General features: G+C 40.1%; 2 protein-coding genes and 1 pseudogene across 4 annotated transcripts; 2 read left to right on the top strand and 1 right to left on the bottom strand.

The window, feature by feature from the left end:
• Positions 1-39395: 39395 nt before the first annotated feature.
• Positions 39396-47701, bottom strand: LOC148163705 (large ribosomal subunit protein eL37-like; annotated as a pseudogene).
• On the top strand, positions 47441-73503 carry YBX3 (Y-box binding protein 3). Of its 2 annotated transcripts, XM_028119749.2 has the most exons (10): positions 47441-47988; positions 51985-52048; positions 53295-53328; positions 56171-56260; positions 59430-59552; positions 63384-63587; positions 68945-69042; positions 70636-70807; positions 71451-71550; positions 72936-73503. In XM_028119749.2, the coding sequence occupies exons 1-9, from the start codon at positions 47700-47702 to the stop codon at positions 71514-71516; spliced, it is 1140 nt and encodes a 379-aa protein (XP_027975550.2). In that variant the 5' UTR covers positions 47441-47699; the 3' UTR covers positions 71517-71550; positions 72936-73503. The 2 variants fall into 2 exon arrangements, with proteins under 2 accessions (XP_027975550.2, XP_027975551.2); XM_028119750.2 differs by lacking the exon at positions 63384-63587 and having other exon boundaries at positions 47600-47988.
• Positions 73504-89349: 15846 nt separating this feature from the next.
• STYK1 (STY kinase 1) lies at positions 89350-128711 on the top strand. Of its 2 annotated transcripts, none has more exons than XM_028119861.2 (11): positions 89350-89447; positions 93219-93276; positions 114822-114969; positions 115459-115593; positions 118128-118394; positions 119153-119334; positions 120937-121020; positions 123145-123353; positions 124868-124908; positions 125512-125608; positions 126367-128711. In XM_028119861.2, exons 3-11 carry the CDS (start codon positions 114924-114926, stop codon positions 126569-126571), a joined length of 1266 nt encoding a protein of 421 aa, XP_027975662.1. In that variant the 5' UTR covers positions 89350-89447; positions 93219-93276; positions 114822-114923; the 3' UTR covers positions 126572-128711. The 2 variants fall into 2 exon arrangements, with proteins under 2 accessions (XP_027975662.1, XP_027975660.1); XM_028119859.2 differs by lacking the exon at positions 89350-89447 and adding an exon at positions 89500-89605.
• Positions 128712-131202: the final 2491 nt, after the last annotated feature.

Here is a 131202-nt window from a genome sequence, read left to right as displayed (position 1 = left end):
TTAGAACCTATGAATTCTTTCTTTGGGTGTTAACAGCTGGATGAAAAAGATGACCTCCCATCTACCGAGCCTCTAATAATATATAAGGTATGTGTGGGGTGGGGATGGGTGCGTGGGGAGTTGAGGTGGTCAGAGAGTCAAGGAGAAAGTTGAAACAAAGATGTGAGCCAAGACAATAAAGACAACGTGTTGAGGGTGGGTGGTGTTGGCAGAGGAGAATCAGAGCTACCTCCTCAAGGAAGGAACACGGCAGCTGTTGGGGAGGAAAAGTTTACTATGCACTTCAACATCCTTCTAGCTGAACTAAGAATCAAATTGAGATTGTCACCACGGCCCGAGGGTGCAAGAGCACCTGCCTGCTGGTGCTAAAAAAAAAAAAAAAAAACAGATCAGTTCTGGACACTCACCACTGATAAAATCCAAAGGCAGAGAATCAAGTGGTGATGAAATAAGAAAGGAATTATTTCAGTGAGGCCGACACTAAGAAGACACATACTAAAATCTCAAAGACTGTCTCCAAAGTGCTAAAACTACTTCTTGGTTTATGAGGCAAATGTGGGACAAAGGTCAGTGGACCTGCACGTGGCAGGGAAGGTGAGGTCAGTCATTTTCTTGGGGTCAGTCATGCAGGGTCTTGCTGGCATCAGGGAAGTCCTTAAGGCTTGAGGGGGTAGTTTCTGTTCACATCACAGGATGCTTTGCCTAAAGGGTCCTTTGCCTGAATTAAAAGATAAATTGTAAAGAAGAATTTAATCAGTTAGAAAGTACAGATTAAGGCCAAAATCGTGGTAAAGTCCTCTATCAGTATGAGACAGATTAACAGGAGAAAATAAAGTTTTATTTTCTACACATGGGGAATTTACACAGACATGAGAATTACAAACACAGGCAAAATGAGATACAGATTCCATTCTGAACTAAGAAGAAGGGAGTAGGCACCTGAAACTTCAAAGGGACAGAATTCAATTTACAGAAGATGAAAAAGAGTAACTGGTCAACAAATGTTTGGGCCTTTCAGAAACGATGGGACATGGAGGACTTTGATCAAACAGGCCTTGTTAGGTTTTTCTGTGTCTTCCATACTTAGTTATGTAGGTATCTTTGGTGATAGCTCTCTTCTTGGAGTAAGTCCTCTAGCTAAATTTTTCTTACACAGTTGAGGGGGAGGTAATGAGTTTTCCTTGAATCGGTTGAGTTTTGGTTGCTTTTTAACTCAAAAATCATCTTCATATCAATGACTTTCATCTTGGGGTGGCCTGCCCTTGGTCCCTACACAGCCAACTGTCCTTCTATTTCTAACTTTTATATAAGGTAAGGGCAGAATTATTAAACAGGATAGTCCGTGTCAAGAAGTGTGTTGAGAACAGTCTAGTATTGGGGTGAGGTGGGAAGCTGGTGGTAGGACACAGGGGCAACTGCTGGGGTGACCCGAGGAGCTTTGGAGATCAGTGACCATATGAACATTATGGTATCTTTAAACTCTCACAAAAGGAGGCCCAGCAGGTAACTGAGCAACAGTGATTGTAAACATGGACCAATTCCCCATTGCGGTTTCATTACTGTCTTTTGTTAAATTCTGCATTCTTATCTTGATGTGGCCCTTTAGGTGAATGCGTATGGATTTCTTAAAGCTTAATGCAAATACCTATTTCAATTTTTCCATTTTCTTTGCTGCTTCAAATGGCAACATTGATTAAGCATTTACATGGGGCATGCTCTGAAGTGACCTTGGGGACAAGAAAGAAGCCTCCTCTAGGGGTCAGGGATCATGGGCCTAAAGAATTTCACTATAGGAAGTAACAGTGACAGACACAGTAATATAAGGCTCAAAGGTTTGGGGCTCCTGCTGGGGATGAAGACCTACATCTTCAAAGCAGAAGACTTGAATGAAGTCTAAGTTTGCTTAGATTTCCCTATTACAAATAAGGGAGTCCTGTTTTTAAAAAAATACTGTGGGGCACCTGGGTGGCTCAGTTGGTTAAGTGACTGCCTTCGGCTCAGGTCATGATCCTGGAGTCCCGGGATCGAGTCCCTCATCGGGCTCCCTGCTCAGCAGGGAGTCTGCTTCTCCCTCTGACCCTCTTCCCTCTCGTGCTATCTCTCATTCTCTCTCTCTCTCTCAAATAAATAAATAAAATCTTTAAAAAAAAATTTAAAAAAATACTGTAGGGGCGGCCTGGGGGCTCAGTCGGTTAATCGTCTGACTCTAGATTTCCACTCAGATCATGATCTCAGGGTCATGGGATCAAACTACCTTGTGGGGCTCTGCTTGAGATTCTCTCCTCTCCCTCTGCCGTTCCCCCTTGCTTACATGCTCTCTCTCTCTGTCTCTGTCTAAAATAAATAAATAAAACTCAAAGAAAAGTACTGTGGAAGGACTCAGACCCCATTTAATATTGTGATGCTAGCCACATGAGATTCAAAAAGGAAATGGAAATTCAGAGGCTTCCCAGAACATAATAGAAAGAGGAATTTTTTAAGTCAACTCTAGACAATGTTTATAAAGTGTTAAAAAGACAGAGTTTTGCATTCTTCTGAGAGAGAATATATAGATAAAACATAAGATTGCTGCTAACTTCTTAAAGGAGAGATTTCTTCCTGTTGATTTTTAGCTCATGATTTGTAGACTATGCACATCTGGTAGAAATTGATAGTCTAAGCTGAAAACAATACTTTTTCCTTTTTTCTTTCTTTTTCCATTTTCCTACCTCGGTGGCTGGCAATAGTAATAAGGGAATATTGCTTTTCTTCATTAAATGTTATTGCTCAAGGCAAATTCTAAACTTGAGTATAGAGATATTTTTGTAATTTTTTAGGTGCAATTATTTTTTTTTCTTCAAGAAATAGAACACATGAGACACTGTGGGTGTATAGCAAGGGGATATTTTTCAACTTTAGAGATTCAAGGATCTATAATTATTCAAGCGACAGATGGCTCAAGCTCTGTTACAACGAAAGGGAAGTAGAATCCACTAGTTATGTGATTGTCTTGAATCAGACGAGCAGACAATGGAATTGCAGAGGAGAGTAATTTGAAATTTGGGGTCTTTTTGGTTTTTGTGGGGTTTTTCTACATTTTAGTTTATAAGGCACGGAAACTTCTCTTTGAAAAATTAATAATAGGACGCATTTTTTTCTTTGGCGGTGTTTCTCCTTGTACACTTTAGGTTCATTTTGTAACTATGGTACCGTGGGTTTGTAATGCGGGTTTATGGGGAGAGCCGCTTGTTTACGCTTCTCCATATACTTATGTTCTCTTCCCATGTTTCCAATCCTTCCTCCCACCCTCTGCCCGCCTCCCTTTCTGCTCCCTCCCAGGATAGGAAAAGATTTACTAATCTGCTTGTTCAGAAACAAAAATACAAGGGTATTAACTGGGCAATACCCTGAGAATACACTTTCTTGTTCATCTAATTCCTGGAGTAAATCCTAGCTGGGCTTGTTCCCTTAAGGCAGACTGATCATTTTTTCCCTATCATTTGGCTTAGGTCGGTTAGTACACAAGGGTTCCCTCTTGGGCTCAGCCTTTCTGAGAGAGTGAGAGATAAAGAGAGTCAGAGTCCTCACTTAAACCTCCATACTCCCAATCAAGTTTATACAAAATAGTCCTGCATTACCTAGTGCTTACCTAGATAATTTCCAATGTTGCGAAGAAAGCTTTCCATACACACATTTAATTTATCAAAATATTGGACATACACCGATTATCACTTGTACTAAGTACAACCAAGCTTCTGAAGAAAGTCAATGTATATTAGCCAACCTAAGGAAATTTGTGGGATTGATTTGAAGGATTTTTGATATAGAAAGAAAGGGGGGAAAAAATGTATGGTTCGGGGCGCCTGGGTGGCTCAGTCGGTTAAGCGGCTGCCTTCGGCTCAGGTCATGATCCCAGGGTCCTGGGATGAGCCCCGCATCAGGCTCCATGCTCGGCGGGAAGCCTGCTTCTCCCTCTCCCACTCCCCCCTACTCTCTCTCTCTGTCAAATAAATAAATAAAATCTTAAAAAAAAAAAAAAAAAAGAAATGTATGGTTCATGTGACCAGACATGTGAGTGGCGATGGATTTGTTAAAATTCTTGAGAGACAGATTGAAGAATTAACTAAGGGCACAAAACCATTGACTAACAAAGGGTATAGGACCTGATATATAGTTGTAAAGATGAAAACAGGTGCGAAGTACTTTAACTTGAGGCGATTAAAAGATTATCGTGGGCAATTCTATGAATACATGATTTTTCACCTTACGTTCTGACTTTGCTTCTTAACATTATGTTAGAGGCCGTTCCACTGCAGTGTGCTTTTCTTTTGCCCACTGTTTTTTTTTTTTTTTTTTCTTTTTCTTTTTCACATAGGCTCCTTAGTCGGGACCCCTGAGGCAAAACTTTTAGGGGCAGGATCCCGGATGACTGTTTTAATGACATCTAAATCCACCAAATCTCACTCTGTCTTCTAGGAATGCTTCCTTAACCATCTTTCCCTTCTGCATCCATGGTACTGGCTTCAACTCCTATTACCCCATCCCATGACTCTGGAAAGGTCACCCTTTCTCTCCATATGCCCTTTCTCTCCACATGCCCTGAATGTTCTGCCTGGAGATAGAGATGCCCTGTGATGATTGGCACGGTTAGTGACTGCGGGAACAACATCCCTGGCCACAAATGAGCCCACAGTGCACTTGCTCATTAGGGTGAACTGTAAAAATAGCTCAGGCCAGCAAACCTCATTGAGACACCCAAGAGGAACATTTCCGTGGTCCCTTGCCTTGATTGGAGCTCAGGTGTCTTTAGTCTGCCCTCAGTTCTACCATCAGTAACAGGGTCCTGCTTCCCCCTCATTTCTCTCCACAGACAGGGTGGGTAGAGAACAGAGGGTACATTCTGTTGACTTATTTAAAGTACCCAAAGTCAGATATCTTTAGCCATTTTGCTCACTGAGATGCCCCCACTCGCCTAGAAATGTGCCTGGGACATGGTGGGCAGTCAGCATATATCTGATAATTTTATATATTATTTATATATTAATTACTAAGTATACTTATTGCACAAATATTAACATATAAATTTAAATATTTATAATTGTTATATATTTATATATCAATATATACAATATATTAATATACTTATATATTATTTATACCTGGAGGCTATTTCTTATTGGCTTACCTGGGAATAAAACACAGAGTAACGACACAAGTAATGGAAGAATTTTTATATTCAGCGATCTCTGATCAAAACACAGGAAGTTTTAATTTTTGATTTGTCTTAGGCCATTTGGGCTGCTATAACAAAATACCACAGACTGGGTAACTTATGGAGAACAGAAATCTATTTCTCACAATTCTGAAGGCCGGAAGTCCAACATCAGGGTGCCAGCATGGTTGGGCAAAAGGCTTTCTTGCGGATTTCAGACTGCCGACCTCTCCCTGTGTGCTCACATGGTGAAAGGGGGAAGGGTGAGGGATCTCTGAGGGGTCTCTCATAAGAACCCTGATCCCATTCACAAAGCTCCATCCTCATGACCTTAACATCTCCCTAAGGCCCCATCTCCTAATACCATCATCTTTGATGGATTAAGATTTCAAGATATGAATTTGAGGGGATACAACCACTCAGAACATAGCAGTTACCTAACATACTACTTGCAGTCCATGAACCCACTGATGCATATTTGTTCCACGTCAGCCATCTCCCTCCGGAACCTCATAACAACAAAAGCAAATAGACCTATCCTTCTCTTTACAATAGAGAACATGTGTCTAAAGACCTGAACTTTTTGCCTGTCAGATTCTTTGTTTCCCTCACTTGAATGGTAAAAGATAAAAATGATAAAGTTTTGTTTTTGATTATTTTAATGGAAACCATGGGTATTCTGTTGTAACATTTTTCAACAGTTTAAAAGGCAATTACCGGGGCACCTGGGTGGCTCAGCTCAGTCAGTTGAGCATCCGACTCTTCATTTCAGCTAAGGTCATGATCTCAGGGTCATGGGATCGAGCCCATGTTGGGCTCCGTGCTCAAGGGGGAGTCTGCTTGGGATTCTCTCTCTCTCCCTGTCCTTCTGCCCCTCCCCCTACTCATTCTCTTTTTCTCTCAAATAAATAAATAAATCTTTTTTTTTTTAAGATTTTATTTATTTATTTGACAGAGAGAGAGAGAGCACAAGCAGGGGGAGAGGCACACAGAGGTAGAGGGAGAAGCAGGCTCCCCACGGAGCGGGGGGCCCCATGCGGGGCTCGATCCCGGGACCCTGGGGTCATGACCTGACCTGAAGGCAATTGCTTAACCAACTGAGCCACCCAGGAGCCCCATAAATAAATAAATCTTAAGAAAAAAAGGCAATTACTTTCCAGACATGCTTTTAGGAAGATAAAATTCTAGTCGCTGTAATTGACCTTGAGTATTTAAGGCTCTTTTGAGCCGTGCACTGTCAAATGATTTCATGCATTAAAGCCCTTAATACAACTGTAATGCCTTTGTTTTAGTATAATCATTTTTTTTAAAGATTTTATTTGTAAGTAATCTCTACACCCAACATGGGGCTTGAACTCACGCTGAGGTCATGACCTGAGCCAAAATCAAGAGTTGGGATGCTCAAGAGTTTCATGCTCTTCCAACTGAGCCAGCCAGGCACGCCTCGTATAATTATATTTTTTATCACTTGCCTCCTCTTTTTGATATGTAAGCCCCATGAGAGATGGGAGAATCTGACTTGTTCAACATTGTTTCCCTGATATATTTTATATTGCTTAGAATCTAGAAGCACCAGATTAAGCTAGCAGTGCAAATGGTTAGACAATACTTAGATACTGTCTAACCTTATGTTGCACTTTTGGAGGATTCTCTTTTTTCTTTCTGACCTTACCCCTAAATTCAAAAGGACCTTTAAAATTAGTCTTGGGGTATCTGGGTGACTTAGTTGGTTAAGCATCTGACTCTTGATTTCGGCTCAGGTCATGATCTCAGGGTTGATCTCAGATCAAGCCCCGTGTCGGGCTCTGCACTAGGCATGGAGCCTGCTTAGGCATCTCTCTCTCCCCTTCCCTCTGTCCCTCCCCCTGCCCCTGTGCATGTGTGCACACTCTCTCTTTCTCTTTCTCAAAGAAAAAAAAATGTAAAAGATGCTGGATGTGAGTTCAAAATAGTAGCAACAATCATAATAACATAAATCATGATGATTTATTGACTACATGATGTGCTTGGGACACTTCTGAGCTCTTTCAATTTAATCCTCACTAAAATATTTTGAGGACAGTACTATAATTAATAACATTTTGCAGATGAGAAACTAAGAGATGGGGAAATTCAAAGGTGATGCAACTTGTCTGTAACTGAGGTGAAATTTGTTTTTTTTTTTTAATTTTTTAAAAGATTTCATTTATTTATTTGAGAGAGAGAATGAGATAGAGAGCATGAGAGGGGGGAGGGTCAGAGGGAGAAGCAGACTCCCTGCTCAGCAAGGAGCCTGATGCGGGACTCGATCCCAGGACTCCAGGATCATGACCTGAGCTGAAGGCAGTCGCTTAACCAACTGAGCCACCCAGGTGCCCCTGAGGTGAAATTTGAACCTGGACTGTCTGGATGTAGATTTTGTGCTTTTAATAGCTGGGTTACAATTTACTCTCTTGTGTGCTAATAGTGTGAATCTCAAGCAATCCTTGGACATAATTTTCTCAATTAGAAATTATAATGATTATCTAAGACTTGTGGAGAGAATTTGGTGATATAACTTATAAATGTTTTGGAAAGTGCAAGATGATCTCAATTTATATACAATGACCCATGATAATTATTCAGTTTTACTCAGTCCAGTGTTTCCCTCATCTATTGATCAGAGATTGCTGGATACAAATATCTTTTCATTACTGGTATTGTTAATGCGGTTTCCTAACAGTTGAGCCAATAAGAAATAGCTAGAAATGAGAATAACAATTAATAAGTGGGTATTAATAATGAGTAAGTGGGCATTAGTAACAGAAAGAGCAAATGCAACAAACTTCACCTCACAACAAATCTTGAAAAATTAACTTAAAAGTAAGGAATAAATACTGGAAAAAAGAAAGAATGTCATCAGGAAAGCAGAAATGTTTATCTATGAAAGGATAGAAATCAGACAGGATTGAATTGCGGAAGGAATTTCGGTACAAAGACAGACACCACATAAAATGGCAGATATGGGTAAGATTAGTTATAAAGACTTTTCTAACTCTTAATTGATGAAAATAAAGAAGAAAAAGGAGCCAAGGGACAACCATTATGGTGACTGCATAGAGAAGGAATGTAAAGCTGTCAGGCAGGTTAGCCCTGATACCACACCTGCGCAAAGACAAACACTGACACACACACGGAGTCAAGCAGTAAACAGTTCAGCATCTGCTGCCAGACTGAAGAAGCCAGTATGAATAACTGGTCATTACAGGTTCCAGGTGGCTGGCAACTCTCAAAAGGAATAGCAAAATCCTCATAGGAATAACAGGAAGATCCTTTACTGGTAGATTCCAACTGTGTCTACTCCAACACTGGAGGCAGGCAACAGTGAATTTGAAAAGTGTCTGCAAGCAGGAAAAAAGGAATTCTCAAATGCAAATATAAGCCTACAAATCAAGACAAGTGAAACACACAGGGGGAAAAACAATTTCATTAAAGAGAGGCGCCAAATAAAGCAGCAATTAAAAAAATATTAAACAAATAAAAGGAACAGATATTGAAATGCAAGAGAAATCAAATGACAGGAAAATTCAAGGTAGTAAACAAATTTGCCAGGTAAAATATTACTAAAGGATTTAAAATAATGCCTGGCACATAGTAAGTACTATGTAACGGTTAACTATTTATATGGCAGTAACTAATCGAAAAGGCAAGTTTGAAAAGGAAACAATTACAAAACCTTAGTATAAAAGCTTTAAAAGAAAAACATAGAAGTTACTGAAGGACATAAGAAAGATGTAAATAAATGGAATAATAAACCATGTTTAAGAATGAGAAGAATAAATTATTATAAAGATATTAAGTCTTCCTGAATTTTTCTATAAACTCAGTGAAATCTCAATCCAAAATCAGGATAGAATTCCTCTGTGAAATTTACAAATTAATGAACCAACATCATGCACATGGAGAATAACCATCCCAATTCGGAGAACTAGGAATTCTAAATATGATCTGAAAAAAATTTTTCAGTGCATTCCTGAGCTGGCAAAAATCAAAGGAAATGCTCAGAGATTTAACAAAATTAAGCAAAAGCAATAACCCACAAAGGGAAGTAAAGCCTGAAATTGAGATCTGCCCTAAGGCTACCTGCCCAACTAGATAACAGCCCATGAGAAAAAAGAACAGACATGAAACTGAGCACTCGCTCAAGTTCCCTAGTAATGAAAAATCATCATTCAAGCTGGAGGATAGTTAATGGAAATGAACCCCTCCACACACACATGCACCTGGTACATAAAAACTACCCTCTCATTGTGAGGGAGAACTACAAAAAAACAAATTAAGGCAACAACAAACCACTCCTCTCCTCAGAAAAAGGAACAGCAAACTTAAAGGTCTGAATGTTGGAAATGAGGGGAGAGAGGGAAAATAATCTCTGCTGAGAATTCATAACCACAAATCAGCCTTCAAACATGCTTGTAACATGTAGTTCTCAAAACCTCAACCTGAGACTTTATTTTAAAGTGATACCATCAGTTGCCTCAGAGAAGCAGAAAACAAAACCTTTATGGGAGAAAGCAACTTGAACACAGATCCCAACTCATAGATAAACTGCTGGGAACTGGAAGTTATGGGAGAAGTCAAACTCTACCTCTCTGGCTCACTCACTTACCTGTCGCATACACACATATGCACAAATGAGGACCTGGGCTGACACAAAACCAGTAGAAACAAAAAGCAAGAATCTTCAATAGATCAGAGGGTTGTGGTTTTTTGTTTTTTGTTTTTCCTGCTTGCTTGGAAAGGTGGAACTATGATAGAAAAGGGACATGAAAGCAGGGACACACACAATGGATCAGGAAATATGTACTAATCATGTATATGTTGGGAATTCAAGTGCTCATGACATAGTCTTTGCTTTCAAAGAGGGCATAGTCGAACTGAAGAAATAATAATATCCATGTTAAAATAACATATAAGTCAGTGATAGAGCCCCCCAAAGAGAGAGCACTAGCCAATGTGGCCTGAAAGTCTCAGAAGAAGTAGAGGAACCTGAATTGTGCCCTGAAGAAATAAAGATTTGCCTAGCATCGGAAATGGGGAGGGATATTTCAGAAAGCAGGCAGAACACACAGAAGTGGAAATTTGCAAGGGATCTTCAGCGAATAGAGACAGGCTCTTGAACCATCATCGAAAAGTTCCACCAAACAAACAAACAAACAAAAAGAATGACAAGAAAATGCTTCTAAAAAGAAAGAAAATTGGCAGCACTCAGGAAATAACTAGGAGAGAGCAGGATTCCACGTAAATATAGTGCTACACGGCAAATTAACTGATCAACTAACTACCACCTATAAAATAAATACATAATGAAAAATAACCATCAGCTGACTGTAGATATAAGCATCTATTATCCAGTTGTAAAAGGGGGAAGTATATTCAATTGGAAGTCAGGGGCCTAAAATTCTCTTCCTGAGTTGACTACTGGCCAGCTTTGAAATTCAAATTATTAAGGATTTGGCGTTCCTACTTAAACTGGGGAGGAGGGAGGTCTATAGAGGAGGATGGATTAATTAATGATTTCATTCCCTGAGGCTGCACTACACTCAATTTTACAAACCGAAATGGAATGCGGAGTGTGCTCATTCCTCCAACGCTCAGAGGAGGGCGCTCACAATGATAATTTCACTAAAATGACAGTAACAGCAATCTCCCTTTTAATTTCTCAGACTGTTTCATTACCCAAGAAATCCACAGGGTGGCAATAATCCTGAGCTAAAAGTAAATTCAAAGCTGAATTCTAAGAAACAGGTTTCTTCAATGGCTCATGTTTACAGATTTCTCTTTCCTCTTTTTTATGATGTCACCAAGGCCAGAGAAGCTGGGAAAACAAAAGGCTGCGCAGAAAGCAGGCTGGGGATGACTCCCACCTGGGAACCAACTACCATCCAGACTTTTCTGCGATCCTCACAGTCAAGCAAAGGGAACTTCACCATCCTCACCTTTATTTTGCAGAAGAAAGTAGGCAGGGAGAAACAAAGTAAATTATCCAAGGAAATGGATAGTAAGTGGTGGAACTGGAATTCAAAAGTTAGTGGCTCTGGTCAAAGTCCATGGTCCTTCCACTTACTGAGAGCTCTGGAAAAAAAAAAAACAAACAAACCCATTTGACTAACACGAAGTTACCATCCTTCCTTCCTAAACACCTTCATTATTGATATAGAAATGAGATGTTTGCTATTTTCTTTATAACTGAAGGGACCCTTAAAAGATTTGATTCATTTTTAGCATGGGACAAGACAAATAACTTTCCCAGACACTATTAAATAGTGGTTTCATTCCTAAAGCCATTTCAAAGCATGAACATTTTTTTTAAAAGATTTAATTAATTATCTATTTATTTATTTGAGAGAGAGAGCACAAGTAGGAGGAGGGGCAGAGGGAGAAGCAGGCTCCCCACTGAGCAGGGAGCCTGATGCGGGACTTGATTCCAGGACTCTGGGATCATGAACTGAGCCGAAGTCAGATGCTTAACCCACTGAGCCACCCAGGCACCCCAGGAACACTTCTTCATTGGCTGTAATCTTGAGGCACTTTGAGTTAGAAATAATGGAATTTCATTCAAACTTAAAGAAAAAAAAGAATATGTTTTCAATGGAATAAAGGTGCATTTCAAAGATCCCAGGGACAAAAAGTTTCTTTAGGTGGTACAAAAGACTGGAATCATTATCAAATCATTGATCGGAATCATAATCAGATTATTATGTCAAAACTTAAATACTTGGAGTTAGTCTCCTTAGGAACTATGGCAATTGCTCATACTTACTGTCTCTCTCTCTCTCCATGTTCTCTAGTATATGCTTTTCTCCACATGTCTGGGCTACTGCCTCTTTCAGATAACTGGCTTTCTCTCTTCTCTACACGGCATAACTCCTGTATTCACACATCTCAGCTCCTGGCAGAGATGAGCCCACATCTTTGAATCTGATTCCTCTGAGAAAAACGTCAGCGTGGTAAGACTATGGCCATAGACTAAAGCACAGACAAGGGTAACGATTATCATGGAAGGATGTTCTGAGTGGGGCAGATACCCCAGAAAATGTCTGTTGCAGATAGCTAAATAGCTTTCTAGGAAATTATAAAGGACATTAGGATGAAATTCTAAACTCCAGGATATGTCCACATTCCCCCTACGCTGATGGTGAGAACTATCAAATCATAATTTAGGGCAAAGATTTTGATAATTTTTCAAAATATTTGGGGGCGCCTGGGTGGCTCAGTCGTTAAGCGTCTGCCTTCGGCCCAGGTCGTGATCCCAGGGTCCTGGGATCGAGCCCCGTGTCAGGCTCCCTGCTCCGCGGGAAGCCTGCTTTTCCCTCTCCTGCTCCCCCTGCTTGTGTTCCCTCTCTCGTTGTGTCTCTCTCTGTCAAATAAATAAATGAAATCTTAAAAAAAAAAAGTATTTGAAGTTAGGCCAAAATTAGAAAATTCTGATTTTATACTTATAATAACTATACCTCAATCTGCCTATTTAAAAATGAATTGTAGGGGTGCCTGGGTGGCTCAGTCTGTTAACCTCTGGACTCTTGGTTTTGGATCAGATCATGAACTTGCAGTCATGATTTCCCAGTCGTAGGCTCAAGCCCAGCATTGGGCTCTGTGCTCGGCATGGAGTCTGCTTCAGGTTCTCTCTCCCTCTCCCTCCTGCTCACACACTCTCTCTCAAATAAATAAATAAATAAAATCTTTTTAAGAAATGAATTGTAAAAATAAAAATGTGCTTTAATGACAGATCAAGTAGAAATATACTTAAAATCACAAAAGATTAATGTATATTTGACATACAGAAAGACTTCTGACTGAAGCCGGAGTCACTAAAATAGGTTGTCACTTGTAATGAATATTTCTTTCCTGGAAAGTGGCCCTTGAATAATAAAGCAGATCTAGCAAGGATATTTACTCTCTGAACCAGGTCAATGAAATTTTAAGCGACATCTTTAAGTTGCTTACAACCAACATTTATTCTTTTTAGTAAAAGAGAAACTTGAAAGTTACCAATATGTTAGAAATGCAAGCTACTATCAAGAGCTAAAAATTACATGCTGTTTATATCTTACATCAGTGATTTTCAAATTGTAGTGCACTTCAGAATTGCCTGGAGGTCTTGTTAAAACACAGATTGCTGCCTGCTCCACCACCTCTGTGCCTCTCCAGTTTCTGATTCTTTAGGTCTGGCTAGTGTCTGGTGATTTGTAATTTGCATTTCTGACGAGTTCCCAGATGGCACTGATGTTCCTGGTTCCAGGGACTGCATTTTGAGACCTCCTGCCCTAAACTCTCAAGACAAGGGAATCATTTCTTTCTCTGTCCTCCCTCCCTTTTCTTTCATCTTCCTTCCTCCCTTCCTCTCTTCCTCCTTCCCTTCCTCCATGCCATCCTTCCTTCCTTCCTTCCTTCATAACCTTATGGTCCTTTTCTATGTTCATTTTAAAAAGTTCAGCGGTGGGGGCACCTGGGTGGCCCAGTTGGTTGAGCTTCCAACTCTTTATTTCAGCTCAGGTCATGATCTCAGGGTTGTGAGATTACTCTGGGCATGGAGCCTGCTTAAGATTCTCTCCCTCTCTCTCCCTCTGCCCCTCGCTCCCACCCCCCCCACCCCCGGAGAGTGCTCTCTCTCTCTTAAAAAAAAGAAGAAAAATGTTCAGCGGTGTGATGTGTCTAGTGTCCATCCTGCTCAGACGGCATGGTTTAGGGGGCTTGGGTGATTAGGAAAAACTAAGAGGGTATTCTCTTTGGCAATGCATTCATGCTACAGCTAACAGAGGATCTGGAGAGCTTGTATGGAATCTAGAATTTAACTCAAGTCTATTTTAGCATCTCAGTTAGTGATCATCTTACTGCTCTCTTTATAGTTTTTGTAGTTCCCCCCCACCCCATTCACATCTGTCTGTGCCACAGGTGTGCACAGTGCTGAATGTGGTTTAAAATGTGTGCAAACTTCGTCCAGATGCTTGGAGATTTCCCAGCTGTCTTTATATATACATACATATATATATATATATGAGCCTTATTGAGCTATAATTGACAAAATTGTGAGATATTTAAAATATACTTCGTGATGTTGACACAGGTAAAGACTGTGAAAGATTCCCCCATCTAGTTAATGAACATATCCATCACCTCACATATTTACGTTCTTTGTGTGTGTGTGTAAGAGAACACTTAAGTCCTACTCTCTTAGCAAATTTCAGTTATACAGTACAGTATTATTACTATAGTCCCCATGCTTTACATTAGATCCTCAGAATTTATTCATTTGTAGAGGAGTTTGTACGCCTTTACCAACCTCTCCCTATTTCTTCCACCCTCCAGTCCCTGGCAACCTGTTTCTACTGTTTTCTCCCATTCTGTGGGTTGCCTTTTCATTTTATTGATAACTTCCTTTGCTGTGCAGAAGTATTTTAGTTCGATGTACTCTCACTTGTATTATTTTGCCTTTACTTTTGGTGTCAATCCCCCAAATCCTCAGCAAGACTAATGTCAAGGAACTTTCAGAACTTTAAGAACTCCTGCACTGGGGCGCCTGGGTGGCTCAGTCGTTGGGCATCTGCCTTCGGCTCAGGTCATGATCCCGGGGTCCTGGGATCAAGCCCCACATCGGGCTCCCTGCTCCGCTGGAAGCCTGCTTCTCCCTCTCCCTCTGCTGCTCCTCCTCCTTGTGCTCTCTCGTGTGTGCTCTCTGTCTCTCAAATAAATAAAATCTTTAAAAAAAAAAAAAAAAACTCCTGCACTAAGCTCAGGAAGAAGAACCATTTCTTTTTCTTTTCTTTTCTTTTAAATTTTATTTATTTATTTGACCGAGGGATAGAGAGCACAAGTAGGCAGAGCTGCAGACAGAGGGAGAGGAAGAAGCAGGCTCCCCGCCGAGCAGGGAGCCCAATGTGGGGCTCGATCCCAGGACCCTGGGATCATGACCCGAGCCAAAGGCAGATGCCCAACCAACTGAGCCACCCAGGCTCCCCAGAAGAACCATTTCTAACTGGTATCTTTCTGGGCTCATGCAGTTATACCAAACATAACCAAACGTACTCAAAACCATAAGCAAACAAACAGCAAAATATTTTACTGGCTTACTTCTTAGGGTCCTGGTTTATCCAAATTGGACATGGGGATAATGGCAGTCTGCAGAGTTAAATATATGTACTCACATTCACAAACTGAAAAGCAAAGCTTTATGTATTCAGATTGTCACATGTCTGTGAAGGATCCTGGTATATTGGAATCACTACAGAATTTGCTTTCAGGCCATCCAGAGTTTAAAGCCTAGTCGAGCATGGACTCATGTACATTGGTTTTCATAATACCAATTAAAAGTGAATGTTGAGAATGCTATCAGGTAACATATGTTAAAATGTCTGTCACATAGTAGGCATTCACAACTAATAGCCACCATATATTAGAGTCCTACTATGTGCATGGCAGTCCACTGGGCGCGTTAGCTTGTCTGGTCCCCACGAGATCCCCTCCAGTCATGGTCGTTGTCATCATCATCATCATCGTAATCACCATCCTTCCCATTTTTCAAACAGGAAAATAAAATCCCCAGATCACAAAGGCCAAAATGCAAGGTCAAAGCCCCAGTAGTTTGAGACCAGAAGCTTGCCTTGCTACAAAGATGGGTTTTCTTCTCCCCCTTTCTCATCTCAAGTTGCCTGGCTGTGATCAGGAACCAGAGGTTCTCACTGCAGAGTGACTTCCTCCCTGAGTCGATTTCCAAGCCTAGCCCTTATCTGTCTTCTCTCCAAGCGATATTCGATACTCTGATATCTTAATCCATCAAAACCTTGTTGGCAGAACTAATTAGGCAAAAATAAGATATGGGAAAAAATATTACTTTTCATAATCTAGTCTCCACTTTTTCCTACATTGCTCCAATAATCCTTCAGTCTTTCTGCTATTAGATTCTGTTCCCAGAGGGGGAAAAATCTGACCCTGAACTTCTACAACATGTTGCTCATCCTCTCTGACTATTCAGTACAAAAGAGCCAGTATTATAGCACAACCGATCTATATTGTATTGTCAATGATATAGATGATATAAATGATAAAAAGGCATTTTCATCCTCCCTTACTTCATGATATAGATACCTGCCCAATGCTAGCTGCTGCCTCTCCCAGTCAAATATTATCTAATGTCATTTTCTTCATGACTCTTTGCCTTATTCCCAGATTTTTCTTAACCTCCAAATCCCCAAAGCACTTTAAGTCACTTTTTTTTTTTGTTTTTCCTTGCCCAACTTTCTGTATTATATACTACTTGTCTTCTCTTATCCCCCACTAGATTGTGATTTTTCTTTTTTCTTTTTTAAAATTTTTTAAAGGTTTTATTTATTTATCTGAGAGAGAGAGAGAGTGAGAGAGCATACATGAGTTGGGGGGAGGGGTAGAGGGAGAGGGCGAAGCAGATTCCCCACTGAGTAGGGATCCTGACAAGACCCCGGGCTTGATCCCAGGATCCTGGGATCATGACCTGAGCCGAAGGCAGATGCTTAACTGACTGAGCCACCCAGGCGCCCCTAGATTGTGATTTTTCTTGAAAGACTGATCATTTATTTACTCATCATGCTTTCAGTCAGTCAGTCCGCTGGTGCTGCAGACACTGGTGAGGGAGACCAAGAATCAGACTTCCAGAGGCACACAATCTGGCGATCTCAGAAGATGCTTGGAGAAGCTAGGGAACACTTCATAAAGAAAGTAGAGTTTGAACACAGTCTTGAAGGAATAACGAAAGCTCTCAGATGTGCAGAAGGGGAAGGTGTATTCCAGGCAGATGAAACGATCTTTAAAAATGCACGGAGATGTGACAGCACGTGAATAAAAAGGATTTCTAGAGGGTGCAATTCATTTACATAGAAAGGCAGATCTGGCTCAGGAATGCCTCCGCTAACCCCTTATCTAACTGTTCTTGATATCACTGATCTATCAAGGTTCTCCTCCTTCATACCGAGCTCGGGTATCTCAGAGTCCTTCTTAGCAAGGTGGTCCAGGTAGCCATTACCATCGACCGAAGTTTTCGCGGAATACAAAATCTATCTGCCAAAACTTCTCTGACTAAAGTGTATAAACTCCTATTTTGTAAAATTTCAGTTGAGTGAGGCCAACATTTTACAGTAGGAGAAGCTTTTAGAATAAATAACTCAGATGAATTCTCATCCGTGACAGCCTTCGGTCTATACCTCAAATAAGAGCAAAGAGATGTTAGTATTGCTGAAGGTGGATTAGGGGCCGGGAGAGAGGAAGAGTGGCTAAAGGAGCAAGAGAAGGACATGCTGAGTCAAGCTTCTGAGGCTTCTGTTACATTTTTTTCTTCCCCTTACCATTGAAGAAGTGAGTGATAGCAAACAGAGGGAGGGGAGAGGAGGAGCCTTCCTGGACTGAGTGCTTACCTTTTAGTGGCTGTTTTGAAATTTTGTTTCGTTACTCATTTAATTCTGCTTAGGTACATTGTACATTGCTCCTGGAATATGTCTGTAAATAATAACAGTAACTTGTATCTTTCAGTCCCAACGGCACATAAAATATACAAAGCTCTTTACTGCCTCCAGGAGGTGGGTCATCAGAACCGCCCCTCATTTCACCTGTTCACAGAGACTGTAGTTGTTTGTTGTATGGGGAGGAAATACCATCATAATTTACTTATTTTTATGAGACACTCCTAAATTATTGAAGTCTTTACTCTTTTTTACAAGCTCTCCTAAATTATTGAAGTCTTTACTCTTTTTTACAAGCTAGTCCTAAGAGCAATACTGAGAAATGGGTCAGCATTGTTCTAATCTTTTACAGATAAGAAAAAGAGATCTCAGTTTAGCAGGTTGTTTTCTGAAGGGCTGACAATCAAAAACAAGAGTCTTTTTTTATAACTGGGATCTCCTTTGCGGTTTGGTCATGAGCAAAATGAGGAATTAATAAAAATAATGTTATCTTCTTGTTATTTTGGAATTTTATTACATCTCCACAATATGTGAGATGCTGCACAGATTACAGATCTGACATGTATTAAGGTGCTTAAGCAACACAGTATGTCAAATGTATAACAGCCCATATTTATTATATACAATGTGCTGCATATTTTCATTTGGGCGTTTAGACATAGTAAAAGATTCACATTATGCTCTTCCCTTCTTCATCACCCTCACTTTGCTCCCTTCCCCACCCTGCCAGGTGACCATAATAATCTGATCAATTACAGAGATGTCACCCTGTTTGCTTCTAGGCCTTCTACTTGTTGGTGCCCCACTGAGAACTGCTCCGACTCTTTTTCCATGCTGAGATCTGTGGTTTTATCATGGCAATAGGTAAAGTAATAAATTTAAAAATAAATCTGATTTGTAATGTCAGAAAAGTGTATTTGCATGTATTCAACTGTATTTGAATATATCCAAAAATGTATTTGAACATATATAGAAACATTGTAAATACATACAAAAAGCCTGAAAAGATGAAACTCATGTTTTAAAAATTATTTCACCTTTTAATTAGCAAATACTTTCAAATGTACAGAAAATTGCAATTAAAGAGTACAATCGCAATTAAGGAAGAGTACAAAAAGAATCCACATGCATTTTACCCAGATTCATCTATTAACATTGTACCCCATTTGCTTTATTGTTCTCTCTTTTTGTCCAGATGATTTGAGGGTAAGTTACATAAATCATGGCCTTTTACCCCTAAATTTTCAGTGTGTATTCCCTAAGAATCATGATAATCACAGTTATGTACAACTTCAATATATTTAACATTGATATGATACTTTTATTAAATCTACTGCCTGAATTCCCATTTTGTGAATTAACCCAACCATGTCTTTATAGCATTTTTTCTCCTCCAGCACACAGATCCCGTCTGGTACTGTGTTTGGTTGCCATGTCTCTTTAGTCTTCTTCAATCTGGAATATTTTCACAGCTTTTCTTTGTCTCTCATGACACTGGTATTTTTGAAAAGTACAGTCACCCCCTTTTTAATATAACATTTCTTATTTTGGGTTTGTCTGGCATTTCCTCATTATTAGATTCAGATTATGCATCTGCAGCTGGAATACTACCTAAGTGATCCTGTGCCCTTCTCAGCATACCTTATCTAGAGACTTAAGATCTCCATCTCTCCCTCATGGGTGGTTTTAATTCTGCCCACTTGGTCAAGGTGCTGTTCAATTTCTCCACTGTGTCATTACTCTTTTTTCTCGTCCGACTAAAAAAGGATCTATGGATGGATACTTTAAATCCACAGAAATGTCTTGTTCCTCATCAACATTTTCTCCTCTACATAGTATCCATGGGTGAATCTTAGCTGATCCAGTTTGTACCATGACAGTAACAAAATGCTGACTTATAACTCCAGCACATCCTTCACCATCACCAACCAGGACTTAGCATCTTGTTGTTAGCCAGAGCACTCCCTTTTCTCCGTTTATTTATTTTTTATCAGTCTGATTCATGAGCTCCTATTTTTTTCAATGAGTTATAATTCATTGCTGTACTTAATTATGTAAAACAGACTTAATAGTGGTTACCTCTGATGAGTGGGCTATGTGGGGAAAAGCTTTAAAAGGGAGATTTTAACTTTTTACTTTTACAGTTTATGCTTTTTAACATAAGTAGTATATATTATTCCTTTTAAAAAATCAAATGGAAAAATAAGTAAGTTGTGAGAGAAAATTTCCTTCAGGAACTCTAGAGGCACCATGTCATGGCCTTGACAAGATGAGCCCTCCTGATGTTCTTTTTCTTATATAAGAAGCAAACATAAGAAAGCAAATTTCTAGAATTAAAATTCCAGCAGTAGTAATGAGTTTGCACTGATGATTGATGGCCTCTAAACTAACCTTATGATTGACTGGTTAGGTGTACAAATGAGCTAGTTAGAATTGGTTCTACAGTGCACTGCTTAGGAAATGTGAGAAGTGCAAACTGGTGCAGCCATTGTGGAAAATAGTATGAAGATTCTTCAAAAAGTTAAAAATATAACGACCCTATGATCCAGTAATCCCACTACTGGGTATTTACCCAAAAAATACAAAAACACTAATTCAAAGGAATACACGCATCCCTCTGTTTATTGCAGCATTATTTACAATAGACAAATTATGGAAACAACCCAAGTGTCCATTGACTGATGAATGGATAAAGAAAGTGTGATATATTTATATATCTATATACCTTTCCTTTTTGTATATATATGTATACATATTATGCATATATAGATTATGTATATATGTTACGTATATATGTATATATATTTTTATATATATATTCCTTATGTGTATATACAAACACACACACACACAATGGAATATTATTCAGCCATAAAAAATAATGAAATCTTGCTGTTTGCAATGACATGGATGGAGCTAGAGAGTATAATGCTAAGTGAAATAAGCCAGTCAGAAAAAGACATATACCATATGATTTCACTCATATGTGGAATTTAAGGAACAAAACAAATGAGCAAAGGAAAAACAAAAGAGAGAGAGAGAGAGAATGAAACCAAGAAACAGACTCTTAACTATAGAGAACAAAATGATGATTACCAAAGGGGAGGGGGTGGGGGATGAGTTAAATAGGTAATAGGGATTAAGGAGGGCACTTGACATTATGAGCACTGGGTGATGTATAGAGTTGCTGAATCACTATATTGTATACCTGAAATTAATATAACACTGTATGTTAACTATACTGGAATTAAAATAAAAAGAAAAAAATGCTGGAAGCTAAATTAACTGTTACCAAGATAGCTCAAAAAAAAAAAAGACATCTCTAGTTGTTAGAGAACTTGGGATTGTTTCAAGAAAGTTTTGAGGAAAAAAATATATGAGGACATGAATCTTCACAAAGTTGATATTTAAGAATTGTCTTATAATGATTAGTTTATTTTCATTAAATAAAATTAAGTCAAATCCAACCTCATCCAATCAGACTGGTAAAAATGCATATAATTTGGTGATATAGATAGATAGATAGATCTTTACCTATAATTTTATTTATTTATCCTTTTAAGATTTATTTGTTTTATAGAGAGAGCATGTGCACAGGTACAGGCACACGCAAGCAGTGGGTGGGGGAGGGGCAGAGGGAGAGAGAATCTCAAGCAGATTCAGTACTGAGTGGGGAGACTGATGAGGGGCTTGATTTCATGACCCTGAGATTATGACCTGAGCAGAAACCAAGAGTCAGATGCTCACCCAACTGAGCCAACTGAGCCACCCAAGCACCCCACTTGTTTTATATATATATTTTTATTTTCATATATTTATATTTAATTTATACATATATATGTAGATATCTTAAGATTTTATTTTATTTTTTTAAAGATTTTATTTATTTATTTGACAGAGAGAGACACAGCAAGAGAGGAACACAAGCAGGGGGAGTGGAGAGGGAGAAGCAGGTTTCCCGCTGAGCAGAGAGCCTGATGCAGGGCTCGATCCCAGGACCCTGGGATCATGACTTGAGCTGAAGGCAGACACTTAACGACTGAGCCACCCAGGCACCTCTTAAGATTTTATTTTTAAGTAATCTCTACACCCAACATGGGGCTCAAACTCACAACCCCAAGATCAAGAGTAACACACTCCAGCAGCTGAGCCAGCCAGGCACCCCAATTTCATGTTATATTTTAATATATTATTCTGCCCCATTCTCACTATTTTTTTTTTAAAGATTTATTTATTTGCCAGACTGAGAGAGCACAAGCAGGGAGATCGGCAGGCAAAGGGAGAAGTAGGCTCCCTGCTGAGCAGGGAGCCCATGAGGGACTCGATCCCAGGACCATGGGACCATGACCTGATCTGAAGGCAGATGCTTAACCGACTAAGCCACCCGGGTGCTCCTGCCTGCCATCATTCTCACTATTAATCTACATTTCCGTAAAGAAAATTTACCTCTATTCTGTTGTCCTCTTCACAGATTTTTTTTTTTTGTCTGAATGAGGGGTTTTTCAAAGATAGGAATGTCAGAAAAATCAATGATGCCTGGATATATGGGCAATTGTAGAGAAAAAACTCTTCCCGTGTCCCCCTTCCCCAACACACACACTTTAGAAGCAGATCGCTTGTCCAGGTTGCAACCTGTGCTTCTGATCCATTAACTATAGATCTGAGGTTCCCATGACCCCCCCTCAGGTTTGATTAATTTGCTAGAGTGGCTTATAGAACTCAAGAAGTTTACTTACTAAATTACCAGTTTATTACAAAGGATATAAAAGGGTATGTGTGAACAGCCAGATGAAGAGATACATGGGATGAAGTTCCAAAGGAGCATCTGTGCCCTTGAGTTTGGGGTATACCACTCTTCCAGCATTCTTATCCACCAAATCAAAAGTCCTCCAGACTCCGTTCCTTTGGGTTTTTATGGAAGCTTCATTACATAAGCATGACTGATTAAATCATTAGCCATTGGTGATTGAACTCACTCTTTTAGCTCCTGTCCTTTTCTTGGTCAGAAGCTGTGCCTGAAAGTTTCAACCCTCTAATCACTTGGTTGGTTTCCCTGGCAATCCAAAAGTCACCTCATTAATATAAACTCAGGTCTATTCAAAAGGGGCTTGTTAGGAATAACGAAAGACAACTTATAATTCTTATTACTTAGGAAGTTGCACGGGTTTTAGAAGTTCTGTGTCAAGAATGAGCAGGAAGACCAAATGTATATTTCTTGATATAAATCACAATATTATAGCAATATTTTTCCTAAGAGCTGAATATGCAAACTGAGCACAGGAAACATTTTCTGCCTGTCCATTTTAAGAACTGAGTCCTCTTGGAAAAAAGATTCTTTTCTCCTAGAACAGCCCCAAGTTTGCCCTTTGACAGAGCTGGCTTAGAATCTGTAATTAGCCTCAGATAAGTTGGAGTCTTAAAAAAATGGAGTAACTGTGTGGGGTGTTAAAAGATAAAATGAGGCCTGTTTAAAATTTTAAGAGTTTCTTTGAATAAAAATCAATTCAAATCAAGCAGAGTCAAATCAAAAGCAGTTATGAGCACTCCAGTGACATGCCCTAGGGGCAAGACTTTTCTAGGGAAGACATGGAAGCAAAGGAAGGAAATTGATTGGCTACAATGTAAGCTGTTCCATTATCTGGGAAAGCCTAGTTGGCTGTTTGTGATTGGCTGTCCATAGGTTTTAATTTCTTAACCTGGAGGTATTAACAGACTTAGCTTCTGGTTTGCTTATGTAGACTAAGAGCCATTAAAGTAACCTCAGCCTCCTTGTTTAATTAATTGAACAATTTCCCCCTTTTGGTCATCCTCTCAGTGCCACTCTCAGTCTCCATCAGAGACTTGTCTTGTCATGAAACTAGTAGTTTATGACATCAGGTCCAGGGAAGAATTGTTTTTGTTCATCTTATTGTTCATCTTATTTCTGTCTCTACAAGCATAGCATGACTGACCATCTAATGTTGGTCACTGCTGATGACTCTGACCGCATATTTAAGACCTTGGGAGAAGACATCAGGGAGACTGAAATGATGACTATCAAGAATGTAATCCCAAGACACTGAAGTGTACTCCTTCGTCAGGGCCCCCATAAACCAAACTAGAATAAATCAAAGAATGTACCTCAAAGAGGTACCTGTTTTAGTGAGTGGCTTGTTTGTTCATTTCTTGTAGTTGCTGCAATATCAGAGGTGCTGATCCAACAGGAGGTATTTGCTATGGTACAGATTCCTCCTTGTCCAGACAATAAGTAATCTTATTGTAATCCTTAAAGAACTGTCTACCTTAAGATGCTGTCTGATTCTGGGGAGGAACCTTCCTAGTTAATCTTAATATTAGATCTCCAGCTGGTGTGCAGTTCTAAGAATCTGGATGGGCCCTTTTCAGTTGGGAGATGTGCACGCCAAGATTTAAGACCTTAAGTTTAGTTGCCAACTAGACAGTGACCTGGTATGGTGTTTTGGAGCCTCCCTTCTAAAGAGGTTCCAGGGTTGTCTTTGTTCTTAGTGATTCCAAGTCAGAAGGGTGGGAGAAAATTGAAAATGTTAGCTCAGAGAGTCATAGATAAATATTTGAGGAAACCAGAAAAATTCAGGATCCAGTCTAATTTACAGGTAGATAACAAAACCTCAAAGACAATGAACAAGAATAGAATTTAATACCCACAAGGCTATGCTAGCTTTCCATTGAAACATAATTTTTCTCTCTGCAGGCACCCCTATTTCTAGCAAAGAATCCAAATTCTAGAGGGAATAGGTAGGGAGAAAAAATAAATGTTTCAATTCTACTTAAAAAGGTATACTGTATCAGATTGCTGTAAATCATGGATAGCTTAAGAGAAAAGGGTTTCCTTAAACCTGGAAAACTAAAATATTAAGGAGCCAGCAATGTTTCAAAGCTAAAGTCATTAAAACTATGATTATTCTCATCAGTTCGCTAAATCTCATGTTATTAATGTAACAGGACTTCTTTTACTTTAGTGCCCGTGGTTCTTGGTCACATTGCTTCAAAGAATGAAGAGGTAGACCGGACGAAGAGTGGTGGGCAGCAAAGCAAAGTTTATTGAGTCATAGTAAAGTTTATTGAGTGATAGTACAAAGCTCTTGAAGAGGGTGGGGCCCCAAGAGGCAGGTTAGATCTAAGGGTTTTTATGGACTTGTTAGCAGACTGTTTGAATCTGATTAACCCTCCATGCACCTGTCATCCAATCAGGTTTTTGTCATCTACCTATCACGTGGGAAAGGGTGGAGGCCTCCTTCCAGGATGGTGTAAAATCCTTTTAAGTGTGATTTCCTCTTAGGGTGGGGACCCCTCTTCCCAGCCTGTCTTTCTTCCAACTATCCTTCATTATTAATTCTTGTTCTGCTTGAATCCAGCTTTTCCATTAGAGTTCTGAAAATTCTCACCCACTTCAGTGGTATGATCTCAGAGTGTCAGAAACCTGTATCGTGGAGTACTTGTTAGAGGCCTTTCTATGACTCACTCTAAAGATAAAGCACTGTTACAAAAGCATCAATACAAAACAGTAACTGTATAAACGACAAAAAGACTTTAAAAATGCCCATGGCTAAAGATCTGATGAGAGTTCATTTGATAAGGAAACTTAGTTATTCCCATGGCATACAATAATTTAAGACAATAATTGGACAGTGAGGGTACTGACAAATTTCTATGAACTTCAACTTCTAGAATACCTATGTTAGTAACATATCCATACACATATCACCTAAGAAAGTTTATGATCACTTCTATCACTTCTTTTTTTCATAGTAGTATCATTAAATTTTTTAAAGTTTTAATTGAAGTATAGTTGACATACCATATTATATTAGTTTCAGGTGTACAATATAATGATTAAACATTTATATACATTATGAAATGCTCACCGTGGTAAGTGTAGTTACCATCTGGTTATCATACAAAGTAATTACATTATTATTGACTATATTCCCTATACTGTACTTTTCATCCCTGTGACTTATTTATTTTATAACTGGAAGTTTGTACCTCTGAATCCCCTTCATGTATTTTCCTCATCTCTCTACTCTTCCCTCTGTCAATCAGGAGTTTGTGCTGTGTGTTTATATCACCACTTCTTAGGTGGCAATGCTTCCCACATATGTTAACATACCAAATAGGCCTAATCAGTTTAACATCTTCACATGGTGAGCCACAAATCCTTCTTTCAGGGACCCCAGAGGAAATCTCAAAGTCAGTTTGAGGACAAAAAGATTTCATTTCGATTTGATTTTGGAAAGTTGTAAAGAATGCCAAAGTTTGATCAAATAGGATCACAGGTCGTTATGATATTATACTTACCTACTTACCAAAAGTGTTCATGGAAGATTTTAAAGGCAAATACAGAAAGTTACATTGCTGTGAACAAAACTTAGCTCTTTTGAATATTGAGATTCAGTTCTCCCATACTCAAAGACCTGATAAAGACAAGATAAAGCACAGGAAATTATTTCGGTAAGACAAAAAATCATTGCTTTCCAGGTAGATTACACAAAAAGATAAAGAAAAACCTTTCCAAATCTCTTCCAAGAAAACTGTCATCTTTACAGAGAGAAAACTAAATTCTATTTTTGCACCAGTGTACTTTTTGATATTAAGGCTCATTCTTTAAAAACTTAAATAAATCCATTCCAATCATAGCCAGTTTGACCACACATAAGTTTTTTTCCCCAGGATTCCTTTTCTACAAACCTTCTACAGTGTTTTTGCATCCATTTGGGTTTTGTCCTATATTTTTCCATTCTCAGTTTGGAACAACCAGTCATTCTACTTTAAGACAAAATGACTCTCTTTTTCTCTTAACAAAAACATGTCCTCCCTTTCCTTATCCCAAAAACACATTTTATTTTCCTTACCTACCTTTCATACAGTTTCCTTTCACTCTTATTATTCTCGTACTTTTAATTACATACACTGATCAGAACTCTTAACCCTTAGAAACCTTCATTTCTAGTGAAAACTAAGAAATAAGCAATTATGGACTGTTTGTTATACCTGCCTTCTGTGGATTGGGAAATTTATAAATACTTTTCATAATTTCTAGAAGTACATTCTTCCTCATAGTAAGTTTTTCAGTGTGACACAGACATTTTTACTAACAAACATCTTTAGTTCCTTTCTAATAAGAAAGCGAAAGTAGATAGACCTATGTTCAGTAATTAACCTTTCAGAGTTTTATCTTATTTGGAAATGATCTAGATATTCAATGAATATCCATCATTTAACTTAACAGTATCACGTTAAGCTTTCAAGTTACCAAAAAGATTTTGGAAACTATTTTTAAACAATTATGTTTAGATTTCTCATGAAAATCTCACAAGACATTGAACAGTTATCTTCTTAAGTTATTCTTCTTGCTGACAAATTCTGTAACAAGATAACAAGAGCTAATGAGACTTTTAGTAAAGCCAGGGAGGATAAAAGTTGTATGTCTGCATTGTATTTAATGTCAATAACTCTGAAGACATGCCAGTTTTTACTAAACTAGCAAAACAAAGTAGCTTTCATTTATAGAAGATTATCCGAGATCACTTGAACTTGAAAAATATTAGTTATTTTCCATATTTCTGAGAGAATAATTGATGTATATAAGCCCTTAATTTTACTTCAAGCTAATTAAAAAGGGCTCTTTTACAAATTAATTTTGGCAATACCATCTGGAGATAGAAAAATCACAAATCTATACATACGTAACTAGACATACATAAACATACAGACACAAACAAATCTTATAGCTTGTATTTAAAATTTTTAGCCATGAGACAGGTGCAGTAATGCAAAAATTACTAGTTCATAAGAGAAGAAATCCAAACTGTGTTTCTGGCAGAAGGGATAAGTTCGTTTACTTGCTCATTTAGCTTAGGCTTTGTGCTAATATTTATGAGCAAGATTTTTTTTTTTTTAGGTTTTATTTATTTATTTGACAGGAAGAGAGAGAGAGAGCATAAGCAGGAGTGGTAGGCAGAGGGAGAGGGAGAAGCAGACTCCCCACAGAGCAGGGAGCCTAATGCAGTGCAGGCGGATCCCAGGGCCAAGGGATCATGACCTGAGCCGAAGGCAGATGCTTAACCGACTGAGCCACCCAGGCGTCCCTATGAACAAGATTTTTAAGATTTTTTTCATTTGCTTAATTTCCATATAGCTCCTTCTCCACCCCTCCCCCTTCTGATAAGAATTATCTCCCTGAAGTTTGCATTTCAAAGAGATGGCTCTGGGTTCCTACAGAAGACTGGGTCAAAAATTTACATCTCAAAGGCACAGAGAAAGGATGTAAGTTTTCTCCAAGAAGGTGTTTTATTTCCAATAATCTGGATCTTTTACAATATCTGTAAGCCTTTTGAGATGAATAGGGAAGGTTTGAGGCCTGTTAAAAAGGATTGGTAGTCGGGGCGCCTGGGTGACTCAGTCATTAAGCGTCTGCCTTCATCGGGCTCCCTGCTCAGTGGGAAGTCTGCTTCTCCCTCTCCCACTCCCCCTGCTTGTGTTCCCTCTCTCGCTGTGTCTCTCTCTGTCAAATAAATAAAATCTTAAAAAAAAAAAAGAGGATTGGTAGTCTTTGAATTGCTTCTAGGGTTGCATTTCTATTATTATAAAACAAGCACAGTTTTTTTTTTTTTAATTCCTCAGAGGATTGGGTTGCAACCTGAAAGATATCGAGGGCCTGACCCACCCATCCAAATTATTTCTTTCTATCAGGGAGAAGATTTCCAACTAAGATGGAAATCAAAAGATTTAGAGCTGCATGTCTTGGGAATGTTTTAGTAAATCCTTCCACAATGGTTTCAGGATGTTTTCTTTCCTTCCAAATACATTGTCCCATGTGAGCTGAGGAGAGGAGGACTTAAAAAGAATTCCTGTCAGGCTCTGAATATCAGCTTCCAAGTTGACCGATTTCTGACCATAGAGCTCATTAAAAAAATCCTTTCAAACATATTATTATCAAGTTTTAGCCAGGACAAACAGAAATATTGCTGGCTGTATTGCACTCCCTAAAATTTTTTTTGTTTTAAACCAAAGATATAGATTAAAATGATCCAAAACCAAAATCAATAAGCCTTTTATGGTTTAGTCACAGACATAAAAGGCATCCCCAAAGAGGGTGCAAAAGACAGCCCTCTCAAGTTGCAGAACCATTCACAAAGATAACCAAAAGAAAGGAAGACTTGGACAATTTTCATAAGAGCTGACAACAGTCAGTAGGGCATTACTGCAAAGTCTTTCTTTCTTTCTTTCTCTTTCTTTCTTTCTTTCTTTCTTTCTTTCTTTCTTTCCTTCTTTCTTTCTTTCGAGAGCTCAAGTGCACAAGCAGGGGGAGTGGCAGGCAGAGGGAGAAACAGGCTCCCCACTGAGCAGGAGCCTGATGCAGGACTCAATCCCAGGAGCCTGGGATCATGAGCTGAGCTGAAGACAGATGCTTAACTGACTGAGCCACCCAGGTGTCTGAAACCTACATTTCTATCCCGCCATATTCTTGTGGGCTCAAACCTGACTGTTAAGCTGCCTGCACACACAAGGCCTGGCAACATGAGTGCCCCAATAGAAGGAAAGCCAAGACAAGGGCACCTGGGTGGTTCAGTTGGTTAGGCGACTGCCTTCGGCTCAGGTCATGATCCCGGAGTCCCGGGATCGAGTCCCACATCGGGCTCCCTGCTCAGTGGGGAGTCTGCTCCTCCCTCTGACCCTACCCCCTCTTGTGCTCTCTCTCAAATAAATAAAATAAAATCTTAAAAAAAAAAAAGAAGGAAAGCCAAAACAATTTCTCAGGACAGAAAATTAAACAAACAAGAAAACAGTAGCTGTCCCTGGTAGGGAAAGGATTGATAACTAATGGGCACTGAAAAAACAATTCACAAAAATCTGAATTTGGAAAGGAAGAGATCAGTGAAATTTACCTTTTTCTCTTGACCAGGCATTACAGACAGAGATCCAGAAAGCTGACTTTGGTAAGAATTCTTGCCCTTTGCCAGCTTCTGTTACTTTCCCAGGATCCCACCTGCAGGTTCCAGAAGGAGTGGGGTGTCCCAGCAGGTCCCATCTGGATCATCAGAAACTGTAGGAGAGGAAAAATAATTTTTCCTTTACCCTTCTGAGTTCTTGGCTGAGACTTCTTTTTCTCTAGGGCACCTTATAAATGGATAAACTTATCTAGGTTAAAAGTCTCCCACTTCCATTGTAATTCAAGACTATCTTTCATAAGGTTAACCCACTTGTCCAGACAAACATAAATTCTGGGTTCATAATTTTTATACTTATAATTAGCTAGGGTCCTAGACTCTTTGGACTTGGAAGCACCCTTTTCTCTCCCCCTCTTTCTTTCTTTTCTTTTTTTCCTTAAAAGAAAATTTTATTTACCTGAGGTCTCACACTGGACTGGTCTGGTTTAGGTCAGACCCAATCTGGTTTAAGTTGGACCCAGTCCAATAAAAGGAATTCTCAAATAAAGTTTGGGAGCTCATAATGCAAAAGCTGTAGAGCTCATATATCTTAGAGGAACTAACTTGTGACCCCCAGATGCAGCAAGAAAGCAATGAGCACAATGAGCTCTGTGTGTACCTATGCCTGCTTATTGCTCACTGTTCTCAAGGGTGTGGGGGTGAGTGGGGGGAAGAGAATCCCACTACTGACACCAGAATTGTAAAAAGATTAACAGAGGCATATTAACAATGTTAAGAGTTTATTTGAACAAAAATTGACTCAGATTGGCCAAACCAGAAATGATTAGGAGCACTCCACCAACAGGAACTAGGGTAAAGACTTTTATAGAGAAGACAGGAAGCAAAGCCAGGAAATTGATTGGCTGTAGGTTTAGCTGTTGCATTATTTGGGAAAGCCTAGTTGGCTGTTGGTGATGGGTTGTCCTTAGGTTTTAATTTCTTAAACTTGAGGCATTACAATCTTAGATTTTGGTTTGCTTACATAGATTACTAAGGCATTAAAGCCACTTCAGTCTAATGGTCTCCTTGCTTAAATAATTTAACAGGGGATGGGGTGCCTGGGTGGCTCAGTCATTAGATGTCTGCCTTCAGCTCAGGTCATGGTCCCAGGGTCCTGGGATCGAGCCCCACATCGGGATCCCTGCTCAGCAGAGAGCCTGCTTCTCCCTCTCCCACTCCCCCTGCTTGTGTTCCCTCTCTCGCTGTCTCTCTCTCTGTCAAATAAATAAATAAAATCTTTAAAAAATTAAAAAAAAATTTGACAGGGGATTAGGACGGAAATACAGGGTCCATTGGTAGGAAGAAAGGTGAGTTGCTCACTCAAATCACATCTTCAGCCAAACCTCCTCATCCTTAGAGGCACCATCTCCTTCCTTTTCCTCTCACCCTTTTAGTCAGAATCCTCTGCTCACATTCATCCATGTTGAGGTTGTACCCCCACTTTCAAATTCCAGTGTATTTATTATTTCCCAAAATTCTTCCCCAAATACAGCACAGAAAGTTGTCCAGTGGAGAGAAATGATCTGGTAATAACTAATAACCCATTTTCTGAGAAGACTGTGTAGAGTTAATGCTATTTGATTCATGGGCACATAAAGTAGATCATAAGAGTGTTGAGTTAAGGGGCTATGAGTCAAGCAAAAGAGGTGCCAATTGCATGTGACCTCTACTGAGATGACAGTGGCCTGATGGTGCTCCCTTGGGAACGTCAAAGCACCCCTTAGCCTTTCCTTCACAAGCACTCATTGTATAGTTAATCATGGAATGTCATCTTCCTCAAAAGCACAATAAAAAAAAGACTGAGCATACACCCTAAACTGTAAACAGTTATCTTATAAATGTGTTTCTTCTGATGATGAGAAGGAAGATAGACACTTACAGAATACTTTCCATGTGACAGGTATTATTCTAAGAATTTTATATACATTATCTCATTCAATCATCACAACAAGTTTATAAAAGTAGTACTATTATTATCCCCATTGTACAGATAAGGAAACTTAAGTGAGGAGAAATAAACTTTCCCAAGGTTACACAGCTTATAAGATTAAAACTCAGAAAATATGGCTTCAATTTGCAACGACGTGGATGGAACTGGAGGGTGTTATGCTTAGTGAAATAAGTCAATCAGAGAAAGACGTGTATCATATGACCTCACTGATATGAGGAATTCTTAATCTCAGGAAACAAACTGAGTGTTACTGGAGTGGTGGGGGGTGGGAGGGATGGGGTGGCTGGGTGATAGACATTGGGGAGGGTATGTGCTATGGTGAGCACTGTGAATTGTGCAAGACTGTTGAATCACAGATCTGTACTTCTGAAACAAATAACGCAACATATTTTAAGAAAAAAGAAAAAGAAGAAGATAGCAGGAGAGGAAGAATGAAGGGGAGTAAGTCGGAGGGGGAGACGAACCATGAGAGATGATGGACTCTGAAAAACAAACTGAGGGTTCTAGAGGGGAGGAGGGTAGGGGGATGGGTTAGCCTGGTGATGGGTATTAAAGAGGGCACATTCTGCATGGAGCACTGGGTGTTATGCACAAACAATGAATCATGGAACACTACATCAAAAGCTAATGATGCAATATATGGTGATTAACATAACAATAAAAAAATTAAAAAAAAGAAAATATGGCTTCAGATCTCCATTCTTAACACTAGCATGCAGGTCAATGCTAGTCTCATTGTGGGGTCCACCCTTCTCCAGTCACAGGCTCTCAGTGCGTGCCTCAGGCCCACCATACTGATGGCAGCTTAAAGCTGACGAAAATTTGGTGGGAGCACCAGGTTTCACTCATCACAGAAGCTTGTTCTCAGGGAGAACTGGAGAAAGGAAAGGTAACCACCCCTTCCTATCTAAAACTCTGAAAAGTGGCTGGCATTCAGAGACTTTACTTGCCATTTTTATCCCCCATCTACTCTTGCCCGGTTTGGGCCAATCAACTGAAAAGGACAAGTTTTCCTAAACCCCACCTCCCTGCTGTGGAAGGAAACAGCGTTTTCGTCTTCCTCCTTTTTCACCAGCCTCTCTATTTGGGAGAAGCTTGGAAGGTGATGGAGTTCAGTCAGGTTAAGTTTTGCACAGGGAGAGATGCTCTTTTCTCCTGGCCACACTTGTGCTAAGTAGGTCAGCTCCACTTTTCCTCAGGCTTTGAGGGCAGGTTCTTTTATAACAAAGTCTATAAACTTCCTATAAATATAGTCAGCTTTTCAGGTTTCTAGTCAGAAACCCTAACTTTCTGGCAATACTTAGGAGGTTTGCCTGCTATATTCTCTGGATTTAAGCCCTTGGAAACAACTCTCAAGCATCTTCAACCACAGCCACTGATGTATTTAATTGAGAGCACTAGTGGCCTCCTCAGATTGACCTCCTTGGACATTCCATAGATCACGTTCTTTTTCTCAGCTCCCTGCCATCTCAATATCAGCTTTATCAAGGTAAAACTGTCTTTTCTCTTGAGATGGAGATTGTACCTCCTAAAAACACTCTCGTTTTCTGGTAATCATTTCCATCACAAGCTACATGGCCTTTTCTTTTTTTTTCTTTAAATTTTTATTGTTATGTTAATCACCATACATTACATCATTAGTTTTTGATGTAGTGTTCCATGATTCATTGTCTGTGCACAACACCCAGTTCTCCATGCAGAATGCACCCTCTTTAATACCCATCGCCAGGCTAACCTATCCCCCCACCCCCCTCTCCTCTAGAACCCTCAGTTTGTTTTTCAGAGTCTAAATGGCCTTTTCTTAGCTCTGTCATCAGCTCCAACATGTTAAAGCATGCCTCAGATGGCAGGTTCAGGTTTGGAGAATAATTTTAACCTTGTACCAGGATTCTGACAATACTGCTCCTCCATCCCCAAGAAGTGGTTTAGTTTTGGGGGCACCTGGGTGGCTCAGTCGTTAAGTGTCTGCCTTCGGCTCAGGTCATGATCCCAGGGTCCTAGGATCGAGCCCCGCATCAGGCTCCCTTCTCCGCAGGAAGCCTGCTTCTCCCTCTCCCACTCCCCCTGTTTGTGTTCCCTCTCTCGCTGTGTCTCTCTCTGTCAAATAAATAAATAAAATCTTTAAAAAAAAAAAGAAGTGGTTTAATTTTTTAAATTTTCTTCTGAAATGAAAGTCTTATATTCATGATCCACCAAAGAGTATTCTTGAAACAATTGTTGAGCAGAGTGGCATTTATCCTAATTTCTTTTATCTCCTTCTGGACAATGTTATGAATTGTGTAGTAATTTTGTAGTAATTTTCAAACTCTGTCTCATTATAGTCCACTAGACACAAATCACCAGGGACTTCTGAGGTTGCACACCCAAGTATATTACCAGAGTAATAAATAGGTTGATAATCATCTGATTTGCCTGGGACTGAGGCATTTCCCAGGAGGTGGGAATTTCACTGCTAAAATCACAAAATAATTTGACTTTAGTGCTAGGAGTTATAATCTACCATAGATATGGACCACACAAATTAATTCCAGGGGCAGGCCGAGGTGAGGAAGGTGGTGGAGCAACATATAAGGATTAGGAGTCCACATATTTAGGTGTGTGGGGCGGAAAGTCACATTATGTAATATTGAGAGTCCTGGTAGGAAAAAGATGGCATGATAAAAGGTAATTAATTGAGGAGGATTTAACAAAGAAACTACTTAAAAGTTATAGATAGGATTAAGGGAAATCAACTAGCAATAATACAGTACTTCCTCACTTCCCTCTTGTCCTCACCCCAGGCTAACAAGAATGGGGAAGTTTCTAAACTTTCCTTCCCCAGGTCTGAGGGGGCAAGGTGAAGAAATGGTTACCAGAACCTAACCCAGAGAGAGCAACTATGAAAGGCCCACCAGGGTACCTGGGTGGCTCAGTTGTTAATTGTCCGCCTTCTGCTCAGGTCATGATCCCAGAGTCCTGGGATCAAGTCCAGCTTCAGGATCCCTGCTCAGCAGGGAGTCTCTTTCTCCCTCTCCCTCTGACTCCCCACCCTGCTCATGCTCCCTCGATCTCTCTCTCAAATAAATAAATACATAAAATCTTTAAAAATAGGCAGGGCCACCAGATGGGATCTGCTGCCTTCAGTAAAGGGACCCAGTTAACCCACAAGGAGGGATCCTTGGAAAAAAATACCCCAATTCATTCACCTCTGATCTCCCTTCCTCTGATCTGCCAGTGCCTCCCAATGGCTGGACACAACTGGAATCCAGGGACAAAGATGTCTACAGAAGCTGCCCAGAAAGATTAGCCCCCTGCAGCACAGAACGGGGAAGAGAAAGGTGGAGAATGGATCTAAGGGACAAACAAAACTATAAGTAATCTGATTTGAAGAATCTGTCCCATCAAATTTGTAAGAAATTTAGTCATTAGTGGAATTCATACAGAAGTTCATACATTAATCTACTTTCCCTTCTCTCCCCTGTCCATCCCACCTAAGACCTTTACTACATAAAGCAAACTAGTCTACATTGTATTCTTGGTTTCTGCTGAGATGGACATTATCCAAGCTTGCAAGAATGTCCAACCCCTGTGGCTGAGTTACAGCATTCATGGGAGTTTTTACCAGAGTTGAGAACACAGAAGAACATGATGCTACCCAAATGTGCCCACCATACAGAGAGCCTCCACACTACAAAGTCCTTCCAGGAGGTGCTAGAGGGAGCAGATCCCAGTTCCAGTTACCTACAGTAGTACACTATTGTCCCCTTCCCAGGCTTGAGAATCTTCTTGCCTTGGCTCCTGTTTTTGCATATCTTTTTACAAGGACGCCCGCTCTTTTCCCCTTCCACTCAAAACACCTTCACATATTATCTTTAGTGGATTTTGGTTTTTATAATATAAAGAGAGGGCTTCTTGATTCAGCTTCTGTTGTCAGTCTTACAAACTACTAACTACCAAAATCTTAGCTTTCTTCTTGAAACAAGGAATAAGAATACCCCAGAAAAAACCCAGTTAGTCAGAATTCTCTCTGATTCTTCTATTGCCACATAAGTAACATACAGCTTGACTTACATAAATCATATTGGAAATTTAAATATTGGTGGGGTACTATAGCCAAAGGGGAAATTGAGATTAAGCCTACAGGGAAAGATATGTAAAAAAAGGAAATCAGTATATTAAAAAGACAGAAAAGCAACCATAGCCTAGTCACTGAGTTCACTCCTCATATATTCTTTCCCCCTCCTCATTTTGCGTCCATGGGTCTGAGCCTCTGAGTGTGACAGAAATGCAGGGATGTAGGATGATAAAAGTAACCATATAGTGAGGCTTCATGCACCATGAAGTTTCAAACAAACTTGCCTCTCTGGATGAATGTTAGATTACTTTCTGGAGCTGGTAGCCTGACATAATCTACATGGGTAAGAGCTAGAGGGAACATCGCTGCAGAGTTGAGGAGATGGTTCTGGCTTTAGACCTTGAAAAACCTGAGTTTGAATCTCTGTTCTATGATCCACTAGCTCTATGACCACTCTAAGTTCTGATTTCTTCATCTGCAAAATTAGGATAACAATACCAACCTTGCAGAGCTGGTGCAAGGATTAGAAATGATAAATATGAGGCCCCTGTTTAGTTCTTAGACCATGATAGCAAATAAATGATGCCTTTTATTAGTATTCAAGTAATTGTGCCACCCTATCTATATTGATAGATAACAAATGAAAGATCTGAAAGTTTGATGGATTCAAAACTGACTAGGGGCACCTGGGTGGCTCAGTCATTAAGCGTCTGCCTTCGGCTCAGGTCATGATCCCAGGCACCTGGGATCGAGCCCCACATCAGGCTCCCTGCTCTGCGGGAAGCCTGCTTCTCCCTCTCCCACTCCCCCTGCTTGTGTTCCCTCTCTCACTGTTTCTCTCTCTGTCAAATAAATAAATAAAATTTAAAAAATATGAACTGGACCAGAGGTAAGAACAAATGAAATTATAAGAATGGCAAAAGGAGGGCGCCTGGGTGGCTCAGTTGGTTGGGCAACTGCTTTCGGCTCAGGTCATGATCCTGGAGTCTCGGGATCGAGTCCCGTATCGGGCTCCCTGCTCAGCGGGGAGTCTGCTTCTCCCTCTGACCCTTCCCCCTCTCATGTGCTCTCTCTCTCTCATTCTCTCTCTCTCAAATAAATAAATAAATAAAATTAAAAAAAAATCCTCAACTTCCTTTAAAAAAAAAAAAAGAATGGCAAATGGAGGGGCACCTGGGTGGCTCAGTTGGTTAAGCTCTGCCTTTGGCTCGGGTCATGATCTCAGGGTCCTGGGATGGAGCCCCACGTCAGGCTCCCTGATCCACGGGGAGTCTGCTTCTCCCTCTCCTCCTGCTTTCTCTCGCTCTCTCGCTCTCAAATAAATAAATAAAATCTAAAAAAAAAAAAAAACTTACTCTCAATATGAGTTTAGTCCCCATCTGGAGGAATAGGCATCAATAACCCCAATTCAGCATTTTCTTGACAGACATGTATTTCAAACAACACTGTGGCCTATTTCTGAAGGTATGTACAGCTTGCTTAAGAGTTTCAGCCATAATAGAGGTCAAGAAAGTGCCAAGTAATCTTAAGGGACCAGAATACTTTGAGATCAGAAATTAAGGTTAAGTAAGGTGTGCCCAGTTATACCTGTTGAGCAGCCATAATGAATCTTATTTCCTGAGCTATGATGAAGAGTCGAGTGATGGAATGAAGTGCGTATCACCCTCCAGAACAGACTCCTGCTCCTGTCAAATCCGGGTAATAAAATACCAGTTAAACACAACCCAGTACTCTTTGAGGAAGACGCGGTCGCAGCTACAGCGGAGGTTTGGACGCCCCGCTCCTGCTCCTGACTCATCGCTGTTCGCTCTCACCGGGGGAACAAGCCGGTCAGGAAGCCGCGCGCAGCCATGGCTTTTAAAAGACACCGGGAAGACACCCGTGGAACCGGAGGTGGCGATTCACCGAATTAGAATTACTCTCACCAGCCGCAACGTAAAATCTTTGAAAAAGGTATATGCTGATTTGATCAGAGGTGCAAAGGAAAAGAATCTCAAAGTGAATCTTAAAGTTCGGATGCCTACCAACACTCTGAGAATCACTACAAGAAAAACTCCTTGTGGTGAAGGTTCTAAGACTTGGGATCGTTTTCAGATGAGGATCCACAGGGGACTCATTGATCTGCACAGTCCTTCTGAGATTGTTAAGCAGATTACTTCCATCAGTATTGAGCCAGGAGTTGAGGTTGAATCACCACTGCAGATGCTTAAATCAACCTTTTTAATAAATTGATTATCAGTTGTTAAAAAAACACACACACAAAAAATCACAACCCTATGGGCCTTTCACAGTAAGTCAAGACTCTATCCAACCACCAAGCAACCTCCTGCCACAAAGATTGTCTTTGGAACCCTCCCAAAGGAAACCTCAGTCATTTTGTCACATGATGAATTTCTCACCATCTCAGGGTTAGATGCTATTAAACCGAGTTCCTTCTTGGTACAATTTCACTTGTGTTCTTTTGGTTTACTCTTGTTAGAGATAACAAAAAAGCTGGCTCGCATTTTCATACATTAGTAAAAATCAAATAAAATGCCATTTTTCTATTTTGTGCCCTGATAGTGGGTTCCCTTAGAAGTCAGGTTCCATACTTTAGCTTTAGGACAATATTTAATTTCATTATAGTTATAGATTATGAACCTTGAATCTGAATAGAAACTCCTAAAATTAAGATACAGAATAGGAGTAGCCATAGCTAAACAGCCTAATATATGTCTTTACTATAACATACTTCTTCACATTGACAGTCATCTCGAAGACATGTTTTTAGCTTAGTGGCATTTTTTTTCACAATGGCAGAATAAATAATCTAATAATAATTAGAATACACACACGCACACCCACACGGACCATCACCCCCAACCACCACCAAAACAAAGCAGCCTGCTCAGAAAACAAACAAAATCACTCCACTTAATTCTTGCAATCTTGGTTTTAAAAATTAGCCTACCTGAATTTAAGTTTTTCCTGTTGATATTTCATAAGTCTGAGTTTTTTTCATTTTCTATGTAAACTCTCACTGTGAGGACTCCTAGTGCAGTATTACTTTAAATTCGAAAACTTCTGCTTTAAAACTTCATCTTTATTATTTTAATTTTTTAATTAAAGATTATTTACTTATTTATTTGACAGAGAGAGACACAGTGAGAGAGGGAACACAAGCAGGGGGAGTGGGAGAGGGAGAAGCAGGCTTCCCACGGAGCAGGGAGCTGGACGCGGGGCTCGATCCCAGGACCCTGGGACCATGACCTGAGCTGAAGGCAGACGCTTAGTGACTGAGCCACCCAGGCGCCCCAAAACTTCATCTTCAAAAACTCTAAAATTGCAGGATGCCTGGGTGGCTCAGTCAGTTAAGCAACCGACTCGATTTTGGCTCAGGTCAGGATCTCAGGGTGTGAGATCGAGCCTTGCCTCGGGCTCCCACTCAGTGGGCAATCTGCGTCAGATATACCCTCTTCCTCTCCCTCTGCCCCTCCCCCCACTCTTGCGTGTGTGCTCTCTCACAAAATAAATAAATGAAATCTTTAAAACAATTTTTAAAAAACTTCTAAAATTGCTGCGACCTTTTTAAAAATGGTTTTTGTTTATTTCTTTTAAAGATTTTACTTATTTATTTGAGAGAAAGCGAGAGAGATCACAGAGGGAGAGGGAGAACCAGACTCACTGCTGAGCAGGGAGCCCAATGTGGGGCTGGATCCCAGGACCCTGGGATCATGACCTGAGCTGAAGGCAGACGCTTAACGACTGAGCCACCCAGGCACCCCTTAAACCAGAACATTTATCGTGTGACTAATCCTGGAAATCCTTAAGATGAACTGGATGCTGCAACAGCTGCCCTCTTGGGTTTAGGTGTTGTTCCTTCCTGGAATTCAGGCCTGAATCTGCAGTATTTGATTTTTAGGTGCCTCATTCCACTGGTCCAGTGGTATTTTAGCTTTGGCACTCCAGTTATCCTTTCTCTCCCACTTGGCAGGATAACCACGTTTGCCACAGTTGACTTTTGAAGATGACAGGCCTTAGAGCCACAGTGGTGACACAACAAGACATCGTATTGTGATGCTTTCCAAAAGATGAAGTCCCCTTCGTCCTCTCGTTTCTGCCACCGAGAACAAAGACTAAAATTGCTCCATCTTTACCAATGAAACTACTCTTTTAGGAATTACTCCTTTTCAAGTTAAATGGTGTAATAAGTCAAAGAGAAGAAAAAACTGGCTTGAGAGTCATGATGTTGAAAATCACTGTAAGTTGCCTAACCAGGAATACAACGAAAGGAAAGATTATTTTACTAAAACAATTTTTGAAAATATATTTCATGTCTCAAAGCAAAACAACATTAGGTGGATATGTTTCTGGAAACTTGCAACAAGCTTATATGTAACTGTAAATTGTAGTAAAATACAATCTAATTAGGACACAGGTATCCTATCATAATACTTATTTTGTTCAAACTCAATCATGACAAAATGACTGTCAGTTATCTCTATTTGGGAAGGTTCTAAAGACAATCTTCGTGGGCAGGAGGTTGGTGGCGGGATAGAGTCTTGACTTATTGTGAAAGGCCCAGTGGGACGTGCATAATTGATACTCTATTACCCGGATTTGACAGGAGCAGAAGTCTGCTCTGGAGGGTGATGCACACCTCACTCCATCACTCAACTCCTTGTTATAGCTCAAATTCAAATTCCCCAACATCCTATATTTAGACCAATTCTTTGCACCTGTGCAAAGAATTCAGGTAAAAGCAGAATAAAAAGAGGACTAGATGGGGCACCTGGCTGGCTCAGTTGGTAGACCATGTAACTCTTGATCTTGGGGTTGAGAGTTTGAGCCCCATATTGGGTATACAGATTACTTGAAAAAAAAAAAAGAGGACTAAAAATAGTTTGTTCAGAGTGCAGTAAGATTTCTGGAGATCTAAGCACTTGAAAGAGGTCGATATTACTCTGTTTATGTTTAATTCATAGTATCAAAATAAGTACACACTCATATTACACTAGGAAATATTGCTACTTCGTAGTAATTTTTTTCTTCAACATTGTGTGCTTATGGAAGTCAAATGTCTGATGGTACTTAATTAATATTAATCTTTGTCTCTTGCAGTTTTTATTAGGAGCTAGTTTTTCCCTTACCCTTACAAATTTTCTCATTTCCAGTTTCTACTCTGAAGGTCCCATGTTGGGGGGTGTATCACAATCAAATTAAACAGGTGTCTCCAAAATCAAAATAGATCACTACAGGAAGCAGTTAGAGACGCTAGTCATGTCTGACCAAGAGGAAGAGTTCATATTAAAGAGGAGAGGAGAAAGAATTTTGAAGTGCAAACATTGATGAAGAGATCTATCGGATGCTTTCCCTTTTTTCTTTTGCTGGTTGAGGATTTATTTCCCAGAATTATCATATCCAAGAAAGAAAGAAAGAGAAAATGGAAAACCCCATAAGGCATTAGATCTCCCAGACAAGAGTTTGGATTAGATATCCAATTAGATTTAATTTTTGAAAAAGTAAAGATATAAAGGGAAGTACTGAAGAAGATGAAAAGGAATAGAGAAAGTAGATTGGAACAGGAAAAAAAAAGGAAAAGTAATCTGTGTAGAAAGAGACAGAAGAAAGCTTTTTCAGGAAGAAGAGAATATATATATATATTTTTAAAGATTTTATTTATTTATTTGACATAGAGAGACACAGCGAGAGAGAGGGAACACAACACAAGCGAGAGAGAGGGTACAAGCAGGGGGAGTGGGAGAGGGAGAAGCAGGCTTCCTGTGGAGCAGGGAGCCCGATGTGGGGCTCGATCCCAGGACCCCGGGACCATGACCCGGGCCGAAGGCAGACTCCCAACGACTGAGCCACCCAGGCGCCCGAAGAGAATATATTTTATGCATTGTTTTGAGAGTTAGTTCCAAATGCTATAAAACTAAAATTGCACACAGATGTTTGGTTTCCTCTCCAGGCGTCCTCATTGGGAAGATGAACATTATCTAGTGGCCAGAGAGCCTTGCACAGTTGATTCTTTTTTTTTTTTCTTCTTAAAGTAAGCTCCATACCCATTGTGGGGCGTGTACTCACAATGGGGAGATCCAGAATTGTATGCTTTACTGACTGAGCCAGCCAGGTGCCCCATCAGTTGATTCTATTTCTGAGGTGAGTTCAGAATGTTTACAGATTTCTATGCATGTTTCTTACATTTTACCAGATTCCAATTCTTATATGCTTAATCAAAGAGGAGAGTTGAAACACCACTAGACTCAATGTCAGAGCAACGGGGATTTTTTTCAACTAGAATTGTATAGAAGAAGGAGCACTTGACTGAGTATAAGGAGATTCAGGTTTTGATTTTAGCTTTGCCACTAACTAGATGAGTTAGTTTGAGAAAGCTGATTAATCTCTCTGATTCTCATTTGTAAAATGAGTGGGGTTGAAATGGATAATTTCTAGTACGTTTTTCCAGTTCTTATTTATCTATCAGACAACCTTTTAAGTTCTTCAACCAAAAGTATACCAATTTGCTAATCTTTAAAGCAACATTAAAAACTTATCTTAATGATGAAAGAATAGTTTAGGAAAAAAAATAGAAGCAAAACAAACACAACAAAGTCTTTGAGAAGCTGTAAGTTTTATATAAAATAAAAAAAAAGAAACAATCGTTTTTTTTTTTTAAACCTGCTTTTTAAGTTTCTCAGTAATTGCTTCTCCTCTCTCAGCAACCTCAGATCTAGAGGTGCAATGTTTTCCAAATCTTCAATCCAGTCTCGCATAGGAGAGGGTTAAGTCACGGTCAATCCCCTACCCTACCCCTAGTTCTCTTAATGAAAAAGAAGACAGCCTAGACTCTATCTTCACCTTGGTATGACAATATATGTTTAAAAAGAAGAGTTGTATGTCTGCACAAGCAGTGTTGGCAAGGAATGGGTATTGTAAATTAACTTCATTTACATGCTGTAGAATTTATCAGTGACACTGCCATACAACTATTCAGAATCATGGAATTATGATTCATGTAAGTTCTTTGGGTATTATATGTCATAGGGAAGCTCAAGTGAGCCTGACAGGTAACCTTATCTTAATGCGTTACCACAGACGGATGTGTGGTTCAGATTTCAAGGCCAGGAATTTTTCACAATGTGCTTGTGGAGAATTATTCAGGTTAAACTTCTTGTGCACCTGGCTGGCACCTGGCTGGCTCAGTTGAAAGAGCATGTGACTCTTGAGCTCAGGGTTGTGAGTTTGAGCCCCACGTTGGGTGTAAAGATTACTAAAAAAAAAAAAAAAAAAAAAAAAAAAGCTTAAAAAAATTAAACTTGTCCTTGTCTAGATTTGTACAACTCCATATGGTAGCCACTAACCACACTGAGCGCTTTAAATGTGGCAAGTCCAATGAGAGGTGCTGTAAGTTTAAAATACACACCAGAGTTTAAAAATAGTATCAAAAGAAAAAAATAATGTAAAATAGACAATAACTTTATATTGGTTAAATGTTGAAATGATAATACATATTTTGGACATATCAGATTAAGGAAAATGTATTAAAATCAGTTTAATCTGTTTCTTTTTACCTGTTTATTGTGGCTGGCAGAAATTTTAAAATTACATATATGTCTCCTATTTGGGGCTCAAGTTATATTTCAGTTATGCAGTGCTGGTCTGGACCAATAGCTCCTTTAATACAGGGAACATTCTGGTCTTGATTTGCATGATATCCTTAGCACCTAATGTGAATGGCCAATAATGTGTTGAACGCATTATTAGTGAATGCCAAACAGAGACTTATAGTCAGGCTATCTCCTCCCCTGAAGGGGAAGAAATTGCTGGAGACCATGACAAATCTTTTGCTCTCTTATTCCTCTACTTCTTTATTCCAAACGGACCATTTTTTTTCCTGTTCTTTGTCTTAGCATCAATCAGGTTTAGAAGAGCACTGTTTTTCAGTCTCAGATATGCTAATACACCAATGCTTACATACTTTAAAGCTCTAGTTCCTTGAATGGCTTAAACTCTCCTTAATCTCCTTTAGCCAATTGTTATTTTCCTCCCGAGGGTGATATGCTGGATAGTCTCTTGGCAACTCAGCATCATCCTTAGCCTCCTCAAAGGCAGCACTATATTTCCCAGAATTTCCTTCCCTGTGTGGTTCCAAGTTGGAATCTGTCAATGAGACTGGTTCAAGATTTAGTTCAAGATTTAGAAGGCCGAAGAGAAGAATGTCATTGTTTTCCAGTTAGTTACAGGAAGATGCATGGACTGATGGAGGTTCAAAGCTGCTTACAGATAAACTTCTTGAGGAACTCTAGCATCTATGTTGCTGATTAAGATAGCTGGTATGGGGTGGACACATGTGGGCACATGTAAGCTAAGGGAGTTTAGACTTAAGGGGCTTCTTTCTTGCCCTTTCAAAACCGCGAGAGCGGCATTAGTAATTTTGTATTCATTATTTTTTTCTTAAAGAGAGGTGTCTAAATTGCATAAGCTTTAAGTCTTCTCAAACCCGGCTGTAGCCCTGAATGGTTGAGAGTCTCCTAGAGATCCTGTAACTCTAGTGGCTTTGGGAGGGTTCCCGAGAACCACTGGCTGGATTTGTTACCTTCAGTGGAGCTTCTTGGATTTTCTCTCTCACAACCCCCCAACCCCTCAGCCTTTCTGGAAGTTGTGGAAGCTCTAAGTCCCTTCATACTAGGAACAGAGTGGCTTTTATTTTCATGATCGAGTCAGTCATTGCTTAAAAATGTTTGCTGCCAACAATGAGATTACAATTCATTTTTTGTTTATTCCACTTAATCTCAAATTTAAGAAGTGACATTTTCTTTTCTTTCTTTTTTTTAGAAATGACATTTTCTTACAAAGGAAATGATAGTAAAAAAAAATTATTTAACATCACATGAGAAAAAAAAAAACCCAAAACGTTAGTGCAAACTTCATTTTGGTTCACGTTGGAAACTCATAATGTAGCACTTTGGTACATAGTGTGTGCTTAGTAAATACACGCTAAGTGAGTGTGTGAATTAATGAGTGAAGGAAGGGAAGACTTTATGGGCCATCTGTATCCAAATTACTCTCTAGTTATGATAAATAAAACAACACAGATCTTGGGGCACCTGGGTGGCTCAGTCGCTTAAACGTCCAACTCTTGATTTCGGTTCTGGTCATGATCTCAGGGTCATGAGATAGGGCCCCAGTTTGGGCTCCCCGCTCAGCGCGGAGTCTGCTTGAGATTCTCTCTCTTCCTCTGCCCCTCCTGCTTTTCCATGCACACTCTCTCTAAAATAAATAAATAAAAATCTTAAAAAAAAAAAATAAAACAACATAGATCTTGTTTGTTCTAAATAATTCTCTCTAGAGTTATTTAGCACAATACCAAGAATTACAAGCTGCACACTGCTTTTTCTTGGATGAAAATGAGGGGTAGTTTTGGTAGCCATTCCAGCACAAAATTCTAAGAAATTCCAGGATGCATCTGTAAGTATTTTAGGATATTCCAGAGGTTGGAGACCCCACCTGTTAATTAGGAATTATTTTCCAAGGGTAAATATGTATACAGGTTTCCCCCGCTATTGTTAGGTAGAATGTTTCCATGAACCCGAAAGGTCACAAAAACACAATTACCATTTATTTATATGGAAAAATTTTTGAGCACTCCCAGACCCAAAAAATAACCTCTCTTGGGCTATTATGAAACCTTAGGACACATCTTGCTAACAGATGCACAAAATAAATCAAGATAAAATGCAGATACTCACAGAAACAGTTCAAGGCTATGGCAGATTGAGACTGAGATGCTTGAGTGTGGCTCCCAGGGAAGGAGCCCTGCAGGGCCATGCTCGCTGCTCAGGGTGCACTCTGCTCTATGATGACTCGCCACAAAGCAAATGCTGAACACTATCTTTGCTCTTCGCCTTTTTTTCATAGAAGCGAAATCCTCTTTGGATTTTTTTCTGTTAGTGGAAAACAGGTACTAATGGAGGTCTTTTGTGAAAGTGGAATGGCTTAACATGAATTTTTGAAAAGCGGGGTGTACCTGCATCTATTTTTAAAAAGGGCTTGACTATTAGAGTTTGAAGAGTTCAAGCCCTCTCTTTTCTTGCAATCCAGTTCTACATGGTAAACAGCAATGATAATAATTTTGTTGGATACGAAAGTCAATGGCCAGTCCTTGCCAGAATCATTCATGCTTATCATGTAAAGACTAGCATCTTTAAAATTAAGAAATACTTTATTCATGCTAAGTATTTGACCAGGATCTTTTAAAAACACCCACATTAACATTACCACATGCTCCATATTGAAGTCAAACTAAAATATGAATTTAACATTTAGGTGTTTGTAATTTTTAAAACATAGAAGTACATGGGAAAGTAAAAAAAATTCCATATTTTGCTATTTGTTCTAAGAATTTATTTTCTTTAATTTGTATTTTTTTATCAATGGAGTAAGAAAGTAATAAAGCTGGATAGTTAACACTTGATAATGAGTGTGTTGATAAATTTGGAAAATTTTGGTCTTTTTGTTCATTTGTTTTCATTTAGTAAACATTTACTGTGTTCTAGCTCTATGCTAGGTACTGTGTTAGCCAGTGAGGATACAATGGTGAATTACACTTGATAGCACCCCTCTTTTTTTTTTTTTTTTTTAAAGATTTTATTTATTTATTTGAGAGAGAGAGAATGAGAGATAGAGAGCACGAGAGGGAAGAGGGTCAGAGGGTCAGAGGAACAGACTCCCTGCCGAGGAGGGAGCCCGATGTGGGACTCGATCCCGGGACTCCAGGATCATGACCCGAGCCGAAGGCAGTCGCCTAACCAACTGAGCCACCCAGGCGCCCTGATAGCACCCCTCTTGATGTAGTTACAAAACAGACAATTCCAGGGGAAAACAATAGGTAAATAATTCAGGAGACTAGGAAATGAAGAAAATGAGCTTTTGTTGGACAAAAGCTGGAGTTAACATATGATAATCTCATCTTTCCACAGTGCCTTTGAGAAACTTTAAAAGGAGGAAATACCCTCTGTGACACTGCACACCATTGAACTCTCTCAGTAAAGAGCAAAACTAGAATTTATACCTAGGTCTGTCTGGACCCTATGGGCAAAGAACACCAAATACCCCTAAATTCCAAATAGGCGCTGGGTACAGGTCATACATAGTCGCTCTGGCCATGTGTCTAGCATAATCCAGTGCCTTCTCTAAAGGCCATGTGGACCCTTCAAACTGGGAATATGTTTATTGGGTGGATCTGTTTCTCTGTACCTCTCATCCCTGAAGCTAAGCGGGCTCAGTTGCTTAAGCTTTCACCAGCAGTGAGATACAACTGGAGCAGAAGGTAGGATGTGAATTTATTCTCTGACGTTTGCACTTCAATTTCCTTACCTGTGGCTTATAGATAAAATTATCCGTAAGTTATCGCTTAGGAATAAACAGTCAAGTAGAGTTAAGATTTTGTTTCATTCTTAATTGTTGTGTCAGAAATAGTTTCTGGTACTTCATAAACGTTGAATAACCAATGAATAAATATAAAGGGCTTAAAAACAAGCGTTTGGGAGAGAAGCCCCGCGTAATTTGGATCCCCTATTTTACTTCGCCCAAAGCTCAGTTTCAAGGTGTCAAGATGTCGCGCGGATTGGGGCCCCGCTACCCCGCTCCAACAAAGGGCCAGCAGCGCGTGCTCCTCAGCAAACTCCAGACTGCAGTGCAAAGCTTCCCCGGGCTTCCCCTTGACTCTCCAACTCGGCCCCTTCGCTCCAGTCTCCGGCGGACTGGTGGCTTGGAAAGGGCATCGGGCGCCTTTAAATGCTAATGAGAGTCGTGCCCAGCTCTGAAGCCAACTTTCCCCACCCTCTTCCCTCGCCCGCCCTTCCCTCCCGGGCCGGTGCGCCGCCTAGAAAAACTTGTGCGGGGCCATTTTTGGGGCAGTAAGATCGAGCGAGGAGCCCAGGAGCGAGCGCGCAGCCCGAGAGCTCGAGCCGCCTCCGCCGCGAGACCCCACCTCGGCCGCCGCCGCCTGCGCCGCGAGATCCGCACCGGCCTCCCCGAGAGCGAGCCCCGGCCGCCGCGACCACCAGCCGCGCTAACCGCCGACCAACCGCCACCGAGGTGCCCGAGTGAGAGCAGAGGAGGCGGCATGAGCGAGGCGGGCGAGGCCACCACCACCACCACCACCACCACCACCACCACCACCACCACCACCACCACCCTCCCGCAGGCTCCGGCGGAGGCGGCCGCCGCGGTCCCCCAGGACCCCGCGCCCAAGAGCCCGGTGGGCAGCGGCGCGTCCCAGGCCGCAACCCCGGCGCCCGCCGCCCTCGTCGCAGGAAACCCCGGTGGGGACGCGGCCCCCGCAGCCACGGGCACCGCGCCCCCCGCCTCTTCAGCCCCCTCCGGCAGTGAAGACGCGGAGAAAAAAGTTCTCGGTGAGTCAGGCCGCGGAGGGTGGGGGCAGCTCCGAGTGGGGCCGCCGGCTGCGGGCGGCCGAGCACGTGCTGGCAGCTCCGGCTGCATTTCCCACCCGGGCGGCAGAGTGACAGTAGGGGTCCCCAGCGCCGGTGGCCGCAGCCCGTCCGCCCTGCAGAGGCTCCCGCGTGAGCGCGCGGCGCCCTGCACACCTGGCTGTCCCGTGCGCGCCTCTCCCGGTCCCGGGCCAGCAAGTTGGGGTCTTAACTTTTGTCACCTAGGCGCGGGCACTGTCACACATTCCCGTAGTGGCGAATATTTCGGTCCAAAGAGGAAAGGAGCGACGGTCTGTGAGGGGGGACCCAGGGTAGGGATGCATGTGGATGTAGGGGGAGGGACAGACAACGTGGAACGGGGACTGTGGAGTCCTCGCTTGGGATCTGGGTGAGGTGAGGGTTTCCCTCCGGGAAAAGTGGGGCTAGGGGCCCAGGGAGGGCAAGGTGGAAAGGCTTCTTGCTGAGAAGGCTCAGGTGTCTGTCCCAGACGCCCTTCCCACATGGGCACGGGAAAGACGCCATGCTTCTGTCGGCCACATGCCGGCTAAGCGGTGTTGCAATCCTCTCCGGGAAACTTGGGTCTCGGTCCCACGTCCTCCTCCCTCCCTCTGCCCACTGCTGCAAAGAACCATTCAGTGTTTACCAATCGCTTACGCGTTTTCTTCTTCCCGGACTGTGGGAATGCACTTGGTGCAGCAGCTGAAAAAACTTCGTCCATAGGGTGGGTATGACGTTTGTTCAAAACATCCTTATCTTGGGACTTGTAACTTACGAAGAAAACAGATGGGAAGATGAGACGTTCAGGTCGGTGGGGCAGAGCAGTAGAAAGGGTTTCTGTTGTCATTGTTGGTATTGTCGCCTATTTCAGCGTTCTCGAGGCTGAACGAATGCCCCGTGTGAGGCTTTAAGCGGGTTTACAAAGTAGGTGGGTGGTGAATAAACTCTGAAGGGTGTGTGCCTATGTCATTCACTCTTCTCTTTAAACAGGAAAGTTAAGAGATGGTGTAGGATGCTTCAGAGCAATTAACACTATTTGGGGTGGGGCCTGTTTGATCTCTGAGCCTTGCCTACTCAATTTCCTAGGAAGAAAATTGAAGGAATAAGGTGAAGAAAGTAATACAGTTCCATCCCCCCCCCCCCCCCCCCCCCCCCCCCGCTTTGAAAGGCCTGTTTTGTTCTTCCAGAGCTTTTACTCAGTTACTGGGGGACAACATGCTAAATGTAACCTGTGTAGGTTCAGAAACAAAATTGCCCTCATTTTGCTGGACTAAAAGTTACTTCAGTCTAGTCACTGTTGTATTGGGATATTGTTTCCAACAAGTGTTTCTTGGAACATTTCCATGCAAAATGTCTGAGAGAGACAACCTTGGGTTAACCAAAGCAGTGTTAAGGTATATTCTTAATATTCATTTTTCTATACAGGAAAGTTTTCAGGTTTTCACTTGATCCTTGTACCCTCTGGATCTAAACTAAACTGCTGGATTTTAAACTGAAGCAGAGGGGTGCCTGGGTGGCTCAGTCGATAAGCGTCTGCCTTCGGCTCAGGTGGTGATCCCAGGACTCTGGGATCGAGCCCCGCATCTGGCTCCCTGCTCAGTGGGAAGCCTGCTTTTCTCTCTCCCACTCTCCCTGCTTGTGTTCCCTCTCTCACTGTCTCTCTCTCTGTCAAATAAATAAATAAATAAATATCTTAAAAAAAAAATAGAATCTTAAAAAAATAAACTGAAGCAGATAGCTTTAAAGATGAAAGGAACAGATAAATTAACTTTTCTTAACCACCAACTGCTATTAAGCCTCTACCACATCCCAGGTGATGATTCTGGAGGTCTTTCATCTTTCCACTGTAACTCCAACTCTTAAAATGAAGGACAGCCTTCTACATGACATTTTGACACTGTTTGTCCCTGTCCAGTGTGTTCTGCCATCTTCTTTCCTTTGCCAGGCAAACACATGGGTGCCTAAAATGTGCAAGGCACAGTGCTGACTGAAATGGAATTCTGGTTTTGGATTCTCCCATTCTGGTTCCTGCAAACAGTCTTTAACTTCAGTGGATAACCATAGGCCAGAGATAGTTTACCCGAGTGAAAGAAAACTTTCCTAATAAACATCCTAGAAGCCATATGGTCTTCCACTGAACTACCCGCTCCCCTTCCTCTGTGTATGTGAAGTGAGTTTATGGTTTTAAAGCAAGAGGTATGCATGAAAGTTCGATTCTATGACATTGTTGGAGATATTTGTGGAATTAGGACATTTTGAAAAACTACTTTGGGGAGTAAAAATGGCCTTCAGCCTGGATTGAAGTTCGACTTAAAAATTTCATCTTTTTTCCTATTAGTGTTGCCTTTCTAATCAAGATTATTCCTTTGACAGTGCTAGACATTAACTATATGGAAGTGGATCAAAGAGTTCCTATCTTTATATTTTCCCAGGTCATTAATTTTGGGGCAAATGAAAGGCACAAAAAGCCTATCATTTGAAATAACATGTGACTTAAAAGCATATGATTTATCAAAAATGAGCCTCTTCTGTGTACATTTAGATCTAATACAGGTTTTTTTTTTTCTTCTTTGACCTGTTGCTCTAATTAGAATGGCCTAAAACTGAAGATTCCAATGGTTCAATCTCTTCATTGGAGAGATCTTCATTACTTGGACATAGAGCTGGAGATTGCTCAGTCAGTGGTGGGCTGAATGACTTTAGAGGCATAATGAGGTTTTTTTTTTTTTTTTTTTTCTTTTTACAGCTAAAATACTTCCTTGGGCATATCAACATAGCAGAACAGTGGACAGCATCTGCCCACAAGCAAGCAAGAGCTAATTACTCTTTTAGTCTTGAATTTAAAAACGGAATCCTTATTGTTTATCCTTGAAGTTATCAACTTTGTATCTCATAGAGAGGCAGCATAGATTACTTTCATTCTCTACTAAGCCTTTTTTTTTTAACTTTACTCTTATTGTCGTATTTCCTGTTTCACTGAGTCTTGATAATTGCTTTATGTGTTTCCTGAATTTAGATGTAGGCATTTCCTAGAGGTTCTGAATTTAGCATTCACAATTGATTCAAAGGAGTCTTCTCAAATCATGCTTGACGACTGACATATGAATCTCTGAAGTACAAGTAATATGACCATATTATTTAGATTCCTTCTCTTGAATTCTGTTGAAGTCTGGTGTTGTACAGAAATTGTCCTACTCATGATGGAAAGTTGAGACAATCAGGTTAAAGAGGGGGATTTTGTAAAAAATGCTGAGTTTGACTCTCACCAACTGCAGAGAGTAGGATAAACAATGAAACAGAAGCCCAAATTCATCACTACGGTTTGGAAAGGCCTGTTACATCATGCCTGGGGGGGTGAGTACAAACTGGGATTGAGACAGCATCAGTTCTATTATTACTCTTGACTCCTCTGATAGGCCCCCATCTGGCAACTAGACAAGCTACTTTATGTCTTTGTAGATTAGCTACAAAACAGTAGCTTTGTAGGAGCTATTATTTCACTTAAAGTTTGCCTTATATGTCAGAGTGTGAAAGTGATGTGTTAGGGTCATTGGTACTTTGTTCATCTATCTATCTTCTCTTTCATTGTGACCCTTCTTTTGCACTTAGAAAATTTTTCAGCATTAAAACTTTGATCTTAAAGAGTGTTTTTTGTTTGTTTTTTTCCTTAAACAGTGTTTCCCAATTTTAATTATTGCAGAATTGTATAGATTTACAACCACTCCTTTTCTTATGACTTTACTGAAAAGTTTAACAAGGAAGAGAGGTTTAGTCTTCTGAAAAGTATTTTCCTATGATATCTTCCCTTGCTCCATTTTCTTTTCCGTATATATTTTAGAATTAAGCCTTTAATGGTTTCCTCAGGTATGTTTAGGCTTTATATAATGCTATCAAGACCTTATTGATATGAGCTTTATCTCTTTGTAGGTCAGATACTAATTTATCTGCTTAATCTTATTTTAGCCACCAAAGTCCTTGGCACTGTCAAATGGTTCAACGTCAGAAATGGATATGGATTTATAAATCGGTATGTGTGTATCTCTGTATATGTTTTTAAAATGCATGCTTACTTTATGGCACCAGCAGTTTATAAATCCTTTACCATACTTTTTAAATGGCTTACGTAAGTTTTTTGTTTGTTTGTTTGGTTTTTAATTGATGTCTGGAGTAAGTTTTAAGATTTGTAAGCACTGTCAACATTCTCATTTCTAAGCTACTGGTGTTAAATATTAATTAAAATACATTTCCAGAATACTGATAAATAATGTATTTTATAAAATTCAGTCATTAGAAGAGAAAAGGTGAGGGAGATAAATGAGAAATGGGAAGGGCCTTAGGATAATTGGGACCACATCCATAATTTCACAGATGGAGAAATGGAATCTTAGACTGGTTAAGCAACTTTTCTAAGGTCACACAACTAGTGAGTAATTGAGCTGGATCTGTAACCCAGGTCTGTCCCAAGTCCTGTGTAGAAAGTGGAGTGTATTCTTTAAACAATGGTAACTTCGGGACGCCTGGGTGGCTCAGTCCTTAAGCCTCTGCCTTCGTCTCAGGTCATGACCCCCAGGGTCCTGGGATCGAGTCCCACATCCGGCTCCCTGCTCAGCGGGGAGCCTGCTTCTCCCTCTTCTGCTCCCCCTGCTTGTGCTCTCTCTCTTTGACAAATAAATAAATAAAATCTTAAAAAAATAAAAATAGACAATGGTAACTTCTAGCCATATAAAAACAAGAACACAACTGTAGGCTGTTGGGAGTGTGATGAAGTTTTTACATGATATTGTCATTTTCTTTGCCCCCCCTTTAAAAATTCCTTAATTTCTTCCTTATCTGATTTGGTGGGGTGGGGGGTGAGTTAGGGCAGGAAGGAAGGGGGGGTGCTGTTTTAGGTTTCAGTGTAAGGAGAGCCTAGTTCACAGCTGTGCCCTGTCCTCTGAACTGTCCTACTTTGCTTTTACTGGGAGGGAAATCTCAGGCTCTGATTACATTCCACATGATTTAGGAGGAGATGAGAGGGAAGGGATATTTCTGTAAAATCTGTACACTTGGATCTAAGCACTCCGGTAATATGGAGGAGTAAGACAGGTATCTTGCAGGTTTGGAAGTTTTTCACAAGGACTGATTCCAGGCATCTGAATTAAGTTGAGAAGATAAACAAAAGTTTATGTTGTCTTTTTGAAGTCTTGGGATCTAAACTCATAAAAACATCTGTTCTTTTAAGTTTTTCCATATACCTAGTACTTTTATTTATGAACTTTTTTGTCTCCCAACAGAAATGACACCAAAGAAGATGTATTTGTACATCAGGTAAGAGGGATAATAAATGTTACATTTCTCATGTGAGGAGGGGGTGTCTGTAATCTGCTGTTGTCTCTTTTCGAAAATGAAGTCCTATAAACTATTATTCTACTCTGAACTCTTACTGTGATTTTTATTTGTGCAAGGGCACAAGTTTTTTAAGATTGGCAGATAAACTCTTCTGTTCCATCATATAAACTGTTTTGAGTTTTTATGTTTGCAGTAATATTCGAATGGAGTAATAATCAGTTAGGCCAGTTTCTAATTTTTAAAGCCTTTGAGGCCTTGACAAAATTTTGTTTCCATGTTAGCATCTTATTTTCCTGACTTTGTGGTTCCTCCTTAGTGTTTGGCTGGAACTGATCTGGCTTTTGCCTGGGTGGGTCTTGGTTAAAGCCCTTCTACCAGAGTAACTCTGACTTGAGGTAAATAAAGCACAGCAAAGCGGATGGTTAGAGTCTGTGTATCCAAGACATGAGAAACCTCCCCAATTCCCAGGGTAGTCCTCCCCTCCTGTTAAAATGAGGCATGGTTAGCACATGTCCAGGTCAAAAGGTCCACGTTCCCTTGGATTTGAAGGAGATGTAGAAAATGGGTAAAATATGGCAAACGGCAGGCTTGTCTGCTCCTGGGATCTCTGTCTTCACTTTCCTGGCCTGGGATGCTCTTTATTTCATTGTGTATCCTGGACTTGTTTTACAATGTTTGTTAAAAGAAGAAATGCCTCCCCTTGTTCTTTTTGTATATTTAATTTTCAGTGAGTTGTCTCAAATATGTGGGGAACTCTTAGTGTACAACAGGGAAGTATAGAGCCAGGTACTAACTCCAGTACGTTTACCTGCAGGACTCTGTCAAGCATCTGGTTTTCTGCGTTTTTGTTTCCTTCTGTTTAGGGTTGTGAATTTGAGGTGGGGGTGGTGACTGGAGCTGGTGATATCGAAGATTAAGCTCTCTAGTTGTGGTTTCTCTTGTTTACATTTCTGCTTGACTGGATATATGTCAGTTGTACCTAGATACTCTGAATAGATTTTTTTGTTGTTGTTGAGATTCGGTGACTTTTAAAGTCGTAATAGGCTGAAAGAAAGTGTTGCTTATAATACCTGGAAGTTAATCGACCTTTTGGGTACAGAACTCTGTTTGGTGACAGCCACAGTAAAAGGACCTCACAAGTTTCTGTACTGGTCGCCAGCATCATTAGCCTGCAAGTATATGACCCGATTCCAGCCCCTATGAGGTTGTGTGGTGAGTCACCTCAATGCGTTGAGGCCTGCCCAGTTTAACAGGAAGGAGGGAAGGAGCAGGCAGGGAGCGGCCGTTTTTGGAATGGCTGAGTGTTCTAACTGCGGGCGCAGATACCCTGTCCTGAGCTGCCTTTCTCCCCTGTGGGTGCGGTCTCTGCCCTATTGGCTCACTTCTTTCCCTCCTCCCTCCCACTGAGAGTAAGGGAAGGGCTGGATTACACATGCCTAATCGCTTTATAAAATAAGGTTGACCTAGTTCCACAGAAACTCAGAGCCCCTTTAACTATTTAGAGATACCAACTAAAGAAATGGAAATTCATTGCAGAAATTATTGTTTCCCCCTTTCACTGGCTGAGGAAGGGAAGCTTTTTCATAGGCAGATATTTAGAGGCACATGTCTCATGCAGCATAATATCTTCTTAACCTTTTAATGCATCATCAGGGAATGTGTAGGGAAGAGTGAGATATGAATGGTGTGATGGGGGAAAATATTAAATAAATATCAGAGATACAGTGCAGGGGTAGGAATTTCTCCTACCCGCTCTCTGTACTTTCCCCACCAGGCTGTATCTTTAGGTCTTCAGCTAAATCGCTAACCAGCCTCATGTTTCCTTATGCCTAAAATGGGGGGAGGTGGGGAAGAGGCCAGATTATGATTATCAGTAATGTTTCATTCCTGAGATAATTTTGTGTATTCCATCAGAAAGTATCCTTCTTGGGGTGGCTGGGTGATAGACATTGGGGAGGGTATGTGCTATGGTGAGCGCTGTGAATGGTGCAAGACTGTTGAATCACAGACCTGTACCCCTGAGACAAATAATACGTTATATGTTAAAAAAAAAAAAAAAGATAATAGGAAGGGAGAAATGAAGGGGGGGAAATCGGTGGGGGAGACGAACCATGAGAGACGATGGACTCTGAGAAACAAACTGAGGGTTCTAGAGGGGAGGGAGGTGGGAGGAATGGGTTAGCCTGGTGATGGGTATTAAGGAGGGCATGTACTGCATGGAGCACTGGGTGTTATACGCAAACAATGAATCATGGAACACTGCATCGAAAACTAATGATGTAATGTATGGTGATTAACATAACATAATAAAAAAAAGTATCCTTCTGGCATTTTTAAATTCCTTTTTTTCTATTCTTCATCATCCTTCCACTCCTTCATATATTTTACAATTCCTCTTGAGGTTACCAGTTTCTCTTGTCCATAGAAACCTCTCTATGTGAAATGTGTATTTGTGTCTTTACGTAAGATTTCATGAAGGCATTTCCCCCCCACCACTGATGGAGGTTCAGTCTGAATCTTAGGTACTTAATAGTTTGAGGGAACTAATAGTATCCAGTATTATGATCAGGTTGTAACAAAACTGTGTATATTACCTAAGCATTCTGTTGAATCCACCTATCAAGAAGAATTTCAAAAGATAACATGAATCAAGACAATAATGTGGAACATAGTTTTACAGTGTTTTTTGTTTGTTTTGGAGATCCGGGTTAGTGGGAGAATGATAATTTAAAAAAGTAATAATATATACAATAAACTTGAAAGATGAAATCTGTGGCCAATATTGATGTATACTTCATTTAGAATTTTCTGTTATCGACAGACTGCCATCAAGAAGAATAACCCACGGAAATATCTGCGCAGTGTAGGAGATGGAGAAACTGTAGAGTTTGATGTGGTTGAAGGAGAAAAGGTGAGAGAATATTGTGGCTGGGTATCAAAGTGTGCAGGCACATGGTTTTCTTGCATAATAAATGGTTTCTCGGCCCCTTTTGAATTGATGTTACTTTGTTTTTGACAGGAGGAAGTGACTTTTTTAAGTAGAAAATTTTTGATTATTGAATATCATTATAAACGTTCTTTGACTTGTTATAAAAGGGCATTTTAATTTCTCATTTAATAAATGGTGAACCCTGTTCAACTATGGAGGGAGAAGCTAATTTTTCGAAATTTAAAGGAGATACTTTATTTTGGTACCAAATATATATTCAAGTATAGATTAAAATTTAACTTTTGTAGTATTTTTTTTTAAAGTAATCTCTGTATCCAACATGGGGCTCGAACTCACGACCCCAAGATCAAGAGTTACATGCTTTACCAGCTGAGCCAGCCAGGCACCCATAACTTGCATAGTATTAAAAATAGATAAAAGTTGCTTTGGGGAAGATTTCCTTTTTATAAGCATAAAATTTTCATGCTGTGATTTGTAAGCACTTCTGCACAAATAATACACATTAAAGAATGTTTTAACCTCAATAAAAGAAGATTCAAAATTCTTTTTTTCTTTAAAGATTTTATTTATTTATTTGAGAGATAGAGCACATGAGAGGGGGGAGGGTCAGAGGGAGAAGCAGACTCCCTGCCGAGCAGGGAGCCTGATGCGGGACTCGATCCAGGGACTACAGGATCATGACCTGAGCCGAAGACAGTCGCTTAACCAACTGAGCCACCCAGGCGCCCCAAATTCTTTTTAAAAGAGTTATTTATTTATTTGAGAAGAGAGAGAGAGGGAGAAGCAGACTCCCCACTGAGCAGGGAGCCTGATACAGGGTTTGATTCTAGGACCCTGGGATCATGACCTGAGCCGAAGGAAGATGCTTAACCAACTGAGCCACACAGGCACCCCAAGAAGATTCAAATTTTTAAAAAAGATTTATTTATTTGAGAGAAAGAGCATGTGCGTGCACACACTCGAGGGGGAGGGAAGGCAGGGGGGCGAGGGAGAGAATCTCAGAGAATCCCTGCTGAGCGTGGAGCCTATTGCGGGGCTCAGTCTCATACCCTGAGATCGTGTCCTGAGCCAAAATCAGTAGTCAGACTCTTGACCAACTGAGCCACCCAGGCGCCCCGAAAGAAGATTCAAATTTAACATAATCATTGTATTTTCTCTTTGGCTTGGGTTTTGGAAAGCCAGGGGCGTCTTCGTAGACTGAGTAACAACTTTGTTCAGATGAAGAACAATACAAGAAGCTAATTGATCATCTTGAAATAAATCTACAGAACTTTTGTTTTATACTGTTATATATTATTCCAACATTAGTAATGTCCTTTATGCTTTGTTATAGATATCTGTAAATAGAGTCTGTTATAGATATCAGTAAAACAATCTAGAATAAGAATAAAAACATTTTAAAACCACATATGATATAACTGCCATGGAAGCTTGTGGCAGCTGAACTAGAAACTGAGTGAATGACTGACTGACTACTGTGCATGTGCTCTTTGCACATACATACACACCATTCCGTGGTCCACATTCTTTTTTTTTTTTTTTTTAAGATTTTATTTATTTATTTGACAGAGAGAGACACAGCCAGAGAGAGAACAGAAGCAGGGGGAGAGGGAGAGGGAGAAGCAGGCTTCCCGCGGAGCAAAGAGCCCAATGCGGGGCTCGATCCCAGGACCCTGGGATCATGACCTGAGCTGAAGGCAGACGCTTAACGACTGAGCCACCCAGGCGCCCCCGTGGTCCACATTCTTAATAGCTCTCAAGCTGTTCTGTTAAAAGAGAAAAAGTCACTGCATTTAATAGAGAAATTTAAATGATTTCTTTACCAATGTGATCCCTAGGCTGTCTTGCAAATCTGGAGTTTGAAATCATCCACCAGCAAATGCTGACCTGTAATGGTTTCTGTTTTCCCATTGAACCCTTTAAATCTTGTGTTGCCAGGTTATTTTTACCTCTGTATGTTTTCAGAACTTGAGGTTTTACAAATTGGTGTAGAGTGTGATATAGACTCTTGAATCTCTTGTCTCAATTTTTTATATTTTTGAAGCATTGTTTTACCTGTCCACATGAGAATAAGGATGGTAAGTCTGTCTCAAGGATCAGAAGAAGGTCTAAAGTGGCACTACATTTGTGGAAACCTATGTCTTGCTAAATCAAGGACCTTCTTTTCTGTTGCTGCCAAGTTGGGAGGCTTCCCTCTCAATAACTCTGTGCCGTACAGAGCCACTTGGGCCTGTGAATAGCTCTTCTCTTAGTGTCTCTTAGAATCATACAGGTTTCAACATTTTTCTTTTTTTGTTTATTTTTTTTATTATTAGGTTATGTTAATCACCATACATTACATCATTAGTTTTGGATGTAGTGTTCCATGATTCATTGTTTGTGTATAACACCCAGTGCTCCACGCAGAACGTGCCCTCCTTAATACCCATCACCAGGCTAACCCATCCCCCCACCCCTCTCCCCTCTAAAGCCCTCAGTTTGTTTTTCAGAGTCCATCGTCTCTCATGGTTCATCTCCCCCTCTGATTTCCCCCCCTTCATTCTTCCTTTTTTTAATAAAGATTTTATTTGAGACAGAGAGAGAGAGAGAGCACGAGGCAGGGGGAGGGGCAGAGAGAGGGAGAAGCAGGCTCCCCCACTGAGGAGGGAGCCAGACTCAGGGCTCAACCCCAGAACCCTGGGATCATGACCCAAGCTGAAGGCAGACACTTAACTGACTGAGCCACCCAGGCATCCAGTTTCAACATTATTCTAAGACGATAATGCCTCAGTTATTTTCCACTGGGGAACATTCTTCCTGGTCTAGCATTATTTCTTTTATAATAGCATTACATTTACCAGTTTATGTTCTTAAAGAGGTACATCCTGCTCTTGAACTTAGTATAACCAAACAAGAAGGAAAAGTTTAGGTTGTATGAGCAAAGAAACTACATTGTAATCAGTACACCAAGCACCTCGCTCACCTTATTAATACCTGGGTGTATTTTTGATGTCATGATAGGAATTGTGAGTACATTCTGCCAGTCTTTAACATTCTGACTGTCCAAGACTGGTTTTTTTGGGGGTGGAGGTGGGGGGTTAGTTCAGCTTCTTTTAATTTTGAGGCCATCTTTGTCCATTTTCTTTCTCAGGGTGCAGAAGCAGCCAATGTGACTGGACCAGATGGAGTTCCCGTAGAAGGGAGCCGTTATGCTGCTGATCGGCGCCGTTATAGACGTGGCTATTATGGCAGACGCCGTGGACCTCCCCGTAATGTATGTTGTCTCTTTTCCTAAACAGCGATTGAAAAAATTGTCATGTCTAAAATTAAGTGTACATACTTGGAGCAGATAGATGTATCTTCTCTTAGAGGCACAAAATGATTTTTTTTTTTTTTTGGTTGGGAAATTTTTAGTGTCTAGCATTTTTCTTTTGCTAAAAGTCTCTCTGGACACTTGCCATTCAGAAGTTGTATCAGTTTGTACGAATTTGGCTGCAAGTAACAGACAATTATCTTTCAACAAGAAGACTTAATTAAGATAGGCTGTGCCAGGGTTGTCAAAAGGGCTTTTTCTTTATTTGGCTCTTTTATCTGGCCAGAACCTAGTCATGTGGCATTCCCTGGCAAAGGGGAATGGGATTTCCATGATTGGTATAAACCTGTTGTTCATCTCTTGGCACTGGCACTGTTGACCTCTAAGAAAATAAGGGTTTGGTTGGCAAGGGAGAATGAGGAATAGCTTGGGAATAGGCAAAAAATAGTACTGACCACAGAAATACTAATTTGTCTTGACTAAGTAACTATTTTATTTAGCATAGCATTTTCCCGTTATTTTAAAGTAAAGAAGCAGTAAGTAATTCTCCAGATTTTTAGTTTTTTAGATCGGTAGCAATCCTGGTGAAAGGGTTTACAACCAAGTCTGTCTTACAGCTTACTTAGAAGGCTCAATTTAAAGTACTCTGAAGGCACCTAAAAAGAATCCCATTCATTTGCGGTCATGAGGATCCCATTAAATTTGAGTCATTTTTTGATGTTTCTAGAATTAGTACATGGGATTGGCACTATAGAATAAAACTGAAGATGCTTTGTGAGCACTAGATTGTGGTTGTGTATATTATCCAAGGAAACCTTTTGAAAAATCTCATCAGAATAAAATGTGTGCAGAATGAGAATGATTTATCCCTATGCTTTGGTAGGTTTATATCTTTCTGCTTACCTTAATGCTTTCCTTCTTCATTCTGTCATCTTAACACCCTGCCCAAATTGGTTTTTATCAGATACCTGTTGACATTTTATTTTTCTGTTTCTGTATTTTTCTTTTCTTTTCTCTCTCTCTTTTTTAATTTTACTGGTCTCTATTTTATTTCTATTTTTTTAAAGTTTTTAATTCCCAGTTAGTTAACATACAGTGTTATGTAAGTTTCAGGTGTACAATATAGTAATTCAACACTTTGAAACATCACCCAGTGCTCAATACGACGAGTGCACTCCTTAATCCCCATCATCTATTTCATCCATCCTCCCTGCCCCCCTCCCCTAGTTCTACTATTTTTTACCCATATTTTGCTTATCCTATTTGATTTTTAATAAAAACCTGTGCAGGGGGTAGGGAGTAGGAATGAGCTACTACAACATTTATTATATCAAGTTAACTGTCAAATTCATTAGATTCACAGTACTCCAGTTTTGATGGCAGTTGACTCTTGGATAATATATGTTTGAATTGTGTGGGTGCCCTTAACCTGCAGATATTTTTGGTGAATACAGTACAGTAATGTAAATGTATTTCCCTTATGATTTTCTTAAAAACACTATCTTTTCCATAGCTTACTTTACTGTAAGAATATAGTAGATCATATATATAACATATAAAGTGGGTGTTGATTGACTCTGTGTTATTATTAGGCTTCCAGGCAACCATAGGCTTTTAGTTAAATTTTTGGGAAGTTAAAAGTTATACATGGATTTTTGACTGCATGGGGGTTGGCACCCCTAACCTTCACATTGTTCAAGGGCCAACTGTATTTTGATTACTAGGTTAAGTCAGAAGTAAAAGTGGTAGGAAAACTTTAGTGAGAAATTTTTTTTTTTTTAAGATTTTATTTCTTTATTTGTCAGAGAGAGATAGAGAGCGAACACACAAGCAGGGGGACTGGCAGGCAGAGGGAGAAGCAGGATCCCCACTGAGCAAGGAGCCCAATGTCCAGGACTCTGGGATCATGACCTGAGCTGAAGGCAGACACTTAACCGACTGAGCCACCCAGGCGTCCCAGGAAATTTTTCTTTAAAGACTTTTCTCCTTAGCTAGAAAGAGCATGTTTGGCAATGGCAATGCCGTTATTCTTATTTTATAAAACTCTTAATGATTTGGCTGTATAAAACTCAAAAAAGATACAGAAAAGCCTAATAAGAATAATTTATGCAGTCTCACACTTACTATTTTGGTGTATATTTTCTACGCTAATATGTTTTTATATAGTTGGACATTGTGTCTGATGCAGGTTTTATGAAGTGTAGAATGGCTTGATTTTTCTGAAATTAGACTAGTTGAGGCTATAGTTGAAACTTTTCCGCTTTTGGGAATTTAGTTGCCCATGTGGTTGGTTCTGGAGGGTTCTAAATCTTAAATATCCTCACTTCCAAAAGAAATAGATCATTATTTTATTAGTTTTTAATTTATTCATTTTTGAAAACTATAGTTACTTCTCTTGACTACCTTTGGCATTTGCTTATCTATATCCTTTAAGATTTGATATAAATTCTTTGAGGGATGTTTGGATGTTTTTTAATATAAAGTATCAGTATGTGATATGGTAGCTAAAATGTAAGAAAAAATCTAAGGCCAGTAGTTTCCTTTGTTAATAAGGCCTATATTTAGAAACTGCCTGTATCTTTTACTTACTACTATAAAAGTGCAATTAAAACTTTATTGTAAAACATATGAAAAGAATCATGCCATAAGTCAGCGGTTCTCAAACTTTTTGGTTTTTGGACCCACTTATATGCTTAAATTTTTTTTTTTAAGGTTTTGTTTATTTATTTATTTGACAGAGAGAGAGAGAAGAAGCAGGGGGAGAGGGAGAGGGAGAAGCTGGCTCCCCACTGAGCAGGGAGCCCCACATGGGGCTCGATCCCAGGACCCTGGGATCATGACCCGAGCCAGAGGCAGATGCTTAACTGACTGAGCCACCCAGGTGCCCCTATATGCTTAAATGTTATTGACGATCCCAGAGTTTTTGTTTATGTGTGTTTATATCTATTAATATTATATTAGCAATGAGAGCAGCCATTTAAAAGATAATTGATTTAAAATAAACTCATTACACAAATATAAGTAACATTTTTTAATGAAAACTGTTTTTAAATTGAGTGAGAAGAGATGTTGCTTTATATTTTTGCAAATCTCTGATATTTGGTTTAATAGAAGCCAGCTGGATTTTCATATCTCATTCTGCATTTAGTCAGCTAAGAGGCTACGTGTCCTTGTAGCTTTTGGTGCCCCTCCACATGTGCATGAGAGAATAAGAGGGGAAAAGGCAAATATTGTCTTAGTAGCGTTACAAGAATGTTGGAATTCAGTACCAGCCCCCCACTCGGAAGGGTTTTCCGAGACCCTGTCCACACTTTGAGAACTGCTCCTGGAAGGTCGGACTCTTTAGGACAAACCTGTTGAGAACACCACAAAGTATTTTTTTTTTTCTTGTTTTGTCCTGATTTTGCCCCCAGTGGATGGCAAATGTTGGGAGATACACATTTGGCGGAGCTAACTAATACCAACCTTGTAGTTGGGTTTTTTTGGGTGGTTAATCAACAGATAGTCACCAGTTCTGATTAGATGACTACTAAATTCATTATGGATTGATTGCTCTTGCTTTTCTCCTTCTTGATATTTTATCTGCACAGATCTACTTTGATCTTAATGTAGTTTATCCCAGGTAATCACATGATAACCTGGGTTAAATGCATTCTGTCTTTATAATAGAAGGGATTATTCTTTTGGGGGAGATTTTTTTTTTTTTCTTTTGGTGATAGTCATCCTAAGCAGTATTCTTTGGTTCTGTCCTTGCTGAAACTTCTTCTGAATCTCTGTTTCTTTGCTTGCTAGTACGCTGGGGAGGAGGAGGAGGAAGGGAGCGGCAGCAGTGAAGGATTTGAGCCCCCTGCCACTGACGGGCAGTTCTCTGGGGCCCGGAGTCAGCTGCGCCGCCCCCAGTATCGCCCTCAGTACCGGAGGCGGTTCCCGCCTTACCACGTGGGACAGACCTTTGACCGCCGCTCACGGGTCTTTCCCCATCCCAACAGAATGCAGGTAAAATTGCACCTGGGACTTGTCTTCAGCAGTCCTCACCCCTCCGTCCTTCCTCTGCCTTCTCTTCCTCCTCCTCCTCCAACACCAGCCGCCGGGAGTCAAACCTTGTTTGTGGCTTCCTGATGCCACAGAAGCTGAGGCAAGGCCTTTAGGATGCTTTTTCTGAGCAGCCATTCTCATAACAGAACCAAAAGCATAACCACAGGAGCCATGCCTGTAATTGGCCACCCTGGTGAATAGTGTACCGTTTAAAGCAGAGAGACAGATGGTTATGCATTAAGAGCTAGAACTCTGAAGTCAGCAGACCTGGATTTGAATCTTGCCTCTGCTACTTGACTCTGTGAGCTTTCGAGAAAACCAATTTAATCCTCATCTGTTAACTGGGGGATAATAAGAAGGGGTACCTCTTCCATGGATTTATGATGATTAAATCGAGGGTGAAGATTTTAGCACGCTCCTCAGGATAGATAAAATCTCTATTAAGTCTTGAATTTTTATGAGATGGCATCGATTATTAAGAAAACCTAACGTAGACGTGGTGACCGTTGGTTAGTTACTGATTCTCCTTTTTTTCCTGAAGAATACTGATATAGCTATTGTGAACCTGACCTATAATTAATAAACTTGTACCAACTTCATAATTCCCAGGAAACTTGGAAGACTTGGGGGATAGGGTATCAGTTTTGTTGTCACTAGCTATAAATTTTCCCTCTTCGTGTCCTTGGTTTTTGTTTTCTGTTTTTCCACTAAGTGTTTTGACTGAACACTATGTTCAGTCTGTTCGTTGCTACCCATCTCCTATCCCATCATGCATCACTGTGTTCTTTCTACATTGCTTCTTGTTATTTCCCTTCCACTCTTTAACAGCTGTCCCTGACGAATGTGCTAAAAATAACAAGTAGACTTGCATATATGGAGAGATTGGGTCCGTGAGGCATAGTAGGTTTCTTTAGGGCAGCATTCTGGGCTTCTAGGAAATGAGAACAGGAAGAGTCAGTGAGATTGCAATACACATTTATTTTTAGGGCATTAGTTGTACTTTCCTGAAATAACCTTTCTTAATATTTATTTAGCACGTCTGTATGTATCATTTTTTGAGAACATGATTCTTTTTTCTATATTTTTAAAATAAATTATATTTCATCTTAGGAATTGAAGGTTCAGAACAAATTGATTCTTCACTGCTCTGTAGAGCAACATTTGCACAGGCTGGTTGAAAACTAATTTTGAGAAACATGCTTATTCTGATAATTGCATGGAGTTGTTTTAACTTGAGCTGAATCTCTTACCCATTCCGTATATGAAATAAAAGCTGTCCTTAGATTCCTTCAACATTTTTTCCTTACAATCTTTCTAATACATACCATGTTTGGATGTCCAGTGACTAAAGAAATCTGCTTAAGGCAATCAACAGCATCAAATGAAAATCCCTAAGACTCATCTTTCATACAGCTAGGCTCCTGCAAGGTTGTTAGTGTAATGGCTTAAAAGTATAGAGAGATCTCTAGGATGTTAAAATTACTGGGGTCAAATAGAGAAGTCTTTGCAAACATTTTCTACTACATAGATACTGAAATTTATTGGACACAACAGGGAAAAAATTATAATATACAGGACAATAGTATTTCCCTTATGTACAAAGGACATATATAGCATGATACATCAGTGGCCAAATGGCTTCTATTTTTTTAAAGATATTCTAGCTTAATTTTAATTTAATTTTCACTTGCAAATTAAGTAGAACTGGTTACTGAGCCAATAGCCACTATTTGCATTCTTTGAGAGAAGAGGTATCTGATAGAGAAGAGGGAGTATAAAATATTTGGCACTGACCAAGTGGCAGATGTTTGAAATCAGTGCTCATCCAGTCTTCCCATCCAGTCTTTATAAAATTGGCAGTGGTTTCCATATTTTTGTTGGTGTTACAAATGAAGAGATTTGAGTATTTTTAAAAACTGGCAAACTTTTACCTGAGGTTGCATGGGCAGGAAGTTGTGGAGCTTGATTTAAACTCAGTCTCTTGCCGATGCTCTTCCCCTCTTACCATTCTAGTAAATTCTCATCCTTCATACATGTCAATTGCTGTTTCTGTCTGCTTTTTGTGAATCAGAGTCCCTGGGGAAGAGGCAGCTTGGCTTGTCTGGAGCAGTAAAGGGAGGCTTGTGTGGTTGGGACAGCTGTGAGCGAGGCTGCAAGGGGTCAGAGGTGTGATTAGGGTGGTATCTTAGAGCAGATCCAGCCTGCCTGGTAGACTGGTAAGGACTGCCGACCTGCTCTAAATGTGACAAAAAGCCAGTAAAGGGATATAAACAGGGAAGACATATTTAAGAGCTCATGGGACTACTTATGGAAGCTTAGATCACAGGAGACAGGGGTGGAAGTAGGGAGACTAGCTGCTATGATCTCCCCGTGTGGAGCTGGTTATGGCATGGATGAGAATGCTAGCAGTGGAGGTGTTCAAAGTTGCCAGATTTAAAAAAATATTTTAAACCTGGAAGTGATGGCATTTGATAATGGTGTGATGTGTGGTGTGAGGAGTAAAGGATACCTCTGTGGTTTTTGATTTAAACAAATATAGTAAGACTGAAGAAAGATCGGGTTTGGGGGAAAGGTGGAAATCATCTGGAGATCTGCCCCCACCCCACATTAAATGTTACCTGGAGATGTGAAGTAGGCAGAAAAATAAAGCACGGTTGAGAGGGAGAATGTGGCTTGAGTTAGGAGGGTGTCATTTTAGGTAAGGTGGTTGACAAAGTCTTTGGGGTCATATTTGAAAAGAGACCTAAATAAAGTGAGGGAGAGAGTCTTTCAGGCACTGGGAAAGGCCAGGAACAGCAGGGGGAGTGGCAGGGACAGAGGCCCAAGGGGGTCCGGGGGGGTTGGGGGGTGGGAATGAGACTACGTGGAACTTTGGGGTCATAAGAACAAATTAAAAGGCCTGGCAGGGATGGGGTTAACTGTGAAATGAGTGTAGGTTGAAAACTGATCCTAGACCCGAGTCCCTGGGGCACTGACAATGCAAGATGAAGATGAAGAAGGACCAGAGAGGGAGAAGGTATGTCAAGAAGGAAATGCTGCGTTAAATGCTGTTAAGCACGGGAAGCTGTGCTGAGAATTGATGCCTGGGTTTGGTAACTTGGAGGTTAGCGGTCTGGTAAGGGCAAAAGTCTGGTTAGAATGAATTCAAGAGAGCAAAGGGTAAGGAAGAAAAGGTATTATATTCTCCTTTAAGGTTTCTGTGGTGGTAGTGGTGGTGGTTTTCTTTTATATGTATGTCTGTAGAGGAACTCAAATGGGGTAGTAGCTGGAGGAGGGGAGGATATGGGGTCAGGGCAAGGTTTTGGTTTGCTTTGATTTTGTTTTGACATTTAGTGAATTCTCTTCTGGTCTCCCTAACCCTTCCCTCCCCAACAACTTGCTCCTAAAGCCATTATAGAGGGGCAAGTCAAATGTGCTCTACGTTCATACCCCCATAGGCACATGTACCTATGTGTAACTCATACTGTATATGTATATAGATATATATTAGCATGTGTGTGTGCCTTATTTCTGTCTACAGAAATAGACTCTTATTTCAGTCCCTGAAAACAGACACTCCTTAATAACACTGAGCATACCTGGTCCCCAATTTTTCATTCCTAAATACCATGCTCCAATAAAAAGAAGCTCTCTTGGAGAAATGGCTGATTTCAGAGCTGGGCCAGAGAAAGTACAATATGAGCCCGGAACATCTTGTTGTGCCAAAAAGCAAGAAAGTACTCAGAGAATGTTGGAGACATGTCAGGGACACGAGCCAGCTTGAAAGGGTTCCCATTGGCCAGTAATGATAGTAACAGATTATAACTCATTGAATAAAATAGAAAACCATGAGTTTATACAGGTACAAATACATAAATGAATATATTGAGAATTTGATGAGAAGGGAAATATTTACAGACTTTGAAAGGACTTCTCAAAGTCCTCATTAATGACAAAGAGGGAAAGAGTAAATTTACAGAGAAGTAGCCTTGGCAGATACCACCTTAAGTACTTTTGACAGTGCACATTGTCAGTAACGATGCAAACTGAAACCATATGCCATCCAACAGGATGCGATGAGAAGAATGCAGTGTGACTTTTGTGGCTTCTTTGTCAAAGATGCATAAGCTAAATCATGAGGAAACACCAAACAGCCCCAAATTGAATAAAATAACTGGCCTGTAATCTTTAAAAGTGTCAAGGTCATGAAAACCAAGTAAAGATTGAAGAACTGTTCCGGGCAAAGAGACAGCTAAATTCAGTGCATGTTCTGCATGGGTCTTTTTGCTGTCAAGGACATTATTGAACAACTGGTGAAGCTTGAACGGGGCCTGAGGATTAGGTTCTGTACTTCCAACTTTTCTGTAAGTAAAGGATGGGTGCTATTTCAGCCTGTTTGCCTGGATGGAAACGAGGGTGTAGAGAAGAGGGAAAAATCTACAATGAAGGGGAGGAGGGATCGCGAGTCAAAGTGTTCGAGGAGGTGACAGAGGAGTTGGCTTTGGATATGAGCATGGACCACTCACCCAGGGTTAGGAGAGAGGAGAAAATTACAGCAAACGCAGGTATCTGGGCAGATTTGAGCATGAAAGAAAGTGGAAATTCTTTGCTGGCTGCTTCTCTTTTCTTAGTGAGCTAGCGAGAAGTAAGGGATGTTAGTGTTGAGAAAAAGGAAGCTGAGATGTGGCTGTATTGTAAAGAATTTTAGAGATGTGTCTCGTGGGTTTTGTTATTAGTTTTTAGTCGCTTCTTTCTCTGGAAGTTCCACAATAAATGAATTTTATATCCCCAACTTAAAATAAATTTATCATCAGGAAAGTGTAATTTTATTATTTTTTAAAGGTTATACTTAAATAATGCAAAGAGATGAAAGGAAGAAACCAGAGGTGAAGGTGTAGTTAGGAGGTGTGGGAAAACCTTTGAATGTAGAAATCATTAATGGTTGAAGGGATACCCTGTCCGTAGACTGAATAAGTGGGTCTGAGTTTGAAATGTGGAAAAGATTCTCATTGCTCAAATGTAGTATATCATCGTATTTCCTTTTACAATGTAGGGGTTTTTTTGGTAAGAGATGAATGGGACACTTCAAAATGTTAAGTTAGTCTTATAAAATAAGGTGCTCTGTGATAGGCAAAAGACTGTTCTAGTGGAAATAAGGTTTTCTTTGCTATCATTCATGAAGATCTGTATCAGTACACAGTTCACTGTTAAAGTTGACAGTTCTTGGCTTTATAATGAAGCATCTTTTTACTTAAAAATTCTGAATGTAACTGTGGGCTCTATGTGTCTTATATCTGGTAGTATGACATTCATTTTCAGCTCTCACTGCCTTCTTGTAGGCTGGTGAGATTGGAGAGATGAAGGAGGGAGTCCCAGAGGGGGCACAACTTCAGGGACCCGTTCATCGAAATCCAACTTACCGCCCAAGGTACCGGAGGTAGGTGACATTTTTCACTAACGACCAGTTGAAGCACTTGTGAGCAATAGTACAGTGGATGAGACTATTGTGGGCCTATTTTATGGATTTGTAATATAATTAGAAGAAGTGGCTGCATCCTAAGTTTCGGGGGAACTCTGCAGTATGCTTTCAGATGGCCGTGGGATATTTTCCCCCCACCTAACAAAATATTTAGGTATCTCTGTACCAGACTATTATTTGTATTTGTTAACTTTCATATGGTGTGAATTAATATTTAATTTTTTATTATATTTAATGAAATAAACAGTAAATTAATTGATGGGTAATTCAGTGGTAGAGCTACAAATGGAGGAAGAAGTGAGTGCCAAGAAGATATTTGGGATACTGAATTGCGAAAACCAAGGCAATGTAGGTGGTAAGTCAGGCTACAGATCAGATTGTGTTTAAATTCCCACCTTGTACCTGTGTCTCCTTTTGGAGGTTCCTGGACTGTCAGACTTAAGTTACCAGGTCTCTAAGATGGACACTAAAGAGTATTTTACAATTTCTAAAAGTACTAATGAATCTAAGATAATGGCACATGGTACAGTCTGCCCTCAGTAAACACGAGACATTATTACTACCAGTGACGTTCATATTAGTGAAGGAATAGGTTATTTGTGCTTTATCCCTTGTGAAGACTGAATTGGGCTAGACTCCATAAAATCCTTTTAAAGCTCTTTGTATCATAAGCCTTTCTGTTCCTCTCCCTGGTCCTTGATGTAAGTGAAAAAAGTAGACCTTCACTCCTGATTGACATTTTTACCACCTTGAGGTTTGGCAATATGGGTTTATTGAAAGGAGGGTAAGTCTATTATTTTGGGAAAGGATTTGTACCACTTTGTGTCCTTTTTCCTCACAAGATTCATTCCAGTTTTAGACATAATCACTCCTAATGATTAATTACTAAGGACTTTCAAAAATAAGACACTTCATAGAAATGTCTTAATGAAAACAGAAAGGGGAGAGTGGTATATGTAGATTGCAGCTCTCTCAATCCCTGGCTGCACGATCATGGGAAAATTATACCTGATCTTTGTTGACCTATAAAAAGCAGAATTCCCTGTGGTTCAACCAAATACCCTCTCTACACTACTCTTGGTTTTCTCACTATAAATCCAACTTCCAGAATTAGCATGGAGATGAAATATTTGACACAAAAACATCCCCAGCACAGGCTCTGGCACAGAGTAATGTTAGTTTTCCCCCATGTTTAATCCCCTAGTCTCCACTAAACTGTTCGAGGAGAGCAGATACCAGACAAGACTTTTCTTTTTAAATCTTCCTGTCCTCGGTGCCTGCCAGGTGCCTGCCAGGATCATGCTATGTGTCCAGTGTATATTCGTTCACTATAAATAGGTATTCAGATGAAGAGGGGAAAATAGTGGAAAAATAAGTTCGTTTGTTGGTTTTTTTTTCACAAAAATCTCTCTTCCATTTACTGCATTAGCCTGTGTATAATTCTAGCTATAAATACCGATCACTTAATCTTAAAAAATAAAGATTATTCTTGAGGCCCCCTGTCCTGTTGCACTTGTGCTCTTTTTTTTTTTGTCGTGTTCTCTGCTCTAGAGGCCCTCCTCGCCCCCGACCTGCCCCAGCTGTTGGTGAGGCTGAAGATAAAGAGAACCAACAAGCGGCCAATGGTCCAAACCAGCCATCTGCTCGCCGTGGATACCGGCGCCCCTACAACTATCGGCGTCGCCCCCGTCCTCCTAATGCTCCTTCACAAGATGGCAAAGAGGTAAATTCAGACAGCCAGAGGGGGATGTTGCCAGACCATCCTTAGTCATGTCAGACCCTATTTAGTATTCCATCCTAAGAGTGCTTTGATAACCTGGTAACTGACGATGATAGAGCATTTTATATAAAATGTTATTTATAGTAACATTCATAGGTATTTTATATCTAACAGTATGTATTTCATATAAATGATAATATATTTTTAATATATAATATTTTGCTGAAGATCTATATCTATATATGTTATGGAGAGAGAATGCCCTGTACATAACACAAACCCAATATTTGAATTCAACTAATTAACATTCTCTGAAAGAATTATGCATACTAATGGACATTCAGAATTAAAATGTTTAGGGCTCTCTGAACAAAGGACAGCATTTAGAGAGGAGCCTCTCTAAGCACGTATTGAAAGCAATTGGGTATCAGAGACTTTTTGTTATGGAGAGTGGTGCTGTTTAGTTGCCATTTATGGGCCTTTCTTCTGTGGTACTAATTTTTGACTCCTACTTAAGAATAGTTGATTTTGCACAGTGATTTACCTTCATAAGCAGCAAGTTTCTAACTTTTGAGACCTTTTATCCTTGAACTTTCCATTGTCATCTGGATCAGTTTCTGATTTGTGGTTTTGTTTCGTGTTTTAGACCAAGGCAGGCGAAGCGCCATCTGAGAACCCCGCTCCAGCCACCGAGCAGAGCAGTGCTGAGTAACACCAGGCTCCCCAGGCACCTTCACCATCGCCAGGTAAGAGCTCCCCAGGCTTGAGTTGATATTTTAAGTATTGTTGACTTCTAACCTGAACTAGTTCTGTGGTTCCTCTGGGCCAACCTTTAATCTCCTTTAGGATCTTGGAGAGAGAGTCGTTTTAATGCTTAAGTATGGGATTTGACCTTATTTCACTAGGCTTTTGGGGGTGTAAACATCAAATTTTTTTTAAATTTTTTTTAATACAATTTTTAATACTAACACGTCTTCAGAAAACTGAAAGTTTTACTTTTGTGACACCTAGTAGCCAGTTTGAACGCGATTGCTGTACAGAATAAACTTGAGAGTTTTTTTCTTCCCTTTGATAACCAACAGAATTTATTTTGAGGCAGTGCAGCATAATGTGTGAGAGCCAAGAGGTTTCTGTACTCAGTGCAGGATCTCCTGCTCATTTGCTGGATGCTACCGAGTGGTTTGTTTATCCTCTACCTCAGCAATGTCTGCTGCTGATAAAACAGGGATACCAACTAGACTACCTCACTAGGGTTGTTGTAGAGATTTATGAGAGAACAGGTATGAAGTGCTTGAACAGGGCGTGGTAAAGCACAACCTCTGGGTGAAGTTCAGCTTGCTGTCTTTACTGGTGTTGGAAAATTTATGTAGGTAAAAATATAACTAGAAAGACTGACCCAATTGTGAAGCCACTCTTAGAGGAATTTAGAAGCCATAGTTGTTTTCATTCTGGGTTTTTTAGCTAGTAACTCCTGGGACTTAAATTTTTGAGTATTTCTTGGTTGTTGCCCTTTTCATTAAATAAAGAATTAGCTTTTAGTTAAAAGAGGTTGTTAAACTCATAGCCTGCTGTCAGGTAGACATTTGCTATGCTGGGAATATTGTATTTTATCTCTGGGTTTTGTGGACAATATATCATAAAATTAAGCTCCCTATTTAAATTTGCTTGCATTAACTGACTTAGAATTGTTTCAGTCATTTGGCTGTAACCTACTTAGTAACATTATTTCTAGGTCTTGTAAGGAAGTAATCCAAAATACAGGCAAACAAATATTTCTACTATCTATAATCTAACATTGGGAAGGGGCTCAATTTGGGGGTATATTCATGTTAGGAAATATTGTACAGCCACTAAAATGATTATGAAGAATAAGTGAGGCTGTAGTTTCACTTATTTGAGAAGGCTTCATGATGGTAATTTTATATAGTTTTATAAAATTTTTTACTACCATGTACTGAATGTTCTGGTTTATAATAAAAATGTTTTATTAAATGTATAGTTTACAAATCTATAGATGCAAGGATAGATTCCGTTTAGAACTTCTGAAATACTGTTTTTTGAATTAACATTTTTGCCTTTTTATTCTTTAACTTTTGGTCATTTTGTCACTCTTGGTTTTAATTTTTTCCAGGTGACCTAAAGAATTAATGACCATTAAAAAAAATAAAGCATAAAGCAGACCATGACCTTAACCAACACCAAAGAAACATCCAAGCAATAATGTGGAAGACTGATAACCAAGATGTGGACATTAGAATGTTTACTATTATTCTTCATGAAACAGACAACTACAAAAGGAAAAAGTCAGCCAGTTTTTCTAGCAAGCTGAGATCCCGGGAATGCCTGCACAAAAGACAGGAGAGCAACCTCCCCAGTTTCAGCAACCACTAGGTTTATATTTTTTTCCTGGTTTTTACTGTTTTGGTAATATGAATTGAAAGAAGAAATATTAATAACCACATGGGGAGAACCCCAACCAAAGAAATCTGAAATATATAGTAAATGCTTTTTTTTTCCTTTTTTGTTCATTTTGGATGCTGGTGCTAAACTTCCAAGTGTCGTGATTTAAAAAGAAATTTTATGCCCGTATTTATTTCTAGGATGAGGGGAGGATAACATTTTTGCTTTCTTATGTGACTCTTTAAAAATGTGCAGTATGAAGTTCCTCAAAAATAAAATTTTTACCCTTGAAAGGAAAAGGTGTATGACTGGAGTATGTTTTCCTATCTTAGCATATGTTTTGTCTTTTCACACCACTTTATTCACAAAATAGTAAACTCAGAGCCAATGTAAAGGTGCATTAGTGCTATTTGATAAAATGTAGGCATATGAGCTCGAGACCATGGGATTCCTCTTAGAAGGGTATAGCTGGGAAGGAACAAGTTCTTGTCTGAGTTCGGCAGTGGGCATGCTTCATTCGTACTCTCTATCTCTCGAATACTCTTCGTTGAGGTGATGTGATGGCATTTAGATTAGTTTTCTTTATATAAATGAAGGAGTTAGGAGTTCTGACCTTCTTGAACCTCCAACCTGAGGTTTTCAACACCAACTGCCATGTTATATGTTTACATGTGTGTCTTTCAGAAAAGCGGAAGAGGAGGGGCCCCTTTCCAACTGCACTAGAAATTTCTTCCCCCCCTGGGAAGGTGGTGCCCTCAAATTGAGAAATGTTACAGTATATGTCAATGCTATGTAGTTACTTCTCAGATACACTGCACCTTTCAAATTTATCCTTTAAATCAGGTACATGTTGAGCCCTAGGTTTGTGCCAAGCATTATTCTGGTGGCTAGGAGGGCACAAACCAACAAAAGACTCTAGTCCCAGTGAGCTTGCATTTTAGTGAGTGAATATCGAGAATAAACAAATGTAAACAAATGTGAAATTTAATGTCAGAGGGCAATAAATATTATAAAAGAAAAAACATGGTAAAGGGTTAAAGATTGGCATAATTGCAGGAGGTACATTTATTTTAAACAGGGGTGGGTGGTCTCTAAATGATAACAGAATATATAAATGGATTCATGAGGTGGGAGATCAATAACCATTTGAATTTCTAGGGAGAAGAACATTCAAAGCAGGGAGAGCAGGTGCAAAGACTGCAGGGAGGGAACGTGCATACTTGGCCTGTTTAAGAGATGGCAAGCAAGGGAAAGTGGATTGTTCAAGAACTTGTATTGCCTTGCAAGTTCAAAAAAAACCAAAGTTGCACAAGGCAAAAAATATTCAAAGGTATAAAATATTTTATGAAGAAATGTCATCTTAGTTCTGATTCCCTTAAGGCAACCAGGTAGTATGTTTTTTAAAAAAAGATCTATTTCAGATCTTTTATGTTCACGGGGGTGTGTGTGTGTTTGGCAAACTGATGCAACTCAGGGAGGGGGAAGGGGTTTTAATTGTTGTTATTCTAGCAACAAACATTAGATCCGTTTTTATAATGCCATGGGTAGGTTTACTGCCCAGCTGGTGTTCTAACTTCCCCCCCAACCCCTTCCTGCTCATTTTAAACAATTTTATTGTGGAGTCTTTCAAACATTTTTTGAATGTCTTTATATACTGGCATTTACATTTTTTGCCCATCTACTTATCTTTATTGTTACTCCATTATCAAGCTTAGGCAGAGTCCTCTCATCATTTGTACTGGCTGCACAACATTTCAATTATATAGCTATCCATAATTTTGTCAGCCCACTTACTGGATATTGAGGCTTTTTTAAAAATTGCAATTATAAACACTTTATGTCATAGTTCCAACATCCTTACCTCTAAATACTCTCCATCTATTTCCAGGTTTACTGTTAATCTATTTCTGGAGGAAAAACAATGTAACAATGCATGCAAAGAGTCGGGGGGGAAATCTTTGGTAGTGGGTATAAGTATAATCCTAAAACACGGGTTTGAAGGTACAGAAGAAAGAATTGGATTTGATGTGAGGATGGGCCTGAAATAAGTTTGTTGTTGTTGTTGTTGTTTTCCTTTTACAGCAAGGGATCAGGGACTTGAATTGCTTTATCAAGAAACAGAGGCTATCTGGGTGGGAACATAGCTGGAGATTAACTAGAATGCTGTCTTCCATTGATCACACATTAGCTGTGATTGGTTAGTAAGCTCATGAATTTTGCATGTGTGATGGAACAGCACCTGTAGAGAAACCCTACACAACTCGAAATATTTGCATGCCTACTATTTGCCAAGAGTGATGCTTGGTGCTTTTGTATCACAAATAGCTCAACTGACACAGTATTCTAAGGGGCTCCTGCATTGCAAAGGTGCAATTTTTGAAAGTGCTTTAGCTCTTCGTGGAATGGAAAAATGTATTTAAACAGACGAATACTTTGAGATTTTGAAGTAATAAAGTTGTTTAAATCTTAGAGCTGATGCAGATTGAAACTTCTGGAAGCTAGTACTCGGTTTCAGTTGAAAAGAGGAGAAAATAAATGTAATCTCTTGACTCCAGAAGAGTGATTTTGTATATCATGGCATAGGTGTCTTTCTTGTTTAATAGGAGAAGTCTAGAAAGGAAACAGGCTGTTATAAATCTCTAAAAACTAGGTAATCTTGTTCAGCAAAGGTGATACTATATTAGTTTTGTCATTTTCTTAGGGTGAAAGCATTTCATCTGACAATCTAACTCCAGAACCACCCAGATTTTCACAAAGGGATGGCAAGCTGTAATGGAGCTGAAATCCACACTGGTAACGTGACAGAGGTTGCTTAGCTTGTCGATCCCTCCCTACATCTCTGTAGTTTTTGCTCAGTATTCTATTAAGAGGGTTATAGAACGGAGGCATGTAATAGAAGAGATGAGAAATCACTATATGTTATTACCATAGTTTTTTTTCCTGCATTGATCTCACTGTTTAATTCAAAGGGGACTTCACATGTGGGGTTCAAAATGACTCCTGAGCCTACTGCATGGACATGGCGCCACGGGTAAAAGTCCCTTTGATCAGTTGAGAACAGAACTTCTCAACCAATAAAATTATTGGGAAGTGTGTGTGTGTGTGTGTGTGTGTGTGATTATGAAATTCCTAAACCATTTTCTAAAATGGCTGTTATGGCTGAATTGTGTCCCTTCTAAATTCATGTTGAAGTCCTAACCCCCACTACCTCAGAATGTAACCATATTTGGGGATTAGGTCTTTGAGGAAGTGATTAAGTTAAAATGAGGCCCTGATCTGATAGAACTGCTACTGTTACAAAATGAGGGAGGTGCAGACACTGGGGGCTCACATGCACAGAGGGATGACAACATGAAGAGGCAGCAAGAGGGCAGCCATCCGCAAGCCACGAGAGGCCTCAGGAGAAGCCAGAACTGCCACCTTGATCTTGGACTTCCGGCTCCGGAACTGTAAGAAAATAAATTTCTGTTGTTTAAGCCACTCTGTGGTGTTTTGTTGTGGCAACCTTAGCAAACTAATACATATCATTTTAATTTGCAGCAGCAATGTATGAGCACCTCTCTACATTCTTGTGAGCATTTGGTATTGTCACTTTCAAAATTTGAGCTCTTCTATGTGTCTGGTGATATTTATTATGGTTTTAATTCACATTTCCCTAATAGCTAATGATGTTGAATATATTTTCCCGTGCCTGTTTGCTGTGTATTTTTCCTTTCTGGTAAAATGTCCATTCATGTTTTTTATAAATTTTTTTATTGGACTTTATTTTGTTTTTGGCTTAAACTATTTAAATTTTGAGCGTTCTGTATGTAATCTTGATATGAGTCTTTTGTCAACTATTTGCAAATACTCTTTCTTCAGTTTGTAAGGTGTTTTTTCATCCTCTTTAACACTGCCTTTTTTAGAGTGAAAGTTTTTAATTCTGATGAAGTCTAATTATTTTTTCTTTAGCGATTGTGGTATTGGTTTCATGTCTAAGAACTCTTCACCCAGCCTAAATCTTAAAGATTTTCTTCTGTTTTCCTCTCAGATAATTTTTGTATGAGTTGTAAGATTTAGGGTGGGTTTCAATTTTTTGCCTATGGATTTCCAGTCATCCTAGAACGATTTCTTGAAAAGACTATTCTCACTTAAATGCACTGCTTTTATACCTTTGCTAAAATCCAGTTGGCCGAACTCAATGTGGGTTTATTTCTGGGGTCTTCATTCTGTTCTATTGCTCTAGTTTGTCTGTCCCTCCACCAATAACACATTGTCTTGAGTACTGTAAGTCTTAAAATCAGGTAGAATGATTCCTCCCACTTTATTTTTTCAAAATTATTTTAGCTATTCTAGTTTTTTGGCCCCTTCATGTACATTTTGGGATAAGCTTGTTGATTTCTACAAGACTTCTTCTACAAGAAGTCTTGCTGGGATTTTGATAGGGGATATATTAAATCCGCAGATCAATTTGAAGAGGATTGACATTGAGTCTTCTAATCCAAGAACATGGCATGTGTCTATTTCTTCAAATCTTTGATTTTTTTCATCAGTGTTTTGGTTTTTAGCATACAAGTCCTGTACATGTTTTGTTAGATCAATACCAAAGTATTTCATTTTGTTTTTAGGAATTGCAAATGGTATTGTTTTTAATATCAGCTTCCTCTTTCTCATCACTAGTATATAGAAATACAATAGATTTTTTTAAAAAAGATTTTATTTATTTATTTGACACAGAGAGAGGAGTGAGAGAAGGAACACAAGCAGAGGGAGTGGGAGAGGGAGAAGCAGGCTTCCCACTGAGCAGGGAGCTCGATGCGGGGCTGGATCCCAGGACCCCGGGATCATGACCTGAGCCGAAGGCAGACGCTTAACGACTGAGCCACCCAGTCACCCCTAGAAATACAATAGATTTTTATATGTAGACCTTGTATCCTACAAATTCAATGAACTTATTTGTCAGTTCCAGGATTTATTGATTGATTGATTGATTGATTGTATTTATTTATTTATTGTAGATTCTTTGGGGTTTTCCATGTTGTTAGGAACAGGATTTTCATTATGTTATTTGCAAATACAGGCACTTTATTTCTTCCTTTCTAATGTGTGTTCCCTTTATTTCCTTTTTTTGCCTTACTGTACTGGCTGGCTAGGACCTTCCATACTATACCGACTAAGAATGGTTAGAGTGAATATTCTTGCCTTGTTGCCAATATTAGAGAGGGAGAGCATTCAGTCTTTGACCATTAAATATCATATTAGCTGTAGGTATTTTTTTAGATGCTCTCTATCAAGTTGAGGAAGATCGCTCTATTCCTAGTTTGCTGGGAGTTTTTATTCCGACCGGGTGTTGAATTTTGTCTAATACTTTTTCTGCATCAGTTGATACAATCATGATTTTTCTCTTTAGCCCATTAGTATGGTGGATTACACTGGTTGCTTTTCAAATACTGAACCAGCCTAGTATCCCTGGAATAAATGCACTCAGTCATTGCTGTGGTCTGAATGTTTGTATCCCCCCAAAAGTAATACATTGAAATTCTAATGCCAGTGTGATGGTGTCAGAAGGTGGGGACTTTGGGAGCTGCTTAGATCATGATGGTGGAGCGTTCTTCTAAAAGAGGCATTACAGAGATCTCTAGCCCATTACCTTGTGTGAGGACACAGTGGGAAGAATACACTGGCCAAAAGCCGGGAAGAGGGCCTTCACCAGAACTTGACCCTGCAGGCACCTTAATCTTGAACTCTCAGCCTCCAGAACTATTGGAAATCAATTCCTAACCTACCCAGCTTGGGGTATTTTGTTATAGGATCCTGAACAGACTAAGACTCTCATACTGTATAAATTTTTAAATATAATATTAGATTTAATTTGCTAATATTTTGTTCAGGATTTTTACATCTCTGTGCATGAGGGATATTGGTGTGTAGTTTTCGTTTTGTGCTATTCTTCTGGTTGTGCTATCAGGGTAATACTGGCCTTATGAAATGAGCTGGGAAAGGCTCCTTCCTCTTTTATTTTCTGAAAGACATAGTGTAGAGTTGTTAGTTTTTCTTCAAACATTTGGTAGAATTCTTCAGTGAAGCCATCTGAGTCTAGGGATTTCTTTTTTGAGAAATTCTAACTCCAAATTTAATTTAATAGTAATGGGCCTATCCAAATTATTTCATATTGGATGAGTTGTGGTAGTTGGTGTTTTTTGAAGAATTGGTCCGTTTTATCTAAGTCATCAAATGTATGTGTGAAGAGTTATTAAGGTATTTCTTTATTGTCCTATGTCTCCAGAAATGGTAGTGATATGTTTCATTCCTGATATTTATAGTTTTCTTCTTTTTTCTTTTTTTGTTAGTCTCACCAGAGGCTTTCAACTTTAAAAAAAAAAAAAAAGATTTTATTTATTTATTTGACAGAGAGAGACACAGCGAGAGAGGGAACACAAGCAGGGGCAGTGAGAGAAGGAGAAGCAGGCCCCCCACTGAGCAGGGAGCCCAGTGTGGGGCTTGATCCCAGGACCCTAGGATCATGACCTGAGCCAAAGGCAGATGCTTAACTGACTGAGCCACCCAGGTGCCCCAGGTTTTCAACTTTAATGATCTTTTCAAAACCTAGCTTTTTGTTTTATTGATTATTTTTTCTGGTTTTCTATTTTTTCATTTCATTGACTTCTCTTTATTATTTTCTTCTTTCGGCTTGCTTTGGGTTTATTTTGCTCTTATTTTTCTAACTTCTTCAGATTATTGATTTGAGACTTTTCCCATAATTTTTTTTTTCATGTAGGCTCCACACCCAGTGTGGAGACCAATGAGGGGCTTGAACTCATGACCCTGAGATCAAGACCTGAGCTGAGGTTGAGTCACATGCTTAATGGACTGAGCCACCCAGGCATCTGCTCTCCTGTTCTAATATAAGCATTTAATGCTATAAATCTCCCTGTCAGCACTGCTTTACCTGTACCTCACAAATTTCAAATGTATTTACATTTTCATACAGTTTAATGTATTTTTAAATTTTTCTTGAGACTTTCTCATTGACCCATTTAGAAGTGTGATGTTTAATTTCCAAGTTCTTAGTGATCTCTTTCTGTTATCTTTCTGATATTAATTTCTAATTTTATCCGTTACAGTCAGAGTATGCACTGTGTGATTTTAATACTTTAAAATTTGTTGAGTATTATTTTGGTTTATGGCCTAAGATATAGCCTATCTTAGTGAATATTTTATGGCTTTCTAAAAAGAATTTTGTTATTTTTGAGTAGAGTGTTCTATAAATGTCAACTAGATCCTGTTGATTGATGGTGTTGTTAAGTTTTTCTATATTCTTGCACGGGGTGGGTGGTTGGCATCTAACTGTCTGGGCCCAGTGGTCTCTGCTCCATGAACATGATACTGCTAAGTTTTGGGGGAGACAAGAGAAATCTGGGGCCTTATACTGACTGAGTTTGTTGAAAGACCTAGTTTGAGCCAGCTGATGTGAAGCAAGGGCAAGATCTTAGCACCTCTCCCGTTTTGAAACCTCTATTGTAGACTCCTATAGACCTAACTTAAACCTATCTTAACTCCTTCAAATGTTTAAGGAATCAGGTAGGACAAAATACAAGATTATAAAAATTTTGTGGGGAAAAAAAATTTGTGGAAAAAAAGTAAGAAATTATGGTATCATTAACTTAGAAACTTTAAAGTTTCTTGTACAAATGAAGAATACATTAAGTACCAATGTTTTTTGTTGTTTTGTTTTTTTTGACAAAGAAAGACAGTGAGAGGGGCACCTGGGTGGCTCAGTCAGTTGAGTGTCTGCCTTTGTCTCGGGTCATGGTCCTGGGTCCTGGGATTGAGGCCCGCATCAGGCTCCCTGCTCAGCGGGGAACCTGCTTCTCCCTCTCCCTCTGCTGTTCCCCCTGCTTGTGTGCTCTCTCTTTCTCTCTCTCTCTGTCATATAAATAAATAAAATCTTTAAAAAAAAAAGGACAGTGAGAGAGGGAACACAAGCAGCGGGGAGCTGGAGACGGAGAAGCAGGCTTCCCGCCGAGCGGGGAGCTCGATGCGGGGTTCGATCCCAGGACCCTGGGATCATGACCTGAGCCAAAGGCAGAAGCTTAACGACTGAACCACCCAGGCGCCCCTAAGTACCAATGTTCTTATTGCTTTAGATCTTCACAACAATCATGGCTAGTTTTTGTTGTTGTTTTGTTTTGCTTTTTTTAAGTAGTCTCCACGCCTAAGGTGGGTCTTGAACTCCTGAGCCTGAGATCAAGAGTGACATGCTCTACCGACTGAGCCAGTCAGATGCCCCCTGGCTAGCACCTTTTGTTGCCATTTAGTAAGTAAGGGCATTGTGGATCCAGGTCACACAAGTTTATTATAAGGCTCAAACCCACAGAAATAGAGGCCATAGGGAGAAAAGCCTGGAAATGAGTAGATCTAGGTTCAAGTCCAAAGCTTTCACAATTTTTAACCTCAAGATACTCAACATCATGGTCTCAATGTCTTTGCCTGAAAGGAAAGGATTGGAGGAATTATTTTTTTTTAAGATTTTATTTATTTATTAGAGAGAGAGAGATTGAGAGAACAAGTGGGAGGAGGGGCAGAGAGAGAAGCAGACTCCCTGCGAGCCCAACGTGGAATTCGATCCCAGGACCCTGAGATCATGACCTGAGCTGAAGGCAGACACTTAACCGACTGAGCCACCCAGGTGCCCTGAATCAGTGGTTTTCAATTGGTGGTCAGAGTGAAGTCATTTCAGAATTATCCTTAGCCTTCCCTCCACTCTAATATGCCATTGTCCTTTGTGTGTTACTCTGTCAAGGTCACACCTAGGCATGGCACCAGAGAATTATATTTCACTGGCTGAGACCTGTAATCTATATCTGTACATAATTATAGGGCAAAGATTCGTGGAGCCAGCAGTCTACATAGAGTGTTCCACGTGTGTGGGAACAAGATTGTGCTGTAAGTAAGTATAACCAACTCAGTTAAGCGAGACGCTGAACACGGATCAGACACTTTGCCCTCTCTGCTCACTTCATGTCGGTTTAGAATAGTGTGCTTAAATTGTAATACTAGAGCCTTTTTGACAAGCATTGTTTGAGATAACGCTGAAGTTCAAAGTAAAACATACTAGTAATGGTTAAGAATGACTGAAGTCATTTTCTTTACAGAGCTGAACTTTCCAGGTCTTTCCCTGCCTACATCTCTGCTTCGTCCTTTCCCCCCTTTCTTCTTAGACATTAAACTGCTGGTGCCATGTGCAGTTAATCATTTCCATCTCCCAAACAAGCAGCAATCGGTGGATATCGAGATAGTGGTTGTTAATTATATCAGTACCATCTTCCCTTACAGATAATGACGGCAGTTGAAAGATAAAACCCAGGAAGACTTTTCCGGTGCTTTTGATTTGCATTTCCCTTCTCAATCTTAACTCCTCACAATGCCCATTTGTGTATTTCTAACTTAGAGGGTGCAGGGGGATTGTCTTTTAATCCTGCCACTACTCTCAGGAATAAATTCCCTGAAGTTAATAAACAGAAGACTCCATTGTAGAGGTTTTGTCATGATACTTTGCTAGTAATTCCATGTCAAGTTATGTAAATTTTAGATAATATCACTACCATTGAGAGCAGTCATCTCTCTGTTCTTTTAATCATCTATTCTAATAGATAAATCAATTTGAATAAATTTTTAAAGTAAGCATGCACCCTGAAACATGTATACTTTTAATATATAAACCACATGTATGTATGTGTGAGTATATACTCATAGCATATGTTATGAAACATAAAAAATAAAGATGAAAGATGAAATATTGTGCAAAAATTTTTTATTAATATAACAAGCTTCTTACTAAGATAGTTAAATCAGTATGGTGATTTAAAATGTTTCATTATTTGTAAAGCTATTGGCTTATTCTATTTCTTTGTTCATTTTAATTTGATAGTTGATTTCTTTGGCTGGAATAGCTGAAAAGAATATATGGGCTCAAATGGAAGAGAAGTATTTTGCCTCTTTCATATATACTTTTTACTCCATCGACCAATTATATAAGTGTTTTTGTTGAAATTTGCATAGAAAATTTCCATTTACTTGGTATCAAAATACTTTGCGTAAACCAGTTACATAACAATAACTTTCAAAATGAATGGAAACTAGATAACTTTTAAAGAGGTTAGAAAATTCTTTTAAGTTTTACAACATGTAAATATGAATTCATATGTGAGCAATATTATATTTCAGCAACAAAACAAAAACACAAGATGATGAACAGTAACATTTCCAAAAACCTATTTTAAAACTCCATAGCAGAGGTTCTTTTCAAAAAAATTCCATTTTTACTCATTGTGAACAGTTTTACTCCTTGTAAAAAATCACTTTTACTTTGAAGATGTTCATTTTTTCTAAAACTATCTGTTTGGTAGCATACTCCTGCCAGTCACTGACCACAGAAAAGAGCAAATTTAGGAGACCTGCCTTTATAAAAGGAAAATGTATAATATTTTAAATGTGACAATTCCCTTAAGTACTTTGATGGTTGTTAAAACAGTAATCCTGAATAGGACAATTTTTTTTCTTTATTTTCCTTTTCTTCACTTGTAGTTTTTTTGAGTATAGTTGACATACAGTGTTACATTCGTGTCAGGCATACAGCCTAGTGACTCAACTTCTCTGTGTAATGCTCACTATAAGACACATGGTTTTCAGTATTACTCCCCTTCTCATGTCAAAGTATTGCTATGTTTATACTATTTAATGGTTTTGATTTTACAAAATGAACCACAACGATATCATCACAGTTTGCATTATGTTAAACATGAACAAATACATCTTACAAATGATTAATTCGTTTCACGTGATTGCCGTTTTTTTTCCCCCAGGATCCCTTGTCTTCCATATATGATACATGGACACTCTGACAAACAGATGCCGAGTGTGCCATTGTCACTTTCATATGAAAACATAGTGAATTTTAGTGAAAGTTCATTTTTACATATTTCAAGATAAAAGTACAAGCATATCTTTATATTTTCCTCCTACTTTATATAGCTCTCACTAAAGTAACCTAGGTACCAAGCATTGTAAATATATTATCTTCTACCTTTACTGCAAGACATTCTACTTCCCTTTTACTGGTGTGGAAACCAGCAGCTCTGAAAAACTAGTATGCTTGCATTCCTCGGGGTAATTAATGTGAGCTGCTGTAACAACCATTCTTAAATTTCTGTGGCTTAATAGAATACACTTTTTTTTTTTCTTACAGACATGTTTGGTTAGGTTGCTCCCCCGGGCAGTTTTCCTCCCCTGGGCTACTTAGGAATAGTCTCCTTCCGTTCTGTAGCTCTGTCGTCTTGAATGTGTGGTTTCAGCTTGTCCTGCTGCCATCCAGCCAGGAGATGGGGCAATGAGACAGCAAGTCTGTTTCAGACTATGAGGGACATATCACTAATGCTCAGAGTCCATGGGCGAGAGATAGTTACATGGCAGTACCTAGATTTAAGGGGGCCGAGCAAGCCCTTAATTGCACCTGGAGAGAAGAAATAAGTTAAGTGAGCAGAATCTCCCACAGTCTGCCACAATTCCAAAGCATGAAGTGTTAAGAGGTGAATCTGGGTTTCAATCACGGTCTGATTGGCTATAGGATCTATGTTTTTCTCTTTATGCCACATTGTAGTGCAAGGCAAAGGAAGGACCTGCAAAAAGACTAGTCCGTTATTCATGCTGCACTTGGTAGGGGCATGGTCATGACGAAACCAGGTCCTCAGCTTTGCTCACTTACAAACTTTCTGTTTGTTAGCTCACCAAAGATTGTTTATTGTTATGTTTACAAAGTATGATTGGTTAGAAATGACATCTTAATAATCTAAACTTGAACTCACAACCCCAAGATCAAGAGTCGCACACTCTACCAACTGAGCCAGCCAGGTGCCTTATGAGGTATGTAGAAATTTTTTAATAGTTTTTTTTTTTTTTAATCAACTTGTGGTTGACCATGTCTCAATACTATAGCCAGCAGAGTGTAAGTCAGAGATGGATTCAGGATTATCTTTAATGTTTTGCCTGAAGGGGGCTGAAATAAATAAGATATAATTAAAAAAATAAGTGTACAACCCATCACAGATTGCACAAAGAGAGGTTAATAATAACCTAGATTGTTATTATCAATAGTATCAGATAATAATATGGCAGTTAACAGTTATATAGTGCTTTTGATTTTTGAATACTTTCAAGTATATTTTCTTACATGAACTACTCAACAACCTGATGAGATAGATATTTTTCACCTCCATTTTACAAATAAATTGCAGGTTAGTGAAGCTAACTTAGTATGAGGAATAATTTTCTAGTTAGCAGAGCTGTTATGGATGGAATGAGGGGCCTGGTAGCAGCTGCTCATATTGAGGAAGTTTAGACAGAACTGGATGAATACCTGTCAGAGATGTCATCAGTGGGCAAGAATTTGGAGCAGAGGAGTTTTTTGTGTTCAAGGGTTAGGGAATCATAGGATGCAAGACTTGACAAAAACTTGGAGCTAATTTCCTCCATCCTCTTCATTTCACGAATGAGAAATCTGAGACTCAGAAAAGTCAACCCGTCCTAGTTGGTGTAAGCTGTGGAAACTAGCTGTAGGTCACTGATCTCTAAACTACACTGAATGATTCTATGAGAATCTTGGGAATCTTGGGAGAAAAAGGCAAGGAAGAAATGAGTGGAGCATATGGTTGGCATAATGCCTCAAATCATCACATTTCTCCCCATGGGGAATATGAATATTCTTTCCCAGAATAAAAGTAGTTGGCAAGTGAGATACTCCTTTTGTGGTCAACACCACTTATGATTGCTCACTATTTGCAGGAAACAGTACAAAGAGGTATGAGATATGGACCTTATGCTAAAGTCTCAACCAAGCAATGTGTGGTAGGCAGAATAACGCCCCGCCACGCCCTGAGAGTTCATAATCTAAGCCTCAGAAGCTGTGATTATGTCATCTTCCACAACAGAAGGGACTCTATAGATGTGACTAAGGTTATAGACTTTTTAGATGGGAAATTATCCTGTGGGCCCAATCTAAACAAAACATGAGTCCTTGCAAGTAAAGAACTTTCTCAGTTGTGGTCAGAGACAGAGAGATAATGATAGAATAGGGGTCAGAGAAACACACGTGTGATGTGGGAAGGACTAGACTGGCCATTGCTGGCTCAACTGAGAAATGTGGGAGGTCTAGAAGCTGGGAAAGCCAAGGAAACAGATTTTCTCTAAAAGCCTCCAGAAAGGAACACAGCCCTGCCAGTACCTTGATTTTAGCCTAGAGCGATGAATGTTCCACTTCTGGCCTAGAGAACTGTAAAATAATAATTTTGTATTGTGTTAGCCACTGGATTTGTGGTAATTTGCTGCCTCGGCAACAGAAAAAGAAACAATGTATGCATGCAAATTTAAATACCCATAGTCCACATTTCCTAGGACACACCACCCTGGGTTAAACATGAGGTCATACTGATAGTGATAGCCCACGTTCTTTTGTCTTTGTCTTTAGTTAGTTGCAGGACCTCAGAAGTGTTTCAAAAACCGGTTCCTCAACTGGCCCTGGGAGTCCTCAGGGCAGTGGAATAAATTGTAAATTTTCGCCAATGCAAATCCCGGCTCCCACGTGGAGTCTACCGGTTTCCTTCTCTGCCTTAGTTTCACTCTGCTCATGTCTACTGTCCTCTCAAGGCCTGAGAAGCCCCAGTTAGGTGCCAGGCATTGCCGCAGAGACAATTGCTGACTCCATTTACAGCCTCCCATCAGGATCGCTCTGTTTCTCTGTGCGGCGCAAGCCTTCCAGGTAGGCTTCAGCAGGCCGCTGCCCTCCCAGGGTGAAGCTGGGCTGCATTTTCAGATAAAGTTGGAGAATCTGTCTGCCTCACTTCTGTGTTAAATGCCTTTGAAACAGTTCCAAAGCAACGCTACCCAGGGTCTAATATAGTTTGTTGATGTTGTTGCTTTGTGAAATAACTCTACCAGTTACAGTTACAGTCTCCTTTCCTTAGGACTCAGTTGTAAGTCCTGCCCCGACTCTCTTTTTCCTTATAATTAGTGATTTCCCAGGGGTTTCTCCAGGCCTCACATAAATGGATTTCAGGAGTATCCACCGCACCAGATTCCAAGCGGGGGATCCCTCACAAGTGCAGAAGAACAAGAGAGAATGTGCTAAGTAACACATGAACGGATGGTTGTTGCAGGAGTTCCGAGGAGAGCAGAATATAGCGAAGGTGTGTCTGGAGTAAACTGCAGAATGAAGAGGTCTCCGGTGGGTATTTCAATGTGAATTCCTACAGTTCAACACTTCACATGAGCAGAGCAGATAATGAGCACTCAAACCAACGCTTAATGAATTAACTGTGAGGCAGAAATAACCACCTGGCAGGAATGGTGGGACAGAAGCTTTGCTGAAAATGAGTCAGAGGGCCAGACATTTGAGAAAGAGGCAATAATTGAAATTATAAGGGAATGAACACTTGTAGAGAAAAAAAGAAATAACAGATATCTAGCCACTATTCATGAGTATAAACATGAGACCTTCTGTTTATACCTTGTTTAACTAGCACTGTATCTAGTATGTACTTAGGTGTTTCTGGGTCTGAGCATTGCTATTTCCAGAATTTTCTCTATCTCAGAGATTTAAAAAATTTTCATCTTTTATTTGAATTGCTCAATAAAATTGGAGAGTAAATTCTGGCCTCTTCCTCTTTGTTGTATTTTGCTTTTTAAAAAAATCCCTGTCCTAGAGGTTGTAACTTCTATCACTGTAATAGTTCCTTCACAGTAATGAGATTTTTAGACAAAATTCTGTAAATTAGAATGGGGATGTAGCAGTCTAACAGGGTGCTGCACGAATTACAAATATGAGCAAGCTCCAGCCTCTGCCTCAGGAGATTCCGATGCTTGGGAAAGCAGAGTAGGAGATTGCATAATATGAGGCTCAGATCAGTTCACTCGGCTTTTATTAATCAATCATGACCTAAAAGATGGGAAGAACAGTTGGCTGATGAGATTTCGTCCTTTTTTAAAAAAATTAATGTAATATTCATATAACATAAAGTTACCCATGAACCATTTTAAATGTACAATTCAGTGACATTTAGTATAGTTCATCCAATTTTTTAAAAAAGATTTATTTATTTGACAGAGAGAGGGAGAGAGAGAGAACACAAGCGGGGGGGGGGGAACAGCAGAGGGAGAGGGAGAGGGAGAAGCAGGCTCCCTGCAGAACAGGGGGAGCCCGACTCGGGACTCGATCCCAAGACCCCAGGATCATTACCTGAGTCGAAGGCAGTCACTTAACCAACTGACCCACCCAGGTGCCCCAGTTCATCCAATTTTAAAAGAGCTCTGAAGGAAGACAAATTTCAGTAGAGAAGCCTCTAGAGAATTAAAGTACCTCAGTCTCTAAATACTTCACATTACACTGTACCTAAATTCTTTCTGTTGTAAATAGGTGCTTTTTTGGTATACTATCAGTGCTGAGCAAACTGGTCCCCTATTTAAGTTATCTGTGACCCGCATTTCATTAATAGAACTTGTATTAAGTGTTAGTATCTAATTTGGAATTCTTTCAGCCCTGTATTTTCTTTCGTGTTTCCTCTGATTGTAAATTCCATGTGGGCAGGTAATAGAACTACTTTCATTTATGCTATATCCCTAGAGAAGAGCCCAGAATGTATTTAGAAAGCATATGCTAGTGACAGATTACCTACTACTGATACTTGTATTTCCATTTATTCCTTAGCGATTCCCCAGCAAAGCCTGGAGGTTGCGATTATCCCAGGAGAGGACTCATCAAGCTAAATCCTGATCAAATCCGGACCTTTTACAGCACCCATGGAGGCTGCTGCTATAAGGTCGGGCATGAGGTGGCGCTGTTGCGCTTTATAATATGACTTTCCATTTTTCACTTGGACTCAACGTCTCCTTTATACCTGACCATGTAGCAATCACTAGAGGAGGAACTCAGTAAGTATATCAGTAACAAGTGCAGCTTTTACAGTTTCAGCAGAGGTTTCCTGCTGGCTAGTGTGTGGTGAGTCCCGGAAACCTCCGTGCCCACAGACTTCCCTTTGTGGGGAGCCCGCCCAAACTCCATCCTTTGCCGGCAGCCACGCCCCACCAGTGGGAAGGAGGGACTGAAAGGCATTTCCTTGAGGCTGGCACACCTTGTCGTATCCAAAGCGATCGTTTTTTCCCCTCTGGCTGAGCCAGTTGCATCTGAAATCAGAGTGGCCGGAGGAGGGACACGGTAGTGAACTGGGGTTGGGGGGCAGGAAGGGTGGGCGCTGCATGGCTGTGATGCAGCTAGTGGTGGACCTGGACGTTTGGGAAGAAAAGAGGGAGGACCAGAGTGGGACGGCTGTGAGCGGCGGTTCGAATTTTATGTGAACGAACAATAATCACCAGGTGAATGAACCTGTATTTCTTTGGAAGGAACATCTTATGGGTTTCGTGTTTTATATGTTTATGACTGTACGATATGCCATTTCTTGGTGACCGAATTTCTGTTTTCTTCTTAATTTGTCTTCTCTGTTTCTGTGCCTCTTTCCCTTCTCCCTGTCAACCTCGTCCGCATTTTGTCTGCTTTCTTTCCCTGTCATTTTGGTGACCGTGGCCTCTTTCTGTTAGGAATCCTCTTGCCATCTGAGTTCCTCGTACATTTCAGACCAAGCTTTCTTCCTGCTACTTAGCGAGAGCCATCAGCAGTTGTGGAAGTCAAGCACTCAGCGTCCTGTAAGGTGCAGCACGCACACACTGAAATGCCCTCCACCTGACTGACCCTCCTCAGTACTCCTCCCCGCCGGGGAGGGGCCAGCCTGGTCTTTTAGTGAGAGGTACAGTTGCCCCAGGAACAACCCGGGTTTGAGTCGGGTGGGTCTACTTATACATGGATTTTTAAAAATAAATTCAGTACAGTGCTGTAAATGTAGTTTCTCTTCCTTATGATTTTTAAGTGTTTTCTCTAGCTTACTTTATTATAAGAGTACAGTATATAATATATATAATCTACAAAATAAGTGTTGCTCGATTGTTTATGTTACTGGTAAGACTTCTGGTCAACAGGCTAGTAGTAGTTCAGTTTTTGGGGAATCAAAAGGTATGTGCTTATTTGCTGCTGCTCAGGGGGTTGGTGTCCCTAAACCCTGCATTGTTCAAGGGTCAACTGTTTGGGGAGACTTCAGAGATATTGCGGGTTTGGTTTCAGACCACTGCAATAAAGCGAACATTGTAATGAAGGGAGTCAAATGAAATGTTTGATTCCAGTGCAAATAAAAGTTATATTTACACTGTACTGTAGTCCATTAAATGTGCAATAGCATTATGTGTAAAAAAACAATGTGCATACCTTAATTAGAAGTACTTTATTGCTCGGGCACCTGGGTGGTACGGTTGGTTAAAGTGTCAGGCTCTTGCTTTCTGCTCAGGTTGTGATCTCAGGGTCTTGAGATAGAGCCCAGCACCAGGCTCCATGTTCAGTGTGGAGTCAGCTTAAGACTCTCTTTCCTGGACTCATGGGTGGCTTTGTTAGTTAAGGGTTTACCTTGGGCTCAGGTCATGATCCTGGGATCGAGACCCACATAGGACTCCCTGCTCAGTGGGGAGCCTGCTTCTCCCTCTGCCTGCCGCTCCCCCTGCTTGTGCTCTTTCTCTCTCTTTGACAAATAAATAAAATCTTAAAAAAAAAATTATCAGGGGCATCTGGGTGGCTCAATCGGTTGCGCATCTGCCTTCGGATAGGTCATGATCCCGGGGTCCTAGGATCCAGCCCCACGTTGGGCTCCCTGCTCAGCAGGGAACCTGCTTCTCCCTCTGCTCCTCGCCTATGCTCTCTCTCACTATCTCTGTCTCTCTCTCTCTCAAATAAATAAATAAATCTTAGAAAAAAATTATCTTTTTTTTTTATAAAGACTCTCCCTAGGGGTGTCTGGGTAGCTCAGTGGGTTAATCATCTGCCGTGGGCTCAGGCTGTGATCCTGGGGTCCTGCGATGGGGATCCAGCCCTGCCTCAAGCTCCCTGCCAAGCGGGGAGTCTGTTTGTCCCTCTCCCTCTGCCCCTCCCCCCAGCTCCTGCTCGCTCTCTCTCATGCGCATGCTCTCTCTCTCTCAAAGAAATAAATAAGATCTTGGGGTGCCTGGGTGGCTCAGTCAGTTAAGCATCTGCCTTAGACTCAGGTCATGATCCCAGGATCCTAGGATTGAGTCCTGCATCCAGCTCCTTGCTCAGCGGGGAGCTTGTTTCTCCCTCTGCCTGCCGTTCTCCTTGTTTGTGCTCTCTCTCTCTGACAAACAAATAAATAAAATCTTTTTAAAAAAAGAAATAAATAAAATCTTTAAAAAAAGACTCTTTCCCTCCCCCCCAATATAAATAAATAAATCTTTCAAAAAATACTTTATTGCTAAAAGCATGTTAACTGTTACCTGAGATTTCAGCGAGTCATAATCACAGATTGCAGACCACGGTAACAAATAAAATAATAATTTAAAAAGTTTGAAATATTGTGAGAATAACCAAAATGTGACACAGAGACACAAAGTGAGCAAATGTTGAAAAAAATGCAAGGTTGCCACAAACCTGCAGTTTGTAAAAAACACAGTATCTGTGAACCTCAAGAAAGCAAAATTCAATAGGACCGCACACCTGTTTTGCTTTAGTGAAAATCGTACACCCTTTCTTCAGTGCGTTTATCACGGTGTTAGTTTGCTGGGGCTGCTCTAACCAAGTACCACAAGCTGAGTGGCTTGAGCAATAGAGATTTAGTGTCTCATAGTTCTGGAGGCTAGAAGTCTGAAGTCAAGCTGTTGGCAGTGTTGGTTCTTTCTGAGCGCCAGGAGGGAAAGATTTGTCCCAGGCCTTTTTCTTTGGCTTGTAGATAGATGGCTGTCTTTATGTTCATACGGCATCCTTCCTGCATATGTGTCTTCAAATTTCTGCCTTTTAAGAGGACACCAGTTGGGGCACCTGGGTGGCTCAGTCGTTAAGCGTCTGCCTTCGGCTCGGGTCATGATCCCAGGGTCCTGGGATCAAGCCCCGCATTGGGCTTCCTGCTCCACAGGAGACCTGCTTCTCCCTCTCCCACTCTCCCTGCTTGCATTCCCTCTTTCGCTGTGTCTCTCTCTGTCAAATAAATAAATAAATAAAATCTTTAAAAAAAATAAAAGGACACCAGTTACATTGGATGACCTCCTTTTGTCTCAATTACCTCTATAATGACAATTTCCAAATAAGGTCACATTCTGTGGTACTGGAAGCTAGGACTTCAACATATGAATTTTGGGGTGGCACACTTCAACCCATAACAGTTCCTTGTGCTTGAATTATGTACACACTCAAAGTTAGTCGAGCACATGTATTTCAGTTGTCTTCTGCAGAAACTTTGTTTTCCCACCTTTCCCAACTCTTCGCAACCAGCTCCTGTAAGCATGTGCTCCAAACTCCTCCAGGGAGTTTTGTGATTCTGCAGTTCTGTTTTAAACTGAGTGTGTTGGTTTCCATTTTTATTTTATTTTATTTTTTTAAAGGAGAGAGAGGGAGAGGGTATGTGCGCTGAGCAGGGGGGTGGGTGGTGAGGGTAGGGGCAGGGGCAGAGGGAGAGGGAGAGAGAGAATCTTAAGCAGGCTCCACGCCCAGTGCAGAGCCTGACACGGGGCTCGATCCCACCACCCTGAGAGCATGACCTGAGCTGAAATTAAGAGTCAGATGCTTAACCGACTGAGCCCCCCAGGCGCCCCGAGTGTGTTAGTTTCCTACTGCTTCTGTAACAAATCAGCACACATTTGGTGGTTTAAACCAACACAGATTTTTATCTTATAGTTCTTGAAGTCAGAAGTCTAAGATGGGTAGACAGGTCTGCATTGCTGATGGAGGCTCTAGGGGAGCATCCTTTTTCTTGCCTTTTCTCAGCTTCTAAAGACTGCCTGTGTTCCGTGGCTTGGGGCTCCTCCGTCTGCAAAGCCATGTCATTTTTCTCCCACTCCTTATGCCGGCAGTGATACTTGTGCCTTTTTCTTCCACATTCAGGGTCTTTGTGATTACATCGGACTCTCAGGATAATCCAGAATAATCTCCCTGTTTTAAGGTCAGTTGCTTAATTCCATCTGCAATCTTTATTCCCTTTTGCTATGTTAACACGATTAAAAACTAACATATTCGTAGTTCTGGAGATTTGGACATAGATGTCTTTTAGGGGCCGTTATCTGCCAGCCACACTGAGCTTTCAATGACTGGGTTTTCTTTATTGGGTTTATTGTCCTATTTTCACTCTGACGGATCAACGTTTTGCTTGCTATGTGTAGCAAAGACCTTTATATCCCTTTTATAGAGAAAACCAGCGTCCTGCCTAATGATAGAACTAAAAATGTGTTCCCACTGAGCAGAGAGCTGGGAACCCTGATACTTCCTATCTAACACTGTTAGAAACGACTTCCCAGCCCTACTTGTACTTTTGGCATTACAATTAAATTATTTATACCCAGTTTATTTGTAGTGGTTATTTTTCTATAAAAATTTCTTTTAGCTCCAGTGCTATTTTTATATTTTAATTTTTTAAAGATTTATTTATTTATTTTAGAGAGAGAGAGACAGAGAGAGAGAATGGGAGGGGAGGTGCTGAGGGAGAGGGAGAGAATCTCAGGTGCACTCTCTGCCAAGTGGGAAACCCAATGAGGGACTTGATCCCAACAACCCGGAGATCATGATCTGAGCTGAAATCAGGAGTCAGATGCTTAACTGACTGCACCACCCAGGCGTCCCTCAATGTTATAGGTGAAATTATAGTTATTTTTTTATTGAGCAAACATGAATTTTGATATGTGTCAGACACTGGTCTAGTGGAAGGGATACAGTAATGAAGAAAGAAAGTAGACGAAGTCCTGAAATTCTTATTCTCATGAAGGTGTCTGTCTCTCTCACTTCATTCTGTCCTTCCCACCAGGCTAGGTTTAGCCAGTCTCAATTGCCCACCATACTTCTGACTTTAGATGTGGCTACTGCCCTCTGCCTACTTCTGGGCTGTGCTAATGAAGGACCTAAAGAAGCTGACCAGGCCCTCCAGGAAATTACCATCTGGTTGGGAAGAGCCAGATAATAACAGATGAGTGATGCTCTATATTAACATATCATTTCTTGGACCCAGTTTCTAACAGGGAAAATGAAAGTAGAGGGAGATGAGTGCACACACGCACCCACAAAGCACCTACTTGCACAAACATCCGTGTAGAGTGGTAAAAGTCCAGTCCTGAGTGCAGGGATCTGAAATCTGTTTGAAGCTCTGGCACATTTTTTGTGCTCACTCTTTTATGATTTACCTCAGTGTCCTTCATGACCTCAAAACCGCCCCCCACCCCGCCCTTAGCGAATGAAGGGTTGAGGTAGACTGGGAAACCTCAGGGGAATCTTCCCAGGTTAAAAAAAATGAGTCTTTTATTTTCGAATTTCTTACAATTTCTCTGAGTTTCCTAACTAGGAAAATAATGAGGGGTTAGGTTAGAATTTAGCTGGGGAGACACTCACCTCTGGGCAAGAAAGGAAAGTGGGGATGGGGTGAAGGGGTTCCCACCCATCCCTTGACTTCAGCCTCTTTTCCTGAGGGTACTGCTCTTACCCCCTCAGCTCAGATGCCCTTCTCTACTTTCTCCTGCTTAGAACACCAGCTGAGTTGGCTACTCTAGATTCCAGCTATATCATGTTGTGAATGCGACTTGTAAGGGGTGAGTTTTCAGGAACGGAAGGATCTGCCGAAGCTCCTGCCTTCTTTAGCCCTCATCAGTCTCTGTCGTGTCCCAACTTCTAAGAATTGTCTCCACCTGCAACTCATTCTGTTTCCTCAGGTATAATTGCAATCTTTCTGGCGGTAGCCACCTATCCATACAGCTAATTTTCTTCATAACGGCCGTGAGCAAATCAACTTGAAGATAGTGATTACATTTTTCAAACCTGCACTTGTAGATTTTTATGGACTAAGTTACTGGCAAAAATTATAAATGAAAAGGAAGCCTGTTTTAATTTTCCTGCTATAGCTGTTAACATCGTATAGCCTCAGCCATAGTAAATGGCAGTGGTGCTTAATGTCAGGTTACAAAAGACAGAAATGTGGTGCTATTTCCAGAACACTGGCCTAAACTAAAATTATTATATGTATATAGTTCTAGGCTATGTTAGAATTCTACCGACAACAAATTGTAGCAGATTCTCAAGCTTATGAGAAAACTGTTTCAAAATATATGTTATGGCCATAGGTAAATCTCAATAATGAACATATAATGCTCATATTTTAAGCCAATTTGCTTTCTGGAGAAAGCTTCAAAATTATTAGCTTTTGTCTCCTCAGTTTTGAATGATTTAACCAATTGTACTGTGTTGGGTAAATGCAGAGTTTTGTGTTGAAGAACTCCAGGAGACACTATGTATGTTATACTCCTATTATGCTATCAACTGAATGATGAAAAACATTTGTGAAAGGTGATAATTTGGAGTTTGGAGAAATTGATTCTAAACATGTTTTTCTTTTCTCTTTTTTTAAAAGATTTTTAAAAATTTATTTATTTGAGAGAGAAAGCATGAGCGGGCGGGGGGTGGCGGGGCAGAGAGAGAGGGAGAAGCAGGCTCCCCGCTGAGCAGGGAGTCCGATGCGGGACTCGATCCCAGGACCCTGGGATCATGACCTGAGCTGAAGGCAGACGCTTAACTGACTGAGCCACCCCGGCACCCCCTAAGCACGTTTTTCTGATAGTACTCAACCATCAGGGCCAGTTGTATGTCAAAGCCACCCCTAGTTTGGATCCTTTGGATCAACTTCTCCAAAGTCCCTCTTAAGCCAGATGGGACTGGCTTGGCCCAGGCAAGAAAAGCTCCTGTTGGCCCTTGCCCACATGCTCAGTCTGGGCCCCAACGTAGTGCTCCTTCTGGCCAGTTAGAGGCTAAGGCAGCAGGAAAGGGCTTGTTTATCTGAGTAGTAGAAGTGACAGGCTTGCTTGTGGTTCAAGGAAAGAGGAGGAAGGCTAAAAGAATGCTAAATATTTATCTCCATTGCCTTATTTTCCATCAGATTTATAAGCAGATTCCACAAATCAAGCCAGTCTGGCCTGCAGCTGCCCTGCCTCCTACCTCTGTGGTCTTTACCCACAGGTATCAACGCCTGATCTCTTTAGCGTTCTGGGGGGCTGCTATCTTAGTATGAATCAAAATGAGTTCTGGCAGAGGAAGAAGAAGGAAATAAAGTATCCACTAGAGTATTCTGAAAGCCCTGCAGTGCCCGCAATGAAAACATAACTGGAATGTGAAGTCTCTAGTCTTCAACCTTGGAGATGCATGGGGTAGATTTTCTGAGCCTGGTCCAAACACTAAACAGCCCAAAGATCCAGCAGGTGGAAGAAACCATGAAAGTATATGTGCATTAGGAATTCTAAAAACTAGGATCCTTTTCCTTATCCTCACTCCTACAAAACTTAACTGAAAAACAAGGGGTCAAATCTCCAGCCAGCCTTCTGAATGGTGGAGAACGGTAGTGAAAGAGCATGAGGTGCAGATTCAAGACACACAGTGGTAGCCTTAGCTTGAGTGCTCACTGTTGGAAGACACCTCTCTTGTGTGCCCGAGTTTCCTCATTGGTAAGTTGTGGAGGTGAGGTTTTCCTGTTGCTTTCAGAGGGCTCTTCTGGTTGTTCAGGATCCTGTACATTTGTGGAGTGTGTGTTGCACTTCATAGCCTGCTCCTCAGGCACAATAAGAGATGGAAAGTGGGGCTGCTCTTTCTCTTGTTTCTTTAGCAGGGGGTGTGGCTATAGCAGCCCAGAAGGCACTGCAGTGGTTACTACATTTACAGCACGGGAATAGAATGGTTTTTTGATACTGAGAGTTGAACCTGTCATATTTGCATCCGTTCTTGAAGCCCAAGCATCTCCCGTATCACCAGGTGACTTGGGTTTCACTCCCTGTCCTTCTTGTCATCACCCACATTCCATTCTTAGGATGGCCTAATCTGGAATTCTAGATCGGGAGCTTTCACATCTGATTAGATCTTCTGACCTTGGGCAGGTCACCTGATCACTCAGACCTTAGTTTCCATGTATGAAGTTGTTAAGACAGCTGTGGAGTATTCTGAAGTGGCTTTCTATTATAAAACTGAAGATAGCTTTGAGGAATATTCCAATTCTGTAGGACTGGGAAAAAAGAAATATAAATAAATCAAATGTGATCTTATAATTATCTGTAAAGCACCACTCCTTTACCACCACATTTATCTTTCCAAGTCTGCTCTTCTTGGGCTGATATTAAAGTTGATTATTTTTAATCCACTGAGTTAGCATTGACTGGGGAATGGAGGCAAGCTGACTTAAAAATCAAAGTATGAGCTTACATTAACTACAAACAGATGGCCAATAAAGATTTGATAGTGTCAGCAAGGCCACAGGGTGTGGGTTTATAGATATTCAGATAGCATGTGAGATAATTCACTCACAAAAAGAAGTTCATTGAACCCTGGGATAGAACTCTCTGTGCTAGATGGAGATCCTTGTATTTTTACACCTGAGTTATAGGATTTAACAGTGATACTGGGGGCTGCTCCTTTGTGGCTTTTATTTAAACCTCAATCAAACATATTTTGGGTGCCCAGGGAGCAGTGTTCTCCATAGATTAAATATGAAGAAGTATTTATGTTGATAGAAATTTAGAGATGTCATTCTTTGGATACCATCTTTAATCCTACCAATTTGTGGCAACCTGAGAAATTAGACGAACTCAGGCTCATCCAAGAAAATACACTGGGTTCTGACACTAAGAGCTACACAATATGGTGCTCTATGGTCTGTGCATTTATCCAAATATGAGAAGGATCAGTAGTGGCCTTTTAGTATGCTATGGTATTAGACATAGATAGCATGTCTGGCCAGCCTCTAAGAGGCATGTATTGTCCAACCTGTTCTAGAATGGATTTTCTAGAGACAGAACATTCTGTGATATCACCAAGTCATACACAAATTCTGGCTTAACCTTTAGAGGCCACAGAACTGTAAATGTTAGCATCGACAACAAATGAGGGTTGTCCACTGAAAACTACAAAATATCATTGAAAAAATTAAAGATCTAAATAAATCAAAAGACATCCTGTGTTCTTAGGTAGGAAGACTTAATATTGTTAAGATGGCAGTACTCCCCAAGTTGATCTATATAGTCAATGTAATCTCTACTCAGATTCCAGATGGCTTTTTTTTTTTACAGGAATGATCAAGCTGATTCTAAAATTCACATTGGAATGTAAGGGTCTTAAAATATCCAAAACAATCATCAAAAAGAGAACAAAGTTGGAAGACTCATATCTAATGATTTTAAAACACTGCAAAGCTAAGTAATTAAGACTGTGTACTGATGGCATAAGGATAGCCATATAGACCAGTGGAACAGAGTTGAGAGTCTTCAACTCATACCTGTGGCCATTTGATTTTCTACACAGTATCAAAACAATTGTTTGGACACACTGGATATTCACATGCAACACAGAAACACTGAAATTGTGCTGAAACAACTGGATATTCACAAGCAAAAGAATGAAATTGAATGCTTACCTCACAACATATGCAGAAATTAACTCAAAATAGGTCAAAAACTTAAATTTAAGAATTAAAACCATTATTCAGCCACAAAAAAAGAATAAAGTACTGATTTTTGCTACAACATGGATGTGATGGTTAGGAGGCAGAGTTCTGATGGTGGAGAAATAGGGGGACCTGGGGCTTTCCTCGACCCTCAACACAGCTGTACTGAGGTCAGATCACTTGGAATACCCAGGAAATCGATCTGAGGATTGGAAGGATTTCCACAGTTGAGGGAGACAACGTGGCAGGTGCGAGGTGTGTGGAAGTGAACTGGGGGAGAGAAAAGGGAGAGAGGGAGAGACAGGTTGAGAGAGCGTGGCATCAGGTTTGCACAAGAAGAAAACTTCTCAGACCACAGACTGTGGTGGTTAATTTTATGTGTCAATTTGACTGAGCTGAGGAATGCCTAGATAGCTGGGAAACATTATTTCTGGGTGTCTCTGTGAAGACGTTTCTGGAAAAGATTGGCATTTGAATCAATGGACTGAATAAAGACCTGCCCTCACCAGTGTGGGTTGGCATCATCCATCCTGCCGAGGGCCCAAATAGAGCAAAAAAGGTGGAGGAAGGGTGACTTTGTCTCTTGAGATGGGACATCTATCTTTTCCTGCCCTCCAACATTGGAGCTCCTGATCCTCTAGCCTTCAGACTGTGTGACTTACACCAGTGGTCCTCAGTTCTCAGGGCTTCAGCCTCACACTGAATTGTACCACCAGCTTTCCTGACTTTCCAGGTTGCCGACAGCGGACTGTGGAACATCTTGGCCTCCATAACCTCATGAGCCAATTCCTGTAATAAATCTCCTCTTACATATCTGCATATCTATGTATATCTATATATCTTATTCGTTCTATTTTTCTAGAGAACCCTAATACAATCGGTGACCTTAAAAACACACTAAGTGAAAGGAACCAGACACAAAGCTACAGATTGTATGATTCGATTCATATAAAACGTTCAAAATAGACGCATCCCTAGAGACAGCGAATAGGTTAGTGATTGACAGGGGCTGGGGGAGTGGGCACTGGGGAGCGATTGCTATTGGTACAGATTTCTTTTGGGGAATGATGGAAATATTCTATTTTTTTTTAAAGATTTTATTTATTTATTTGACAGAGAGAGAGAGCAAGAGAGGGAACACAAGTGGGGAGTGGGAGAGGGAGAAGCAGGCTTCCGGCAGAGTGGGGAGTCCGATGCAGGGCTCGATCCCAGGACCCTGGGATCATGACCTGAGCCGAAAGGCAGATACTTAACGACTGAGCCACCCAAGTGCCCCATGATGGAAATATTCTAAAATTAGATAGCAGTGATGGTTGTACAACTTTGTGAATATAAAAACCACCGAATTATACACTTTATTTTTTTAAAGATTTATTTATTTATTTGAGAGAGCGAGAATGAGAGAGAGAGAGTACATGAGAGGGGGGAGGGTCAGAGGGAGAAGCAGGCTCCTCGCTGAGCAGGGAGCCTGATGCGGGACTCGATCCCGGGACTCTGGGATCATGACCTGAGCCAAAGGCAGTCGCTTAACCAACTGAGCCACCCAGGCGCCCCGAATTATACACTTTAAAAAGGATGAATTTTATGGTATGTGAATTATATCTTCATCAAAAAGAAAGCAATATTGAAGGTAATTCTAATTTTGCAAGAAAAAAAAGAAAAGAAAGGAAAAAAGAAAAGAGAAAATATTTTCAAGAATCTGCTAGGAAGATGGTATAATGTAAGAAAACAGATTCCAAAGCCACACAACCTGGGAATTCCAAATCCCTGTTACTAGCTGTGTGATCTGGAGCAAGTTACTGAATCTCTCTGTGACCCAGTTTCTTCATCTCTATGTAAAGTGCTTAGAACAGTGCCTAACACATGGGGAGCACCATTTGAATGTTTGTCATTGTAACTACATGCCATAAAATGTGCTAGGTTGTAGCGGGAAGCAAAAACCAGTATTAAGGAAGCTATGCTACCCATAAATGACAGTTAAGGAGAAGCAGAACAGGGCAGAGTCCAAAGCAGATTGCTTCACTTGGTTTATTGTCCGAACTCTGCTGCACGTTGACTCACGGAAAGGAACTGAGTTTAGTGGGAAAGGAGGGAGAGATAATATGGGTCCAGGATACAATATCTATATTTAACCTTTCCTGTGTCCTGAAAAGATCCAAAACTGTATTTGGGGAGACATATAGAGGAGGGAACCAGAGCAAGGGATGGTGAAAAGTACTTAATAAATTTTTGTTGTTCAATTTAAATAAATATTAGGCAAAAATTTTGAGGGTTTTCCTCTGGATTTAGATAATAAAGTTACGATCTTTGTTCTCTTCCTATCTCTATTGGGATCTTGTTACCTCTTTCATTTCAAAATAAAATCAAACAAATCTTTAAAGATTTTATTTATTTATTTATTTAGAGAGCGTGAGTGGGGGGAGGGGCAGAGAGAGAGAGGGAGAGAGAAGCTCAAGCAGACTCTGCACTGAGCGCAGAGCCTGTCGTGAGACTCGATTTCACAACCCTAAGATCATGACCTGAGCTGAAATCATGAGTCGGATGCCTAGCTGACTGAGCCACCCAGGCGCCCCCAAGCCAATCTTTAAAGTTCATATCACTGCCACATTTTTATTCCCAAAACAAATCAAGAAGCCAGGACGGTGGCAGGTATTTCTAACAATATTCACATCCCTTTGTTTTAAACCGCTTTCGGCATCCTTGTAGGGCGCATTTACTATTCCTAGCTTTTCTGTAGATCTGATTCTTTCTGTCAACATGTAGCAAAGAAGGACTAGATTACATAGCCATTTTGAGGGGATGGTAGAAGGTATTACATTTCTTACTTAAAAGGATGGAGACAAACTCCGTTGTCCGCCTTTCCTCTGGTTTTACACTTCTGAATTCTCTTCTATGTGAATATATGTTATATAGCTTTGGTTTTATCATAGTTTTGCTTTCTTGGATACTAAATAAAAATGATTATAATGCCTTATATCTTTACTCTGTATATTTCATGATGCTTTATATACAAACCTTTGACAAAGAGATGTTAATTGGCTTACTTAAGGTCACACACAAGATTGTGCTAACTGAGGGCCATAACTGAGATCTCATATCCCCTTTGCCTGTATTAGGAGAGAATTTAAAAAAAAATATTTTTATTCCTTTATTTGAGAGAAAGAGAGCATGTGCACACAGACGCAGAGGGAGAGGGAGAAGCAGAATCCTTGCTGAGCAGGGAGCCCGATGTGGGGCTGGATCCCAGGACCCTGGGATCATGACCTGAGCTGAAGGCAGATGCTTAACTGACTGAGCCACCCAGGCACCCTGAGATTCTTTTCATTCTTCATTTCTCTTAGAACTTTCTATTAAGTAATCTAGGTGAGGAAAATATGACCAATTCTAGGGCAGAAGGCAGCTGAAGCCAAAGTAAAGATTAATGCCAGAGCCTCATTATATTTGAATCCATGCTGGTATAGAAATAGTATTATTTAATGTTCTTTTGATCTCAGGTTTTTCTCCAAAGTGCATCTCATTTCTGCATCAATCTGTCTTCCTAAAAATTATTGGTATTGATATATGAAAGGAGAAAATGTATGATCAAAAAAATGATGGAATAATGAGTAGAATTGGCCTGAAATTCTCTGAAATACCAAAGCCTTAACAGCAGCTTAACAGAACTCCAAATCATTTATTATCAAAAAGCTTTAACTGTGGGCAGCAAGGATACTTCAGAAGAGAGGGCCGTAGGCATGCGAGGGCAGGGGAAAGGGGGAGCATGATAATTCTACCTTGGATTTCTGAAATCCATAAAATTCTTTTAGTCTAAAATTTTAAAGTCCTGTCATATGTTATTTGTCTTGCCAGAACGTCTCTGACTAGGCAGTTCAAGGATTATGATCTGTTATTTTATGAATTAGGAATTAAAACCCAGGGATGTGATAAAACTTGCCCAAAATGACAGAGTCAGAAAGAGAGAGACAGAGATAATGTTAAAACATGGCTGCCAATATAGAACTTTATTAAACTAGAGCCTGATGAATTTTATTTTATTTTATTTTATTTTTTAAATGTTTTATTTATTTATTCATGAGAGTCAGAGAGAGAGAGAGGCAGAGGCAGAGGGAGAAGCAGGCTCCCCGCCTAGCAGGGAGCCCGATGCGGGACTCGATCCCAGGACCCTGGGATCATGACCTGAGCCAAAGGCAGACGCTTAACCATCTGAGCCACCCAGACGCCCATCTGAGCCACCCAGGCACCCAAGCCTGATGAATTTTAAATCTGACTATATTACTTTACCTACTAACATTAAAAAAACATTTATTAAAAACTTTAACTGAATATAAAATTGAGCATAAAATTAATGAACTTGAACATAAAATTATTTATAGTATCCATTGTATAGCTGTATAAAAATTTGACATCCCTCTTTGTATTAGTTAGGATTTTCCAGAAAAATAGAGCCAACAGAAGGTTTGTTTGTCTGTCTATGTATCTATGTATCCATTGAGATTTATTTTAAAGAATCTGTGGATAGTTGGGAAGTCCAAAATCTTCAGGGTAGGCAAGCAGGCTGGAGACCCAGTTTAAGTCCAATATGCTGGCAGAATTTCCTCTTCTTTTGGGGACGTCAGTCTTTTTCTATTAAGACTGTCAACTGATTGGATGAGGCATATCCACATTATGGAGGGTAGTCTGTTTTACTCAAAGTTCACTGACTTAAATGTTAATCTCATAAAAAAAATTCCTTTACAGAAACATCTAGAATAATGTTTGATCAATTATATTGGTGCCATGGCCTAGCCAAGTTGACACATAAAATTAACCATCCCACTTTTCTTGATGAAAATTTATTTCTACTTTTAATTTTTTTATTGTAGAAAATTTCAAGTATATACAAAAGCACGCAAATAGGCAGGATGGTAGGATGACTACCTATTATTAATTACCCAAATTTAACAATTTTCAACACATGGCCAATCGTGTTTCATTTATATCCTCCACACAATTCCATTGCTCAAGTCCTGGGATTATTCTGAAGCACATGCCTATTTCTGCTTTCAAAAGAAATAAATAATAGTATAATAAATTTTTTTGCATGTTCAGAAACATCTTTCATTAAAAAATCCTTTTATGGGATGCTGGCTCAATTGGTGGTGTGTGTGACTCTTGGTCTCAGGATTGTGAGTTTGAGCCCCATGTTAGGTGTAGAGATTACTTAAAAATAAAATCTTTAAAAAAAAATCCTTTTATAATTGACTCTTGGGAGAGAAATTACTGGGTCAAAATTATGAATGTTGTTAAGGCTCTTTTCTTACATGCCAAATTTGTTTCCATAAACGTAGAAATTTAGATTCCCTGTTAATATGTTAGAGTGGGCTTTTTAAATAGGGTTCTTCAGAGCATCATAATTCTCTTTCACTTTTTTCTTCTTCTATGGCTAGAGAAAAAAATTTGCATCTTGTTTTTACTTGAATGTGTATTATTTAATTACTAGTTAAGGTAAACATCTTTAATCTTACATTACCCTTCTTCCATATTTGTTAAACATTTTAGTTTGGTGTATTGGTTTTCTTTTGTTTTTCACTTTTCATGACCATTTATTTATTGTCATTTTAGTGATTTCTTACTATGTCACTAAGTTATATAGATTTTCTGTTTTTATTCACTGGGTGATCCTTTCTTTGGGATTTTTTTTTCCCCTATTGGAAGGAGTCTTTCTCTCTCTTTTTAAAGATTTTATTTATCTATTTGACAGAGAGAGAGCACACACGCAGGGGAAGGGAGAGAAGCAAGTAGACTCTGAGCTAAGCGTGGAGCCTGCTGGGGGGTGCTCAATCCCATGACCAGGAGGTCACTACTGGAGCTGAAATCATGAGTTGGGTGCTCAGCCAACTGAGCCACTCAGGTGCCCCAGGAATCTTCTGTTTTAAACTTACTAAGTCCTCACCAATCCAATATAACTTACACTGTTATTTTTTGTTTCTTAAAACACATAATTATTTTTACAACTAAAATTTAATTTTGCATAGGAATGGAGCAAGGATGGAAATTATTATTGCCAAACGAGCAATCATAATATGCATAACCCACATAATAATAATCAATCTCAATAGTTCTCAACCTAGCTATAGTTTAGTCTCTCCTGGGAAATAGTCCCTTTTTCCAATGCTGATAGGTGAAATCATAATTATGGGATTCATAATCATCACAATCTCTTCCAAGGTGGGGGGCAGTGAACCCTAGCATAGGTATTTTTTAGAAAGCTCCCTACAAGATTCTTAATGTGTAACCACGTTAGAGAATCTGCTTGTTTTGTTTCATGCTGACTTCTTTATATTAAATTCCTAAATATGTATTTTACTTCTGGGATCTTTATTTGTTCTATTAATCTTACTCTCTGTTTTTCAATGTCATTTTGTGTGTTAGGCCTTGTAACATATTCAGGCCTAGGACATGCTCCTCCCCCCCAATTTTGTTTTGCTTTTAGAACGAGAGATTACCGCATGTTGAGATGTCACCAGTTCTTTTCCTCATCTTGCTGGAGCCCTAAGTTTCCAAACAAATCTACTGTATGAGCCCTCCTTGAACTTCTCAACTTAGTTCTCTCATTCATACTTAAACATCTTAGGAAAGCTACCTAAACTTTCTCCCAGCCTTTTTCTGTTTATTCCCTGAACCACCCCTCTCTCTAGCTCTGCTACTGCCTTACAACTATTCTTTTTATGACCCTGAGTGATCTCCCTTCTGCCTGTATCCACTGGGTGACTTTTCTTACCTCTCATCAGCTTCAGGGTCACTTGTCTGAGTGAGTGATTTGAGATAAACTAACTAGGTTATGGAGGTGAATTCTAGGTAAAGGCGGACAGTTCGGTTATAGACTCAAATGTAGGCAAAAATAAGCAACTTGGGTTTATAGGATGTGAGCAGAACTGTGGGGGCAAGAGGTTCAGGGGTGTGTGGGTGGGCATGAAGCATAGTGGGGATGAGGTGATGGCCATTACTCAAGCGCCAAGCCAGCAGGGTATCTATCAGGGTGTGTGTGTGTTGGGGGGGTCCTTTCCATTTGTAGCAGGACCTCAGTAACCAGACTGTAGTGTAAAGTTCTTATCTAATGAAAGAGAATTGATTGAAGCCGGAAGAACAGTAAGAGCCTACCCACCTGTGAGACATTCGGAACAGGACTCCAGATTTGACCGTGCTCGGGTATTAACTATGAGTAACTGGATGCCCCTTGCGAAAAATGATCAACCTTATATCTTCTCAGATGGGGGAGTATGGTAAGAAGAATGGGGAGAAGGAGCTGAGACTATTGCTCTTCTTACTGCCTCCATCAAGATTGGTTCAGGAACTGGGTAAAAATGTAGCCAGCAGATAGGTGGTATCAATGGAACCAGCTAGAAGGAGTTGAGAAATTTAGGACAGGAGGTGAATTAATTAACTAATTAATTAATAATATATCACTATCTAGCATTCTATCTGTTTTATACCTTAGTTTACAGCATTATGGTCTTTGATCCATCTTGTTTAAATCTCCCTTCCTCAACATGATTGTCCAATTCAGAAACCGCCTAGCGGGTGTAATACTTAGACTGTCAAGTCATATCTAGTTAATATGAAGAGATTTAAAACCCACATTAACTTTATGATTGCTTTAACCTCCTCTTCACACACAGGACTAAATATAGTTAGATCCACAAATATAAATATTTTGATAATAGGTGTTTTGTTTTCTTATTCGGAGTTATAGATGCTTCCTGATTGGTACAGCTATGTGACTACCTCCCAGCCTGGGAGATAGGTGGAGGAGGGAGGGAGGAAGGGAGAGAATACTACATATTGATTGTCTGTAGTGGGCCTGACACTATACTAGGTATTTTACATCAAGTACCCTGTAGAGCTTCCAACTGCCTTGACAGATACATATTGTTGTCTTTACTTCCGGGTGGAAAAACAGAGGCTCAGAAAAGTGAGAGTGACTTATATGCAGTCATGATGAATGGTGGACCTGAGATTCAAATAGAAGTCTGACTCCAAATCTCCTTCTCTTACCACTATCCCATAGGAAATTATAGGCAGGGTCGGGATAGGAATGAAACTGGAGAGTTTCTGGGGCTGCTGTGATAAGGGTCAGAAGATGCCGGTCTGAAGGAACCTTCAGAATTTGAGAGGCAAGGTGGTATAGCTGGTTGAGGTGTCTTGCTGGTTGCCCGGCCCCTTTTCCGATGTGATTCATTTCTTGCTGCTCTCTGTGGTTCTTCACCGCCCTCAGGAGAGAAAGAGGTGTCCTGCTCCCTAAACTAGGAAGAGGAGGCATGGCAAGGTCAGGTGTTATATACTCTGGATGCTTGATGAATCACCTATCAAACCAGAACTAGAACTCAAACCTCTGACTCTGTTATCATAGCACCAGCTCCGTGCTGATTCCATGTCTCCCAACTTCCAGACTGCTCAGCTCTGAAGCACGCTGACCCATTCCTAACGAGGGAATCTGCTGTTTGCTCCTTGCTGTGCAGAATGACGTTCCCAGAAGCGTCTTTTTTGTCTTGCCAGGCGTTTGTTGCTGTTTACCTAGGATTACCTTCTATGTATAGAATCTTTATAGGGACACACCCTGTATGACATAGCACTGAGGCAAACAGCATTTGAGCTGATTTCTTGATTGTGAAATCCCCTGTCCATTTGTCTCTCTGCCTGCCTGAGTCTGGGACTCATTTTTCAGAGTAAGAGAAAGTGTGTGTGTGTGTGCGTGCGTGTGTGTGTGTGTGTGTGTGTGTGTGTGTGTGTGTGTGTGTTGCAGCAATCTTCCCAAAATGTCTTCCTTCTGTTCTTTACAATGTGGCTCCCCTCTCCACCAGAGGGCAGTGTGCCAGGATAGGCTGGAGAAACGGCAGAGCAACAAGGGGCTCCTCATTTATGGGGAAACTGCCAAGATTTTTAAATACCAGAAGTCTCCCCACCACCCCTGAATGAAAAGTCTAGCAGGATGAGTAGCAAAGAGGGGGACTGATCCTTGGAAACACATTGTGACTGACAACAGTAGCAGTGAGGTGTTTGAGAGAAGCCCCGAGCAGACGTCTTCTGTTGTGTCAATCAGGTAGGAGAAAGGAGATGCAGACGGATCAGAAGCGATTCTGTGTTTAGAAGTGGGCGGTAGCTGCGTGTCCTTGGCTTTTCCCTGACTGAGAATCCTTATTCTGGGCTGGGGAAATTGTTGTTCATTAGTGATCTTGGGAAGAGAAAACAATCAGTGGGAGAATATCTAATTTGAGATACATATACTATTTCTGGGCTTTTGAGGTTCGAATGTGGTAGATGGAGAATTATGGAATCAAGAACACAAAAAATAGAATGATAATTATAATAAAAATAAAATGTCTTGAATTTGTGTAACACCTCAAAGGAAGTAAAATGTAATCTCTGTAATCATATTTAAAATTTGATGGGGCATACAGTATTACTGAAATTCTTACCTAGATGTTAGGGGGCCTGTCTTGCAATCACGTTGCTCCTCTATAAAGCAAACTTTTCCGGAGCTACCGGGATAGAAGTTCAGCTTCTTCATCCCTACCGTATAGCACATGCTTTAGGAATTCCTATAGATACGTAAGAATAAGAAGCAAGAAAAGCTGATAACACTCAGTCTAACTGTTAAAAGACCTTTGTTTAAACAAGGTCAGGATTCCCAGGCACCACAGGAGACTCTCTACCAACCATTTCAAAGTGTGTTTCAAGCTCTGGGCTTCTAGGAAGGTGGGGGAGGGTGAAGATCAGAACCACCACAATCCTTCAATATCTGAGAACAGGAGGACAAGGGATTCCCTCTGGGTAACCTCCCCTTCTCTTTGCCTCATCCTCACTAAGCGATACCACGCTGCACAAGACAAGTTATCTACACTAGTCAGGTTTTCTGGATTGAAAGAGGGTCATCTCTTCAGTGTACTTTCCCTTTACTCTTTGTCCTCTGACCAAGTGTGCTTCAGGAGGAAGGTGGAGCCTTGGGTGCTGCACGGTGATTCTACGTCTTAGGCCAGTGCCCTGTCTCCTGGGAGTTCTAGCACCTTTCTGAGCCTCATGCTCCCAATGAAATCTTGCTAGGCCTGGAAACTAGATCCTTTCCCTCCAAAAGCAGAAGGTAGAAAAAGGATTGAGCTCAGATCCAGGAAAATGAGCAAACAAAGAAAATGACCCAAGATTCCATGATCTGGTGAGTACTAGGAAAAGTTTCTGATGCTACCTTTATTTTCTGAAGACATTTTGAAGACAGACATGCAGACATTGTCTGTGCCCCTGTAAGATCTTGGAGAACACACTTAAAGGCAGATTCTACTCACCTGCCCTTCCCAAATTATGTTGTATTTGTTGGTGAAGTTTGATTTCAGCATTATGCTTTCTATGATTCTTTTGGATTCTGACATAATTCCTTCTTGACACTATTGGTCTTGTCCATTTGAGTGACAGATGTGTAGTAAAGTAGTTTAAGGAATATCGGGTTTGTAACTAAAAGACTGGGGTATGAAAACTTGCTGTGTCATTTACTTGCTTCTTTATGTTTTAATTTTTTTAAAGATTTTATTTATTTATTTAACAGAGAGAGAGCAAGAGAGCGCAGGTGAGCGCACAACCAGGGGGACAACAGGCAGAGGGAGAAGCAGGCTCCCCGCTGAGCAAGGAGCCCCATAGGGGAATGGATCCCAGGATCCTGGGATCATGACCTGAGCCAAAGGCAGACATTTAACTGACTGAGCCACCTAGGAGCCTCCGTTTTAATTTTTTTAACCCTGGCTTATTCAGAACGTAATCTTTCTGAGCCACAGTTTCCTCCTTTGTGTGAAAGTGCCTAGCATAATACCTGGCATATTGTAGTTGCTCAACATGTTTATTGGAGCTGAAAATAGGAAGGACAGCTTGCTTTTCAGAATGTTAAAGCTTAAGTAATTTTGGAATCCTGTAGATAGATCTGAGCAATTCTTTTCTATCTCATTTCCAATTTTTTTTTTTTTAAGATTTTATTTATTTGACAGAGAGAGACACAGCGAGAGCAGGAACACAAGCAGGGGGAGTGGGAGAGGGAGAAGCAGGCTTCCCACTGAGCAGGGAGCCCTATGTGGGGCTCGATCCCAGGACTCTGGCATCATGACCTGAGCCACCCAGGCGCCCCTCTCATTTCCAATTTAACATGTTCATTCCAGTAAATGGTTTTTGGTTTTTGTTTTGTTTTACTAGACTGCTCAAGGATAAGGATGAAGGGGGAGGGGAAGAGAAGGTGAGTGAGGTAGAGGGTGGACTGCCTCAGTCTGGGGGCTACTACCTCCATATATTTCACCCTTCTCATCTGAACTCTTTGAGTCCTCTGCCTCAGAGCTCATAGCTATTAGTAACTCCCTTACCCAGTGTGGCATCCATGTGGGTGAGTGGGTCACTTGTCTTCATAAAAAGAACATGGCTGGTGGACCCACTTGTGTTGATACACAGGTGGTGAGGTTGAGGGTGAGGCTGGTGTAACATTTAATCGTATCTTATGGTGATGGCACCAGGTGTTATACAGAGGTCAATCAAGGAATTTCTCACACCACGTAGGCAGATGGAATACAGGAGAATGGATCTAATTTTTAAAGTTCTATTTGTAAGTGTATTTGGTAAGAAGAATTTCTTCTGGATACTCCTGAGTAAATTGTTGACTGTATCTGGGAGATTATACTGTGCTCACCGGACAGAAGTGTTGCTAGTAGGAGTTGTGTTATTCTTGCAACCAAAACGGTGTTTGTGTGTAATGAAACAGATATAAAGATGGGGCATGGTGTTATGCTTGCATTGTGCCTCTGTGTAAGAGTTTGGAGAGTTTATGTTTACAATTAGCTTAATTTCAGTTATAACCATTCACTTGTGTGGTGTCCAGACTGTAATCTTGTGAAGATTTGGGCTGAACTTTACCCCTCATTTCACTCTCATTTTCTTCCTATTGTATCTCCTTCTTCATTGTGCTATTTCCTACTCTAGATTCTCAATTCAGGAAGGGAGCTGAACTTTTCAATATGCCAACAGAAAGTCAGAAGTGATTGAGAAGAGAGAAGATAAGGAATGATAACCACAAATGAGGGAATAATATTGTTTTAATTAGAGCCCTGCCTGAGGAGATTTGGCACTGTTAGATGTAGGTATGTGTAAAACTATAGGCAAGCTGTGTACATGTTTTCCAACCATTAAATGGAATTATCAGAATAAACAATTTCCCAACTTTACTGGATCCTTGATTCCAATGGCTTCCAGTAATACTAGTAATACATGGCACTAAGGAGAGAACTGTGGAATAATGTTTTATATATGTAAGGACCTTACAGTCTAGGTAAGAGAAGAGTAGCCAGTATACATTTCTTTTTTTCTTTTTGAAGATTTTATTTTTATGTAATCTCTACACCCAACATGGGCTCAAACTCACAACCCTGAGACCAAGAGTCGCATGCTCTACTGACTGAGCCAGCCAGGCGCCCTTACATTTTTGTCTTAACGCAGTGAGAAAACTGTCTAGATGTAATCGAAGGGTTAGAGTATTGGTCATATTGTATAGAAATGTTGGTCAAGAGCACTGATAGGTTAGAATCTAACCAATAGGAAGAGTCATCCTAGAAAGTTCTGGCATCAAGGCATGTCTTTTCTCAGGTTGACACAGTGGACAGGCAAAGTCATGTGGTAATTGAATATTTAACTGCAGAGAGAAAAGCAATGTGAGAGGAATATTGTTGCTACAAGTGAGTATGAGAATCTTCTGATATAAGGGCTTTGGTGGGCTCTAGAGGTGGTAAGGTTTCCTACATAGGCTTCCATGCCTAAGGGGGTGGGTATGCCTGGTGTGTTCACCTTAAAAATTCTGGACGCATTTCATATATTCCATATGTCTCTAGCCAAACTCTAATAGTTGGAAAGAGCTTATTGTACAAATGCCTGGAAAGCAATCTACTGAGTGGCCCTCACCATAGCCCTACACGCTTGTTTCCTTGGTCTAGCATTCAATTATTTTGGGTTTCTTGTTGTTACTAAGCCTAGCTTCTTTAAAGTATCCATGCCCAAATAAAGATACACAAATGAACCTTGTTCAGGAAATGTAATAGAAGGTCATACTATACCCAAATGACCACACTGTGCTCTGTAATTAAGTGTGATATGTAGGTGCAAGGGTATAAGCATGGCTTTGAGTCACTGCATGTGGGTGGGTATGTTTGGCCATGTGCCTATAGTTCAGTTTGGGCCACCATGAGCAGTTCTAAGTGAGGATACGTGTACACACAGGCCTTTAAATGTCTTCCTTTGGTATGTATTAGTGGGTGTGTAGTTTCGTTTCTGGGCAGAGCTTCCAAGCTGGAGCCAGCTGCTGACTGACTTTTTCTTCCACTTGTACTGTGGTTAAGAGAGATTATGCTCACAGAACACTCCCCCGGAGAGCCAAACTTGTTAAACTGGCTGCTCCCTGAATGAACACAATTACATCTGATAGTGCACTGAAAAGGAAGTAAGAGGAAAGGAGAACAAGAATGAGAATGGCAGTGAGACATTTTCAAGCAGCTTTTGAATTCTCTGGACTGTGCTAATGTTTTATTATTTAAGCTCTTCTCTTTCTCTCCCATCTCGAGGCTCCCTGATTCTTGCCCTAGCACCAGTGCTTTCCTTCCTTGTGGTCTTGTGGAACTGTGGAAACTTTCTCAACTCCCTTTCACCTTGCTTTCTTGACTTATAAACTAGATGAGATGGACTTTGTTATCTTATAATTCATTGACTTCATAGATCCCTTGTTATGTACAAGCCCACAGATAAGAAGGTGACTTTCCTCTCCCCAGTTTTCCTCCTGGCCACTCCTCTGTATACATGGGCTTCTGTCAACCAACCACACACTTGTCTTTCTTCTGAGTTGTAAGAAAATTGTCTAATTCTCATCTCCCAATCACGCAGCTTCAAGAATAGTGAAAACGGGGTGAGGCTGGAACTGGAAGGTTTCTTTATATATGTATTTCAGGCACTAAGGGACTCTGCCTCAATAAGTCACATTGTGGTTATTAGTGTCAATAATAAAGCACAACATGTAATAGAAGACCGCATAATATGGTGAATAGCACTTATGTACAATATAGTATTCTGTAATTCTGATTTGTAAAATTTTACCTTGTTATCAAATCACTACAAAACTAGATCACACACTTAGGATCACCTAGACACTGAAAAAAAAATCACCATTTTTTTCCCCCCAGATCCATCAGAATTAATTAGAACCAGGGAAGACTTTTGTTTACCAAGGGCAAAATAAAGTTTGTGTATATATATATATATATATATATACCAGCTCTCTTTAGAAAGAAAGGACCAGGTTTGGGGAGGTGGAATTTCAAATATATGCTGATCATACAGAATTAAAAGTGATGTACCCAAAGAATCTCTGGCCCAGTAAGCAAGAAACTAGTTTACTTGGAGGAGGATTGGGAACTGAATAAATGGAGAAGGATGGGGTAGGAGAAAGATTTTTATGGTATAGCACTTTAATTTTTTATTTTTGTAACTTATGAATATATACACATATATGTATATATTATATAGTTAAAGAGAGAGAGAAAGAAAATGGCTTGGTTCTGGATACTCCCTTTAATCTATATACTAGTAGGACTGAATGCCTGTGTCTGCCTATATATAATGACCAGGGAAGGCTCCCATTAAAAAATAAGTGATACACAGAAAAGAAAATATTAAACCTGCTTAGGATTATAGGGGAGGTAGATCATTTCCATATAACCCATGGACCACAATTGCTCAGACGGGTGGTGTGAACATGAACTTGAGCATTGGAGCAGGGGTCTTGGGTAGGAGAGGAACCTTTAAATAATTTGAGAAACAATGGCATGAAAGGATAAGGCCAGATCAAGGCTATACTTGTTGTATAATAGAAAGGGGGAAAATGCTAGGAAAAAACAAAGTTCTTCACACTTGAATATCAGGTAGGTGGATAGAGATGAATGGATGACTCAGAAAGTTCCAGGTAGCACCTCACACCAGTCAGAATGGCTAAAATTAACAAGTCAGGAAACGACAGATGTTGGCGGGGATGTGGAGAAAGGGGAACCCTCCTACACTGTTGGTGGGAATGCAAGCTGGTGCAACCACTCTGGAAAACAGTATGGAGGTTCCTCAAACAGTTGAAAATAGAGCTACCATACGATCCAGCAATTGTACTACTGGGTATTTACCACAAAGATACAAATGTAGGGATCCGAAGGGGTATGTGCACCCCAATGTTTATAGCAGCAATGTCCACAATAGCCAAACTGTGGAAAGAGCCAAGATGTCCACCGACAGATGAATGGATAAAGAAGAAGTGGTATATATACACAATGGAATATTATGCAGCCATCAAAAGGAATGAGGTCTTGCCATTTGCAACGACGTGGATGGAACTGGAGGGTGTTATGCTGAGTGAAATAAGTCAATCAGAGAAAGACATGTATCATATGACCTCACTGATAGGAGGAATTCTTAATCTCAGGAAACAAACTGGGTGTTGCTGGAGTGGTGGGGGGTGGAAGGGATGGGGTGGCTGGGTGATAGACATTGGGTAGGGTATGTGCTATGGTGAGTGCTGTGAATTGTGCAAGACTGTTGAATCACAGATCTGTACTTCTGAAACAAATAATGCAATATATGTTAAGAAAAAAGAAAAAGAAGATAGCAGGAGGGGAAGAATGAAGGGGAGTAAGTCGGAGGGGGAGACGAATCATGAGAGACGATGGACTATGAAAAACAAACTGAGGGTTCTAGAGGGGAGGAGGGGGGGGAAGGGTTAGCCTGGTGATGGGTATTAAAGAGGGCACATTCTGCGTGGAGCACTGGGTGTTATGCACACTCAATGAATCATGGAACCCTACATCAAAAACTCATGATGTAATGTATGGTGATTAACATAACAATAAAAAATTAAAAAAAAAGAAAGTTCCAGGTACTGATGTACTTAATACCTAATGATCTTTTGAGGTATCTTAAAACTCTCTGTATGCTCCATTTTATTTTTTCAGAATAATTTCACCCTTGGGAATTATTCTCAGTGGTGCTCTGTGCATTCTCTGAGGGCCAAGCAAAGGAGTGGACAGCTGTGTGGCCTGGGAGATGAGAGGGGCATGGCACGAAAGCTACTGGAATGCAGTCTCAGTGACAAGCTGTGTGGTAAGGACAGACACCACAGATGCCTATCTTCTGATTCTAGGATGACAGAGACGAAGTTCTGCATAGATTCTAGGAGGATGAGTTGACTTCTAGTAGAAATGAAGACGGCGTTCATAAAGGAATGGGCACTAGAGGTCATTGTCTTTGAAGAGGGACAAGTGCCAATCAGAGATGCAGATGCTGCATCCTTCACCTCAGCAGGAAAAATGAGAGATGAGACACAGAGCACACTTGATAGGCTGAGAAGTGGGGACACTGGGGTTTCTGATTAGAGAGCTGCTCCCAATAGTGGTTCCAGCGCTGCTGGTGTAGTGGTATCATGCAAGATTCCCAATAGTGGTTCCATTGTATGGAAATGGAGGTGAAGAAGGAAGAAATGATCATTTCACGTATGAGGAGCTGAGGACTGTGTGGGTAGGGGAAGTTGTGTGGACATCAGATTGGGGTTCTTCTTCAATCTCTCCTCCTCCTGCTTGATTTCCTACCCAGTTGTCCGGGAGCAGCAGTATGAGATCATCATCATCCCAACCATTCTGGTTGGCACCTTCCTTATCCTTCTTGCAGTCATCCTGTGGCTTTTTATCAGAGGACAAAGAGCTCAACAACAGTCTCCTGGACTCCGAGGTAAAACTCAAACTGGGGCTGGGAGAAGGGCCGGGGAAGATGGAGATTACAGAAAGTAAGAGCCAAGTCTCAATGAGCCCAAGTCTAGAAGGTGAAGTCCCTGCTATGGGAGAGGAGGTATGGGGTCCCTCTTGTGGAGCTGAGGGGAGGTGAGCTCTTCTCTAGGAAGTCATGAGTAGAAACGCAGTATATGCTTGCTAGTTGAAACAACAGTAGGCAAGAGAGGCTTCATGTGACCTGTTTCTATCTTCTTTGTCCTATTGCACTATCAAATATTTGGCCATGCGAGTGTCTACATATTGGGGAGGAAGATTACTGGGTAAAGCCCAAGGCTTTGTTACCAGCCTCGAAGGATGACATTTTACTCTGTAATAGATCCCAGTCCTCCTCTGTTCTCCTGGACTATATGATGAAAAAGGGTAGCCTTCATAGCAGTCTTTGAAACATTAAGTAGGAGATAATATCCTGTTCTGAAGTACCAGTGAGCATATAATGAAAGTGAATTAGCTTACATGAAACTAAGAGTAAGGAGGAGAAAAAAAAATCATGACAGTGATCAGAAACTGTTTAGTGGCTGATCCCCATTCCCTCTCTAAATGGTAATTGGGTGATGGGCATTAAGGAGGGCACTTGATGTAATGAGCACTGGGTATTATAAGCAACTGATGAATCACCAAATTCTACCCCTGAAACTAATAATGCACTATATGTGAACTAAATTGAATTTAAATAAAACATTTAAAAAATTATCCCAATTCTCTTCTAATTCACTTCCAGAAAAACTTCTCAGAGAAGTTGTCTAAACTCACTCTCATGACTTCTACTTGTCACATTCTCTTTTGAACATACTAAAATAAGGCTTTTATCCCCACCACTCCACCAAAACAATTCTTTCAGAGATTGCCAATAACAGCTATATTGAGTCCTCTTCTTAACCTGTCAAAAGCATTTGGAACAATTATGCACCTTCTCCTTCTTGAAACACTTTATTTTCCTTTTAAACCTATAGTCACTCCCTTAATGGTCTCGTTTTCAGTCTTATGGATTCAAACCCTTTCTCTATTCTAACTGTAGTCCCCCTTGAAATCCAGATTCCTGTATTAAACCACTTATTTTGCAGTTTGGATCCAATACACATCTCATATGTAATATGCCCACAGCAAAGGTCCTGAAATTCCCTCACAAATGTCCTCTGGTTTTCTATGAAGTGTTCAGTCTAAAATCTTGCAGATGTCCTTGACTCCTCTTCTCTCATACTTTGTATCCAATCCATCAGCAAATCCTGTTAACTCTATCTTTAGAAGAAACTCAAGCGTCTCTCATCTTTCATAGATCGTTGTAATACAGTCCTAACTGGTTTCCCTACTTCTCTCCCGGTCGCTATATGGTTCTCCACAGGACAGCAGAATGATTCTTTTAAGGCCTAAGTCAGTCCTGATCATTCTCTGCTTGGAATAAAATAAAATATAATTCTTTTTAGAATAAAAAAGACAAAATTCTTCCAATGACCTTCCATGTCCTGGGCCCTCTCTGGCCTCATCTCGTATGATTCTCCAATTATCCCACATGGTTCCAGCTGTACTAACTTCATTTCTTTTCCTCAAATATGCCAAGTATGCTTCTTCCTCAATACCTCTGCTCTTCCTGTTCCCTCTGTCTGTAATATCCTCCCTGATACCAGTATGGTTTGCTCTCTAATTGCTTCCAGGCATTTCTCAAATGTTCATCCTATCAGAAAGGCTTGTCCTGGCCTTGAAATATAAAATAGCATCACGGATAGCCTCTGATTCTGCTATTTTCCTTTATAACACTCATCTCCTCATATGTTATTATCTGTTTCCCCTCTCTCCTACCACTAGAAAGTAATCATAAGATTCTGGGCTTTGCCTATTCCCAACACCTAGAACAGTTCCTGGCATGCAGGATGTGATATTTGCCAAATAAATGGATAGATTAATGAATGAATGGAGGTTTAATGAGAAGAATGAATTTCTCTTTTCCAATGGAGAAAAACTGAGTAAGAAAAGGGGAAAGTACCAGAAGATTTTTTTTTGACTGAGACTCTGGGAAATATGCAATTTGACTTTGGGGACATCTTAAGGGAGGAAGAATAGGCACGGCTTAGAGTTGAGTAGTTATCCATACCTTCCCTCCACCTTTAAAAGCCATTTAATTGACTTAAGCATTAGTCCCTACTGGTAGTTACCACCACGTTTCGGGTATCTGTGGTTTGAGTACCAACTCAGGAACTTCCTTACTTGTTTCCATACTAATACTGAACTGTAATCCTGAGAAGAGTAGAATGAAAATGTCATTACCACTTTCCAGAGGTCCATCTTGAGTTGTCTTAGAAGTAATAGGGTTATTATAAATGTTTCACAAGGTTGGTATTGATGCTGGTTCACAGAAGGTATCCCCACATCGGGCAGAGAGAAAATTGCTAAAGGAACTTCCTTGCCAGTGTGTTCCAGGCTCTGCTTTCCTGGAGTCCCTAGGGTAGGGAAAAGATGATTGGTATCATCTCTTTGTTCTAGGCATTGCCCCTGTGCCTCCATCTAGGGGCCTAAGCTGGGAGGCGGCAGGACATGGAGGAAGTGTGTTTGTGCCACTTAAGGAGACATCGGTGGAAAGCCTCCTACGAACTACCACTCATGCTCTGGCTAAGCTGCAGGTGCCCCGGGAGCAACTCTCTGAAGTTCTGGAGCAGATCCACAGTGGTAGTTGTGGGGCCATCTATCGAACCAAGATGTACACTGGGGACCCTGCTAAGCCAAAGAGTGTTGTCCTCAAGGCTTTGAAAGGTAAAAGAAGTGTTTGAGTTCCCTTTCCCTTTTTTACTTTTCCATTGTGAGCCCGCAGCCATGAATGCTAACAAGCTTACAGACATTAAGATGTTAATCAACAAATAGCTGTGATCACAATTGTGAGCTGAGTAAGAAGGGGATAGAAAATGAAAACTTGAGACAGAAATGTTTTTCTTGGGGTTTTTCCCTAGCTCAGTGATGCCTGTTGAGGTTGCTAGAACTGATACCAATATGAAAAAAACTGATTTTTTTCATACTGGATATTAGTGCATATGGATTTTGAGGTTGTTCCTTCATTTGTCTGCACTATCACTTTCCCTAATATTGTTTTCTTTCTTTCTTCCTTTCTTTCCCTTCCCCTCTCCCTCCCTCCCTCCCTCCTTCCCTTCCTTCTTTTCTTTTTTTCTCTTTATATGGACCAGTAGTAGCAGATACATAAAACAGAACAAGGATAGGATAAGCACGAATACTAATCAAAAGGCCTAGGCAGTGATAATATTTGAATGTGAACACTTGTCTCTTTAGGCAGATGAAAGTCTATCCAGTTCTAAGGCCTATGATTCTCTGTTTTGACAAGAAAAAAATCAGTGACCTTGAGAATTATCTTCTAATTAGTTCCCTTTCTCTTTACTTTCTGTCTATACTTATTCTCCTTTGGAGTCTTGAAAATTACCATCTGAGGTTGCTTCCTCCCTCATACCTCCCATTTTATTGGTGATGTTCTGACTGCTTCCCCTGGTTCATGTCTGCCACAGAACCGGCTGGTCTCCATGAGGTGCAGGATTTCTTAGGGCGAATCCAATTCTATCAGCACCTGGGGAAGCATGAGAACCTGGTGCAGCTGCAAGGCTGCTGCACAGAGGAGCTGCCGCTCTATATGCTGCTGGAGGATGTGGCCCAAGGGGACCTGCTCAGCTTTCTCTGGACCTGTCGGCGGGTGAGCAGCAGGGCAGAGGCATTAGGAAGGAAAGGCTTGACCTGGCTGATTAGCTGGTCACATGTCAAATAGCCTGGCAAACGACAAAGCAGAGACATTATAGGAACATAATAATGATTAAGTATCACCATCCCATAGAATTTTTTATGATGGCAGAAAAATTCTCTATGGGCTCTGTTCAAAATGTTAGCCACTAATCACATGCGACTATGGAGCACTTAAAATGTGGCTGATGTGACTGGGAAATGGAATTTTTAAAATTTTATTTAGTTTTAAATAATAAACTTCTCAACAGCCACATGTGGCTAATGGCTATCATAGTGGGCAGTGCAGATTTAGGGTATGAACTCTCGGCTTTATATCCTATAAGCGATGTGACTTTGTTGGGCAAGTCATCCCTCTGAGCCTGAATTTTCTGCATCTGTACAATGGGAATAATAATAAGTTATTATTAAAATTAACAGAAATTATGCATGTAAAAACTTTTGTTAGTATTGACTGTAATTTTATCGCTGTTAGCCTTAAATGTGTCTTCTATTCCATAACATCCCTCTAGTATGCCAGGGTTGAGGAGACATTCAGCTTGAAGGTTTTTGTACTTCAAATTCATATTTAAAAAAAGGTAAATGTTTAGAAATTTCCAGGCTAAAATGCAAGTCCTTTTGCTTGCAGTTTTTCTGCTTCTCTACATATTCCTCTTTCTGAAGTACTGCATGTTTCCCTAGTTAGTTCCTCACTTACCAATGAACAAGTTCAATATTAATCAAGCCTCCCCAAAAGGCTGATTACTTTACTGCTAAATGTGTATGATAAAGGGACCCTGTTAATGCCTTACATCCAGTGGTGCAAATGGGACAATGTGCAAGTCTTTAGGCATTTAGGCCTTTGTAAGAGGTTATTCATCTGTAACTTGTTCTCTGCTCTACGCTATTCTAGTTTTTAAAACGATTATGCTTCTCTATTTTAGACCATCTACACATGCTTCTCTCATTACATCAAACTTCTCCCTTTCCTTTTTTTTTTTGCATAGTCATTGTCCACTCATCCTTCAGATCTTTTTTTGTCACCATCATATGCTCTTTTTCATGTCCTTCATGGAGCTTATAGACATGTAACCATATATTTATGTATGATTATTTGATTCTGATGTCACACTTTAAGTTCCAGAAGGCAGCAGACATGTTTATTTTGCTCACTCTTGCGTTCTGAGTTCCGAAGATGGAACCTGGCACATAGTAGTCATTCAATAATGTGTTGACTTAATGCGCTTAATTATTCACACACACACACACACAGTGCCCCAGGAAAATTGTTGCTTTATCCAGGGGATAGTCTTATGATATCTGTCTTTCCTACCTGCTATTCTGTTCTTCCTTCATTCTGGTTATTTATCTACATTCCTTATTGTTTTTTTTAGGTCAATATATCATTGTACTTCTTTGCATATCTGAGAATCTCTCATATTAGCCTCTCCTTGAATTTTCATCCCTATGTTTTCTATCTTTGCCTTGACATCTGCATTTAAGAATATATCTGCCCCTATTTTATTTTTTAGATCTGTTCATGTCATTTTGATATCATGTTTTTTCTTTGTCTCTCTAGGATGTGATGACCATGGATGGCCTTCTCTATGATCTCACAGAAAAACAAGTATATCACATCGGGAGGCAGGTCCTCCGGGCTTTGGTAAGGCTGGGAAAAATGACAACAGATGGTATGGATTTTTCTTGTTAGTCTGATATTTGACATCATATTTCTCATATTTATATTTCCAAATGGGCTATAGATTATAAAGAAAATCAGATGGAAGTTAACGGGCAGAAACTCAAGCACTGATAAATTGTTTTCAGTTCTTTCTTTATGAAATTATTTAGATAATATACACAGGATTGGTAATTCTAGGCAGAAAGTCATCAACTTAGGGTTTGTAGAAGGAACAGGAAGGATTTTAAAAGTTTCTCAGTCTTAAAGGTCAAAAACCAGGGCCAAGAGATATATGCTTGACACTCTTACTTCCCCATATATACTAATATTAAGAGATGTAAGATGGCAAATAGCGAGCGAGTTGGGAGGAGACACGGGAAGACAAACCAAATGGGTGAAAGGCTGCAGAGCTAGAAGGAAGTGCACAATTTTATGCCTGAAAAACAAGAAAGACGAGTTCAGAACACGCTTGGCTGGAGACTTGCTTTGATACTGAATGTGATAGGAAATACATATACTTTAAAAAGAACAAGGAACACGAGAAAAAAAGAAATAAGAAGGGGCAACAGTGAGATCATTCCTTCATTTTAAACCAACTTAAATAAAGAGGTAAGAGAAAAAAAGGGTTTAAGAGAAAATAAAAAGTACCTTTACCAGAATTAGGAAATTTAGATGACAATTTCTATGAAGTTATTTAGATAACTTTGCTTAAAATTAGCATTTGCTATATAGAAAATCAGGCTCTGTGAAGCTACTGTTTCAAGTATTTGACATATCTTGCCTCCTTGAGGTGTGAAACGTACCAGGGATCTAAATGGAATCTGGGAAAACTTAGGAAAGCAGTGAGGTGAAAAAGAGCAGTAGTTACAGCCGAAGTTCCCATGGGGCACAGGAGAGAGCACATTGTAGAAATGAATATTATCTACGGTGTTTGGAGGTCCTAGTTGGTATGCTCCCTTGATGAAGTTAGGGTGTCAGGATACAACCTACCTCGTATTGTGAGCCACAATTGCAGTGGTGCCCCACAGAGATGCACTGATCAGGGCTTTGGGTTACCAGTTACAAGGCATTGTCATACTATTTTTTTTCTTACTTTGACAACCTCAAAGTCACTAATTCTTTATTCTTCTCATGATAGTATAATTTCTTTGTTTAAAACCTCACCTCACCAGGGACAGAAAACTGCTAGTTACTGTTTCCTCCATCATCAATGACTGGAAATGACCATCTTAAACCACCCCCCTTTTTTTTAATGTCATTCTTATTTAGCAATCATAGACCTCAATCTCTAGCTCTTTGGTCATGTATAGCTTTTCAACTTCTTATGCCTTGAATAGCCTGATGTTGGGGGAAATGATTGCAGCAAATCATTGTCATCCAGGTGCAATGGTTTTCAAATGCTTTGTTGGCTGTGCTAGAATCATTATGATACTTCTTAAAAATAGAGATTACTAGTTCCTTCTCCCTAGATTTTGGTTAAGTAAAGCTGGGGCAAAAATCATAAGTTTTTAAAAAGCTCTCTGGCAATTCTGATTTGTAGGCTGGCTTGAAAATTATTAGAATTTGTAATTTTAATTCCTATGAATTAGAATACCTGGTTCTGGTCACTACCACTCAAAACTGTGTGATCTAATGTAATCATTTAGATTTATCTGACCTAGTTATTTTAGGGACAAAATGAGATGATATAAAGCTCTGTATAAATTCATTATTATGACACTCAATTTCGCTATGTATGTATTACCTTGTTTGGGGGACTGCTGCTAGAAACTTGAAACCTGCTTCCTTTTCCAGGGTGTAGCTGGATCCTATCTGAGAGAAATGTAAATTCAGGCAGGGGTCAGAGCTTGACACAGAATGGGTGATCATACTTTCCAAACCCAGTATTAATGCTATTTGGATTATATGTTCAGTTTGGTAATCCTAAACGTAATGCAAAAATGTCTGATTCATTATGGTGACTTGGAAGTGATATGTCATTATCAATGAGACTTGTTCAGAGTTGAAAATGTCCTTGTCTTTTTGAGGATTCCTAGGACTGCTTCTTGTCTGTGACTCAAGCCATGAACTCAAACAGCTGATCCATCTTTGATCTTATGCTTACAGGAATTTCTCCAGGATAAGCATCTGTTCCATGGAGATGTGGCAGCTAGGAATATCCTGATCCAAAGTGATCTTACTGCTAAGCTCTGTGGACTGGGCCTGGCTTACGAAGTCCATGTCCGAGGGGCCATCCCGGCTACTCACATCGTACCTCTCAAGTGGCTCGCCCCAGAACGGCTTCTGCTGAGACCAGCTGGCATCAAAGGAGACATGTACGGTTTGTTCCTGCCCTTTGGACTTCTTCCCTTCTTGACCTAGATGTCCCCCAGTTCCTAACCATGACTGTATCTGTTGTCAATTATGTCTACATGTGAAATCTCTACTCAGAAGTCAGACAGACTCTCCAGGAGAAATGTGTGTTTTGTGACAGAGCTCATATTTGACATCTGGCTGCAATCCTTTTTAGTGCCTTTTAAAGTATTCCTTCTGTATTAGATTAGTAGCCTTAATCAGGAAAGAGAAAAGAAAGTGAAAAGATTATTTATACCAATATCCAAGGACTTAATCTAGTAGAGTCCCTTTTATCTGAACGAGGTGGGTCCACCTAATCAAAAGTTCAGTTAAACCAGGAATTATTAAAAGAAAAAGAAATATACATACTTTGAATAATTTATTTTGACTTAAAACATATAAATGTACATTTATTGATTGATCTTTTGGGGGAGGGCCAAAGCCTTTTTTATGAGGACTGACCTGCCAAGTGAAGTTATACATTGTATTTCTCGTATAAATAGCATCCATAACACATTATTTTTGAGTTTCAGTTTGGGATGATTTTGAGTGAGAAATCTGAAAAAAATGGTGAAGCAATTTGATTGCAGAAGTTTATTATTATTTTTTCTAATTTTCTACTGTTGGCTCACCCACACAATTTGACAATGCTTTCTTTTTAGCAGTATATCTTTATAGAATACTTTCAAAGCATTCAACCTAGTTTTCAGAAGCTAATACTTTTTTGCATTTATATTGAACTGATTACATAATTACATTGATGCATCTGATGGTATAAACAGTACTGGAAAGAATCACAGTTGACTTTCGGTAACCATATAATTCAGCAGCTTGGCGAAGCACATAGATGTAACATATAAAATCTTACTAGTATGAATGTCATGAGCAGCAGAGGAAATTTAGAACATCGGTTAATATGGTGAGTCAATTAAGAGATTTCCATTGCTGCTTCACTGACATCTGCTTTTCAGTAGAGGTCTGGGAGTAATAAGCTTAACTGGGAAATACTGCTTGTTTAATGTGATTTATAGAATAGTGAAATTAACATGTCTTAAATCATATTGCTCTGGCAAATATTTATTCCCATTATATGTAAAGCTTGTTTTGTTAATATTTTTCCTAGGTTTGGGCAGTTAGATCTATTGAGGAAATAGTAGATAAATGATAAACCTCACTGAGACTTGTGCTAAGACTAAAGGCTAGAATTTCAGTAGGAATGAATGGGAAGGATGAAAAAGTTCAGCAAATGATAGTAAACATCTATTAGTGTGAAATATAGAAGAAAGGAGACATAAATCCAGTCTGCAAAGAGATTAGACTTGAAAGGGATTGAACAGAAATGCTTTCTAATTACTTTGCTTATGTTTTGAGACACCTTTAATTCCCCTTCGTTGCCTTTATAGGGTTCTCACTGAAGGCCCCTGATAGTTTAAGTAAACTCTCTTTAGGAAAGGCAGAAATATAAATTAAGTAAATGGCTTTCTTTCTTTCACAGCTGGTCCTTTGGGATCCTGCTTTATGAGATGGTGACTCTAGGTAAGGAGGGTCCCTAAAGTAGTACCTGTATGCAAATATACAAGTATGTTTATTTGGGTGGGGGATGGCATATGCTATGGGAAGAGGTTTCAGTATGATCTCTGAGGTTTGAACTGGGCTGATATGAAATCCCTCTCCTCCTTTTAACTTTTTTTTTTTTTTGCTTTCTTTTTCTTTTTTTCTCTCAACACTTTACTAATTCCAAAAGAGGTTTTAAAATCCAAAGAATAATTCCAAGAATGATTTTGTATAAAATACGTTGTCCTTAGATTTATAAACCTATCTGAGAAAATATAGTACTTTCCCATGTTTGGGGAGTGGAGGGCGGGTCTCATTTCTCACTTTGCTCTGTTACTTTTGTAAAAACTCAACATTTTCCTAAATTATCAGTTTTTTTCCTCCCAAACACCTTTTTTTACTCCCAAACTCTCTAAGCTACATTCTTACTTGATCACCAGGGAGCAACTATACTGTATCTAGCGTTTTTCCTTTGGCTCTACCTTTTGCAGGCAGTTAGCCCAGGTGGATATAGAGTCATGTTATAGTTCATATTCCAGAGGACCTAAAGTTCCCTTGCTACTCTCATTTTTTTCATACCAACAGGGGCACCACCATATCCTGAAGTCCCTCCTACTGGCATCCTACAACATCTCCAAAGAAGGAAAATAATGAAGAGACCCACTAGCTGCACACATACCATGTAAGTGGTTTTTAGGGTCTACTCTTCTCTCATTGCAACTCCTTTTTGATCCCCATCAACTGTGCCCTTTTAAAGTGGCTCAGATAATCCCTAGCTGTCCTTTATATCCTAATACACAGCCTTAGACACACCTACGCAGTAAAATACATCTGCTCATATATCATATATACTTATATATGTATGTACATACATATATAACAGTGTAAAGGTGGTAAGTACTTTTATCTAGATTAAGGCAATTTCCTGGAGAAGCTAAATAATAAAGGAGGGCAATGACCTGGATTAATGAAAGGAAACACCTAATTAATTAGATTATTTAAAATTAGTGTGAATCATATTATTCCATAACTTCTTATTTTGTTGGCTGCGATGTAGCTTTTACTGGGAGATACCTTATAGCAATGGTCTGGAATGCTACAAGTTAGTAACATCTAAAGGATGAGAACACTTAACTTCTGAGAGTTTTGGGCAATAGAAAGAAAAACTTGGTTCTGTCATACTGATTCTAGTTTGAGAAATCTTCAGTCGTTCTTTTTATAAAAAGGGCCCTGATGAGAAGATGGTATTAAGTGATTTAATACTAAGAGGATAAGAAGGAATATTGTTCTCTGTAAAAATAGGAGAGGACAGTGAGAAGTAGATGAATGAACTGCAGGGTTTTTTATTGTTGTTGTTGTTAAGGTGTGTTAGGAGAAGAGACAACGTTCCTCAAACATTTGCCCTGTTAAGGAAGTCAGTTTCTCTTGTTTCCCTTTCAGGTATGGTCTTATGAAGTCCTGCTGGCGCTGGAGTGAGGAGAGCCGCCCCTCACTTAAAGAGCTACACTCACGCCTAGAAATCGCCGCTCGAACTGCAAATGACAAAGCTGTGTTGCAAGTACCCGAGTTGGTGGTGCCTGAACTGTATGCAGCCGTGGCAGGTATCAGCATGGACAGCCTCTCCTACAACTACAGCGTCCTCTGAAGATCCTGAGGAAAGAAACATTTATGAGTGATCATATACTATTGGAATGGATTCCTCCGAGAACAGAGAATAGCTTTCTAGTGGGACATAACGGGACAAATAGGATATTCCCCTACACATTTCCCTAGATACCCAAAATGATGCCCGATGAGGCTCTACACTCCATATACCCTGGAGACTGAGAAGTATAGTTTCATTACTGCTGTCTCAATCCCGAAGACCCACGGTAGATGTGGTGGATAGTACCATTGCAAAGAAAATCTTAGAAATCCACGTTTGTCTGGCATTGCACAAATAAGCTGGTCCTCCCACCACAGACTGGATTCCTCTTGAAGCATGCTTTCATCTAGATTATAGAGTCCAGAGAAGTTGGGAGTCAACTGAGGGAACAGGGAGACGAAAAAGAAGTTGAGAAAGAAAATCAAAAGGTTCTATTTGCTCAGGAGTATAGACGTGGACCAAGGTCATCCTTCAAAGAGAAGGTAGAGGAAGGAGATAAAGTTCTTCAGTCCGGGTCCGTTCATGCAGGACTGGAGGAGGACCATGAAGGAAAACTTCAGAGTTTCCTTTTGGGTATAGATAAGAGGTAGATAGTCTCTTTTTATCTAATTATGAGACAAGTGAACTCTGCTAGAATGACTTTTAACTAGAAGCTGGAGAGGTCCTTTCATGATTAAGAACATTCAACAGCTATTGTTCATCAGGCTAGCTTCCTGGTCCCCATAAAGCTAGGGAGACTGAGCCTAGAGAGCCGATTAGGCTGTGATGAGTATACAGGTAACCCTTGAACAACATAGGTTTGAACTATGTGGGTCCACTTATCCATGGAGTTTTTTTCTTGATAAATGCAGTGCAGGCCTGTAAATGTATTTTCTCTTCCTTATGATTTTTTTTCCTAGCTTAATTTACTGTAAGAATACAGAATGTAATATATAGAACATATAAAATATGTGTTGACTGTTTATATTTTTGGTAAGGCTTCTGGTCAACAGTGGCTATTAGGAGTTAAGTTTTGGGGGAGTCAAAGTCATATGCAAATTTCTGACTATGCAGGGGTCGGCACACTTAATCCCTGTGTTGTTCAATGTACTATGTACTATGTGTGTATTTAATAAGTAGGAAATGTGAAAGCCAAGCAAGAATGCTTAGTAGTCCAGAAGGTCTTTAAAAGGGTTAGAAAAGGATGTAATCTGAGACAGAAGAATGTAGTTTCTGATTCAATCATTCATTGATGTACTGTGAAACTTTATTTCATTAAATTAGTATTTATTGAGTAAAGTAGGATTTTCTAGTATACAGCTGCCAAAATCTCTACAATAGGGAGGATAAAAGTAAATAAATGAAGTTAATGTCAACAGAAAAATTTAAGAGACAATCTGCATTGTCAGAAAATTGGTTCCTTAGGTGTAAAATGGGGATAATACCTACCTACCTCACAGGGTTGTTGAGGACTGAATAAGAATATATGTTTGTACAGTATTTGGCTCATATGCGCTCAATAAATGGTAGTTTCCTTTCTTTTTGCCCTGCCTATCCTAGAATATTTCATATCTTTTTCATTTAAAATCTACTGTAGCCAGAAAGAGAACCTCAGTCTGTCAGTCACACTACAAGGCAGGACATACCGAAGGATGGCATGGTACAAGTGCCACATGACTAAAATAATGAGCTCATCACTTTTGTATGAGCTTCTGGATGATGACAGTAGCCTTCCACAATTTGAAAATACTGAAAATATCATGGTGATGACAATGTACTTGTACATGTGATCTATGGTTTTACTTTATTTTTCTTATTTTCAGTTAGCCACTGTATAGTATGTCATTAGTTTTTGATGTAGTGTTCAATGATTCATTAGTTAAGTATAACTAACCCAGTGCTCATCCCAGCACGATCTATGGTTTTAAAGAACACTCTGGGTGCTCTGGGAGGGACACCGAAGGCTGCTGTAGGAAAGATGACTGGCAGTTGACAATTTTGTAGAAGTTGGAATCCGAATGAGGTCATGATTAGTCATCTAACTGAATAATGATTCTTGCACTGGTAGGAGCACCACATGACTAGTAAGGATTTAAGGGGGTGTTAAGTTGCAATAGGGAGAAGGGAGGTAGAGTGGCGTGGCACAAAATGATAAAGTCCTATGGAATCTCATTGTTGTTGCTTGTCTGTTCATGTAAGTCAAATTTACAAAATATTTATGTATTCAAATATTTTTAAAAAAGGTGAGTGTTAGGGCCAGCTATGCCAGGCACTGTTCCAGGTGTTGGATAAAACAGAGAGCTTTTGGTTACAGTCTAGAAAGTAAGAGACTTTATGTATATGTTTGTGGGTATAATTACAAATTGTGGTAAGTGCTATGAAGAAAAACTACAGGATAGTAGAAAGGAATGTAAAATGAGGACCTCCCTGAAGAAATGGCATTTAAACTCAGACCTTTTTTCTTTTTCTAAAGATTTTATTTATTTATTTGACAGAGAGACACAGCGAGAGAAGGAACACAAGGGGGAGTGGGGAGAGGGAGAAGCAGGCTTCCGCTGAACAGGGAGCCCGACCTGGGATCATGACCTGAGCCACCCAGGTACCCCTAAACTCAGACCTTATGGGTAGGTAAGCAAACCTGACAAAGAGTGAGAAGAAGAGCCATCCGGGAGAGGGGAGTCGGGCTATATGTGTGAAAACTCTGGGGCAAGGAAAAAGGCATAAATTGTTTGAGAAACTGCAAGTAGGCAAGTGGATGGCGGCATAGTGAGGTTAGGAGGAAATTGGTGCATAATTAATCAGAGCATTGCTCTTTCACACTGTATGTTAATAGTTGTTTTGGTAGGAGGGAAAGCAGCAGACAATTGCTATTTAAAATTTTTACCCTTAATTTTATTTGTTTTTCTGGATATAGGTTTAGAAAAATGGATACAGTGATTATTTATTCTAAGAAAACTGGGTCTTTCCCATTACTTGGCCAGGGTTTCTCCAAAAGGGGGATTATATTTTTGGTATTTTAACTGGTCAGACAAACCAGGTATTTCTGAGCTAATGAGTGGAAAAGAGAATAAAAATATTTACCATTCAATTAAGTTTAATCTGGGCTAGGATTTGTTTTATTGTTTTGATTCCACCCTCCCCGGATCTTGTTTTTCCAATTTATGCTTTATTGTTTAAAAAAGCCTCTAACATAGCTAGGAACTGAGCAAACATGCACCTGGATACAGTGTCTAACTGAAAGTTGAAAATGTAGTTTAACTTAGAATAGCCTGAACCAGTAGTTTCAAATCATACTAATGTTTTTCATGGTAGATTTAGGTGTTTTGTTATTAAAATTGAATAATTTTTTCACTTTTTAAAAAAAAGATTTTATTTATTCATTCGAGACACAGAGATACACACACAGAGAGAGAGAGAGCACGAGCAGGGGGAGAGGCAGAGGGAGAAGCAGGCTCCCCACTGAGCCAGGAGCCAGACGTGGGGCTCGATCCCCATGACCCGAACCGAAGGCAGACGCTTAACCATCTGAGCCACTCAGGTGCCCCTATTTTTTCACTATTTTTAAAGAAAAAGTAAACTAGTAGATAGAATCTTCTTAATCTTAACCTTGCTGTAATAATTTTTATTAAATTTTTGCTTTATCTTATAGCTCATTTAAACAAATAAGTATGGCAAATACAATGGAAAAGTGGGAGGGTAGCCTATTATAGTTAATTTAGAGACTGTTTTTACTTGTTTTGGAAATAAGAGTTAGTGGTCATGCTATGTGTTAGAAGCATATGATATTGTCATATACTGGAAAAATTATTAGTTTGAATACTGGAATTTAATATATCATCATGTCATAATAATCTAGCAATAGGGGGTGCCTGGGTGGCTCAGTCAGTTAAGCATCTGCCTTTGGCTCAGGTCATGATCAAAGGGTCCTGGGATCGAGTCCTTCGTTGGGCTCCCTGCTCAGCAGGGAGTCTGCTTCTCCTTCTCCCTCTCTCTCTGCCTCTTCCCCGCTGCTTGTGCTCTTTCTCTTTCTCAAATAAATAGAATTTTTTAAAAGATTTTATTTATTTATTTGAAAGAGAGAATGAGATAGAGCATGAGAGGGGGGAGGATCAGGGGGAGAAGCAGACTCCCTGCTAAGCAGGGAGCCCAATGCGGGACTCGACCCTGGAACTCCAGGATGATGACCTGAGCCGAAGGCAGTTGCTTAACCAACTGAGCCACCCAGGTGCCCTAAATAGAATCTTAAAAAAAAAAATCTAGCAATAGTGCTCACCACATATGAACATATCTGAGAAACAATGGTATGAAAATTTTTGTGTTTCTGCATGATGGTGTTTCTCATTAAAAAAGTAATACCAGTGTAAAAAGTGTAAAGTGTAAAGTGTGAAGTGAGTGTAAAAAGACATTTATGGTTAAAATTCCATAGATAAGTATATTTTTTAAAAAGATTTTATATATTTATTTATTTATTTGAGAGTTTATTTATTTGAGAGAGAGAGATATATGCATGCTCGAGAGCAGGGGGAGGCGCTGAGGGAGAGGGACGAGCAGTCTCTGCACTGAGTGTGGAGCCCCACACAGGACTCCACGTGGGGTTCTATCCCTTGACCCTGAGACCATGACCCTGAGACCATGATCTGACTTGTAATCGA

This window comes from Eumetopias jubatus, unplaced genomic scaffold (assembly GCF_037043125.1).
Source record: "Eumetopias jubatus isolate StellerSeaLion01/CBP00866 unplaced genomic scaffold, mEumJub1_p1.0 scaffold_8, whole genome shotgun sequence".
In the NCBI taxonomy this organism is placed as follows: domain Eukaryota; kingdom Metazoa; phylum Chordata; class Mammalia; order Carnivora; family Otariidae; genus Eumetopias; species Eumetopias jubatus.
Note: the sequence above shows the minus strand (reverse complement) of the source record. Positions and strands in the feature narration are given on the sequence as shown.

Bases quoted from the DNA above. Each gene is read 5' to 3' on its own strand.
- STYK1 (XM_028119861.2), top strand. From the start codon at position 114,924: ATGGCACGAAAGCTACTGGAATGCAGTCTCAGTGACAAGCTGTGTG. The intron at 118,395-119,152 runs GTAAAAGAAGTG...TGTCTGCCACAG, and splicing joins TGTCCTCAAGGCTTTGAAAG to AACCGGCTGGTCTCCATGAG. The intron at 123,354-124,867 runs GTACGGTTTGTT...TTTCTTTCACAG, and splicing joins GCTGGCATCAAAGGAGACAT to CTGGTCCTTTGGGATCCTGC.
- YBX3 (XM_028119749.2), top strand. From the start codon at position 47,700: ATGAGCGAGGCGGGCGAGGCCACCACCACCACCACCACCACCACCACC. The intron at 52,049-53,294 runs GTATGTGTGTAT...GTCTCCCAACAG, and splicing joins GGATATGGATTTATAAATCG to AAATGACACCAAAGAAGATG. The intron at 69,043-70,635 runs GTAGGTGACATT...TCTCTGCTCTAG, and splicing joins TACCGCCCAAGGTACCGGAG to AGGCCCTCCTCGCCCCCGAC.